Source organism: Hoplias malabaricus, chromosome 13 (assembly GCF_029633855.1).
Source record: "Hoplias malabaricus isolate fHopMal1 chromosome 13, fHopMal1.hap1, whole genome shotgun sequence".
Taxonomy (NCBI): domain Eukaryota; kingdom Metazoa; phylum Chordata; class Actinopteri; order Characiformes; family Erythrinidae; genus Hoplias; species Hoplias malabaricus.
The window spans coordinates 2,624,273-2,759,272 of record NC_089812.1 but is presented as its reverse complement, the minus strand read 5'-3'; the positions used below and the strand labels follow the sequence as shown (position 1 = coordinate 2,759,272).

Genomic DNA, 135,000 nt, shown 5'->3' with positions numbered 1-135,000 from the left:
CGAGGGAGGAGTGTCTCACAGAGTGGACAGAGAGTGGACACAGGGTTTAAAAACTCCAGCAGCACTGCTGTGTCTGATCCACTCTACACCAGCACAACACACACTAACACACCACCACCACGGGGGGTCCTGACCATTGAAGAATTTATAAAGAGCAATAGATGGACTACAGTCTGTGCTCCTGTGTGGTCAGCCGAGGTGAGAGAATGGAGAGTGAGTGTAGAAACAAGAAGGTGTTTTTCGTTTTATCTCCTTGGAATTCCCTCTCCAGAACGTTTCCTGTTGTTCCGGTCGTGTTCTCCGGGAGTGTTACGGAAAGGCCCTGATCAGAAAAGTAAACGCAGTAAATGATTCGCTGATAGCTGGTTGGCTGACAGGGTTACGTTGTTAAATTTTGCCTAATGACGTGTGAGGAGAAGATGTGATTTGTCAAGGACCAGCTTTTATTTCCCTCTCTGAGGAATATTGATCCGAGGGGTGGCGATATACGCAGCGGGGATTTGTTGGTATCAGATAAAATCAACACGGACCGACTCTGAGTTATTGATTGCGGCTGAGGTTCAGGGAAATTCACCTTTAATCATTAGCTTTATATGATCTTTAAACATGATCTTTCCAGCCAGCAGCACCACCCACACTCACACCCGCTCCTCCAGCCTTCCTCTTAATCAGGACCGTGTTCCTGCAGTCTTCTGGGAAGACCTTCCTCTAGGTACTGAAACATTTCTGTGAGGATTTGATGCCATTCACCAGCATGAACATTATTGAGGTCAGGTGCTGATGATTATATTATCACTCCAGCTCATCCCAAAGGAACACTACCACTCCAGAGCACACGGTTCTTCTGCTGTACAGCCCAGTTCTAGATGTGTGTGTGTGTGTGTGTGTGTGTGTGTGTGTGTGATGGGGGGGGGTTACACTGTTAAAGCCCACCACTCTTGACAGTAATTGTACAGATGATCTGTATTTTATTAATGTATGAAGAGAGAGCTGGGAGTGTGTCCCATTTCTCTGAGGTTCCAGTTCTAAAGGTTTAGTAAAATATTTACAGTGAGGGGAACGGAGATGGGGACGGAGTCGGGAAAAGAAAAGGAATGGGACTCGTCTCCGCTCCATGGGTTTTTCCTTAGTCTATGATCAGCCGCGAAAACGGAATTACAGATTATGGTCTTAATGAACATGTGAATAAAAGCTGAGCTCTTTCATATCACCCATAGAGCCAAACCTCACAGAACCGTTCACACAAGCCCTTACAGAACCACCCCTTACAGAACCACCCCTATAGAACCACCACTCACAGAACCGTTCACACAAGCCCTTACAGAACCACCCCTCACAGAACCACCCCTATAGAACCACCCCTCACAGAACTGATCACACAACCCCTTACAGAACCACCCCTCACAGAACCACCCCTCACAGAACCACCCCTCACAGAACCGTTCACACAAGCCCTTACAGAACCACCCCTCACAGAACCACCCCTATAGAACCACCCCTCACAGAACCGTTCACACAAGCCCTTACAGAACCAACCCTTACAGAACCACCCCTCACAGAACCACCCCTCACAGAACCACCTCTCACAGAACCGTTCACACAAGCCCTTACAGAACCACCCCTTACAGGACCACCGCTATAGAACCACCCCTCACAGAACCGTTCACACAAGCCCTTACAGAACCACCCCTTACAGAACCACCCCTATAGAACCACCCCTCACAGAACCGTTCACACAAGCCCTTACAGAACCACCCCTATAGAACCACCACTCACAGAACCGTTCACACAAGCCCTTACAGAACCACCCCTTACAGAACCACCGCTATAGAACCACCCCTCACAGAACCGTTCACACAAGCCCTTACAGAAGCACCCCTATAGAAACACCACTCACAGAACCATTCACAGAAGCCCTTACAGAACCACCCCTCACAGAACCACCGCTATAGAACCACCACTCACAAAACCGTTCACACAAGCCCTTACAGAACCACCCCTATAGAACCACCACTCACAGAACCATTCACACAAGCCCTTACAGAACCACCCCTCACAGAACCATTCACAGAAGCCCTTACAGAACCACCCCTCACAGAACCATTCACAGAAGCCATCAGAGAACCACCCTCACAGAACCACCCCTCACAGAGCTATCCACAGAACCACCCCTCACAGAACCATTCACAGAAGCCATCAGAGAACCACCCCTCACAGAGCTGTTCACAGAAGCCCTCACAGAACCACCCCTCACAGAACCACCGCTATAGAACCACCACTCACAGAACCATTCACAGAAGCCATCAGAGAACCACCCCTCACAGAACTGTTCACAGAAGCCCTCACAGAACCACCCCTCACAGAACCACCGCTATAGAACCACCACTCACAGAACCATTCACAGAAGCCCTCACAGAACAACACCTCATACAACCACCCCTTAGAGAATCACCCCCCACAAACCCACCCACAGAATCACTCTCAGTATCACCTCTTATAGCGCTTTTCCACCAACCTGCAACTGGTTCGGTTCCGTTTGTGAGTCTAATTTAGAACCGTTTGGTGTGTTTTCGTTGAGATAAATTGGTTTACAAAATAGAGACCAAAGAATAGTCAGTTTTCAGTGCGAACTGTGACCACGTCTGTGAACATGTCACGATAAAGAAACCCCAGAAAGAGCACAGAGCCTCAAATAAAGCATTATCCTGCAGTGGAGCGGGAGTGGGTCATTTTCAGTGTGTTATACAAATAAATAAAGAGGAAGGTGGGACTTTGGCTACTGTTCACAAGCTGTTCACAACATTCGCATTGATACATTGAGGGTGTCCCTCATTTACAATGTAGCCAAGGTAACATGCAATGGAAGACGTATATAACTTTAGACAAATAAGATATTTACAAAAAGATATAGGTGTTTGATGTAAGAGAAAAAGTCTGATTAATAAAAACCATGTTAGCTGTTTTTCTACAGCTTTGGCGCTGGTGCTGCCACAGAAACGCTGAACGTGAGCAACCCCACAATGCCCCAGATGTATCCTTGGTTTCCATGTAAACTGGTGGAAATGGAGGTCAGTTCGCTGCATAGCAACAAAGCTCCAAGAATCCAGAACAGAACTGGTTCAAGAACCAGATTTCTTTTGGTGGAAAACGGCTTTTACAGAACCCCTCACAAACCACTTTGTAGATGGTGTGTGTTGAGGCTGTTTTCTTGGCACTAGATGGATAGCGCTTTAGGTTTTTAGGAACGACTGTCGATTCCCTGCTTCTTTTCTGTCTGTGTTTATTATTGATCTTTTCCAGACAGGGGTCAGTTTCAGAGTCACGGTTACAGTGCCCCCCCCCCCCCCCCCCATCCTCCTCAAGCCCCCTTTATACCGCCCCCCAGAGTTTGGGGAATTCAAGCCTGTTTCATCTCTTTGTGATGTATTCATAATTGATCACGGCTGGGTTCCCTCAGGTTTTAATTAGCGACTCCTTCTGAACCACGCGGAACCGAGGAGGAGAGATTTACATTTCAAACACAGAACCTTCCTCAGAACCCGAGAGGACGGTTCTTTCCATTGTCGCGGAATTAGAACGCCATTCCAATCACGGCACACCTGGACAGGTGACGTCCCCGTGGCCTCGGCTCGGGTTTGAGAGAATGCGGTGGTTTAATGTGAAGCTGGTTCTGTTCTGAACTCCGGTGACGTGGCGGACTCCAGTTTCCCAAGGAACCAGGGAAATAAAAAAGCGAAGATGAAAAGCACTTTTCAGGAAACAAAGCCAAGACTTTCCACCTGACACGTGTTTCCTGGTCCTTTACATTTTTAATGAACGACGCTGTAAATATTTGATGTTTTGCACGAGGTTTCAACACAAACACAACCTGAGGCTCCGACGTTCTAGATAACATCTGCATACAAAGGAAAGGAAGCTTGTACATCTTACTGAGGGATGAGCTGCAACACACACACACACACACACACACACACACACACACACAGGTAGTTTATCAATAATAATAATAATAATAATAATAATAATAATAATAACTGATAACTTCCCAGAATTATTTAGATATGAAACAAACAAAACTGAAATACAAGCCTCTCATTAATCATCAAGACACAGGCAGCAGTGAAGAAATATATATTAAAAATCAATTAAAATAAATACAAAACAAGTACAACATACAGTGTGTCCAAATGTTTGTAGACGCCCCTCTACACTGACTCCAGGTGCTTTTCTGCGGTGATGGAGCTCAACACACTTCCTCTGGGATGAGTTGGAGTGGTGTTTATGATCCAAACTAATAATCCAACTCCACTGTGTGTGTGTGTGTGTGTGTAGTAAAACATTTCTACCTACAGGCTCCTGACAAACAGCTCAACTAAGCATTTTGTTCCCAACAAACAAATCAAACACCACAGAAACAGATCAAATAATGTCTTGAAGATCTGCCCTCCATCCTGACCACCAGCGGAGAGAGAGAGAGAGAGAGAGAGAGAAACAGGCGTCTGATTCATGTCCGTGCCTCTCGCCCGTCTCTGCTCTGTCTCTGAGTTACGGCCTAAATTTCGGCTCACGGTGGGAATTATTTTCAGCCCCGAGGCTGTTTCTTCTCTGAGCGCACGCGAGTGTATGTGTGTGTTGTGTATCTGTGAGAGAGTTTGTAGGGTGTGTGTGAGAGACAGTGTGTGTAAGTGCGTGTCAGGGTGTGTGTATATGAGCAGTAAACAGTCATTCTGTTGCTGAAGGCAGATTCCTCTCAAACGAACTCAGCCCTGATTTGTTTTTTTCTCCGTTTGATGGGTCTTACCTTTCTTTCACTATGTACTCTGACAGAGAAGACACAGAACCTGAACTTGGAGAACCCAGAGAACCTTAGACAGTGAGAGATTCTGCTTCAGTTCTCACTCAAAGCTTTGAGGTCTTAGGTTCTATAACTTAGGAGTGTTGTGAAGGGCATGCCCTCTCTCTCGAGTCGATACAGAACATGTACCTTCTGCACACACTGCTTCACTGACCGTACAGGAGCACGTTGTGGTTCTACAGTCACAGACAGCAGTCCATGGGCTTCTCTGCATTGTCCTGCAAAGGTCAGGAGCCCTACAGGACCCCCATGGAGCAGGTATGATTTGGGTGATGGATCATTCTCGTGATGGTGGTGTGTTAGTGTGTGTTGCGCTGATGTGAGTGGATCAGGCACAGCACTGAGCCTAGAGTTTTAAAACATTGTGTCATCTCACTCTTCCAGTAGCTCATCTGTCGCTGCACAGTGTGTGTCGGCCTCTAGTCCTTCGTCAGTGACGCTGTCGCTCAGTAAACTCCAGTAACCCTGCTGTGTCTGATCCATTCTGACCAGTTACTACAGCACTAAGTATGATCCACCACCCGAATCATACCTGCTCCGTGGTGGTCCTCTAGGGGTTCTGACCATTGAAGAACAGGGCAAAACAGACATTTGGGACTACAGTGAGTAATTGTAGAACTACTGGTTGCTTCGATATGGTCAATGGAAATGATAAAACGGACCATTAGATGCACAGTAGGTGTTCCTAATCCAGTGATCGTTCAGTGTGTAAAATACACACAGTAGTTGTAGTTAATTTACATATTCGTGAGTACACTTAAATGTACATAAAGTAAACAGACCGCAGCACAAACTGCTCTGTAATAAACACCTCTCTCTGATCTCTCCCACGGCAGATCACACCTTATTCCGGTAACATCCATCAACGTTTTGTTTACATTGCCACAGCAACACACACACACACACACACAGCCTGGAGACAGAGAAGAGAATTACACACTTGTAATTGGTTAGTAAATGTTCAGGGAGGCGGCACCCACCGAGTCCAGCAGGTGGTGATCAGACCGTGGGGACGGACTCTGTACGTGAGGCTCACCACGGCCCAGAGGAACAGGACTGACCGGTTCCGGAGCAACTTTTGAGGAGTTTATATTTTGTCTTCACATTCTGCTGAACTCTAATAAGCTTTCGTAACATCCCCTGCATCCACCTTGTGTACAGCATGCGGTGTGGAGTGTGATGCAGCAGTGCCCCCTAGTGGCTTCTCGTCGAAGAGCAGGGAATTATTTCACATTAAAAGCAGGGAACGTAAACATTAATTTCGAGGTGTTAATCTGTGAAAGTTTTTGTTCAGAAATTAAGAACTTTTTCAGATTTTTTTGTATTTTCTCTTTTCTGTATTTCTTTAAATAAATAAATAAAGTAATTTAGTCAAATAAATTAAGGTTGTTTTAAATGCTTCACATTCATTCATTATCTGTAACCCTTATCCAGTTCAAGGTCACGGTGGGTCCACAGCCTACCTGGAATCATTGGGCGCAAGGCGGGAATACACCCTGGAGGGGGCGCCAGTCCTTCACAGGGCAACACACACACTCCTACGGTCACTTTTGAGTCGCCAATCCACCTACCAATGTGTGTTTTTGGACTGTGGGAGGAAACCGGAGCACCCAGAGGAAACCCACGCAGACACAGAGAGAACACACCACACTCCTCACAGACAGTCACCCGGAAGAAACCCACGCAGACACAGAGAGAACACACCACACTCATCACAGACAGTCACCCGGAGGAACCCCACGCAGACACAGGGAGAACACACCACACTCCTCACAGTCAGTCACCCAGAGGAAACCCACGCAGACACAGGGAGAACACACCACACTCCTCATAGACAGTCACCCGGAGGAAACCCACGCAGACACAGAGAGAACACACCACACTCCTCACAGACAGTCACCAGGAGCGGGAAACGAACCCACAACCTCCAGGTTCCTGGAGCTGTGTGACTGCGTCACTTCCTGCTGCACCACCGTGCCGCCCTTCATTTGTTTAGTTGAATAATAATAATAATAATAATAATGATACAACCTAGAATATTCCTCTTTATTGTACTATTTTATTCTTATTGCACACTTTTTGTTGTGAAAAATAAAGCAAGTAAAGTGCAAATAACAAAACACAAAAAACTACTGGCTCTTATACTCAGTCTTTGGCTTTTTTCACTCAAAGACCAAACAACTATTCCCCAAGGCCCCCTTCTCCTGTCTGTCTCTGTCCCAGGGGTCTGGGTCTGTCTTGATTTCCCTCATGCGACTGTAAGACACCACACAGCTGAGCAAAGCAGAGATCAGGAGGGATCCAGTGTGCATGCATGATGTGAAAGGAGGGGTGTTTGCACAGACATGTCTAATTTTTTGATGAAACGAGTGCGAATAATGAATGCAGAGGAGAGAAAGTAAAACTAGAAATTCAAGCCAGTATCGATCTGACACCTAAACATTGGCATTGATTCTAATATTTGGATTGGTCTGTCCACTCCTACCACTCTACCAACCACCAGTACACCACCATCAGAGTGATACAGTGATCAGCCACAAGATTAAGACCACAGACAGGGCTGGGTACAGTGTTACTGAAATAAAAACGCATTAACCATTGAATTAAACGGAACAGAGATAATGTTTGTTTTTATTTAGAAGCGCTGCATCTTAGAACAGGAGAAATGATCAGCGTAAAGATCTAAGTCACACCGTGATGGTCATAGAGCACGGGGCTTGGAGGGTGGCCCCAGTGTGTATCTCGCCCATTTCTCCTGCTTCTAACATCAACTTCATGAACTGTTCACCTGCTGGTCCCAACCTCCTTCGACAGGGGGCACTGTAACAAAGCCATCAGTGTCACTCACTTCACCCCGCAGTGGTTGGTTAGTGTGTAGGATGATGGTATGTGGTTTTGATTGCTCAGTAATATCACACATTAAATTAACTATTATTTAAATTATTTATTAGTCCTTCAGTTATTTTCAAATATTTACAGAAATAAGTGAAAACACAACAGAAACAGTCTGTGAAAACTAACAAACTATCCACCCAGCATCCAGTCGGGCTTTAACACCACACACGGTCAGGAATGGAGCCCTTCTGATTTACTGTGGGTTATAAAACAAAGCGCAGCACAGAAAACAGAGAGGACACTCACTGGAGTCAGAATCAAGAGCGAATCGCAGTTTATCTGCTGAAAAATGAACTTCTCCTCTGTAATGCAGCACTGATGAACTGAGTGGGGTTCACAGCCGTGATGCTTCTTCATTTACTGAGGCCTTAAACATTAACAAAGAGCAAAGACAGAGAACGGAAAAGAATTTAAAACACAGAGCAACGGAATAATTCACTTAGGGGAGAAAAACACTTTTAAACATATTTTTAAGCGGAGTTTGTAAAGAAACAGACGCCTGGACGCTCTGAGAAAACCCCAGGAAATATTTATTCTAGTTCCACCGTAACGAGTGACAGAACCGTGTGGTTCTGTTCAGCTTAGAAGCAGTGCAGTGTTTCGCGTCCACAGCGGCGCTGAACGCAGAGGGGAGGTGTGCTGCTGGGGCTTTAATAAACAGCTGTTTCTGGATCCAAGTTAAGCCCACAACTCTGGCTCTGTCTGACATGTGAAGTCACCTGTACACCCCTCTGTTCTGTTCTTTAACTATCCCACATCTCCTGGGCCCAGCTGTGGTTGTGAGAGAGCCATTTTGTGGCAGAGACTGGGTCCAAATGGAAGAGCTGCTGCTGGTTCTGATCCACAGACACGTAACGGACGTTCAGCTTGGGGTTCGGGATCTGCGCTGATGACAAAACACGAGAACCAGCGGCCAGATACACAATCTCAGCTTCAGAGGACCTAGGAATGCACACACACACACACACACACACACACACACACGTGTGAGGCTGTTAGAGAGGCACCTGCCCTGATGTTTTCCAGGGATTTATCGCGACACAAAGTCAGGATTAATAAATGCTGAGTGCAGTTACACATTTTCACCAGAGAGGGTGTAAAATCCCCATATCCCCCTTCAGACTCAGACTCGAGACTCGCTGTCAAATGACTCAAGACTGGACTTGGACTCAACAACTATCTTTATTTAATGGAATTATTAATATTATCATTTTATTTTTTATCTTAATGTATTTAACTCGTGTTTGTTTGGTGACCTGCGTTCAGTTTCCTCCCTGTCATTCACAATGTAACGCACACGCAGCCAAAGACATCAAAACAGCATGGCAGCGACAGGTTTACCAGCTGGAGCTCTGCCTTTTGGTTATAAACTCACCGGCTCAGTGTGATGACCAGAGGAGAACTGCTGAGGTTTTGGAGATGGTCCCTGACCCGAGTGATGAACATCTCATAGGCCAAAGTCATCTCTATTTCATTCAGAGCACACGGTAAAGACAAACAGTCATTCTCACAGGTCACCTCAGAGTAGCATCCTGCAGCAAGAGCACCTGAGAGGGAGAGCAGTCACAGACACTCAGCATTAAACACATCTCCACGAACAGGTCCAGGAACAGGCAGCGGGAAATGCTCCACTGATGTTTGAATTCATAAACGACACTCAAAGGAGCCACACTAACAGATCTGAAACCATCTGTGACCTCAGCTCAAGTCACATCCTCAGCTCTTCTTTAAAAAGGTGCAGCAGCTGGTGCCAAAGACCCTGAAGGTACCTGCTACATAAAGTAAAGTGAAATGAAAACTTGAAAGAAGCAGCTTCCTCCAGTGTTTGAGGGAAACGCAGCCGATGTTTGCAAACTAACTCCCTTTGGCAGAACGTGACCGAACTTCTTATCTGGTGGAGAAACGTGTTTTAACAGTGGTGTGGTTTAAGAGTGTGGGTTCCTCACGTTTGAAAAGAGCCCGGGCTCGGTTCCACAGGTTTTGTTTGCCCAGTTTGTGGATAATGATGTGGAGCTGGGACGGGTCCATGCGGATGTTCCGTTTGAACATGAACTCGAGCGTGTCCGCAGCCACTGGCAGAACCTGGTTCATCACACACTTCTGAAGATGAGCGTTGAACACAGCGCTGTACTCACACACATCCACACCATCTGAGGAAGAAAAAACAAGTAAAAATAAATTATTAATTAGGTATTTATAATAACTTATTATTTGTTAAATCTACTGAAATTAATTGTGATTAAATCAATGATCCCTTCTTAAGAAAGATTTTATATCGTCTGCTCTGAAGAACTGTCCGTGTAGAGGCCGGGTCAAGAAAACCTCAGTAAAAGAGAGAGAGAGAGTGTGTACGTGTGTCTGACGCGTCACTCTCTCACCAAGTGTTTGACTGAGCCCTGGTAGATTGCAAAGAACTTCCAGTGTGTCTCTGTGAGATGTTCTCCCTGCTAGAAATGTTAGAACATTCCTCCGGTTTTCCACATCCCCCTCTTCACACGGCCATTCGCTGGAGCTCACAAACCACTCATCAGCTAAGAGTATAAACAGATAAATAACAACACAAACACACAGTAAATGAGGATAAAAGCACTGAGCCATCGCTCTCCCTTTAAAAGAAAAATAAGAAGTTGAATTCAGCTTCAAACTTCCAGTTTAATTGCTGCAGGAGTTTCAGGTGCGAGAATGAAATTGCTTTACCATTTAAGGTGGAACTGGAAATGTATTTGCTAACTACCGAGACATTAGCATACTACAAGTGAAGATTTATATGAGTTACTGGAACATAACCCATGGTTCTCATAGTTTTTTAAAGATACTGACATTTGTGGGATTTTCAGCCACTTGTGCAACTGATTCACAAGGCATTCATAACCCTCCATTTGAAGTGTGCCTTGGAAAAATCTCAGTTTGAAGGGCCATACAGCTCTAAAACTAGGCCCTGAACCCCTATCCCCCCAAAAAAATGGAGACCCCCTGCCCCAAGGCAAAACAGAGGGATAGGGGCAAGAAGTGAAATCAGATTCACCCTTAGTGCTCCAGCCACTGACCTCGGAGGATGCTGAGGGCCCCCTCTGTGCTGCCACTGTTCAGGAACATTTCAGTCGCCATGGAAACCCTCCGACATCTAGAACCTCCTCCATGCTCCTCAAAAAACCAGCTCAGCTTAGAGAAGTCCACACTTAGACGGGTCATCACCTGGATCAGCTTCACACCCTACACACACACACACACACTGCTTAGCTTAGAGAAGCCCACCCGCTGACTGGTCACCACAAGGATGAACCTCATTCAGTACACACACACACACACACACCTTGGCCCAGTCTTGGAGTTTGTAATATTTAAGCATTAGTGATACTCCCACTCGCCCCAGGAATGTTTTAACCGGTCCATCAGACGCCACTTCCTGACAAACTGAAACACACAAAACCACAAGCAGGCAACATGAACGCTCCTGTGCTTATATAAAATGGTGTGTGTGTGTGTGTGTGTGTTTACCAGACTCTGCAAAGATTTCATAAGGCAGTGCATGTTTGTCTTTTGTGTCCTTCAGCAGCGCCAGCGTAACGTAGCAGCAGAACCGCGAGACCTCTCCAGCATCATACTGACCCACACACACATTGCAGAACACACTCGCCAGTAAAGACCAGTTCTCCTGCTGCTTACACAACTGACACACACACACATCATTTTAATTGTAAAACCTCACACTACTTTAAATGCATATCAAGATTTAAACTGCTCCAGTGACAACAAAATACAGACACTCAGACAGAGGGAAAATAACCTGTCTCACCTCAACTTGGAGGACAGCCTGCGCCAGCACAGACATTTCAGCGGTGTGGGGATTAGTGACCAGAGCTCTACACACACACACACACACAGCAGTAATGTATGGAACCAATTAAAATACACACATATATATTTACACACACACACACTGAATAATCACCACAGAACAGGTATATTTTGGATGGAGGATCGTACTCAGCAGTGAGACTACAGTGGTGGTGGTGTGTTAGTGTGTGTTGCTGGGTGGAGTGGACCAGACACAGCAGTGCTGCTGGAGTTTTTACACTGTGTGTGAGATTCACCTGCATTTAACAGCGCCGAAGATGTCCAGCTGTTGTCTGGTCACCTGCAACATCTGAAGCTGCTTCTGCATATTTTCACACTGAGTAACACTGAATATACAACCTGCATCTATCATCTATAGACACACACACACACGGATATATCCATAAATAAGAACACACATTACACAGAGCAGCTTTATCTCAGGCCCTGCTGCTGGTGGAAATGTATCATCTAACAGTAAGGATCTGAGGTTTAGTTCCTAGATTAAAATCACATCAATAAAACATTAATAATAAAATAGTAATGTTGCCCGGAGGTAAGGAAGGAGTAGCTCACCTTGGAGGTAAGGAATATGAGCTTTGGAACAGAAACAAGGAGTCCTCTCTCTCTCGCTGTTTCATAAAGTGCCACTATCAACTCAGGAGGAGGCTGAAGACACACACACACACACATACATACACACACACAAAAAAAATATACAGAATTTTCCATGTTCCCAGTATCTCTCTGAAGGAGAGTGATTTGCTTTGGTGTGAAATGCTGAGTTCTAGGGTCAGAATCTTTAAGATGTGTTCAAGAGAATTTAAAAAAATCTGGTTAAGGCGGTTCAGTATGCACTACAGTTGTTCATACGTGTACAGGAACATTAAAACACTTCAGAACTGGACACACTCACGGGTCTGCTGTGTGTGAGGAGCGTGCTGATGACTGAGAACAGCTCTTGGAGCAAAGAAAACTTCATCAGAGACAAGAGCAGAAAATTCACAGTGTTCGTATTGTAACTCCCTCCAGGAAAATTGCAGCTGTAAAACCCAACAAACACCTCCACTATCAAGACACACACACACACACACACACACACACCAGGAGAATTAGAGTGGTAAAACCCAGCAAACACCTCCACTACACACAAGCTAACACACACAAAATAAGTACTGTAAAACTCACACACACAAATAAAGTGGGAAATACATGAGGAACTCCTAATTAACCCTTTGGACCCCCTGATAATTTTATTACAAGAACATGTGTTATAGTATCTATTAATCCTATATGAATAGATGAATAGACCAGCGCAGCAGCAAAGGGTGGAAGGGCAAAGTCTTTGAATTCTTTTTAACTGTTAACACAAACCCAGTTCTGATTGATCATAGGTGGAAAAGGTGTGTGTGTGTGTGTGTGTGTGTGTGTGTGTTTGTGTGTGCATGTAAAAATCTGAACTGAGTGTACTTGGAGGACTTTTATTTTATTGGTTCTTACCTGCTCTCTTCACGATGACAGGATTCCCAGCTCGACAGAACTTCTGCACCGTCTCCATACAGAACTGCATCAGAACCAGAGTGTCTCTGTAACACTTTAACACCATCACCCCGTCTCTCACTCCCTCCTCACCCTGTCACTCAGCCCCTAATCACTCAGTCCTAGTGGTGTAACCGGGATCTGTGTCGTCCACATTATGGGACATATGTGAATCATTGGTTAATAGCTAAAATGTAACCATAACAGTATGGAATACAGTTTTACAGCCACTGTTATATTTTACAGCAATAATTCCATAAATCACGAGAGCTGCAGTGAAAACATGTACAGACTGAGCAGCAGTGTCTCTCATGAAGGGAGCGTGTGGATAAAATAACAGTTTTACATCCTATCCATGACTCTGAAGGTTTGTGATCCGTTAAAACACAACTCTGTTCAGAATCACCCCGTTACTCATCACTCATTTCCTCATCACCACGTCCCTCAGTCCCTTATCAACCCGTCACTCAGTCCCTCCCCCCCCCCCTCATTACCCCTTCACTCAGTCCATCATCACTCTGTCACGCAGTCCCTCACCTCATCTCTCAGTCCCTCATCACTGACACTCAGTCCATCATCGCCCAGTCACTCTCTCGTTTGGTCTGTAGGATGTTTCTAAACAGAATCTAATTCTCAAAATCGCCCGTAAAAATAACGTACGTTTAATAATTTTGTTTAATTTTAAAAGTTTGTGTTTGTGTTTTACTCGTAATCAACACAGGAACACAACTCCCCAGGATTTTAATACAACATCTGTGACCTGCTTTTCTCAAAACACAACAAGCCCCAGAGCAGCGCTGACGAACCCGCATTGTTGAATCCCGTTTTCAGACATGGCAGCCCCCAAGAATTCCGATTGGATTCGTGTTGTCTCACAGTGTGTGGGTTGGTGGGCTCCAGATCCCCAAGCGCATAAACACAAACTCTGACACAGTGAGTTTCCACACGTCTCCTTTGAATATGTTACTTACTGCGCTTCAAAATACGTCCAGAAGGTGACTACAGTCTTAAGTTTATTGTAACCCTCAATCAAATTCAGCACTGCTAAGAGTCCATGTCTCTCACCTTCTCATCATCACTGCGAGGCAGATGGAGGTACCAACACAAGTTTCGCAGGCACGTGTGATGCTCACTGAAGTAGTACCAACAGTACTGTGGGAACAAGCAGAAGCCAGTTAGATCGGTCGATTCACGTTTAATGTAACTGTACCTGCAGAGCTCTTTTTAACTTACTGAGCCAGGAGTAGTACGAGGGACAGTTGAAATCAACGCAGCTGTTCCACAAGCTGCACAGGGAGCAACAAAGAAAAGAGGGACACTTGGACTTACACTCGTACATCTACTATCCATAAACAGTGCTCAGCAATATTTAAGGCTGGTTTCAAATCAGAGAAGCCTCTGCTACAGGCTTGATACCACCTTTAAAATCCACATCTACTTTAATAAAAACTACACATCTCCACACACAACACTGCAGAACCAAAGAATAAAGAAAACTCCTGCAGCATCATCACCTTTTAACAAAAAATATTTTAAAAATCCTAAATAAAGCACAATGAAGTAGAAATACACAAAGTCTTTCCTTCACCTGTCTCTAAACTACAGTTCTGAACTCTGATGTTCCTGGTTAATAAAGATTACTGTTTGGATGTGAGACACATGGCAAGGCCTCACCGCTGTTGTGAGCATTTATAGGAATCCGTGCTGTTCCAGCGCTGCTCAGATCTGTTCCTCTCTTATCCACATTATTGTTACAGTCCAACACTCTCTGAAAGAAATCACAAGTGTTACTTTACTAATCCCCTCTGAAAACAAATGATCTCTGCATTTAACCCAACCATAGAACACACACTAATGAGCAGTTTTTTTACACACACACTCCCAAACAACTAGAGGCAGTCGGCACACAAAAAACACTAGCAGTGGGCAGCCTGTCATGGTGCCTGCAGAGCCTATATTTAAAAATACAATGCACTATTCCTTACTTAGTCCATATGAGATGATATGGATGGTGTCTCTCACTCAGCGTCATGTTTACAACGCTTAGGCTCCTTACAGCCTCTCACATGTTACTGAGTAATGGCAAGCCAGTCCCGTTAGAGGTTTGAGTTTGGGAGGCGGGACTTGTAGTAGAGAACGAGATCTTAACACTTTGTTTACCAAATACATTGACTAGACCCTGATAGACCTCTGTATTGTAATCTTTGCCCAAAACTATTGCTAGGGACAGTTTAGTAGCCACTGGATATTGGTAGGGACTACCCCTTTTCTATACCCAAAACGTACCTGCTCTGACCCGAGCACAGAGTTCAGTGGGGTCCAGATTTTGCTGAGAGTCCCTGACCTCTGTGTCTTCACCGCGGTTTCCACTGTGAAAATAAGCAAAGACATGACATTTATACATTCTGTATTTGATTGTATACGTCTGTTTATACATCCCTCAGGGGTAAAGACATTTCCTCGTTGCCTCCTGTAACACTGCGGCTGCTTTCACGTTTACAGAACCTAAAGTTGGGTTTGGCTTTCTGTGATGATGTAATGGCACTTTTCCACGGCACTGAACCTACTCGACTTGACTCTGCTCTTTTGCTTTTCCACTGTATAAATCTGGTACCTGGTCCCTGGAACATTTTTATATTAGTAGGTGCTAATGTGAAATGCAAACAAGGGCTGAATGATATGGTCAAAATATATATCACAATATATTTCTTAATTTCGGTCGACATGACAATTTCGATATCAATATGAGCATTAGAAAATGCACAGAAAAACTGCCAAGAAGAAACCTGACATCACAATCAAACATAAACCTCTTCGCTTTGTCAATATTAATAACTTCCTGTGTCGATGTTGTGGTGTTTTCAAAGCTTACAGTTCCCATTAGAGATGGGGGAGCTGTGCTAATGGAAAAACGACCAGGGGAAAGTGTGGTGAGCCATGCCCGAGTAGAGTCTTAAAGTATACATCCATTTTTACTGTTACAGTGTGATATTACACATTTCAGAAAAAAAAAAGAAACAAACCTGTGCTGGAACCTCCAGGATTTCCCATCTCTGCCTGAGCAGCTCGCCTCTGCGACTGTGAGGGGCTTCACAGGAAAGACCAAAGAATATTCCATTAAGAAACATTTACAACACTGACAACACCTAAACCACTCAGACCGGAGCGTCTTCATTTATACACCTACCCCTTCAACTCCATATTCCAAACTATCCTCTGGCGACTTTGGGGCACAGTGGCCTTCTCAAGTTGCTCTGCCGCCTTTCCTGGTACTAGGCCATTTTTTCGGGTCTGGCTTTCTGTCATTTCCATGACGACAGCCCCAAAGAGTTCAGGGTCATCCTGAATCACATCAAGCACAATGGCGTCCTCCTCATACGCTCGCAAAACATCCAGATGACCCTCAGAACCCAGTGAGCACTCTGAAGGCCAGGCTTGGTTCTCTTCAGTGATCTCATGTTGCTGTCCAGTGTTTTCGGGACCTGCGTCCTCTGAGGTGTCGCTGGAGGAGCAGTCACTCATCTGATCGTTATCACCAAAGGAGGAAGAGGAAGAGGAGGATGGGTCGTCGTTGCTTTTGAATCTTTTCTTCCAGCTTCTCTCTTTGTTGCGGTTTGGAGGAACGGTAGCTGGATCTGGAGTTCTGGGGCGTGAAGGATTAATCCGAACCTTAAGACCAGCACTAGGACTGAGCTCTTCTGAGGTCATTGTATGAGAATCCACTTTGAAAGGCCCCATCTTGGTAGAGGTTTCAGGGATGATTTCTTGACTAGGAGGTAGCAGAATAGATGAAGCCTGCAGAATCCTTTGATTCTGACAGTGATCTGCAACCTTCTCACTGCCCTCAATGGTTTTTCCTGAGAGGGGGGTGACACGAGAGGGATTGTTAACCTCAGCAGCCTTGATATGGGGTGCACTGACCAATTTGGGGATGACATATTTTTCATCACTCCTCCCGTCAGGAATGGTACACTGAGTACTCAACAAACCTGAGAAGATATTCTGATCACAGAAGGCCGCTGGAGGACAATGTTCTCGAGAAGCTTCAGAACTGCTCTTCTGAAATGGTCCTTTTTGAGGAAGATGCTCTAATTCTGTATCTTCAGAAAGTTCAGGACCAGTGAACAAATAACTGCTTGGAAATTCTGGGCAATTTGCTCCAGCAATTCTTGAAGCCTCCTCAATTTTTGAAGGGTGCACCTTGTTGAGGTTCGCAGATGCTTCAAAATTCTGTTTCTCAGCGTTGTCAAGTTGAAGTGGTTTGTTTTGAAAAACACAAATTTGTTCTGCAGTAGGTTCCACATTAGAGTGGGAACGATTGGTGGGTTTCTCAGTTGTTTTGCTTGGACTGATAGGGTATTCCATTCCTGGATCTTCTGGAATCTCTCTGCCTTGCTCCAACTTACTCAGCTTTGTGGACGATGCCTGACCGTGCCCATGTTGAGCATTCTTGCTTTTAAGAAGTTTATAAAGGTTGGCTTTGACATTCTTCCACGGGGTCAAATTGAGGCCAGTTTGTACATTATTGACCCCATGTTGTGTATCTGAGGAGATAATCCACCGAGGGCCAGTCCTGACTGCTGACTTCATTTCGGCTGGAGGACCATGCCTGGGGAACGGCCAGGAGTTGTATGTGCGAGCACAGGAAGATCGAGGCATGTACGCCTGGGTTCTTTGGCAGGTGAACGATAGAGGATAGTGCTCGTCCTCTTCTGAAGATTCACTCACAATGTTCTCCTGTAAAAGACTGGAGCATCCGTCCTCTCCCACTGCAGATGAGTTATGGTCAAGTACATGGTCAAATTGGGAAAGCTGAAGAGAACCAAACTTGCAGAAGGCTGGTACGCGATGTAGAAGCAATGGTGAAACTCTGGGCACTGGAGCTGCTCCGTCATCATGATCTGCCTCACCGCCACATCGCACTTCACCACTGTCGGACATGAAGCTTACAGGTCCTTCACCAGAAGTCTCCTTCGTCCTGTCATTATCTGAAGTCCAAAGACACCCCTCATGACCCAGAGCTATGCCTGAAACTTGGTCACCTGACGAGAGAGAAGCACAGCTATATGTTGGAGCACACACCTTCCACATTTGGCCGGTATTCTGCTCCTCATTACCATGGAGATACAGGTTTGTCAGAGACATGTATTCTTTCTTTAAGCACCAAAATTTTTTGTGCTCCATCTTTTCACAGAATGCCATCGGCAAAACGCATGAAAAGTCACGCGAGGTCACGTCAAACACCCGGGCTACGTCACACAGGTTCACCTTCAGGTGCTTCCGGAGCCAGAAATCACTGTTTCTGTGCTGAGCTGCAGGTGGAACCTTGTCCCCCTCCCTCCTAGCACGCCTCAGTCTGGACTTACGGATTTGAGGCGTTTTTTTACGAGCAGGAGGTGTGTATTTTACATCACCACACAAGGCGCAGCACAACCTTTTCGTGGATCGCTTGACGCATCTCCCTGAACCAAATCTTGAGACTAAACCGAAGCATCTCTTCAGCTCAGCTTTCTTATTAAAATCTGGAACAAGAGACAGAGTTATCGGGAAAAGAGGGAAAAATAAACAGCCAATTTCAGGAAGTGCTGAAGATGTGCGTTATTCTGATGTCAGGAGCTTGTGGTCTAAGCTAGAGTTCTCTCTGGGCTAACCTGACTTGTCTACGAGAAATACTTCTGTAAGAGCTACTGACCCGAGCATCGCACCATGAGGGACTCTTAAATTATTCTTTACAATACAATGACAAACTCTTTCTGAAAAACACGTCAGAATGAAAGTCATTTTAAGGGGATTTTTTTGGTATATTTTCCCCACTAAAACCAACTTAGTACCTGACATCACTGAAAACGGAATGCCGCACAGCTTCAGAAATCTGTGGATTCAGCCAAAAATATTCACTTAATCTCCTTCAAAATAGAATAACTAGAGCGCTGCATTTCAGCCACCTTTAAACCCCCCACTAGTGTCTGAAACACAGTGCTAAAGTTTTAAACAGCACCTGCTCTGTTCCTGCACCACTAATCCCGGTGTACAAGGTCCACAGCTAAATACAGACTGGACCTTCACCTAAACGCTGAGCTCGAAACAAGACACTCCAAGACTTTGACTATTAGCGACAGATGGAATACACCATCTCTAAATCTTAAAATAATGTTTTTCAGAATTCCCCCAAAATCCTTGAGGAGAGTTGTGACACTGTGTTGCACTATCCAGTTCACCAAGTAGCGTTTCCACTGTACGTGGCTTAGTAGGATTCAGCACATGCAAAAGTGTCTGGCTGCATTAAAGGGTTCCACAGTGCATGTGTTATGTAAATTCGCCACCAAGCCTCGGAAGTCTCAACACCCAACACCCGTGGCAGTACTGCGCTCTTGAAATTTTGGGTCTTCTTTCATCTGGTGTGAAGTAAGTTAAGTGATTATCATTAACAGACGTTATTAAATATCAAATATAACTGAACACCATGGTGTCTGAACATCAATGACTGTAGTATTAAGCAAACTGTATTGTTAAATAAACTGTCAGTTCCCATGTGTGTCGTATTAATGATTATTTTCTTGGAGAGTCCAATGATATAAATGAACTGACTGCCCTCAAAATCATGGTCATGTTCAACTTTATGACACTAGGAGAAATTTGGCTGATGCACTGTACTCAAAAGTGCCCTAAATTAAATAGGGAGCCATTGTGGACACTGCCACAGTGATGGAGTATTTTCGGTGAAAATGGTGAAGTGTTTTCTTCAATCAATACCTGCACACCAGAGCAGTCTCCAGTACTGCGTTCACACTCACGCCCTGCATTATAAGGGATTTATAAAATGTACAATGTCAGTTAAAGTGGTTCTTACTGTCCGTGGCTCCGGTTCTGGTCCAGTTCTCTGTCCCTGTGCTGTGTTGAATGTTCTCTCTGTGAGAGGCTCCTTCTGAAGGCTCCCCGATGTTGGTGTGAGGTTTCACCGACACTATGCTGTTGAAGGCATTCTGCGCGGAACTGGTGCTGGGCTCTGGCTTCTTATTGTCCGCCAGTCGTACGGCAAACCGGAGTCGGTAGTGAATTGCATCTCTGCTGGAGACAGTGTTGTCGCATGGTGCTGTAATACCCATGTCGTTCCCAGTCTCGCTCGGGAGCCCTGTGAGTTCTCTGCCTTCCTCAGATAGAGTCTGGTGGTCGTACTGATGCAGATCTTGGGGGTCCTGGTGCTTGGGGTCTTGATCCTGATCTAGCGCCGATTCAGTGGCTCCAATGACGGAGTCGTGAGTGTCTCCGACGGTCCTCCGACGAATCTGTGCGGAGGCGCTTTGGAGCTTGAAAACACTCCGATTTAATTTAATCCGGTTTGTTGGCTGCATCGCTGTGAACCAAATTACAGTGGGAAGAGCATAAAAGGCAGATTGAACCCACACTAGCTAACTTTCTGAAACATAACTAAACACCACTATTGTGCAGTGTTAATAATTCCACTATATATAACAAGTAACGAGATAATTCAGGGCCGAGGGGCGCTTTATTTAGTTTTAAAAGCGGCAGACTCGGCTAATGAAGCTAATGGCTAACGTTCCTCACTTGGAGGCGTTCTATCTCACACTCGCTGCTAATGTGGGGAAACCTGATATAACGTTTTATTTTGCAAACGAATGGGCTTGTTTTCCTTTACCACTCCTGCTGAGGTGCGGACTTTATTTCCCTCCTCTCTGGAAAATCCCTCTCCATTAACGTTTACGGGTTGGAACATTTATTTAGTTTTATTAGAACCCTGTTGGGACTGACGCGCATGCGCAGAGCCGCTCCGGTGCAACTCAAACAGAATTCATATATTGATTTGCTTTTGTTAATTTATTTACTTACAGTTTTTCTTTCAAATAATCCGCAGTTCCTACATTCACCAACCCATAAACCACCTCTCTGTGTATAGCACTGCCCGTTCTCCGAGAGCTCTGTGTTTAATTAAAGCTTGAAGTGGATCAATATCGGAATGTTTTAATGTTTGAAAAAAATAATAAATCAATATCCTGCGTGGTCTGAGGTTGTGGTTAATACTTCACAGGTTACAGGACATTTACACACACACACACACAAATAATTATATTTATTCAACCACCTCATGTCTGATAAAATGACAAGAAACTTTTATTCTGGTAAGTGGATTGTTTTTGTTTAAATCAGAAAAGTGTTCCTGGAATAATATAACATTTTTCTGTATATTTAATCTACACAATAAAATACATTTTTATTTTATAAATAAAATAATCTTTTTTATTTTATAACATTGTTTTTGTACATTTTTATTTAGCAACAGTGAAGAGATAGTGAGCAGTGGCACTAGTTTCAGGGTGACTCCTAAAATGGCAGCAGAAGAGACTTAATTGAAAGGTTAGCCGAGAACTGAACCCAGAAACTTGAACTTCATTTCAACTTTAAAGCTTAAATCTATTTACCTTCCATCATTGTTAAAGAATGGAAATTCCCTATTTTTATTTTCAGTCATTCCATTAAAATAAATAAATAAATAAATAAATAGTACAGAGTTCAGAATGTGTGTTAGGGTGAAGAGATGCAGATGAAGATGGAGATAAAGATTAAGAGACGGAGGTGGAGATGAAGAGAGAGAACTACATTTTGAAAGATAGCAATACTAAACACGGGGCGGCACGGTGGCGCAGCAGGTAGTGTCGCAGTCACACAGCTCCAGGGACCTGGAGGTTGTGGGTTTGTTTCCCGATCCGGGTGACTGTCTGTGAGGAGTGTGGTGTGTTCTCCCTGTGTCTGAGTGGGTTTCCTCCGGGTGACTGTCTGTGAGGAGTGTGGTGTGTTCTCCCTGTGTCTGAGTGGGTTTCCTCCGGGTGACTGTCTGTGAGGAGTGTGGTGTGTTCTCCCTGTGTCTGTGTGTGTTTCCTCCGGGTGACTGTCTGTGAGGAGTGTGGTGTGTTCTCTCTGTGTCTGCGTGGGTTTCCTCCGGGTGACTGTCAGTGAGGAGTGTGGTGTGTTCTCCCTGTGTCTGCGTGGGTTTCCTCCGGGTGACTGTCAGTGAGGAGTGTGGTGTGTTCTCCCTGTGTCTGTGTGTGTTTCCTTCGGGTGACTGTCTGTGAGGAGTGTGGTGTGTTCTCTCTGTGTCTGTGTGTGTTTCCTCCGGGTGACTGTCTGTGAGGAGTGTGGTGTGTTCTCCCTGTGTCTGCGTGGGTTTCCTCCGGGTGACTGTCAGTGAGGAGTGTGGTGTGTTCTCCCTGTGTCTGCGTGGGTTTCCTCCGGGTGACTGTCTGTGAGGAGTGTGGTGTGTTCTCCCTGTGTCTGCGTGGGTTTCCTCCGGGTGACTGTCTGTGAGTAGTGTGGTGTGTTCTCCCTGTGTCTGCGTGGGTTTCCTCCGGGTGACTGTCTGTGAGGAGTGTGGTGTGTTCTCTCTGTGTCTGTGTGGGTTTCCTCCGGGTGACTGTCAGTGAGGAGTGTGGTGTGTTCTCTCTGTGTCTGCGTGGGTTTCCTCCGGGTGACTGTCTGTGAGGAGTGTGGTGTGTTCTCCCTGTGTCTGCGTGGGTTTCCTCCGGGTGACTGTCTGTGAGGAGTGTGGTGTGTTCTCCCTGTGTCTGCGTGGATTTCCTCCGGGTGACTGTCTGTGAGGAGTGTGGTGTGTTCTCTCTGTGTCTGCGTGGGTTTCCTCCGGGTGACTGTCTGTGAGGAGTGTGGTGTGTTCTCCCTGTGTCTGCGTGGGTTTCCTCCGGGTGACTGTCTGTGAGGAGTGTGGTGTGTTCTCCCTGTGTCTGCGTGGGTTTCCTCCGGGTGACTGTCTGTGAGGAGTGTGGTGTGTTCTCCCTGTGTCTGCGTGGGTTTCCTCCGGGTGACTGTCTGTGAGGAGTGTGGTGTGTTCTCCCTGTGTCTGCGTGGGTTTCCTCCGGGTGACTGTCTGTGAGGAGTGTGGTGTGTTCTCTCTGTGTCTGCGTGGGTTTCCTCCGGGTGCTCCGGTTTCCTCCCACAGTCCAAAAACACATGTTGGTAGGTGGATTGGTGACTCAAAAGTGTCCGTAGGTGTGAGTGTGTGTGTTGCCCTGTGAAGGACTGGCGCCCCCTCCAGGGTGTATTCCCGCCTTGTGCCCAATGATTCCAGGTAGGCCCTGGACCCACCGCGACCCTGAACTGGATAAGGGTTAGAGATAATGGATGGATGGATGGAATACTAAACACACAGACATGGAAATAAATATGAAGAGATTGGGCTTCTAAAGATGTAGAAATTATTGTATGAATAGATTGGGATGAAGGAGATATGGATTGCCTACTTTGGTTTTCATTATGTTACTGACACTCTTGGTATGAAATCTGTGACTCTGAACCTAATACAGAAATAAACACTCCTCCTTCCCTCTCAACTTTACCCTGCGTTTCTCTACACCACATTTCCGAAATTAACACACAGAAGAACACTGCAGCACACATTAACAGAGCAATACTTTATTTCTTAAACATATCACTGTCTTTATTCTGTGATGTTTACAGGTTATATGTTAATAACATGATCTGTTCATATTTGATTCAGTATTTAAAGAGCCCACATGACAGCAAACCAGCGTCCATTAACTACTTATAGCCTTAAGCTCTGCCCATTCAATTAACAGTTCAGTCAATCACAACGATGTACATATATAATTCTAGTCTTAAAGACAAAATAAAAGTAATTTTAAGGACTAATTAGAGGTTGATATGTTTTTTCTACTTCATGAAAAACAGTCAGTGCCCTTAAAATATCTTGATTTTTATACAAACATTCACAATGAATCCCCCTCATAATTAATTATAATATAATATCATATAATAAAATACATTTATTAATATTCACGTATACACTGCACATTCCTCCATCTTTATTCTGATACTCTCTCCTCTCCTCTACTTTCTCTCTGCTCTTCGGTCCTTTCTGCTCCCTCTGTAGTGTTGCTGCAGATCTTCAGCACAGCCTGATTGAAGTCCTCTGACTGGTCAGCGAACACGTAATGACCCGCCCCTCTGATGACCTAAGAGAAAACAGCAATGGACAACAGAGGTCATGTAATCCCAAATGGAGCCCTGAGCCCTGCAGTCCTCCTTAAAGTCTATAATCTGGTGACATCAACAGCATGCAGACGCTCCGGGTGAAAGACTCTGTCAATGTTGGTCCAGTCTGAGGAGCTGCTGTTGGTGTATACCAGAGTGGATTTAAGAAGTCTGTGTGAGTTTGGTCAGTGAAAAATCTTTGAAAACGCATGAAACGCTTTAGCAGTTTCTCAAATTCACTCTATTCCCTTCAGTCCATGAAATGCATACTTTTACACAAACAGTAACCACAGCTAGAGGGCAGTAGTCTTTAAAAGCACTGAATTTGAAAGCGTATGGGCTGTGGGCAGCACGGTGGCGCAGCAGGTAGGTGTCGCAGTCACACAGGGGCCTGGAGGTTGTGGGTTCGATTCCCGCTCCGGGTGACTGTCTGTGAGGAGTGTGGTGTGTTCTCCCTGTGTCTGTGTGTGTTTCCTCCGGGTGACTGTCTGTGAGGAGTGTGGTGTGTTCTCTCTGTGTCTGCGTGGGTTTCCTCCGGGTGACTGTCTGTGAGGAGTGTGGTTTGTTCTCCCTGTGTCTGTGTGGGTTTTCTCCGGGTGACTGTCTGTGAGGAGTTGGTGTGTTCTCCCTGTGTCTGTGTGGGTTTTCTCCGGGTGCTCCGGTTTCCTCCCACAGTCCAAAATCACACGTTGGTAGGTGGATTGGCGACTCAAAAGTGTCCGTGAATGTGTGTGTGTGTGTGTTGCCCTGTCAAGGACTAGCGCCCCCTCCAGGGTGTGTTCCCGCCTTGTGCCCAATGATTCCAGGTAGACTCTGGACCCACCGCGACCCTGAACTGAATAAGGGTTACAGATAATGAATGAATGTATGGGCTGTTCTCTGCTTTCCACACTTGTCTTAAGAGTGCGATCAGAGGGCTGCTTTTTCAAAGGTAAATTTAACTGCCTGTATCTCCTGGACTTTACTCACTATGAGGTCAGTGTTGTGTCTGATTTCCTGGATTCTGGTTCCTGATTGACCATCGATACAGGAGCGGGATCCACTGATCACGGAAATATGGATGGAGGGATCTACTTGCTCCACCCGCTGCATCATAGGAAACTGAGCCCAGCCATATGGAACCGTCATGTTCTTAAATGCAGTTTCACCACTGACAGAGGACACACACAACAACAAATAAACAGAGCTCTGTTAATCTGTGTCAGTCAGTAGAGAGGAGATCTGGCCCTCTACATATTCCCTATATAGTGCACATCAGATAATTAAACTAATCTGACAGGGAAACACAAACCTTATAGCAAACTAAACATTATTTTGACATATAACGCACTACTTGAGTGGAGAAACAATTCCTTTATGACCTACACTGTGCCCTACAGAGAGTGTAGAGAGACATTTGGGATTACGCCGTTTAAACTTCACAGTGGGAAAAGAACGAGACAATACATGGTCGCTTACACACTAAAACAAAACACAAGTGAAATAAGATGATTACTGAAGATCATACTGTGTATGAATAGCTCACTCAGTTTCAGACACAAGAGCAGAGAAATGCACTGGAGTCTAACCTGATAACAGAATCCAGTGCTAATATGGCTAACTGAGTATAACAGTCTCTTTCTACTCATTACGCAACATGGTGGGATCCTTTACCCCCCTGATTCAAAGAGGCAGTGGGCTTCTGAGTGTTGTGAGACTTGCTCCAGCAGAAGGAAATCAGCTGTATGTTAAATAGATATATCCATGTTTCCCGTCTGTTTACATTAGTGCTACTCTCTCAAAGCAGGTCCCCAGAATGGACCCAAAATCACTTGACTGCAACTCATTTACATATGCACAAGGTCACAGTGAACTGGACTGTAGTGAGCTGCAGTGTGTACCTCGGCGTCTGGACGTTCAGGTGATAAATATAATCAAGCGCAGTGTTGTCCTCAAACACAGAGGAGTATTTCTGCTTAAAATCTTGTCTCAGAAACTGCAGCAACAATGGACCTGAAACACAGAGAGAGAGAGAGAGAGAGAGAGGTGCAGCTATATTTGAGAACCGCTAGTTTAGAATCACAAAGTCCCAGATCCCAGTTTAACTGTGAGACAGTTGTAGAACCTGTTCCGATGTGAGTGTGTTACTGGTGTGTGTGTTTTTTCCAGTGTGTGTAGTGGTACCCAGAGGTCCGGCGAGTCTTAGCAGAGCCAGAGGATTGAACGGATTCATAGCTGAACCCAGAACTTTAATCCACAGCGGAATTCTGCTCTGGTGTTCCTCAGAACCAGGTCGTTCAGGAAAACCCCACGGCTCCACTAGAATCAACTGCTTCACCCTTAGACACAGAAAACACACACACACACACACACACAGCAGTTTACCGCTGCCCTTTCACACAGGTTATAAACAATGTTTGAGCTCAGAGTAATCTTTGGCACAGAAAAATACCATATGAAATCCAATCAGTACCAGGTGTGTTTGCAATGTGTTCAGACCTGTGTGGGTGTGTGAGGGCGTAGGCTGTGGAAATGTAGGCTCCAAGATTATGACCCAGTAGAATCATGTCCTTCAGGTCGACCCGTTCTCTCCACTCCTCCAGAGAACGAACGAACCAACGTTCTGCCTCCTCGGCTTGTTCCGGCACTGGGGGCCTGCTGCTGCGCCCGAAACCCAGCAGGTCCACAGCATACACAGGACGGTTCTCCGCTAGAGCGCCCAGGTTCTTTATCCATAGACCCACACCACCCCCAAAACCATGCACCAGAACCAGGGGAACCTGTGGGCTCTCAACACTGGAGATATCTGAGTTCTTAGCATCCGTAATGGCCAGAGTCCAGATGTAGTTCCCATCAGAAATAGGAACCTGCCCTCTGGAGAGCAGGGGTTCTAGAGCTGAGGAGGAACATCAGAAGAATGTTACTGCCTTGTGTTTGTGTAGTAAATAATTACACTTACTTAATTACATGTAGGAGTTAGTACTGTCCCTAGGACCTTAATGGGTGGTTTCCCAGAGAGGGATTTAGCCTAGCCTTGGACTATATCCTACTTTCAGTAGAAAAAAATCACCATACAAAATGCTGCGTAATCCAGGACTAAGCTTAATCCCTGCCTGGGAACTAAGATTTGAAACTCTAGTCCAGTTTATTACAGTAGGCCTATATTAGCAAAAGTATCTCCATCTCCTATGTACTGTGACTGGAGGATGGATTTAACACCCTACACAGACACTGAGCATCATGAACTACTCTGCACTCACGACGGAGAATCTGTTCCTCTGCCTCCTTAAGGTGGAATGGAGATGTTGGGCACCAGGATGGAATCCAGCTGGAGATCCAGGAGGATCTGAGATAAACAAGAACAAACTGAGATCAACACTTGCCGTCACATATCTCAGTATCACATGCACCCTCTGGTCACACAAACACATTCTCCATGAAGAACACACTTCTGCACGTCTACACAGAACAATCACTGGATTAGGAACATCTCCCTTTTATCTTCACTTATGACAGCTCAACTGACTAAACAGGAGAACTTAGTAGTTCTTCAATTACAGACTGCGGTTCACTTGTTCCCTGCACACTTTCTTATCCCCTTTTCACCCTGCTCTTCAATGGTCAGGACCCTCATGGAGAAGGTATGGATCATTCTCTAATTTTCAGTCCAGAAGTGACACTTGAAGTGAATATACACCATCTGTATATTCAAAAACATAAACAGTAAACATCTATGTTCAGAGGGAGGAGTCCTCCTTCACCAAAACAGCCAAAAGAGTTTTTATGATAAACAAAAATTAATAAAGCTATAAATATATATTTACAGTTTTGAAATAAAACAAATCAAGACCTGCAGCGGAGCTCAGGGCAGTCCTTGAAAACACGCTCCATGTCTGGACTGAGAGACTCAAGTAGAGAAAAGTGGAGAGTACCTCTCACCCACTGCCTCTCTGTCCCTCAGGAACTCAGAGCTCCAGCTGTAGTTTAACCCTCTCCAGAACCTCCTAATAAACTATGCTAGACCCGTTCTGCTGGAGCTCAAGTTTTAATCCTCTAAAGCAGCGATTCTCAAATCTTACGACCAAATACCACAGATAAGTATGGAAGCCCATTTCTGCCCATTGAAGAAGCAAAGGCCATATACTAAGACAGTCTTAAATGATATACGAAGTTGAGATAGTAAGTCTTAATTATGAGATGCTAAGTCATTAGTACGAGATAGTAAGTCTTAATTATGAGATGCTAAGTCATTAGTATGAGATAGTACGTCTTAATTATGAGATGCAAAGTCATTAGTATGAGATGGTAAGTCTTAATTATGAGATGCTAAGTCATTAGTATGAGATAGTAAGTCTTAATTATGAGATGCTAAGTCATTAGTATGAGATAGTAAGTCTTAATCATGAGATGCAAAGTCATTAGTATGAGATAGTAAGTCTTAATTATGAGATGCTAAGTCATTAGTATGAGAGAGTACGTCTTAATTATGAGCTGTTAAGTCATTAGTACGAGATGGTAAGTCTTTATTATGAGATGCTAAGTCTTAATTATGAGATACCTATAGCAAGACAGCAGACCATGGTTGGTCCATTGAGGGGAAAAAGTCCATTGGCATATTTGCAGCTTTCGGGGTGGACCACCAGTCGTTAAACACATCACTGACACACAAGCAAAACTTGGAACCAGTTTAGTGACAATGCTGAGCCTAGCCAGGCACTGGAAGGGACTCTCAGTCAGCTTTAAATGCAGATATAGCACAGCATCCATTTTGATAAGTCATCTCTTTTGGCAAATTGGTAAACAAAGTTCTTCACCAGTTGAACGTGGTTTATCTGCTTTTGCAATCCACAAACTAGTATTGTAAGATGTTTCTTGGAATTTAGAAACCAGGGGTGATATTCTTTATTGTGGATGGGTACTGCTTCTGATCCTTCAAATATTTGCCCACATGCTACTTTTTTATGCAAAACTCATTTAAGAAACTATGAAAACTGAAAGATATACACATTAAGATTTTATCACCATTTATTCAATTAATTATTTCTCCGATTTCATACCACCTCAGGATGATTCCTGGACCAGCTTGAGGACCAGTGCTTTAAAGAGTCATACCCTTTCTTGAGTCAGTGATTTAGAAAAGAACTGGCTAGTGCCACAGACTTAATCTTTTAGAATTAATCAATATCACATCCACTAATTATGACATCTCATTCATCACTGTCCACAATTAACTACTCAACTCTGGACTGTGGTAGCCGTGTCCCACCATCTAAAGACCTCATTCCTCATTTTAGACCAGATTTACACGTCTCACCCACTGAATTTTATTGAAATACTGTTGGCCTTCCCCTTTAAACTAGAAACAGCAGCTTCTACGCTGAATGAGTCTTTTTTCAGACAGTTTACAAGGGGGGGTGTTATCTGTGTGAGATTATGAAGAAAAACAAAGTCATGGTTAACAATTTTAACAAGTTTATTTCAGAGGTTTAGGCTTTTTTCGCAGCAGGAGTTGTAGCTTTCTTGAGCTTCTTCACCTCATGCTTGATGATCTTGTTCCTCTGCAGAAACAAACACAGAAGAATCAGACACTTTTCCTGAATCAACAACATTACCATTCACACAACTGCATGACCAAGCTCAGGGCTCATTTGAGTTGTAGAAAAGCCCGGGTCAGTTACAGTCATGTCTAAGCTCAGATTAAAAATCACTCACCATTTTCTTGGCCTTCATGACCTTGTAGCGGTCAAAATCTGTCATTTTGGCCCTCTGTTAAAACAAAAAACATACAAACAGATCAGGTTCAGCTATAGTTTAACGTTAAGCAGTAAACACAAACTTCAGGAACCAGGTTTCCAACCAGGAGCAGAACTCCAGTCCAGTCAGCCCTGGTTCCATCAAAAGTGTAAAATCTCCCACCTTCTGTCTGGCTTCGATCTTCTTGGCCCAGCTGCTCTCAGCCCACTTCTGACTGATCTCAGCCTTTTCCCAAGCGCGTCTCACAAACTTCTGGCGAGCGCTGTTCAGAGGAACACAGAGGGGCAATACCATCAATAAAATTAAAAATCACTGCAGAAAAATGCTTTTGATTTCACAAACACTAAAAATGAGTTTTTATTTAATATTGATTTATTTACTGCATCCTTAACACTGCAGAAAGAAACCAGTGTGATGCTGATTCAGGGCTCAGTCTCAGGTTCTACACATTAGAACGGATCTATTCACACTAGTTGGTACGTACATGAAAAGTTAGACCACCCACTGTTCCCCAAACACCACTAATAACCCCAGCTGCTGAACTCCTGATAGAACCCAACACTGGAGGCCAGAGTTACACCTTAGCCATCTGAATCAATTCATCGTCCTGCTGGGATGGCCTTCATGAGACAAACCTGAATGTATGAAGTGGGAAGAATCTAAAGTATGTGGAGCTGGAACCCAAACGATACCCAGTCTGGCACCCGTCCCAGAGAACCATTCATTAGGACGGACACTAACCTAATGGTTAGAGACCGGGCTTGGAACCGGAAGGTTTCCGGTTCGATCCCGAGGATTGGTAGGAACATCCATGGCTGAAGTGCCCTTGAGCAAGGTACTGAGCCTCAAACGCTCGCTGGGCGCCGGGGATGGCTGTCCGCCACTCTTAGTGTGTGTGTGTTCACAGCCCCTAGTGCACTAGTGTGTGTGTGTGTTCACTGCCACAGAGGGGTTAAATAATTGCACATTTCACTCTGATGCTGTAAATAAGGTACTGGAATATTGAAAATGTGTTTACGTGTTAAACCATAATTATTGAAACATGCAGTATTGCGACATATCCTGATCTCAAATTATTGTCCAGCGGTATCTAACACCAAAGCCGCTCCAAAAGAGTGCAGGAGTTTGACCCTCACACACATTTAAACCACAAGACACACTTTAATATGTTCCCAGAAACTACATAAACACACCCCCGAAGTGTGAGCATCTCCCAGCCCAAATCCACTGATACAAGCGTGGACTCACCTGTGAGGTACTTTAATGACATAGTCAGTGAGCTGCATGCACTTAAAGGGCATTGCTTGCCTCCTCACTCCAGTGCAGGGTCCATCCACCAGAGCCTACAAACACAAACACAGTGAACATCAACATAACACACAATCATCATCATCTCACACACTGGTCCTGGACTACACCTATGAGGTAGAGAACCAGATCCAATCCAGCACAGTCCTGCCACACTCAAGTAGGTAAACAGGGGTATTCCAGAACCAGGGCTGAAGACCAGGAGTAGACACCATTACTGGTGAGAAGAAACAGGTACATACCCGGTTCTGGTCGATGATGTCTACTATGGTGACGAGTTTCCCCTCATGAGGTCCGAAAGCAACGTAGGCCACACGGCCAATTTCCACGAAGCGCTTAAACACCTGTTGACACACACATATTACACTGATTAAACACACAGCACCCATGTATCATGACTGGACAACAACTCCACATTAACATATATCACATTATGAAATGATCCAAATAAAACAGCAATGATTATACATTCATAAAATTCAATGACTATCATTTTTGAACATATTTTCAACATACATTACTGACAGCATGTCACTGATTCATTACAGGGCCCCGTCAGCTGTTATTTTTATGTTTAAAAACATGGACAAAGCCACAGAGTCCCATCTAAAGTTCTGATAATATGAGCCGTCCCCAGTTCTACTCGTCACCCGAACTTGACCTTTTATTTCCGAGCTCAGAACTGAAGCCTCACCCTGGTCTGGGCGATAAACTCAGGCAGAATCGTCCAGCAACACCGCGATAATTCTCCTAGACTGAATCAGCTCTACTCCCGGCGTGTTGTGCTTCACTCGCTCCCTCTCCCCCGGGACAACGCTCAACGTAACGGTGCAGCATTTAAGGTGGAATGGAAAATTGTACTACATCAAAGATAGTTAACTTTAGTTTTCTAAGACTACGTCTCATTCCAAACAGGCCCCGTTTACGGAGAAACGGAAACGCTTGGCTTTTTAAGGTGGAATGGAACAGAGTGTAACGTGGAGTTTTTAAGGTGGAACGGAAAGTCAAATAATCTTCGAACATTTATTAAGAGAAGGGGATAAACACTCCAAGACATACCGAATACCAAATACAAACCGAGTACAGATATTATTGGTCGGGTACAAGCAAGCGTTAAATGTATGTAAGTGAAAACCTGAGCAAAACCCGCAGCGTTCTTCCAGAGCACCACGTTTCAGCAGAAACGCCTCAACAAACTTCAAATTCCCACTTATATACTGAACATAACTCACAGCTACGCGCTTAAAGCCACTCCTTGACGACAAATATTGTAATAACCGGGTAAATAACGTGCGGAGATGCTGTTAAATCACGAATATTGAGTAAAATCCACAGCGGTGTCGGCGCGGAGAAACTCACCATGGCGGCTGATCCGAGCAGAAAGAACGGGCCACCTCCGCTCAGCGCTGATACCGCCCACCGCGCATGCGCAAGACTCACTGAGCGTCACGTCATCAAGTAGCCCAGAGCGCAAAGCTGCACCTATGCGCGCCGACAAATACTCTCTGCATAATCGTGCACCCCCATCTCCGCCATTTTACCACAGCGGCAGGAATCGAGTTTTTATTTAAGAGCCTTATTTTATAACCTACAAATTTCTTAATTATATTCAGCTTTATATTTGCACATTGCTGAACTTTAATATTAGCCTCAATTTTCCCCAGAAATTAAAGATGGGTGGATGTATTTCATTAACTAGTCCAACTTAGGGACTTTAATTACATGGTCATTTTTAGCAACATCAACACAAGTCAGAAAAGAGCTGCAGACATGTTCAGCATTAAAAAGCCTTTATTGTTCATGATCCGACATTTTACACAAGTTAAAACCACACAAATTAAAATATTTACATTATGAATATAAAGTGGAAATGGCTCTAGGAATGAAACAATACTGTAATGCCCTATACAAATAAACCTAAACACACATTTAATATATTCAGCGACAGCCAACAAAGGACTCGTTGTACTTTTCCAAAGTTTTGAGGGAGCGGCGAGATTTCTGCTTAAATATCGGAGAACGCAGGAACTGTGTATCTGTGAATTTATCTCCACGACGAAGCTTCCTGAGTGAGAGAGAGAGATATTTTAAAAAGTGTCTGTGAAAAACAGTTTAAAAAAAAACATGCAATGTCAGAAGGAAGTGACAGGACACATCGATACAGCAGAATTAAAACTACAGTGAAGAATCACAAGAAGTTAATCAGCAGAGAAAAGGTAACTAAATTAAAGATGGAACGTACGAACTAATGGATGGCTCTTTATAGTTGACAGCACTCGTACGGCGTCGGATGCGTATAGGGCCAGAGGTAGAGTCTCGTCCAGGAGCAAGTGTTTGATTGGCTGCAGGGGAGAGATTTGTGACATCATACAAAGCCAAGCCCAGACAGGAACGTACAACCAGCCCACCTGAGTGCAAAGAAACAAGTAACATTAAAACAACATCCCCAACACCTTCTGTCAACATTCAGCTGACGGAGTGTGAAGAATGTGAAACAAGGAGAAATATGTGAGAAATGTGATGTGAACAGGACAGAGAAACAAGACTTCAAGAGTAATGAGAGTTTAGATCATAAAGAATCTACATTACAAATTCCAGAAATGTTGAGTATCCACAGCAAAATGTACAGGTCTTTTACACTTCGTTGAACGAAAACAAACTCGTCTTATTTCACTTATGTTTGAACCTTTGTGTTCCTCCAGGACCAGTCACTGAATTTATTTATTTATCTAGGGGCGGCACAGTGGTGCAGCAGGTAGGTGTCGCAGTCACACAGCTCCAGGGACCTGGAGGTTGTGGGTTCGATTCCCGCTCCGGGTGACTGTCTGTGAGGAGTGTGGTGTGTTCTCCCTGTGTCTGTGTGGGTTTCCTCCGGGTGACTGTCTGTGAGGAGTGTGGTGTGTTCACCCTGTGTCCGTGTGGGTTTCCTCCGGGTGACTGTCTGTGAGGAGTTGGTGTGTTCTCCCCGTGTCCGCGTGGGTTTCCTCCAGGTGACTGTCTGTGAGGAGTTGGTGTGTTCTCCCTGTGTCTGCGTGGGTTTCCTCCGGGTGACTGTCTGTGAGGAGTGTGGTGTGTTCTCCCTGTGTCTGCGTGGGTTTCCTCCGGGTGACTGTCTGTGAGGAGTTGGTGTGTTCTCCCCGTGTCCGCGTGGGTTTCCTCCGGGTGACTGTCTGTGAGGAGTTGGTGTGTTCTCCCCGTGTCCGTGTGGGTTTCCTCCGGGTGACTGTCTGTGAGGAGTTGGTGTGTTCTCCCCGTGTCCGCGTGGGTTTCCTCCAGGTGACTGTCTGTGAGGAGTTGGTGTGTTCTCCCCGTGTCCGTGTGGGTTTCCTCCGGGTGACTGTCTGTGAGGAGTTGGTGTGTTCTCCCCGTGTCCGCGTGGGTTTCCTCCAGGTGACTATCTGTGAGGAGTTGGTGTGTTCTCCCTGTGTCTGCGTGGGTTTCCTCCGGGTGACTGTCTGTGAGGAGTTGGTGTGTTCTCCCCGTGTCCGCGTGGGTTTCCTCCAGGTGACTGTCTGTGAGGAGTTGGTGTGTTCTCCCCGTGTCTGTGTGGGTTTCCTCCAGGTGCTCCGGTTTCCTCCCACAGTCCAAAAACACATGTTGGTAGGTTGAAGTGACCATAGGTGTGAGTGTGTGTGTTGCCCTGTGAAGGATTGGCGCCCCCTCCAGGGTGTATTGCTGCATTGCGCCCAATGATTCCAGGTAGGCTCTGGACCCACCGTGACCCTGAATTGGTTACAGATAATGAATGAAATTTATTTTTTAAATATTGTCAACATGTCTCGGGTTTATAGAGTAGCGTGTGTCTGACATCAACTTGTGGTCAGTTTTATGGGTAGCCGGAAAGGATAAATTCATAGCATTACCAATGTACTGCTGATATTGACCTTTCACACATGCTTATATTCTTTGGAACAAACTGAAAAGTCAAAATATTAAAAGCACTTTCAAGATGTTAGGGTAAATTCATTCTGGAAATAAGTTCCACATCTGTAACTCTGAACAGAGGAGTGTAGGGGTTAATCAAAAAGCAGAGGGGACTTAGGTCCAAAAGTCTTCAGTCGGTAAAGAGGTAAAACTGACATTACCTTTTCTTCTCTTAGTCTTATTCGTTAGGACAGTGTTCTCCTGTTCACAGGATTGGCTCTGGCAGTGTGGAAGATCAATGAATGGACTGTCAATCATCAACTCTGCCTCTTCAGCAGGAGTTACAGGAAGTGAAGAGCAAGGAGCTGGAAATAATAATAAAAAAGTCCTGTGTTAAAAATTAAACAGCTTTTTTTCACACAAAAAATAGAACAGAATGCCAAAATTAAGTCTGATAAACCTTTATTGGGTTTACATTTGTTTCTCTCAGGGGCCTTTGGAGAGTCCTTTAAACTCTCAGGAGGTGGGAGTACAGGGGAAACGGGTATATGTAAATTCTCATCAGGTGCTTGTGGGGAATGTAGTTCTGTAGGGGCCCACTCTATATTGTCTGAGGATTCAGCACAGGAATTTCTGAGCTCTGTAATGTAAAAAACAAACAAACAATAAATAACAATAAATAAATAATAATAACACATTCCTGAATGTGTTTTAACATATTAAACGTTTTCTTTTTCTTCTCTGAAAGCTGCTAGTTTTGTGTTAAGTTAAAGATGCTTTCATTTAACAGAAGTGTTTTTCTGCTGTTTGGTTTAAGCTTAACTCTCTATCCGCTGCTATAAGTAGATTCTGCTGCTGTTTTAGATCTTGTCACATTACCGCCACAGGGGCAGCCATTGCCTGAAGGTTAGAGGTCTGGGCTTGGTACCAGAAGGTTGCTGGTTTGATCCCGACGACTGGTGGGAACATGGCTGAAGTGCCCTTGAACAAGGCACAAAATGCTCCCCGGACGCAGAGCTGCTCCAGGTGTGTGTGTTCACTCCCACGGATGGGTTAAATGCATAGGTCAAAAATGAATATGACACAGGCCTAACTCCAGGCAGACTATGTGGCAGGTGTTGATGATCTGAAATGCAGTGAGAGATGTGTGTACCTGGGTGCTTGGCAGAGGCTCTGCGCTGTTTTGGAGCATTTCCTTTTCCTTGCTTCTGAGCAGATCTTCTTTTGGAGCGAGCTCTTCTCTGCGGTGGGCTTCGTGCTCGTCTTAATTTCTTTTCAGGAACGTAGAGGCTGTCATTCGCATCATCCTCTGATTCTGAAGGACTCATCTCTATGGTAGAGGGAGTGGGCTGGGTCCCCTGGGTGTGTGGGGCCATTTGAGTGGGCGTGGTCTGTTCTGCTGCAGGCTCAGAGCACTTGGCGCCAGCTCTGAATGGCGTTATATGGACTGCTTCCTCACAGTCAAAATCGAAGGTGTCGTTTCCTCCGAGACTCGAGTTTAGATTCGTATGAGCTTTGGAGTTATTTGATCGGTCTCTGCTTTTGGACCGTGCCCGAGGTTTAGAGTTCTCCCACGGCTTCTTTAGAGGAACGCGCTCTGGTTTCCTACCTCTCTCGGGTTTGGGCTGAGCTGCTCGCTTCTTTGTTTTTCGGGAAGCATTGCGCTGAGGAGGCTCCGGAGTGGAGTGCTGAATGGCTGGGAGGTCTGACAAATACATGAACATTAGTACAGGAAAAAACAAAACGTTCTTCAGAAAAATGTGATCCTTTATCATTGTGATGATGAAAAAACTGCCAGTCTTTCTTACCTGAGAGCTCAGATTCCAGATTGGCCCTGGAGCTGTCGATCATACCGTGCAGAAGTGGTTTCTGATCCAAACTCAATGGGTTCTCAGCAGCTATAATACACTCTGCATTCTCGTCTGGGTCCTCTGTAGTCTCAGAGTGTGGGGGCTCTACGTCCTCTGTGACAATAACACCCACAGAAGTAGGGTCAAATAATGAGCTTCGCCTCCTCAGGCGCTCTGTGCGTTTCTTTCCGTCTCCACGCCGCCGCGTTCCTACAGTTGCTGGCAGAGAACCTGCCTCACCACCTTTTCCAGCAGGAAAAGAGACTAGGAAGCAAAAACACAGAGTTTAAACAGGTTACAGCCTCAATGTTCAAAAAAGTTTCATCATTTTAAGTTAATATAGTTTACAAAAACCATCTTCTAAACAGATAACTGGGGTTTTAATGTTGTAATTTCCAGAAGACGCTCACCAGTCTCCGCAGAACACTGCTCTATGAAAGGCTCAGGAGAGCGGTGCTTCTCTTCTTGACTGAGAGCTTCATTTTGTGTCTTCGGCCTTAACCAGGACAGAATCACAATTATACACAGTTCAATTCCAGTTAAAAGCTGGAGAATTTGATTTAAGAATTTGATACTGGGTCACTTTACCAGAGAGCTGGTTAATCGATAAACAAATAAACTCACGAAGGACTGCTGAAGTCCAAGAGTAACTTTGGCTCCTCTGAAATCTGAAAACAACACAACAAACACACACAAATAAAAACAGATTGCAGAGAGAAAAGACTGTGGAGCTTTGCTATGACATGGATTACAAATAGTGGTCTTCACTGCACCCCAATTAAACTATAAACAAGCTTTGATAAAATGCCAGCACATTTCAGCACAGAGAATATCTCACCTGAGCACTCCTCACTGTCCCTTCCCTCAGAGCCCTCTTCAGCATCAGCAGGTGAAAGAAAAGTGCCTGTCTCTCTCTCTTCATCTGGAGAATGACCCCATGTGCTTGCCGTACCTTCTCCCTCTCTGCCTGAAGTGCCAGGGCCAGGGCCTTGTTGTTCACCTGGACACTCTTTAGTACGAAGGGCTTCACAGTCACTACACAAGGTACAACAGCAGAGGTCACAACAGAGAACACACCCTCAATCACCACTACACACAACTCAACACTTCTTCACAGCACTGTAAACATCCCAGGGAAGTAAACAGAGTGAATGGAACCAGGTGTCTCCATGTTTCCAACACAGAACGAGCATTTATTTCCTCTCCACCAACACCCATGACCTTCACTTGTCCAAAGAGCTTTATATGATGTGATGTTGATGATAGGGCGGCACGGTGGCGCAGCAGGTAGGTGTCGCAGTCACACAGCTCCAGGGGCCTGGAGGTTGTGGGTTCGATTCCAGCTCCGGGTGACTGTCTGTGAGAAGTGTGGTGTGTTCTCCCTGTGTCCGCGTGGGTTTCCTCCGGGTGCTCCGGTTTCCTCCCACAGTCCAAAAACACACGTTGCAGGTGGATTGGCGACTCGAAAGTGTCCGTAGGTGTGAGTGTGTGAGTGAATGTGTGTGTGTCTGTGTTGCCCTGTGAAGGACTGGCGTCCCCTCCAGGGTGTATTCCCGCCTTGCGCCCAATGATTCCAGGTAGGCTCTGGACCCCCCGCGACCCTAAATTGGATAAGGGTTACAGATAATGGATGGATGGATGTTGATGAAAGAGAACAGTGGACATCTCAACTCAGTAAGTTTGTCCCTCTCAGCATCCCTTTCCAACAGGAATGGATTTAAACACCAACAGCTTCTCCAAATTATGGGCACACATCAGCCGTTTACTATGCTTCTACTTAAGCACTTTTAGAGGAAGACGTCTGGTTCCATTCACTGATACAATACGAAGAACATAGAAAAGTAGGTCTATATACACCACTCGTTACCCGTGTTTCTGTGTTTTAGTTTTGAAAGTCCGTGGCTTGCAGCACTAGCACTCGCCAGTCTCTGATTCCTTTTCTCTTTCATCTTCTCCTTGATGTCGTCCAGACTTTGCTGGAATGACTTTTTCTGGACCACCCTCTCTCGAACCATGATGTAATCCCACTGTTAAAAGGTGAAGGAGGATTTTTTTTAAACGTTTAGATATTTAATACATGTCTGACAATGACAACATCTGTTATAAATAAACTAATAAATAATAAACAATGTCACAGAGAAGCTGTCTCTGTAATGGGGGAGAGAGAGAGAGAGAGAAGTAGTAATAATAATATAATACATAACGATAAATACGTTGTTTACGTAATTTTAATACGTGCTCTATAATGTTTTGACGTCTGTAAACGTGGCTGTGGTAACTAGATCATAATAAAATGATTTTAAATGTCTTTTCATTCAGCTTATTTGAACGTTCCGTTCCACCTTAAATATTGCAGCAATAACTGCACAATTTAAGGTGGAACGGAACAACTCCAATAAGAAGCTGGTGACGAGGGGGCGTAGATTCATAGAATTTCGTGAAATATCATTTCTAAATGATCGCCAAATGTCTACAAATGCTTTTAAAGAATCTGTCACTCTACAAACACCCCGAAATGTGTATTTATGCGCCGACGTTTAGTACAGTTTAAGTCAATGTTTAATGTTATTCGCCCCAGTGAGTCAATCCCCTCCCGCAAACCACAGTAACTGAGATAATGACATAATTCGGACATAAACAACAAACTGACCCTGAAATGTTTTACCTGGACTCACCGTTTAAAGCAGGATTGCAGAAACCGTACTCAACGGAACCAGAGATTCAGCTCCGCACGTGACGTCACGCCTCTCCCCTTTCTCTCCGGACGTTAACATTCGAAATCTGCGCCGTGAGTCCTGATTGGTCAAAGCGGCGTCTACGTCACTACGTCGCTAAGTTTCACACATAATGAATGTTTACATACGTTTTAATAAAATAAGTGAGTAGAAATAAAACTAATCAAATAAATGTATTAATGATACACAAATATGTACAAATATGTGAGCAATAATCACAGTACATATAAATTATAAATAAAAGTAAGTGCTTCTAAATGTATTGAAGGCATGACATAATTAAATATTATTTGAATAAATAAGAGGCGGCAGGTAGGGGGCGCAGTCACAAAGCTCCAGGGACCTGGAGGTTGTGGGTTCGATTTCCGCTCCGGGTGACTGTCTGTGAGGAGTGTGGTGTGTTCTCTCTGTGTCTGTGTGGGTTTCCTCCGGGTGACTGTCTGTGAGGAGTGTGGTGTGTTCTCTTTGTGTATGCGTGGGTTTCCTCCGGGTGACTGTCTGTGAGGAGTGTGGTGTGTTCTCCCTGTGTCTGCGTGGGTTTCCTCCGGGTGACTGTCTGTGAGGAGTGTGGTGTGTTCTCTTTGTGTATGCGTGGGTTTCCTCCGGGTGACTGTCTGTGAGGAGTGTGGTGTGTTCTCCCTGTGTCTGCGTGGGTTTCCTCCGGGTGACTGTCTGTGTGGTGTGTTCTCACTGTGTCTGCGTGGGTTTCCTCCGGGTGCTCCGGTTTCCTCCCACAGTCCAAAAACACACGTTGGCGACTCAAAAGTGTCCGCAGGTGTGAGTGTGTGAGTGAATGTGTGTGTGTGTGTTGCCCTGTGAAGGACTGGCGCCCTCTCCAGGGTGTATTCCCGCCTTGCGCCCAGTGATTCCAGGTAGGCTCTGGACCCACTGTGACCCACTGTGACCCTGAATTGGATAAGCGGTTACAGATGATGGATGGATGAATAAATAAGCATTGCATTGTTAATTTTAATGTTTTTATGCATATAGACCAAAGTTTTCAATGTGGTTACACTCATACATTGTCCTGTGTAGCACTGCTTTTGAGGTTGCACTTTGTGTATTCATGGTATGTATAATATGACGATGACATGTCCAGCATGTCAGATTTTTTTTTCTTGTTTATTTTTCACCTAATCTGACATCTACTGCAGCAAGTCCCTTGAGGGTGAGAGCAGAGCACTCTGTGGGTCTTCCTCCCTCTCGGAGCTGCTGCCGTCCTGAGGAGATACCCTTCTCCACACACTTACACCTTTGGAAAGTTTCACCCAGTCACTCACACACACACACACACACACACACACACACACACACACACACACCCAGTCACTCACACACTCACAGTTGTTGACCATTACACACATTCAGCCAGTCACACATTTGTAGTAATTTCATTCATTTCTAGAGCTGCAAGTCTGATGATTTTCCACCAGATGGCGGTAATGTCCCTCACACAGACTCGCTCTGAAACAGATCCTCGTTCAGGTCTGATCATACACACGGGTCCACACACACACACGCACACACACACACACAGATCCACCCAGCTCTGAGACTCTTCCACACACTCATAGTTCCTCACCGTCCTCTCTGTAAAGCAGGTATTGGCATTTATTTAATAGTGTTATATAAATATATATTTATTATATATATAGATATATATTATATATATATAATATATAGATATTTTACTTAAAGGACCTAGTATAATTCTTCATGTGAGATACAACTCTGTCTGCACAGTATCAAACCACACATAAAACAGCTCGTTCAGGACATATCACAGTTCATTAATAATTATTATCTATCTTACAAATCAGGTGTTTATTTTAATCTAATGTTAAATTCATCAACGTTTCTGATATTCAAATAATTCTGTCAGTTAGTTCCCCACCTGTTTTCCGTCTCTGAAAACCTGCCTCTTTTGCGTCTGTGCCAAATGTTATTGAAGTATTAGCCAATCGTAGAGCAAGAAGGGCACTACTGACCAATCACAGCAAGGGGCGGGGTCGTCTCTGTGCAGGTGTGCATAAATGATCGCCTCAGGTGGAGAGAGTGGTGGGGAGCTGTTCTTTAGCAGATCATCGCTTTTCCAGTGCAAGATATTTACAGTGTGTTCTTCTCCGCCCTCTGATCCAGACATGGCCAAGAGCAGCTCCTCCAGGAAATCTCTTAAAAGTCTGTTTTCCAAAAGCGACCTGAACTTGAAGGAATCCTCAGAAAAGGAAGAGAAGCCTAGAGCTCTGAGGCTGTTCTCCTGGAAGAAGAAGAAGAAGAGAGCAGCAGACGATCCACTGACTGAGAGGTAACACAGAACCGGGTTAAACCCTCTTTCCCTTTAGTTTCTGGTGGGGTCTGTTTCCAGAGCATCTGCTGCCGAAGCTTGGGGTGTCAGGGCTGTGCTGGTGATGAACTCAGATAGCGTTCTTCACTTATTTCTGAATTAAAATGATATAAATAGGTCCCGGTTTTGGGACTTCACTCATGTTTCCTGGAGCAGGTGGATGTTCTCCTCTTTGACCTCCTCAGGTGTTTCTCCTGACCCACGTGCAGCATGAGATTTGCGGGGGTTTGACCTGAAAATGAAACCTGGAATTAACAGCGTTCTGCATATGCAGCTCAGACGGCTTCCCCTGCCCTTTCCAGACAGACACTAAACCGCCTGCAGTGGCTCAGGGTCAGATCACCTGACCTTATTTTCACTCTGTAGATTCTCAGCCACCGACCTTTTATGGTTCTCACACACCCTGTGTCTCTATCTCATGCTCTCTGTGTCTCTGTCGTGGGCTAGTTAACTGCTAGATCCACCTGGCCCTGCCAGCACGCCCCCGCTGGACACATAGTAACACCAAGGTTTGTTCAGGGGTTAATAAGTTGGCCCTATATATGGACAATCTCCCAGGGTCAGTGATAGGACCAGGATGGGTTAAATATGGGATCCATCTGAGCTGGACACAACCCAGTCTACACCCATGTGGACCCCGTATAGATGTAGCCCACCTGGGTCCCATAGATCTCCCATGGACCAACCCCCACTGAGACCTTGCCCATCTGGAACCCAGTGAGATTTCTACGAGGGACAAGGCTTTATCATGAGAAGCTTCCTGCTCCAGCAGACGTTTTACCCGGGGGTGTCACATTAGCGGAATGCTGGCTGGAGATCGTTCACTGTAGCCGTTTTCACGTATGCACTCCAGAAAGTGATTTCAGAGTGTGGTTCCAGAGTTATCTGAGCAACAGCTAAGACAGAGTATCAGGAAAGTTTAAAGTGAATACGTCATTGAATATATTTTCATTATTGTTTTCATTAATGAAATGAACACCTGCAATTACGAGACTCAGACTTACACCTCGAGACTCAACTTAGACGTACACCCGAGACTCAACTTAGACTTACACCCCGAGACTCAACTTAGACGTACACCCGAGACTCAACTTAGACTTACACCCAAATACTCAACTTAGACGTACACCCGAGACTCAACTTAGACGTACACCCGAGACTCAACTTAGACTTACACCCCGAGACTCAACTTAGACGTACACACGAGACTCAACTTAGACGTACACCCGAGACTCAACTTAGACTTACACCCAAAGACTCAACTTAGACGGACACCCGAGACTCAACTTAGACTTACACCTCGAGACTCAACTTAGACTTACACCCAAAGACTCAACTTAGACGTACACCCAAGACTCAACTTAGACTTACACCCTGAGACTCAACTTAGACTTACACCCCGAGACTCAACTTAGACTTACACCTCGAGACTCAACTTAGACTTACACCTCGAGACTCAACTTAGACTTACACCCCGAGACTCAACTTAGACGTACACCTCAAGACTTAACTTAGACTTACACCTTGAGACTCAACTTAGACGTACACCTCAAGACTTAACTTAGACTTAAACCTCGAGACTAAACTTCGACTTACACCTCGAGACTCAACTTCGACTTACACCTTGAGACTCAACTTAGACGTACACCTCGAGACTTAACTTAGACTTACACCTCGAGACTCAACTTAGACTTACACCCCGAGACTCAACTTAGACTTACACCCCGAGACTAAACTTAGACTTACACGTTGAGACTCAACTTAGACGTACACTTCGAGACTCAACTTAGACTTACACCTCAAGACTCAACTTAGACTTACATCTTAAGACTCAACTTAGACTTACACCCTGAGACTCAACTTAGGCGTACACCCCGAGACTTAACTTAGACTAACACCTCGAGACTCAACTTAGACTTACACCTCGAGACTCAACTTAGACTTACACCTCGAGACTCAACTTAGACTTACACCCCGAGACTCAACTTAGACATACACCTTGAGACTCAACTTAGACTTACACCCCGAGACTAAACTTAGACTTACACGTCGAGACTCAACTTAGACTTACACCTCGAGACTCAACTTAGACTTACACCTCGAGACTCAACTTAGATATACACCTTAAGACTCAACTTAGACTTACACCCTGAGACTCAACTTAGACTTACACCCTGAGACTCAACTTAGACTTACACCCCGAGACTCAGCTTAGACGTAAAACCCGAGACTCAACTTAGACGTACACCCCGAGACTCAACTTAGACTTACACCCCGAGACACAACTTAGGCGTACAACACAAGACTCAACTTAGACTTACATTTCGAGACTCAACTTAGGCGTACCACCCGAGACTCAACTTAGGCGTACAACCCGAGACTCAACTTAGACGTACAACCCGAGTCTCAACTAAGACTTACACCCCTAGACTCAACTTAGACTTACACCCCGAGTCTCAACTAAGACTTACACCCTGAGACTCAACTTAGACTTACACCCCAAGACTCAACTTAGACGTACAACCCGAGACTCAACTTAGACGTACACCTCAAGACTCAACTTAGACCTACACCCCTGAGACTCAACTTAGACTTACACCCTGAGACTCAACTTAGACATACACCTCAAGACTTAACTTAGACTTACACCTTGAGACTCAACTTAGACGTACACCTCAAGACTTAACTTAGACTTACACCTCGAGACTAAACTTCGACTTACACCTCGAGACTCAACTTCGACTTACACCTTGAGACTCAACTTAGACGTACACCTCGAGACTTAACTTAGACTTACACCTCGAGACTCAACTTAGACTTACACCCCGAGACTCAACTTAGACTTACACCCCGAGACTAAACTTAGACTTACACGTTGAGACTCAACTTAGACGTACACTTCGAGACTCAACTTAGACTTACACCTCGAGACTCAACTTAGACTTACATCTTAAGACTCAACTTAGACTTACACCCTGAGACTCAACTTAGGCGTACACCCCGAGACTTAACTTAGACTAACACCTCGAGACTCAACTTAGACTTACACCTCGAGACTCAACTTAGACTTACACCTCGAGACTCAACTTAGACTTACACGTTGAGACTCAACTTAGACATACACCTTGAGACTCAACTTAGACTTACACCCCGAGACTAAACTTAGACTTACACGTCGAGACTCAACTTAGACGTACACCTCGAGACTCAACTTAGACTTACACCTCGAGACTCAACTTAGATATACACCTTAAGACTCAACTTAGACTTACACCCTGAGACTCAACTTAGACTTACACCCTGAGACTCAACTTAGACTTACACCCCGAGACTCAGCTTAGACGTAAAACCCGAGACTCAACTTAGACGTACACCCCGAGACTCAACTTAGACTTACACCCCGAGACACAACTTAGGCGTACAACACAAGACTCAACTTAGACTTACATTTCGAGACTCAACTTAGGCGTACCACCCGAGACTCAACTTAGGCGTACAACCCGAGACTCAACTTAGACGTACAACCCGAGTCTCAACTAAGACTTACACCCCGAGACTCAACTTAGACTTACACCCCGAGTCTCAACTAAGACTTACACCCTGAGACTCAACTTAGACTTACACCCCAAGACTCAACTTAGACGTACAACCCGAGACTCAACTTAGACGTACAACCCGAGACTCAACTTAGACGTACACCTCAAGACTCAACTTAGACTTACACCCCGAGACTCAACTTAGACTTACACCTCGAGACTCAACTTAGGCATAGAACCCGAGACTCAACTTAGATGTACAACCCGAGACTTAACTTAGACTTACACCCCGAGACTCAACTTAGACTTACACCTCGAGACTCAGCTTAGACTTACACCTCGAGACTCAGCTTAGACTTACACCCCGAGACTCAACTTAGGCGTACAACCCGAGACTCAACTTAGGCGTACAACCCGAGACTCAACTTAGACTTACACCTCGAGACTCAACTTAGACGTATAACCCGAGACTCAACTTAGACTTACACCCCTAGACTCAACTTAGACTTACACCCCGAGACTCAACTTAGACTTACACCCCGAGACTCAACTTAGACGTACACCTTGAGACTCAACTTAGACTTACACCCCGAGACTCAACTTAGACGTAGAACCCGAGACTCAACTTAGACGTACAACCCGAGACTCAACTTAGACTTACACCCCAAGACTCAACTTAGACTTACACCCCGAGACTCAACTTAGACTTACAGCCTGAGACTCAACTTAGACGTACAACCCGACACTCAACTTAGGCGTACAACCCGAGACTCAACTTAGGCGTACAACCCGAGACTCAACTTAGGCGTACACCCCGAGACTCAACTTAGACTTACACCTTGAGACTCAACTTAGACGTACACCTCAAGACTTAACTTAGAATTACACCTCGAGACTCAACTTAGACTTACACCCCGAGACTCAACTTAGACTTACACCCCGAGACTAAACTTAGACTTACACGTCGAGACTCAACTTAGACATACACCTCGAGACTCAACTTAGACTTACACCTCGAGACTCAACTTAGACTTACACCTTAAGACTCAACTTAGACTTACACCTTGAGACTCAACTTAGGCGTACAACCCGAGACTCAACTTAGACTTATACCTCGAGACTCAACTTAGACTTACACCTCGAGACTCAACTTAGGCGTACAACCCGAGACTCAACTTAGACTTACACCTCGAGACTCAACTTAGACTTACACCTCGAGACTCAACTTAGGCATACACCCCAAGACTCAACTTAGACTTACACCTTTGAGACTCAGCTTAGGCATACACCCCAAGACTCAACTTAGCCACACACCCCTGAAGTGTGACTTAGACTTGCACTTGCAAGACTCAACTTCTAGAGCATTCAAGAGCACCCTTGACTTGACTTAGACTCAAACCCCAAGATTCAACTTAGACTTACATCCCCTAGACTCGACTTGTAGAGCATTCAAAAGCACCCAAGAGACTTGACTTAGACTCACAACCCAGACTCTACGTAGATACATACTCCCAAGATTTACAACCTAGAGACTCAACTTAAACTCGCACAACCAAGACTCTACTTAGAATCACAACCCTAAGACTCTACATAGACTTACATTCCCAAGACATGACTTAGATTTAACCCAGAGACTCAACTTAGACATACATCTGCAAGACTAGAATTAGACTCATACCCCTCAGATTCAACATAGACTTACACCCCACAGGCTAGACCTAGAGTTGTACCCTGAGACTCAGTTTAGACTTGTGTTCCAGAGACTCAACTTAGACCTGTACCACCAAGACCTGATTTATATTCACACCCCAGAGACTTGACTTAGACTTGAACTTTCAAGAATCTTTTTAAAATAGCACCCTGCGGCTCCAGTAAAACTTGCATACCATAGACTTGACATTGACTTAGACTCAAGTTATACTCACACCCCCAAAACTCAACTTAGACTCATACACCCAAAATTCAACTGAGACACAGCTGAGCATTCCAAGACTCACCCCACCAATATTTGACTCAGACTTGGCTATTCCAGAGAACTGATTTAGATTCTCACCACAGAGACTCAACTTAGACTCACACACTTGAGACTCGACTTGCATCACCAAGATTCAATTTACATAGATTCACACACTCAAGACTCAACAATCACACCTCAGAGCACCCTGAGACTTGACGCTTGCATTCCAGAGACTCATCTTAGAGTCAACTTAGACTCCCACCCCAGACTTAGACTCATATCCCTTAAGAATTGACATATTCTCGCATTTTAAAAACATGATTTAGACTTGTACCTTTAAGATTTCTCTTAGACTCACACCATAGAGACTCAGTTTAGACCCCTGAGACTTGATTAGACTTACTCTCCAGAGATATGACTTAGACTCTCACTCCTAAGACTCTAAACCTCACACCTGAGAGACGAGAGACATGAAGATCTGTGTTAGATATTAGAAGTCTAGATTTATCTGCATCTGGGTCACACACCTTGGAACCTTCTGTGGAAGCATGTATATGTTTGTGTGTGTGTGAGATGTTGTTTTAAAGTCAACACGTATTATACACACCATACTTTACAGCAGTCCAACAGGTAACATCTGTGTTTACCATGTGTCAATGGGCCCTGTTTACACAGTGTTAGCGACGCCTCCTGAAACCAAACAGAGTGTGTGCCAATGGTGGGGTCACCTAGAGGAACCTGAGCAGAACACACCCCCACTGTGTAAACCAGCCATCGCTCACAGGGTCAGTGTTTGAGTCTCTACACGAGTCTGTATTCAAGGCTGTAACCTGTGTTTAATCAAGCTCAAACTGTTTATTCATTTTTAACAGTGTATGTAGATTATATGGTGCATATTTAGAAAGTTAGCCATTGACACACTGTAGTAGAGATGTTGGCTTTGTTCATTGTTTTTACGAAATGCTTGGATTCCAGAGTTGTGGCCTGATGCCAAGATGCGCTATGTATCTTTTACATCGACACTGTACTGAGTGTGTTCATCATAAAGCTCTGGAGCAGCTGCACATGAGCCTGAGATCACCATGCTCAATGCCAAGCATGGCCTAGAGGAGGATAAAGCCCCTCAGCTTGGGGCTGTGGAGTGGTGGAAATGTGTTCTCTGATGTGATGGAGCTGGGATGTGTTGGATACGTGTTTATGATCCAAAAGTAATTATCAACCCCCCCAGCACCTTCAGCGCGGTTATAACATCTTGTTACAAAGCTTTATTAAAACAGAGGCTAAGAGCAGTGTCCAGTCAGCGTTCCCCTGCTGTCAGTGTATTTGATCTAAAGTGTCTGATATAAAGTGATGTAAAGAGCCCTCAGTTCTGGACCTTGCTGTGAAGTGAGTTCCGCGCTGGAGGATGTAGTGTTGTTTAAAGTGGATGGAACCTGCTGCTCCACATGTTTGTGAGCTCTGTCATGTTCTCGAAGAGAAACCTGAAGCTAACAACCATTCCCCGGGGCAGGTCTCGATGTTTCAGTGGGAGAGGAGCATAGTGACCATGGCCTTTTCTCCAACGAGGGGCTTGTTTTGTTGCAGGACTCAAGGGTCAGACAGGTTTCTGTTGTACATCCTTTAAAACATCATTAAACATCATCTGCACTGAGCCACAGCAACCAAACAGTGCTGTCCAAACAAAACCCTGTATCTCCGGTTTTCTCAGTACTTCAGTCTTCTGGTGAATGGAATGGAAACTGTGTAAGATGAAGAACACATACCTGTTTCATTAAATCTCTCTCTCTCTCTCTCTCTCTCTCTCTCACACACACACACACAGAGCTAAACACTGCAGGCTTTAATACAATATGTTCTGCTTTAGGTCCTAACCCTGTGTAGTGTGTACCCGCTCCAGGTGTGTACCCTCTCACTTCAGTATTGCACACCGACCTCAATCTTTATATCATTTTCATATGCAAATATATGAAAATCGATCCAGAAGGAGAAGAACAGGGTGATCCACTCTTCTGTGCTGAGATATGCTGGATGCTCTGCTCTGAGACAATCCACTGGCCATGGCTCACTGTCTCAGGGCCGAAAGAAGGTTTAGGAGTGGACACATCTTTGAGATTCAGGGTGGGAAAGGTCTACCTGAGTCTTCTGCCCCTGGGGGACACCCAGAGGTGGGGACAGACACGCATCCTCATTTGGGGTAAACCTGCATCCTTCTCCCAGAGTCCACATAGTAATTTCTGCTCCATTTAAGGTGGAATGTAAAGTTCTGCTTGTAACAGTAAATAGCTTATGGGCCATTTAATGTAGAATGGATAATTTTACCAGGGCAATATTATTTTCTATTCCATTTAAGTTGGAACTGAACACTGTGAGGGCAAAAGAACACAGCTGCTCAACATTTTAAGGTGCAAAGGAGAGCTCAATTGAGACATTTTAAAGTCACTAACGTTGTTGTTGGTGCAACCAACAGCGGAACACGACATGCCTTTCAAAATGTCCAAATGTAAGAGTTTATAATAAGTGAGAAATTCATTCACTCATTCATTATCTGTAACCCTTATCCAGTTCAGGGTCACAGTGGGTCCAGAGCCTACCTGGAATCATTGGGCGCAAGGTGGGAATACACCCTGGGGGGGTGCCAGTCCTTCACAGGGCAACACGTGGGGGAAACCCACGCGGACACAGAGAGAACATACCACACTCCTCACAGACAGTCACCCGGAGCGGGAATCAAACTCACAACCTCCAGGTCCCTGGAACTGTGTGACTGCGACTCCTACCTGCTGCGCCACCGTGCCGCCCTAAGTGAGAAATGATAACTAAAAAAATATCACATACTTCCATAATCACTGGTATCTGCAAAGAATTTCCTGAAGGTGACAGTGAGCCGACTGTCAACATTTCTTTAGAGTGTTGTAAAACTCTCACTTTTCATCTGTCACATGCTTTTTTAAAACAACCAAGAGCCAAGTGAATTGAGAGCGGAGATCCGAGCTGTGCCTGTACCACTCAAAATCAGCTTTCAGAAATAAACACTCGCATCATTAATCAATTAATTAATTCATCCATTCATCTGTCGTTTGTAAACACATCCTCCTCATCAGGTTTGCAGTGGATTCAGAGCAGAGAGAGAGAGAGAGAGAGAGAGAGTTCTCGCCCCCTCTGGTTTCTGGGTAATTTCTGTGATGTGTCTGTACGTGTTTAAACCTCTGCATTCCAGGCATGTTCTACCACACACACACACAATCAGGGCTTTAACTACACAAACACAACAACTACACAACATCCATAGGATCAGATACGTTCTCACTCATCATCTACAGTACAGTGGCAAACAAACCTGCCATAAATCTCTCTGTCTCCTCTGTTGTCAGAAGCATGTTCTCTGTCTTCTCTTTTGTCTAGAACCTGTTCTCCGGGTGAGAGCGAGTGGCCTGACCTTGAACAGAAGTCATCTTTGTATGCCACGGCCCCGAGGTCAAAGGTCCGTAAGTAAACCATCGCACACCACCAGCACACACACACACACACACACACACACACACACACACACACACAACAGAAATAATAAAGCCTCCTCCTTGTTTCTGCACTCACTGTCTATTCTCTCAGCTCCACTTACCACACAGGAGCACTGCGTAGTTCTACACTTACAGACTGGAGTGCATCTGTGGCTCTGAATACTTTGTTAGCCCTCTCTTACCCTGTTCTGTTAAGGTCAGGACCTACATGTGATTACCACAGAGCAGGGATGATTTGGAAGATGGGAGTCACTCAGAGCTGCAGTGACACTAATATGGCGATGTGTCAGTGTGTGCTGTGCTGCAGGTATGAATGGATCAGACACAGCAGTGCTGCTGGAGTTTTTAAACCACTTAGTGTCACTACTGGACTGAGAATCATCCACCGACTACAAACTGGGCACTGTCCTGTGGCCAGCATCCTTTGGGCAGCACCCTGCGTCCACTGATGAAGGACTAGAGGGCGACCAACACAAACTGTGCAGTGGCAGCTGAGCTACTGTCTCTGACTCTACATCTACAAGGTGGACCAATGAGGGAGGAGTGTCTCACAGAGTGGACAGCGATTGGACACCAGCAGACTCTGAACCAAGTACACCTGTGTCATTCTAGGCTTTAAGAAGGAGTTTAAGCTTGAGATGTAGCCGCGATCTCAGGGAGAGCACCATTCTGACGCTTCCCACCTCCAGACAGCGTATAAACCGCCCCTAGTCTTCAGCTGTAACCCGTTTTCCTCCGTGAGAAACGCAGCTGCAATGAAATATAAACTTTGTGTGTAATTCTGCACCTGTCCTGAAGAGGGCACCATGACAACAGTTTCACTGGAGCCCTGACTGTGTGTTCTGATCGATGTTTGTGAACATCACCTGCTTTTTGCTGGCGTTTTATGTACACCAGGTGTCCCAAAGATTGTGGACAGCCCTTTGTACGGAGTGGGGGCTTCACTAAACCCAATTTGCTGGGGGTGACCAAAAGACAATTTGATCCTGTACTTCTGAGAAGAACATATTTCCCACAATGCACCAGCATCTTTCAAAAAAGCTTTATCAGCTCACGCTTTCAGTCAGAGCCAGTTTATCTCCTTTTTTTGCGAGAAGTAATGGACATTCCCATATTTTTAAATGTAAGTCAACGCAACAGACAATTTGTAATTTTATCTCATAGCAATATATTTTGGTTATAACCATTTATAACCACACAATCTCCCAATAAAACATAATAAACCACTAAAGCAAACAGTCCCTGCCCACAGAAAGTAATATTAAACACATGTGCCACCTCCTGGTACCCCTTAGCTACTAAAAAATGAGTAGGTGCAGAAGGTTAGTTACACAGTTCCCTCACATTTCTCTGTACCTCGTGTGTGTCAGAGGAAATATGGATGCGGTTTTGGCAAATGGTGGAAAACTGTGTACATTTATGTCGTTTCTGTTATTATTTGTTTAAGAAAATGAAATTAAACACAATTAATGCAATGCAATGAATGAATCTTTAATTGGATGTTTCTAGAAGCACATTTGTGCCCCTACGACTGATTGGTGAGGAAAGGGGTGTGGCAGTGTCCCTCTAAATTCCGTGTGTGCCCCTGTACAATGTGCAGCATAGAAGTGTGTCTGACCTCCATTGAACGACAGGAACTGAATGGAACCATGCAGAGCAGCTACATATGAGTTGAAGGGCACCAGGCGTGAGTTTTTGAGTGAGTGTGTGTGTGTGTGTGGCATTTCTGTGACATTATACACAGGCAACATAGCCCTTGTAACGATATACGATATATAATCAACTGCCTCCATTTTTTAAATATCACTGCTGGCTTTTCCAGTCTTAGCCGTGGAGAGAAATAGTTTTTCAGGGTGAGCGTGTGTTTAACTGGAAGAAATACACCCTGATTAACAAAAGAAATGCTTTTGTGGTTGCTTTATGTTAAAGGAAGTCATTAAAGCAATTTAAATTCACAATAAATTCACACATGGTTCTATAGAATGTTGCAAGGAAGTTTATTCATTCATTCATTGTCTGTAATGACTCTTCCGGTTCTGGAGCCTACACGGAATCACTAGGCGCAAGGCGGGAACACACCCTGGAGGGGGCGCCAGTTCTTCGGAAGTTTATTTAGCTGTTTCTAAAAAAGAGTGAGAGACACAGAGGCGTTTAAATATGTCTGAAATATTCCTGGAAGCTTTCAGGAATTTAAGGTGTGGTCCTCCGTCAGCTCGTCTCTCATCATTCCCTTCATGTGTTTTTCTCCTTTTCTGTTTTCATCCCTGAAAGAATCTGAAGCTTCTTGTGCAGATACAGATCTGAAATCATGACACAAACCAAACATCTGTGTTTCTTCTATGCCATTGTTTTTGTTCTAGAGGGGTATCCTCCTGTCACCTACAATCTAACACAGTACACAATACACCCCCCACACGGTCCCTACTCCACTCCACTCCACTCTTTTACTTATACATTAGGCCAAAACCGGTCCCTGGAACTGGGTACTTTTTTAGTCCCTGCTTGCGTCTGGTTCAAAGCGAGACAAGTAGGTACTAAATGTACCAATGTGTAAACCTTGCAGAGCACTGACTGACCAGATGTACTTGTTTACATACTGAAATGCAGCCGCTTGGGAAATCTCCAAGCTATAGTAGTGATCACATTTGCTTTATCTGACACACGACAGCAGCTCGTAACATTACGGCTTTGTCTTTTTAAGAGTTTCGGTGGCCGATGAAAAACTCCAATGAGAGCTTGACAGAGCAACAAGGAAACCTCTGAAATCTGCCAGAACTGGGGCACAGAGCCACGTTCATTCCATTCATTCATTCATTTGTTATCTGTAAGCGCTTATCCAGTTCAGGGTCGCGGTGGGTCCAGAGCCTACCTGGAATCATTGGGCACAAGGTGGGAATACACCCTGGAGGGGGCGCCAGTCCTTTACAGGGCAACACACACACACACACATTCACTCACACACACTCACCTACGGACACTTTTGAGTCTCCAATCCACCTACCAACGTGTGTTTTTGGACTGTAGGAGGAAACTGGAGCACTCGGAGGAAACCCACGCAGACACAGTGAGAACACACCACACTCCTCACAGACAGTCACCCGGAGGAAACCCACGCAGACCCAGGGAGAACACACCACACTCCTCACAGACAGTCACCCGGAGGAAACCCACGCAGACACAGGGAGAACACACCACACTCCTCACAGACAGTCACCCGGAGGAAACCCATGCAGACACAGGGAGAACACACCACACTCCTCACAGACAGTCACCTGGAGGAAACCCACGCAGACACAGGGAGAACACACCACACTCCTCACAGACAGTCACCCGGAGCGGGAATCAAACCCACAACCTCCAGGTCCCTGGAGCTGTGTGACTGCGCCCCCTACCTGCTGCACCACCGTGCCGCCACGTTCATTCCAAATAAACAAAAAGAACATGCAAACAAATGTCGCCTAAAGTTACCACCGCAGTTCCTGTTAGAGACAGGGTTTTGTGATGCTACCAGCTACATTTGGTGGGTGAGCTGTGGTAGTGGAAAAGTGTGTCGAGCCGTGCCAAGCCGATGCCACTCATTGGAAAAGCGCCACAAGAGAACACAACTGAACCTCAACCCTACCACACCATTATTTCAAAACCAAGACACTCTCTTTCTGTGACAGAAACCAGAGATTTTACATGAGGCACTTATCCATGGGTTGCAGATGACAGCACTGTGCGCACTAGCCGCCATATTGGGGACCTATTCAGGAGACAAAGTATACACTGGTTCTGTAGTGTCTCACACGCTAACACAGATCATTGAGCGAAATAACGCGATTACTGAAGTTTGTGTGAGATCTGTGTGTGAATAACTCACACAGATTCAGTCACAAGAGCAGACAAATACATTGGGGTCTAATGTGCTGCTATTCGATCCTATGATGAAAATTCTTTGAAGGAGTTTCATGAAGGAATTGCAGCAGTGCGCTGGATTGTGCAGCTCTTCAGACTGGAGCCCACAGGACGAACAAAGGGCCCCTTCATTTTGTTTAAAGAGAAGTCCTCCTGGGACCCAGGCCTCCGTAAATGGACGTGATTCCCAGTGCAGAATGACCACAGAGCTTCCGTGGTCAGGAGCCGGAACTCTTTGGACTGAAGGCCTCTTTGTCTCGGCTTCTAATTTAAATCCTCTGTGAGTGACGTTGGTGTAGTTCAGGTTGAAGTCAATGGATTTAAGCTTGATTTTCCACATAAGCTACACCCTTCTGAAGAATCTAAAAACTCCTGCATTCTCCTCATAGCTTCAGAGCTGTTTACACTCTTTATTACATAACACTTCAGGCTCTGAGCATAGGCCTCAGCACAGGTCACAGTGCAGGTGACAGCTCAGGCCATAGAACGGTTCACAGCGCAAATAGAAGAGTGTTCTATATGACACCAACATCGGTTCCTCTATTGCTACAAGCTTTTTGGTGCCAAATAGAAACCTTTTCTAGAACCATCTATAGCACATTCTCCATCAACCCGAAGAACCCTTTCATGATAGGTGTTTAAGAACACTGTAAACATACAAAAGGTTCTTCAAGTGTTCATGGTTCTATAAAGAACCTTTGTAGAACCATCTTTCTTAAGTGCGAAGAGAATCTGGCAATGCGACAGAGCACATAACAGCCCAGATCCTCGGTTCTAGACTTAAACGGCCAGATCCCAACAACTAAGTAAGAGAAGCAGGTGTTTGTGTTACTGTGCCTTTATGAATGAAATATGTAAATGTGCTTTATTCTAATTGGCTCTCATTTGTTGGACCTCACTCCAGAAGTAGTCCAGACTGAAACACGGTGTATAGCTTCAGCAGGAGTGGTTCTGCTCTGCCCACAGCCTTCTCTTTCTCTCTTTTCTTTGTCCAGAAGGGTCTGCTGAGCAGCTCTGAGACTGACCTCCACAAACCGAAGCGCGTCTCCACCTTCTCTCTGGGCTGGCGGAGGAAGAAGAAGAACACAACTCCTCTCTCTCAAAGCTTCATAAGTATCAATACAGATGGAGAGGTCAAAGATCCCGACAAAGAGCAGGAAGATGAAGATGTGGAGCAGGCTTCATTTCCACAGCAAGTGTCCAGCGAGGATCTGGAGCCGAGCCTTATCTCCACTGACCAATGCCAGCCTCTGAACGTCCTCTCTGAAGATACAGAAGAAGGTGTAGGAGGGTATATGCCAGACAGTCAGATCAGCAGCTCCATTTCGTTTATTGATTCTGACAGTGATGGCTACCACACTCCTCCGGAGAGCCCCAATTTGGGATCGACATCCTTAGGTCCTGCGTTTACTGAGGTCCCTGCAGTTACCAAGTCTAACTCAGCTGCTTCTGAAGCTCTAAATGGTGCCACCTTAACAACTCCCCACACCACACCCGAACATCCTGTAGCAGTTCTCAGAACTCCTGCTCTATGTCCACAAGACCCCAGGTCCGGTTCTGAGCTTCCAGATTGTGTCACTAAACCATCCCCCAGCCGCGGATCTTCTTCTGCCTACCGAATGAAGGGAGACCTTCTTAACATCAGCTCTGCTGCAGATTCCAGGGAGCATTCTCCCACTCTCCAAAACCCAGAGGAGTGTAAACATTCCATAGAAACATCGGTGGAGGCCATCGCTTTGGATTTAGAGTCAAATAGCGAGTCCTCCACCTCCTCTACTTCAGTTTCTCCACATTTTCCTCTCTCTAGTTCTACCCACAGCCCTGATGAATATATCTCCAAGCAGATCATAGATATCACAGTACGAATGGACTCTAAAACCAAGCCTGAAGATGTCAGAGACCACAGTGCAGCGCCTCCTGGAGCTACACGTGATCATACAACCCCTAACATTAAACATCGTCCGAAAGTTTCTGCTTCCCTAGGTGACGTTTTTAGTGACACAGCTCCTAAATATGAATCTCTGCTCAGTCCTGTTCTTCCAGAGATCACCTCAACCACAGAACCGTCTAGTTTCTCTCGGGCTGAAGATGTGAAGAGCAGTTCCTCATCCAGAGCCGACGTCCCTGACTCAGTCTTTTTCTCTGCTGCTGAACCTGTTTTCCTTGACTCTGAAACTATCCAACTTCAGAATGAGTCAGACACCTTCCCTCCAGCAGCTGCCAGCATAAGAACATCCTCCACCTTTTTAGAGTCCCCCTGCACCTCCACGATGGACCCTGTTTCATCAAAGCAGTCATTTACAACGAAGTACACACACACTGACCTTATCAGACAAGACGTAGAAGACTCAGATGTCTCCATTGGCTCGTCTGAGACTGTCAACAAAGTGTCTATCAATGTTTCAGCTCCCGATTACCTTTCTCCTGAATCCAGTGCCTCCCATCACACTCCTCTCTTTGGGACTGAGCTTCAGGAGGAGGATATGAAAACCCATGAAACACTGATTCAAGAAGCAGTCACCAATGAGTCCCAAATCAACAGAGACATCCAAGAAAGGACTGAAGATACGGTGAAGCTGGTTTTGGATGAACATGAGGTTCTGCTGGGCTCAGGTGAGAAACGTGGTGCTGGAAATCTAGGAGACATGGTACAAGTGAAGTACCTATCTGAGGAGATGCTGGGTTCCTTGCACTTTTCTGAGAGACAAATGGAACCAAAAACAGAAGCAGAGAGATTATTGGAGGCTCAGGATGAGTCTGGTGGAGAAGGTGAGATTAGGAGAAGGATTAGTTTTGAGGCAAGTGAGGAATCTAGATTATTGTTTCAACAACTTGATACTAAAGACCCTGGGAAAGGATCTGATTTGGAGCAATTGGTTACTTCAGTTGGAACTGAAAAGTGTGTGGAAGAAGTGTCAGATCAACATGAGGTCCAGCTGAGGGTAGGGAAGGAGGAACACCTGGCAGGTGTCAAAACACCTGGTTCCTGCCCCACATCGGAGAGGAGAATGGAAGATAAAGAGATGCTGTTCAGCAGGGTTGTTCCCCACACTTTGCCCCTTCAGTCCAGTTCTCCACCCACAGATCAGCTTCCAATCAGCCCAGAGCTCTCTTATCTCTCCCCCAGCTTTTGCCCTGATCTCCAGAGAAGAACTAAAGACAAACAGATCAGTTTGGAAGAACGAAAGGGTCCTGAAATCATGTTTCCAACGCAGGGTGAAGCTGAAGAAGACCCCGGGTCAGTCACTGACAATTCACAGACTGTGAAGTCAGAACTTCCCGCAGGAACCAGAAGAACGGATGCAGTGAATCAGGTTGAATACAGATGTGAGGAGACCTCTGGCTCCTGTTTCACATCAGAGACAAGAAGGGAGCAGGAAACAGAAGCTGAGGCTGGATCAGAGACAGAGAGTGAGAGTGAGAGTGAGAGAGAGAGAGAAAGTCTGGGAGGTGAAGTCGTCTGGCAGCTTCCGTATCATCTCGCTTTTCCGAAACCCGAGTCTCCAGTTCAGCGAGAGACTGAGGAATGTTCTGCAGACACACCCCTGAGCGTGCACGAGGACCTGTCAATCACACAGCACACACACCTGGGGGCAAGGTACGGCCCCACCCGCAGCATGCCTCAGGGGGTGGGTTCAGGGGGCAGGGCCAGTCTCCATGCAGAGAGAGAGGGTAACACAACACAAGAGCAGGTGAGTCTCTCAGAAAGCAGCAGAGCATCAGGAGAGGAGAACTTCCCTCTGCTCAGAGTCGGAGCAGGCGGAGAAGACTCATCTGGGACTCATTCAGAGGACATTTACACACTTGGGAGTGTCCTCTCTGAGACTAACACACCTGAAAAGAATTACAGCGGGGATAAGTGCTCCGGCAGAAGATCAACAGAGAGAGGAGCAGCTGCAGGAGTTATCGTTTACATCCGAGAGTTTAGGCCCAGAGAGGAAGAGGAAGATCTCACCACATGCTCCATCTCTCCATCCCTCTCTGACCATCGGCCGGATCCCAACCTCTCACTGTCTTTCTCTGACCATCGGCCGGATCCCAACCTCTCACTGTCTTTCTCTGACCATCGGCCGGATCCCAACCTCTCACTGTCTTTCTCTGACCATCGGCCGGATCCCAACCTCTCACTGTCTTTCTCTGACCATCAGCCAGATCCCAACCTCTCTCCATCCTTCTCAGTCCAGCGGCCGACTCCCAGCTTCTCTCCCTCACAGCGGTGAGTAACCTCTTCTTCCTTCTTCTTTACATATCTGATCCTAATTTTATCCCTCCTTCTGATTGGCCTGCGTTTCACTCTCACTGCTGCCGAGAGGCTGTGTTTACTCTGCAGTCGGTCAGACTGGTTCATGAGAGTTTATTTAAAGAACACTGATCAAATAAACCCAAGAAGTTACTGGATGACTTGGACAATTTAGCGCAGGTGGCTAGCCGCAAAAAATCAGAGAGATGCTCTGTAGTCGCAGGCGGATGCAGTATCAGAACACGGTAAATATTAGCTCTAACCCAGAGATTCTAGTCAGAACACTATAGTCACTGCATCGCAAATCAGTCCAACTCCAGATTCTCTACAGTCACAGACGGCTGCATTTTAGCTGCTGCTTTGTGTTGTATTTTTCTCAGACGTGAATGAAGCCATTCATTCAGAAGCTACTCTTTCACTCCTCTAACATCCCCCTCTCTTTCACCCAATCCCTCTCCCCACTCTCTCCCTCACCATCCCTCTCTCTGTGCACCCTTTCTTTCACTCCTCTAAAATTCCTCTTTTGTCTTCCTTTTCCCCTTCTGAATGAGTGACTGTGTGAGGGATGAATAAATGAGTGAGTGTGTAGCTGTGATGGATGAATGAGTGAGTGTAGCTGTGAGGGATGAATGGGTAGCTGTGAGAAAAATTTAAGAGGAATGTGTTACTTTGAGGCATGAATGAGTGAGTGTGTAGCAATGAGGGATGAATGTGTGGTTGTGTAGCTGTGAGGGATGAATGAATTAGTGAGTGTAGCTGTGAGGGATGAATGTGTGGTTGTGTAGCTGTGAGGAGTGTGTAGATGTAAGAAAGAATTAAAGGGAATGTGTAACTGTGAGGGATGAAAGAGTGAGTATGTAGCCATGAGAGATGAAAGAGTGAGTGTGTAGCTCTGAGGGATGAAAGAGTGAGTGTGTAGCTCTGAGGGATGAAAGAGTGAGTGTGTAGCTCTGAGGGATGAAAGAGTGAGTATGTAACTGTGAGGGATGAAAGAGTGAGTGTGTAGCTCTGAGGGATGAAAGAGTGAGTGTGTAGCTCTGAGGGATGAAAGAGTGAGTGTGTAGCTCTGAGGGATGAAAGAGTGAGTATGTAACTGTGAGGGATGAAAGAGTGAGTGTGTAGCTCTGAGAGATGAAAGAGTGAGTGTGTAACTGTGAGGGATGAAAGAGTGAGTGTGTAGCCATGAGAGATGAAAGAGTGAGTATGTAACTGTGAGGGATGAAAGAGTGAGTGTGTAGCTCTGAGAGATGAAAGAGTGAGTGTGTAGCTCTGAGGGATGAAAGAGTGAGTATGTAACTGTGAGGGATGAAAGAGTGAGTGTGTAGCTCTGAGAGATGAAAGAGTGAGTGTGTAGCTCTGAGGGATGAAAGAGTGAGTGTGTAGCTCTGAGGGATGAAAGAGTGAGTGTGTAGCTCTGAGGGATGAAAGAGTGAGCGTGTAGCTCTGAGGGATGAAAGAGTGAGTGTGTAGCCATGAGAGATGAAAGAGTGAGTGTGTAGCTCTGAGGGATGAAAGAGTGAGTGTGTAGCTCTGAGGGATGAAAGAGTGAGTGTGTAGCCATGAGAGATGAAAGAGTGAGTGTGTAGCCATGAGAGATGAAAGAGTGAGTGTGTAGCTCTGAGAGATGAAAGAGTGAGTGTGTAGCTCTGAGAGATGAAAGAGTGAGTGTGTAGCTCTGAGGGATGAAAGAGTGAGTGTGTAGCTCTGAGGGATGAAAGAGTGAGTATGTAACTGTGAGGGATGAAAGAGTGAGTGTGTAGCTCTGAGAGATGAAAGAGTGAGTGTGTAGCTCTGAGGGATGAAAGAGTGAGTGTGTAGCTCTGAGGGATGAAAGAGTGAGTATGTAACTGTGAGGGATGAAAGAGTGAGTGTGTAGCTCTGAGAGATGAAAGAGTGAGTGTGTAGCTCTGAGGGATGAAAGAGTGAGTGTGTAGCTCTGAGGGATGAAAGAGTGAGTGTGTAGCTCTGAGGGATGAAAGAGTGAGTATGTAACTGTGAGGGATGAAAGAGTGAGTGTGTAGCTCTGAGAGATGAAAGAGTGAGTGTGTAGCTCTGAGGGATGAAAGAGTGAGTGTGTAGCTCTGAGGGATGAAAGAGTGAGTATGTAACTGTGAGGGATGAAAGAGTGAGTGTGTAGCTCTGAGAGATGAAAGAGTGAGTGTGTAGCTCTGAGGGATGAAAGAGTGAGTGTGTAGCTCTGAGGGATGAAAGAGTGAGCGTGTAGCCATGAGAGATGAAAGAGTGAGTGTGTAGCCATGAGAGATGAAAGAGTGAGTGTGTAAGTTTGAGGGATGAATGAGTGAATGTGTTGCAGTTATTGCTCAGCCACTCCCTCTGTGCTGTTTATGAGGTCAGTGATCCGAGGCAATGAGAGCGTCTGGGTGAATCAGTGGGTCACAGTTCAGCTGATAACAGTAACACAGGGATTCTAAATTTAAACCTGTCCTCATCTACCTTTACTTTAAAGCCAGCAGTTAGTAAAGGTCTTGTGGCGTGGCTCGCACAGATGTCAGACTCTCACAGATCTGATTCTCTTCTCTGTTTGTGTCCTACACACACATCAGAATACTGTATAGTATCAACGCTTTATCAGAGTGGGTTTAGTATCACGGTATGGTACACTATGTCAGAGTGTATGGCAGGGTATCAGAGTATGTTACGGTATAATATTGAGTATGGTATGGTATAGTTCCAGAATATGCAGTGTTCCAAATAGTGCCATACTCCCTACATAGTGCACATCACAGACCTAAAATCACTGCACTCATTCAACCGGGAAACATGAACCTTACAGCAGACTAAACATTTAATTATGACATAAAATGCACTGCATGACTGCAGAAACGTGTATTTCTATGAGCAGCAGAGGCTATAGGGAGATATTTTGGATTCAGCCTCAGCTTCACTGCGGTATGGAAACCTCACTCACTGATCACTGACTTTTTCAGACAAGGAGAACTACTTTATTAAACTTTAAGCTAAATCAGAGAAGTAATTAAGGCCGACAGTGGCAGTAAAATATTGTCCTCCAAGATCTGATTATTTACCTGCAAACAGGGGAACAGGGCTTGTGTGTGTATTCTCTTAGACGCTGAAACAAAATACAAGTAAACACAACACAATTACCGGGGCTTGTGTATGATCTGTGTATGAATAACTCACAAGAGCAGAGAAATGCACTGGAGTCTAACACGCTAACAGTTTTCCTTTAGATCTTATGATGAAAATGCTAACATGGCTTAGCATACTCTGCTTATTATGCAACACGGTGGGATCCTTTATCCCCCAACGCAAAGAGACAGTGCGCTTCTTTGTTTCTGAGTGTTGTGAGACTCTCTCCAGCAACTCTCTCATCAACTACTCTGGCTACTCTGAGGCTGGAGAAAGTGTATGTGACTGGTTAACACATTTTTAAACAGCACACGAAAAATCAGTAAAGCTCTGCCTGGACTCCTGGGGTTTGCCTGCTCTGAGTTCGAAAAGAATAAATCTGCAATATAACTTCCTTTCTTTAAAAAATAATTTGTTGGAAGTGCTGTTGGAACCAATTATTTTCATTCTGCCCTGAAGGCCTTGCTGCCTCCAGAAATGTTTTCACACACAAGATATGTATGAGATAAATTTGTCTTTTTTTAACCCTTCAGGTGGTTTACTGGTTTATGGTGTAGTCTATTTCCTTGTTTAATTGTCCCACCACTGCACCTTTGACAATATGAAGAAGATGAGGCTGTCATCCAGGTATTTCTAGAGCCTCTGGTCAGGCCAGAGTTTAATCGTCTGTTTCAGTCAAAAACCGCACCTCATTCCTCTGTTCCCGTCAGTGCGGAGTTACAAGCTTTGGTCTTACGGAGTGTTTTAATGTTTGCCTGAGTATCACACCTGAATGTGAAGAATTTCTCAGCTATGAACTCAATGCTTACGTGCAGCCAGGGTTTCTTTTCAAACCAGGGTCTGGACTTTACATTAAACACTGCATTACACACTACACAACCAAGACAGTCCTGCAGCATGAGTCCATTAATCCGGAGTGTGACTCTACTGTTCCGGGAAGACTTTACAATATATTTATCAGAACAAAGCTGTGAGGATTAGATGGCTCTAGATGTTTAAATGCACCAGCACTGGTGGACCTCTGGAACAATGGAGCAGTATTTGTGATTCAGAACTAAGCATCCAACACCTGCACTGGAGGTTTCTGTGGCTGATTTCCATGGAATAGTATACAATATTTGTATAAATATACCTTCATTGAAACATTTTTTGAAACGCCCAGGAACTGGTTTTGGTATTTGTTTTGGTGTTTAGTTTTTGTATTTAATATTTGTATTCCTGTGGACCGTACTGATGTTAGATCCAGAGGTGGTTTAGTTGAGTGGTGTGTTTGAACTGAAGCACATTCTGCTGTAGAGCAGTGTGTGTTAAATATGAGGCCACTCAAGTTTCCTAATAGGCAAATGAGGTGGTGTAGAAATGAAGGCGTTAGACATGAAACTGTTTGAAGAACTTATATCATGATTGTAGTGGGGTGTGGTGTGTTCTCTCTGTGTCTGCGTGGGTTTCCTCCAGGTGACTGTCTGTGAGGAGTGTGGTGTGTTCTCTCTGTGTCTGCATGGGTTTTCTCCAGGTGACTGTCTGTGAGGAGTGTGGTGTGTTCTCTCTGTGTCTGCGTGGGTTTCCTCCAGGTGACTGTCTGTGAGGAGTGTGGTGTGTTCTCCCTGTGTCTGTGTGGGTTTCCTCCGGGTGACTGTCTGTGAGGAGTGTGGTGTGTTCTCCCTGTGTCTGCGTGGGTTTCCTCCGGGTGATTGTCTGTGAGGAGTGTGGTGTGTTCTCCCTGTGTCTTCGTGGGTTTCCTCCGGGTGCTCTGGTTTCCTCCCACAGTCCAAAAACACACGTTGGTAGGTGGATTGGCGACTCAAAAGTGTCCGTAGGTGTGAGTGTGTGAGTGAATGTGTGTGTGTTTGTGTTGCCCTGTGAAGGACTGGCGCCCCCTCCAGGGTGTATTCCTACCTTGCTCCCAATGATTCCAGGTAGGCCCTGGACCCACCGCGACACTGAACTGGATAAGGGTTACAGATAAGGAATGAATGAATGACTGTAGTGGAGAAAATGATCATGTTTATCAGTATAATCACAGACGTTTTTCTCAGAAAGTACTAATACACCAGTTTTATATTCAGCACAAAATTAGTAGCACTATGTAGTGATTTAAATAAAGTTTCAACAAAAATACACCTAAATGAACAATAAACTTCAGTTTTAATTATTTATTTTTTTTGTTTGCCTTATATAAACCTGTAAAAGTCATGTGAGATTCAGATAGTAATCACTGTATTAGGCTTGGTTTAACCGGTGATCAGTCACCGTGAACTTTTGACACTCAGTTTGGTTGTTTTTGTGGAAATATTTGCTGCACTGACAAAATTAACATTCCTTTTTAATAGCCATGTTTATGTCAAACAGCTTCTAGAGCCCAAAGGAGAATGCATTAAAGTGCCATTTAATGTGGAGTGGAGTGCACATTAAAAAGGAAACGAAATGAAAAACCCAGCACCTTTCCCAAGCCATTCATGTTTTTACCAGGAAATCAGCATCAGTTAGCACATTAGCTTACTCCTCGGTCTTCAGGAGCTCCGGTGTGGTGCCCAGTCTCACCTCCACTGGTTTTGAGGGTCCTTGGTGCGTGAAAACAGAACGGTGAGATGAGAATAGGCATCACACCATTGATATATCACTGTGCCTTATTTTTCAAACAGTGGTAATTTACATTTTAAGTCAGGAATTTTACCACGATTTACAGTGAATCCCGTAACCTTGTCTAGAAGGCACTAATAACATCCCTCATTGGTTAATGGCAGAAGGGAACCATCATGGCCCTCTACAGGCTATTCTTGCCATTGGCTCATGTACAGCTGCTCCATGTGTTTCCATAGAGGTTCTACACATTGTGCCAGGAAAGGGGCGGAGCTTGAAGCAGCTGAACTCACTTAATATAGAGGGGCATCTATAAAGCTTTGGATATGTGTAGTGATTGGGCCTTTAGAGGGCGCTGCTCCACCATCTTTAAACATAGTTCCCAAATGAGGGCCTAGTTTAGTTTGATCTGTGCCAAGAAAATGAAGCCAGATCTCTCCCCTCAAGTGAGTCACTTCATCCCGGAGTCTGTTTGTTGTTGTTTATAGAGAGAAATGATTTCCAGCGTGTGTTTGACTGAGCCCTGCACTGACCTCGTTCATTCATTTATTTGTTCATTTGTTCATTCATTTATTTATTCATTCACCTTCTGTAAAGACACCATTCTGATCAGGGCTGCGGTGGGTCTTGATCCCGATCCAGAATCACTGAGTGCAAGGCAGGAACACACACACACACACCTGTGGACAGTCACACACACCTGACAAGAAGTTTAATACAACTGTGACATGGTGTGGTTCTGTTCCCGAACTGAAGGTGGAGACAGTGAGGTTTGCAGGTTCCACCCCAGATGAAGATTTATCTGCAGCTCTAGAGGAAGTGAGGCATGGTGTGGACACAAGAAAATGAACAGGCAGATTACACAGCGCTGCGCAGAACGTGTAAATACAGACGTTAAGGGCAGGAGGTCAGTCTAGTTTGAGAACAGTGTTCTTGGCTGGGTGTGTGAGGCAGATTCTCCTTTTTCCAGTGCCTCCGGGGACACTCAGCTCCCTTCAGCAGCAGCTCATAAAACTCCAGAATAACATTCTGCTCAAGTTCAGATTCGCTCAGCGTCCCTGAAGCTTTCCTGCAGCTAATACAATAAAGATCACAAACACACATCACAATACTCACTGCAGCTACACACACTCATAATACATAAACATGGGGCAGCCGTGGCCTTGTGGTTAGGGAACTGGGCTTGTGCCGGTTCGATCCCCAGAGCCGGCAGGTCATGACTGAAGTGCCCTTGAGCAAGGCATCTAACCTCCAACTGCTCCTTGGGCACCGCGGCTAGGGCTGCCCACTGCCCCCTAGTGTTCACTAGTGTGTGTGTAAATGTGTGTTTCACTGCACGGATTGGGTTAAATGCGGAGAACAAATTCGGCTCTGTGTGTGCACAGTGGCCAATAAAGTGATTCTAATTGTAATTATATACCATCAAACTAAACACTGCAAATATACACACCACAAATACATGCTATCACAGTTCACACCACAATTACACACACAGTACACCCCGCAAATACATACTGCTGCTACACATTGAAAATATACACCATCATAATACCCACCTCAACTAAACATTCTTACAATACACACTGCAGCCACACACCTCACAAACCACACTATACCTCACAGTACACACTGCTGCTATATACAGTCACAACACACACCACAAATGCACACTGCAATTAGACCCCTTCACAATACACATCATATCTACTCTCACAGTACACACTGTAACTACACACACTGACAATACCCACTGCAAATACACACCAACAGAGTACACTCTGCAAATGCACAACATGCACTGCAAATACACACTTTCTATATATATATATATATATATATATATATATATATATATATATATATATATATATATATATATATATATATATCGTAACTAGGGCGGCACGGTGGCACAGCAGGTAGGTGTCACAGTCACACAGCTCCAGGGACCTGGAGGTTGTGGGTTTGATTCCCGCTCCGGGTGACTGTCTGTGAGGAGTGTGGTGTGTTCTCTCTGTGTCTGCGTGGGTTTCCTCCGGGTGACTGTCTGTGAGGAGTGTGGTGTGTTCTCCCTGTGTCTGCGTGGGTTTCCTCCGGGTGACTGTCTGTGAGGAGTGTGGTGTGTTCTCTCTGTGTCTGCGTGGGTTTCCTCCGGGTGACTGTCTGTGAGGAGTGTGGTGTGCTGTCCTTGTGTCTGCGTGGGTTTCCTCCGGGTGACTGTGAGGAGTGTGGTGTGTTCTCCCTGTGTCTGCGTGGGTTTCCTCTGGGTGCTCCGGTTTCCTCCCACAGTCCAAAAACACAAGTTGGTAGGTGGATTGGTGACTCAAAAGTGTCCGTAGGTGTGAGTGTGTGAGTGAATGTGTGAGTGTGTGTCGCCCTGTGAAGGACTGGTGCCCCCTCCAGGGTGTATTCCCGCCTTGCGCCCAATGATTCCAGGTAGGCTCTGGACCCACCGCGACCCTGAACTGGATAAGGGTTACAGATAATGAATGAATGAATGAATATCGTAACTACAAAAACAAACCCTCATGCTCTCACAATACACATCTCGTATACACACCACAAATACACACAATGACAATACACACCCTCACATTACACACCACAATACACACCGCAAACACACACCCTCACAATAGCAGGGCTGCCAACTTTGAGGAATTTGTTGGAAGCAGATTTAGAGTCACACAGTTGAGCCAGTGAGTTAGAAATAATAAAAAGTGACAGGCCAGTATTTGCATTTCTTGTCACCTTCAGAAGCGTTTAAGACATCCCACTCTAAACCCACAGTGATTATGGAGTTGGTTCCACCTGTGCAGCTATAACAGCAGATTTGGAGCTCAATCACTGAGTTAGCAGAGCATTTTTCAGTGAATTCTTTGGAATGACCCATTCTTTCTGTTTGTAAAGACATACTGCATGAAGTGGTGCTTGATTTTGAACACCTGTGGCAATTGAACTGAATGAAACACCTGAATTCAATGATTAGGGGTCTGTCCCAACACTTTTGTCCATATCTATGGGTTGCAGTCATGTGATTATTTTACTTTTTTTGTTTTTTAGGGTGTGGGCACCATATTGGTGACTGATTGTCTGGTTTCAGAGCGCAGCACTAATGTAAACAGATGGGAAATATGGATAAATTCATGTCATGCACAGCTCCTCTCCTTGTGCTGGAGAGTCTCATAGCACTCAGAAGCACACCGTCTAATTCTTGCAGAATGTGGAGGAAAAGGCTGTTATGTGCTGTTAGCCACATTAGCATCTTTGTCACTGAATCAAATAGAAAACTGGTAGTATGTTAAACTCCAAAGCATATCTCTGCTCTTGTGACAGAACCTGTATATTATTCATGAGTGATCAGTGAGAGAAGTTTTCACACTGCAGCGACGCGGAGGCTGTACACCAAATGTCCCTCTGCACCCTCTGTAGGGCGCAGTGTCTGTCATACAATAAAAGTTTTTGTAAAATTATGTAGAAAATCATTTTTAATGAGCTATAAAGTTTACATTTCCCTGTTGTATTAGCTTCTAAACACAGTCTGGGTGTAGTATTATTAGTTTAATTTCTTGTGACGTGCACTATATTGAGAGTGTGGGGCTATTTGGGATGTGGCTTGGATGTGTCTACTGACTGACACAGACGAACAGAGCTTTGTTTACAAACGTGACGCAGATAAATGGAGTAGGGTTTCATAATCATTGCTTTCATTTCAACGTCTGAATGAGGACTAATGATGTTAAAAAGTTGTTTATCAGTGTATTGCTAACAAGCTAGGCTAGCACGGCTATCCTAAAGACATATACCTACATTTTCTTCAGCATAAATCCTTCATATTGCAGATGGAAATCAGAAACACACTTATAAAATATCTTCCACAGGGAAACAGCAAACACTACACACTACAAATACAAAACAGGGGTGTACACAACTACACACCCTCACTCCACACCGCAAATACAGAGGTGGATGTATTGTGGGTGGGCTGTAGTTAATGTGTCCTGTTTGTTCTGTTGTAGGTTCTCCCATGTTCTCCCAGTTCTCAGTACCGTAGAGGAAGAACCGGAAGCTGAGAGTTGTGCAGAAGCTGGTTCTTGGTCAGACTCAGAGATGAGTTCTGGGGTCAGAGTTTTGAGCACCACTTTTACTCTGCGGCCGAGAGCATCTGTGGAGGACAGAGGCGATGGGAAACGCTTCCACAAAGTGTCTCTGGTCAGCAGCAACAGCTCAGAGATGGATTCCAGTGAAAACGGACTGACGTACGAAGGGGAGACTAGGGGAGCCAGCTATGAGACATGGGAAACTCAGAGGGAGAACTTCAGAAGTTATAACCCGTCTGTTGCAGGCTCTGAGATACGCTCAGGTCACTCTGTGTATGCCTCTAGCTCTGAGCCACACACTCACCCCTCCTCCTCTTCCTTCTCCTCTGAGTCTCCGCCCTCCTCTGTCTCCATGGATACCACAGATAACTTCACCTGGGGAAACCTGAGGAGCGAAGTCCGGGAGGAGGAGAGTGGGTGGAGCGTGGAGGAGCTTCCTACACCGGGCAGAGAGAGAGAGAGAGGAATAACAAACACAGGCTCAGGCTCGCACGCCCTGGAGTCGGACGGGTTTCTCTCCGGCGTTTTCAAGGCCACGCGAGTTGAGCTTCCCTCCTCCCCTACAGAACCAGAACCAGAACCGGAACCAGACTCTGAATCTGATCCCTCGATGCCTACATCTCCTCATGATATGGACACCTTGCTGGACACCCTGAAGAGCATGGGCCCTCCTGTCCGTCACAGACCTGTGCGCAACTCCGGAATTCAGTTCTCCTCACTTCCTCCAATTGTGGAAGATGCTTCAATCCTCAGCTCTGCCCCTGTGTCCAGCCCCACGTCTCCAGTGCCTAAAGACTCGTTCACCAGCCTGCCTCCAGACCTGGGGCTCAACTGGAGCACCATGAAAGATATGCGTTCCCCTCTGGCGATGCTGAAAGAGCAGCATGGTCTGGATCTCCCTGGTAGGAGTCTCATCTTGCCGTCACGTGTGTCCAGTATCGGCAGCCTACTGAACCGCAAGGGTTCCCTCCCCGAGCTCAGTCAGGACGACAGCCCTCAGGTCAACTTCGGCTCATCTCGCCTGGACCACAGCCTCCTCTTTTCCAGCTACCGCTCAGAGGAGAACGGAAAAGCCTATGAACCCCGTTCACTCTTCCGAGCGGCTTCTCTTCCCGAGGTGAGCTCTGGGTTCGAGCGCATCAGCGTTCCCCCGAAAGCCTTAGATGCCTTCAATCCTGGGACGTCCCGACTGGAGCGTCTCTCTTTCCTCACATCTCCCCCGGGCTCCCTCTCCGGGTTAACCGACTCACCTCGGGTCAGCGTCTCGCCCCTCAGCCCGACATTCAACCATACGGCGCCTCAGAATCTAGATCTGTACCAAGCCCCAGCCGAGTCTCCCTTCAGGCATCCCGCCCCTCCCAGCCTCCAGAGGAGTCTTAGCGGAGGCTCAAATGATGGGTCGCCCATCTATAATGACATCCACAGAGGATTCGGGCCAGAACTGGTACCCGAGAGACACTATACCAAGTACAGAGCCTTCCCTGATGCTTACGTGAGTACAGATTTATTTCATAATCCAGCCTCATTTGGGGTTTCTTTAAAACTTCTTTAAATATCTTTCAGTTAAATATCTTTCCCTGTGACGCTCTCATTCTTTCCTCTCTGAGACTCTAATGAGTAAAGAGAGGTCAACGAGTGAGAAAAGACTCATGAACACATGCAGGTCCTTCCACATCAGAACAAACTAATGTCCAAAATCTGGAGAAATCTCCATCTCCAGAAAAGTGAAAAACAAAACACAGACACTGTTTTTATTTATCTCCATTGACACTAGGAATAAGCTCAGAAACGTTGCTGTGATATCGCTACCAGAGAAACTTCTGGACTTTCCAGCTTCAACAAAACAATATGTTCCAGTGACACTCAGAGCTCAGGGAGTGAAAGGCTCAAGGCAAATGACACCTCGGATAAAAACAACGACAATGGAGCGCAGACTGGTGTCCATTACCGCCGTCATCATGCAGTATTCACGAGTCCAGCAGATCCCCCGCCCCCTCCAAAACCAACTCCTGCAAACGGACACTTAACCCAAGTAGAGTTGGCTGCACTTCCTGCTGTGCAGGGGTCCGGCCTCAGGGTTAATGGGTGTTTAATTTATGTTATCATTAAACTGTGGTTTTACCTGAGGGCTCTCTGCCTGCAGAGTAATGACCTGATGGCTGTAATTCCTTTCTCAGGAAGAGCACAGAGCAGGGCAAAACGGCACAGTGTCTGATGGTATCTGAAGGTTCTGATGAAGTTAAAACAGGTTTCAGAAGAATGTGCAGCGACATTGGAACACGGTTTTTAAGAAACAGACAGTCGTTCCTTCAGTTAAATATAACAGCAGTGCACTCCTGTAAATAAAGGTGCTACAAAGGGCCTCTTAAGAACCACATTAGATTCCATAGAGAACCATGTTTGTTGATATGTTTAAGTGGGTAAAGAACCTTAAGATTAAGTGATGGATTTTTAAAAAGGTTCTTCACACTCACACATCTCTCACATGGTTCTTTATGGAACCAAACATGGGGTTCTTCTATGGCATCGCTCAAAGAACTCTTTGTAGCGCCCTTGTTTTAAAAACGTGAGGGTGTTAACGTGCACGCGATCCGAACTTGGGAAATCAGATAAAAGGAAGATTCAGAGTTTACATGAGTCCAGCAATAATCTGATTTCTGCTTTGCAACAGCCAGTTAACATCACTGTGTCTTTTTGTAAACACAGACACGCATTATCTGCAAATACAGACCTTCTTTTCTATTATATCTAATATTAACCCAGTGCTGCCCTTCTCACAGCTTTCTCTACATTGCTGCTGGGTAGAGTTTTAACAAGTTAATCTGCAATGTACATCTCAGAATGCATACCTAATATCATCACAGTCCAGTGAAAAACAGGTATCTCCCATTTTAGTAACTTTATAGGAGAAGGAAAAAAGCCTTGTCAACTTTAAGTGGAAGTCAATGTAAAAAGACTGGGGCATTTTTATTGCTTCACTCATCATGGGATTTTTATTCAATGTGAAAAATGTGGACAGCTGCTGTGGTCAAAACATGTAGTAAACGAAACATTCACAAACATGGAGATACATGTGATTAATTGGACAGCAGCAATAGGTTTAAGTTTATTTTATCCCTTAATAACTTAATTAAAAATACAGGTAATATACATTCTAAATGGTCTGTTATGAATAACGTGCTTGCCTGCATGATAATAATAAACATGAAGGTCCCTGGAGGTTGGGAAACTAGATTGAGCCTTTACTTGAGCATTCCAAGGGCACTAGAAAGGAGCCAGTGTACAAGCAGCAATTGTGGCTTGGTGGAAATTGGTGGAACTTTATCCTCCCAACACCCCAAACTCCTGGAGGGTGAATAATCCTCCACCAGGGCATTTTTTGGGTCATTGGTTTACAATGCGCATTTTACCAAAAAATACCCAGATGTAAATCTTATAGTGTTTATTTGTATTATACAGCGTCCCTCCATTACAGAAAGAGATCCGAGCTGCTGGACAGGTGTGTGTGTGTGTGTGTGTGTGTGTGTGTGTGTGGTAAGGACTGGGGGGCAGGCAGTGTTATATAAAGAATTCTTAGATACAATTAGGTACAGAATGATTTTCTGCACTTTGTTTGTGTGGCAGATTTATATAAATAATTTATTTTATACAAAATCAGAATCAGAAGTTACTGTTGTTTACAAAATAAGCAAATGTACGCAAGTAAAAAGTTAACAAATGAAAAAAATTAATTAAAAATTAAATATATCCAATTAAATATATTAAATATTAATAAAACTAATAATAACATAACACAGGGCGGCACGATGGTGCAGCAGGTAGGTGTCGCAGTCACACAGCTCCAGGGGCCTGGAGGTTGTGGGTTAGATTCCTGCTCTGGGTGACTGTCTGTGAGGAGTGTGGTGTGTTCTCCCTGTGTCTGCGTGGGTTTCCTCCGGGTGACTGTCTGTGAGGAGTGTGGTGTGTTCTCCCTGTGTCTGTGTGGGTTTCCTCCGGGTGACTGTCTGTGAGGAGTGTGGTGTGTTCTCCCTGTGTCTGCGTGGGTTTCCTCCGGGTGACTGTCTGTGAGGAGTGTGGTGTGTTCTCCCTGTGTCTGCGTGGGTTTCCTCCGGGTGACTGTCTGTGAGGAGTGTGGTGTGTTCTCCCTGTGTCTGCGTGGGTTTTCTCCGGGTAACTGTCTGTGAGGAGTGTGATGTGTTCTCCCTGTGTCTGCGTGGGTTTCCTCCGGGTGACTGTCTGTGAGGAGTGTGGTGTGTTCTCCCTGTGTCTGCGTGGGTTTCCTCCGGGTGACTGTCTGTGAGGAGTGTGGTGTGTTCTCCCTGTGTCTGCGTGGGTTTTCTCCGGGTGACTGTCTGTGAGGAGTGTGGTGTGTTCTCCCTGTGTCTGCGTGGGTTTCCTCCGGGTGACTGTCTGTGAGGAGTGTGGTGTGTTCTCCCTGTGTCTGCGTGGGTTTCCTCCGGGTGACTGTCTGTGAGGAGTGTGGTGTGTTCTCCCTGTGTCTGCGTGGGTTTCCTCCGGGTGACTGTCTGTGAGGAGTGTGGTGTGTTCTCCCTGTGTCTGCGTGGGTTTCCTCCGGGTGACTGTCTGTGAGGAGTGTGGTGTGTTCTCCCTGTGTCCGCGTGGGTTTTCTCCGGGTAACTGTCTGTGAGGAGTGTGATGTGTTCTCCCTGTGTCTGCGTGGGTTTCCTCCGGGTGACTGTCTGTGAGGAGTGTGGTGTGTTCTCCCTGTGTCTGCGTGGGTTTCCTCCGGGTGACTGTCTGTGAGGAGTGTGGTGTGTTCTCCCTGTGTCTGCGTGGGTTTCCTCCGGGTGACTGTCTGTGAGGAGTGTGGTGTGTTCTCCCTGTGTCTGCGTGGGTTTCCTCCGGGTGACTGTCTGTGAGGAGTGTGGTGTGTTCTCCCTGTGTCTGCGTGGGTTTCCTCCGGGTGACTGTCTGTGAGGAGTGTGGTGTGTTCTCCCTGTGTCCGCGTGGGTTTTCTCCGGGTGACTGTCTGTGAGGAGTGTGATGTGTTCTCCCTGTGTCTGTGTGGGTTTCCTCCGGGTGACTGTCTGTGAGGAGTGTGGTGTGTTCTCCCTGTGTCTGCGTGGGTTTCCTCCGGGTGACTGTCTGTGAGGAGTGTGGTGTGTTCTCCCTGTGTCCGCGTGGGTTTTCTCCGGGTGCTCCGGTTTCCTCCCACAGTCCAAAAACACATGCTGGTAGGTTGATTGGCGACTCAAAAGTGACCGTAGTGTGTGAGTGAATGTGTGAGTCTGTGTGTGTTGCCCTGTAAAGGACTGGCGTCCCCTCCAGGGTGTATTCCCGCCTTGCTCCCAATGATTCCAGGTAGGCTCTGGACCCACCATGACCCTGAATTGGATAAGGGTTACAGATAATGGATGGATGGATGGATGGATAACATAACATTTATTTCACTGCAATAGTGTTTTCTTGAAATTAATAAAAGTGTTCTGTCATATCACCAAGAATATCGTTGTCGCCAAAATATTGTGATATAATTTTAGGGCCATATCGCTCACCCCTAATGTGCAGACTGAGAAATCCAAAAGAAACCAGGGGTGTGAGTGTAAATGCCCAAGTGAAGCTAAAATCCAGCTCTCTTAAATCGATTTCTTATTTGGGTTTCTAGAAAGTGGGGTATGCTGTTTACATGAACACGTGAATAACCAGATAACTGCAGAAACCCAATTAAAATGTAAACACTCCCCTGCCCCATTCAGCCCCATATAAACACACCGGTGCTGTCTCTGTGAGTACGACAGCGGCAGTTGACTCTCATTAGGACTGAGGCTGGTTCACACACTCTGGGTGTAATGTGAGTCCTGCAAGTTTGGAGTGAAAGACTGGTCATGAGAAGCTGTGTGAAAGCCTCTTATCGTCAGGGTGTAGGCGACTCGAGGCGTGAGGTAAACAGCTCCATCCTGCTCAGTCTCTTTATAGTAAACAGAGCGTAGTGTTCTGGGGAAGCTGGGAGTGGTGTTGCAGGTGGCAGTGTGGATTGTGTGATGCAGTGGAGTGTGTGTGAGGAGCAGGTAATGGCTTGGGAAAATGAATGAATTAATGAATGGCTTAATGCAGGACAATTCCACTTCTACGGTGCTTTTCTAGACGCTCGTATTTGGGGCGTTAGGGAGTTGCCTCCACCTCCATCAGCGTGCAGCCTCCACCTGTACAATGCACCGGCAGCCGATCTGTGCCATTCCCCTCACCACATATCAGCTATTAGGCAGAGTGGACGAGAAGGAAGACAGAAGTAACCACAGTGGCAGTGGGAAAACACTGAGTGCAGTGTCCCTGTCACTGCACTCATGCATTGGGATTCACACAGACCACCAGACCACAGGGACAGCGACCCCCTGTTCACCCCATTAACACCACCTCCAGCACCAACAAAGACTTCAATCTCCATTATAAAACATCAGTCTTAAGAAGGAACAATGTAATTAATTAACATTAATCACAGCATAATTTGCAATTAACTCTTTTTGCTTATTGATTGACAGCATTCATTTGCATTCTTTGTTGAGGCTGAGGTTATTACACAAATAATTAGACATTTTCCATCAATACACCTCACAGTTACTTAAACCGCCCCCTACACCCACAAAGGGTCTGGTTCGACAGAAGTGATTGTTTATGAAGTTCAGTGTTGTGGCAGGGAGCTCCGACTGCTGCGCTTCATTTGGTCCCTGATGGTATTCTCAGTGCTTGAATAGATGTGTGTGTGTGTGTGTTTTACTGTGGAATTTCTGCCCTCTGTTGTTTTTGAACACCTGCCGAGAAAGAGAAAGAGAGAGAATAAGAGGGAGGGAGGGAAAGATGGAGACGGACCAATTATTTTTCTCTCTAATGAGGTGTGATGATTGAGTTGATTCCTGTTCAGACACACCCAGAGGAATGCAGGTGTTTAACGTCAGTTTTATAAAACGTTTCAAACCTCTGTTATACCCATGTTATACCTGTGTTATACCAGCCTGGTATTCTGACTAAAGCATGTTATAAAGATGTTGATTACTGGAAGTAACAGTGTCATATATCAAGCAGAACCTGTACACACTGCTGCTAACACTACCTGCATGATTTGTGGTTAAGTTTATGGTTAGGGATAGTTTTATTATTTTTGTCAACACTTTTAGACCTCATTTAGAGAGAAAGAAATATAACTATGGAGCGCTAACCTGTTTAATCATGTCACGTTTGTAAACAGAGCTCTGTTCATCTGTCCGTCAGTAGAGGAGCAGGGCTGTATGCCAAAGTAGCACCAAACCTGCGACATAGTGCACATCACAGATAATAAAACTAATAATACAGACCATAATAAGAAGCACAAACTGTTATTTTATGACTGACACTGTGCCCTACGGATAAAGCATTATCCTCAAAGCATTTGCTCCACTCTCAGAGCGCAGGGACAGTGGGATCTGTTTATTTACCTGAGAAGTATGAGACAAAAAAAACACATGGCTTGAGACAGTTATACACTAAAACAGGAGTGAAATAAGACGATTACCGAAGCTTATGTATAATCTGTGTATGAATAACTCACACAAATTCAGAGAGAAGAGCCAAGAAACACATTAGAGACTGACGCACTAATGCTAATGCTAATGCTAATGTAGCTATGTTGTATGCCTCCTGACACAAAGAGGCAGTAGGCTTTTATGCTTCTGAGTGCTGTGAGACTCTCTCCAGCGCAGGGAGGGGAGCTGTGTATGAGATATGTGTTATGAGGAGATAAATTCTTTACTTCAACTCATGTCAGTAAAATCAGCCCAATGTTTATCTGTTTCTGTGTTCATTGATTAACACTGTGTACAGTTCCACCCCTGTACTATTTACACTAAGCGTTCCTGCCCCAAACTGCAAGCTATATATACTTCAACTTTATGTATGAAGCACGAATAATTGATTATAATTTTCCTAAGTGTAACTTGCACAAAGTATAGGTCCAACAGACTTCTGGATACTTCTCAGTGTAAATCAAATATGCTCAAGAGTAGTTATCTGTAGTTTATCACTAAGAAGGACATCAAATAAACTGACAGCATACGTGTTTCTTTTCAGTTTAAAGGAAATATAATATTTTTGTAGTTGTAAGAGACATCCACCAGCATACACACACACACACACACACACACACACACACAAACTCCACTGAACAGTTGAATTCAGTGTAATTTTTAGTGCTCCTCTGAACAGCAGCTTCCAAAGAAACTCACTGCTCCCCCCCACCCACCAACCGCCCACTCCCCCCCAACCACACACTCCGCCTCCACCCCAACCAGCTCCGAGGAGGACTGCTATAAACAGGAGCCTAATGAAATGTCTGATTGATAATAAGAAGGAAATGATTCTGAGCAACTCCCTGATTTGTGACAATAGTGGAACCGTCTTTGGTGCCGTACAGAACCCTTTTCTAAAATGTGCTGTATATAACCATCTATAGCACATTCTCTACCAAGCTGAAGAACCAATTCATGATGCAAAGAACCCTTTAATCGTGCAATCTTCAGGTGTTCAGGAACCATTAATAAAGAACCCTTGTAGAAGCATCGTTTTTAAGTGTGTAGAACGTAGTCGACTCCTGAATGAATCAATACTTTGAGCATCTGGAAGTAGGGATCAACCCTTGACAAATGATTCAGAGAGTTGAACCTCAGAGTCGACTCAGTCTCAGTTTTCCACAGGTATGTCACATATTTCTATGATCTGAACCTGCTGTAAACAGTGGATTATGACCCTATCCCAACTCTGTTTATGTATGGTTCTCTGTCCTGGGAAAAACAGCAGCTGTGTGAACCGTGAAAAGACATCAGCCGGTAGAATTCACAGACAGAAGTGGCTCTGACCACATCCCAAACTGCCTCCCATTTCAAAACCCGAGCGCAGAAAGAGGCAGAGGGAAAAGAGCTTGGCACCTGAAGGAAACTTTAAAATTATGAGGGTATAAACCATTCAAGAATGAAACAAAAGAGAGAGTGTGATTATCATTCCTCCCTCTGTGCTCTGTGGATGTTTACTTTTGACACTGATGTCACACCATACAGCGACAGTAGCTAATCTGATGCTGCACAGTTTGTTTTGGTCGTCAGTGGACACAGGACGCCACCTTCAAATGCTGTTGAGTGGGTGTTTTTGGTCGGTGGACTGTTCTTAGTCCAGCAGTGACCCCCTGGTTATACTCACTGTGTCCACCCTGTGAACTCTCAGTGTTGACGGGCTTTGACAAACTTTTGTTGGTGTGATGTCACTAAATTCCAGTCTTTTCTGTTTACAGCTGACGAAAGAGAAGGAGCATGGAAAACTCAACCCTCGTCCAGGAAAGGTGAGCTCATACACAAACACACACACACACACACATACACACACACACGCACGCACACACACGCACGCACGCAGGCACGCAAACACACACACGCGCACGCACGCACACAAACGCACACACACACACGCACACACATAGTCCATGGGAATGGTCAGCAGCTAATCAATGACCCATTGATCTGACCATGGCTTTTTAATCTGCAGCTACAGAGTCTTGTTTAGCCGGATAACATAATCTTGAATTCAGCTTACATTTTGGGCTTAAGTTACCTGGCTAACTCCTGTATTTCTCTGCGGTGATGGTGATCTGCACTCATTTATTTGCTCACATTCCAATCTTCTTCTCCATCACCCCAGTGTTTTACCCATGATGTGTTTGTGTTTTTGGGTATGTCTGTGTGTGTGTGTGTGTGTGTGTGTGTGTGTGTGTGTGTGTGAGAGAGAGAGAGAGAGATCAGAATGCCTTGCATAAGTGTCTGGTTTCAGTAGCACAAAGTTAAACAGTGTTCTCTATCTGTGTCAGTGTATGTGCTGCTCCCTGTGGCTGCCTTTGGTATTACACTGAACAATGAGGACATTGTTGGACAGAGACTCATTCACTCACTCACTCACTGGCTCACTCTCAGACTCACTCACTCACTCACTCACTCACTCACTCACTGGCTCACTGTCAGACTCATTCACTCACTCACTCACTCACTCTCAGACTCACTCACTCACTCACTCACTCACTGGCTCACTCTCAAACTCATTCACTCACTCACTCACTGGCTCACTCTCAGACTCACTCAGATACCCACACATACCCATTGATTCACTCGCTCACTCCCCCTGTCCAGTAAGTTACCTTACTTTTGACGTGCAGTAAACCGCTGCATTATAAACTGCTCTGGGAACACAGTTCCTCTGTTCTGCTGGTGATAATTCTGATCATTGACTGATCAGGTTTTTTCTGGTTGTTCAGATGTACATTTATGACCGTCCTGGGTTTTGTGGACAGAGGATTGAGCTTCGAGGAGACGTGGTGGACGCCACAGCCTGGAAATTTCCAGAGCGCATTTCCATCAGAGTTGTCCGAGGAGGGTGAGAGACACCAGATTACATTCACATGCAAAATAATCCAGATTAGAATCTGGATCTGATTACTATGCTCTTTCTCTGTGGGTGGATACCATAGACCTGAAAAACTTGCACTGAAACCCTTGTTCACTACACTGAAACACTTGCTCACTACACTGAAACCCTTACTCACTACACTGAAACCCTTGTTCACTACACTGAAACACTTGCACACTACACTGAAACACTTGCACACTACACTGAAACCCTTGTTCACTACACTGAAAAACTTGCACACTACACTGAAACACTTGCACACTACACTAAAACATTTGCTCACTACACTGAAACACTTGCACACTACACTGAAACCCTTATTCACTACACTGAAACACTTGCACACTACACTGAAACCCTTATTCACTACACTGAAACACTTGCACACTACACTGAAACACTTGCACACTACACTGAAACCCTTGTTCACTACACTGAAAAACTTGCACACTACACTGAAACACTTGCACACTACACTAAAACATTTGCTCACTACACTGAAACACTTGCACACTACACTGAAACCCTTATTCACTACACTGAAACACTTGCACACTACACTAAAACATTTGCTCACTACACTGAAACACTTGCACACTACACTGAAACCCTTATTCACTACACTGAAACACTTGCACACTACACTGAAACCCTTATTCACTACACTGAAACACTTGCACACTACACTGAAACACTTGCACACTACACTGAAACACTTGCACACTACACTGAAACACTTGCACACTACACTAAAACATTTGCTCACTACACTGAAACACTTGCACACTACACTGAAACCCTTATTCACTACACTGAAACACTTGCACACTACACTGAAACCCTTATTCACTACACTGAAACACTTGCACACTACACTGAAACGTTTGCACACTACACTGAAACCCTTATTCACTACACTGAAAAACTTGCACACTACACTGAAACACTTGCACACTACACTGAAACCCTTATTCACTACACTGAAACACTTGCACACTACACTGAAACGTTTACACACTACACTAAAACACTTGCACACTACACTGAAACACTTGCACACTACACTGAAACGTTTGCACACTACACTAAAACACTTGCACACTACACTGAAACACTTGCACACTACACTGAAACCCTTATTCACTACACTGAAACACTTGCTCACTACACTGAAACACTTGCACACTACACTGAAACCCTTGCACACTTCACTGAAAAACTTGCACACTACACTGAAACACTTTCTCACTACACTGAAATACTTGCACACTACACTGAAAAACTTGCACACTACACTAAAACATTTGCTCACTACACTGAAACCCTTGCACACTACACTGAAACCCTTGCACACTACACTGAAACACTTGCACACTACACTGAAACGTTTGCACACTACACTAAAACACTTGCACACTACACTGAAACACTTGCACACTACACTGAAACCCTTATTCACTACACTGAAACACTTGCACACTACACTGAAACACTTGCACACTACACTGAAACACTTGCACACTACACTGAAACCCTTATTCACTACACTGAAACACTTGCTCACTACACTGAAACACTTGCACACTACACTAAAACGTTTGCACACTACACTAAAACACTTGCAGACTACACTGAACCACTTGCACACTACACTGAAACACTTGAACACTACACTGAAACATTTGCACACTACACTGAAACACTTGAACACTACACTGAAACACTTGCACACTACATTGAAACCCTTGCTCACTACACTGAAACACTTGCACACTACACTGAAACCCTTGCTCACTACACTGAAACCCTTATTCACTACACTGAAACACTTGCACACTACACTGAAACCCTTATTCACTATACTGAAACACTTGCACACTACACTGAAACACTTTCTCACTACACTGAAACACTTGCACACTACACTGAAAAACTTGCACACTACACTGAAACCCTTGTTCACTACACTGAAACACTTGCACACTACACTGAAACCCTTGCACACTACACTGAAACACTTGCACACTACACTGAAACGTTTGCACACTACACTAAAACACTTGCACACTACACTGAAACACTTGCACACTACACTGAAACCCTTATTCACTACACTGAAACACTTGCACACTACACTGAAACACTTGCACACTACACTGAAACACTTGCACACGACACTGAAACCCTTATTCACTACACTGAAACACTTGCTCACTACACTGAAACACTTGCACACTACACTAAAACGTTTGCACACTACACTAAAACACTTGCAGACTACACTGAAACACTTGCACACTACACTGAAACACTTGAACACTACACTGAAACATTTGCACACTACACTGAAACACTTGAACACTACACTGAAACACTTGCACACTACATTGAAACCCTTGCTCACTACACTGAAACACTTGCACACTACACTGAAACCCTTGCTCACTACACTGAAACAATTGCTCACTACACTGAAACACTTGCTCACTACACTGAAACACTTGCACACTACACTGAAACACTTGCTCACTACACTGAAACACTTGCACACTACACTGAAACACCTGCTCACTACACTGAAACACTTGCACACTACACTGAAACTCTTGCACACTACACTGAAACTCTTGCACACTACACTGAAACATTTGCACACTACACTGAAACTCTTGCACACTACACTGAAACCCTTGTTCACTACACTGAAACACTTGCTCACTACACTGAAACCCTTGCACACTACACTGAAACACTTGCACACTACACTGAAACACTTGCACACTACACTGAAACACTTGCACACTACACTGAAACGCTTGCACACTACACTGAAACACTTGCACACTACACTGAAACACTTGCACACTACACTAAAACATTTGCTCACTACACTGAAACACTTGCACACTACACTGAAACCCTTATTCACTACACTGAAACACTTGCACACTACACTGAAACCCTTATTCACTACACTGAAACACTTGCACACTACACTGAAACGTTTGCACACTACACTGAAACCCTTATTCACTACACTGAAAAACTTGCACACTACACTGAAACACTTGCACACTACACTGAAACCCTTATTCACTACACTGAAACACTTGCACACTACACTGAAACGTTTACACACTACACTAAAACACTTGCACACTACACTGAAACACTTGCACACTACACTGAAACGTTTGCACACTACACTAAAACACTTGCACACTACACTGAAACACTTGCACACTACACTGAAACCCTTATTCACTACACTGAAACACTTGCTCACTACACTGAAACACTTGCACACTACACTGAAACCCTTGCACACTTCACTGAAAAACTTGCACACTACACTGAAACACTTTCTCACTACACTGAAATACTTGCACACTACACTGAAAAACTTGCACACTACACTGAAACACTTGCTCACTACACTGAAACCCTTGCACACTACACTGAAACCCTTGCACACTACACTGAAACACTTGCACACTACACTGAAACGTTTGCACACTACACTAAAACACTTGCACACTACACTGAAACACTTGCACACTACACTGAAACCCTTATTCACTACACTGAAACACTTGCACACTACACTGAAACACTTGCACACTACACTGAAACACTTGCACACTACACTGAAACCCTTATTCACTACACTGAAACACTTGCTCACTACACTGAAACACTTGCACACTACACTAAAACGTTTGCACACTACACTAAAACACTTGCAGACTACACTGAACCACTTGCACACTACACTGAAACACTTGAACACTACACTGAAACATTTGCACACTACACTGAAACACTTGAACACTACACTGAAACACTTGCACACTACATTGAAACCCTTGCTCACTACACTGAAACACTTGCACACTACACTGAAACCCTTGCTCACTACACTGAAACACTTGCTCACTACACTGAAACACTTGCTCACTACACTGAAACACTTGCACACTACACTGAAACACTTGCTCACTACACTGAAACACTTGCACACTACACTGAAACACCTGCTCACTACACTGAAACACTTGCACACAGGATTGAGCTTCGAGGAGACGTGGTGGATGCCACAGCCTGGAAATTTCCAGAGCGCATTTCCATCAGAGTTGTCCGAGGAGGGTGAGAGACACCAGATTACATTCACATGCAAAATAATCCAGATTAGAATCTGGATCTGATTACTATGCTCTTTCTCTATGGGTGGATACCATAGACCTGAAAAACTTGCACTGAAACCCTTGTTCACTACACTGAAACACTTGCACACTACACTGAAACACTTGCACACTACACTGAAACCCTTGTGCACTACACTGAAAAACTTGTACACTACACTGAAACACTTGCACACTACACTAAAACATTTGCTCACTACACTGAAACACTTGCACACTACACTGAAACCCTTATTCACTACACTGAAACACTTGCACACTACACTGAAACCCTTATTCACTATACTGAAACACTTGCACACTACACTGAAACACTTTCTCACTACACTGAAACACTTGCACACTACACTGAAAAACTTGCACACTACACTGAAACCCTTGTTCACTACACTGAAACACTTGCACACTACACTGAAACCCTTGCACACTACACTGAAACACTTGGACACTACACTGAAACGTTTGCACACTACACTAAAACACTTGCACACTACACTGAAACACTTGCACACTACACTGAAACCCTTATTCACTACACTGAAACACTTGCACACTACACTGAAACACTTGCACACTACACTGAAACACTTGCACACTACACTGAAACCCTTATTCACTACACTGAAACACTTGCTCACTACACTGAAACACTTGCACACTACACTAAAACGTTTGCACACTACACTAAAACACTTGCAGACTACACTGAAACACTTGCACACTACACTGAAACACTTGAACACTACACTGAAACATTTGCACACTACACTGAAACACTTGAACACTACACTGAAACACTTGCACACTACATTGAAACCCTTGCTCACTACACTGAAACACTTGCACACTACACTGAAACCCTTGCTCACTACACTGAAACAATTGCTCACTACACTGAAACACTTGCTCACTACACTGAAACACTTGCACACTACACTGAAACACTTGCTCACTACACTGAAACACTTGCACACTACACTGAAACACCTGCTCACTACACTGAAACACTTGCACACTACACTGAAACTCTTGCACACTACACTGAAACTCTTGCACACTACACTGAAACATTTGCACACTACACTGAAACTCTTGCACACTACACTGAAACCCTTGTTCACTACACTGAAACACTTGCTCACTACACTGAAACCCTTGCACACTACACTGAAACACTTGCACACTACACTGAAACACTTGCACACTACACTGAAACGCTTGCACACTACACTGAAACACTTGCACACTACACTGAAACACTTGCAGACTACACTGAAAAGCTTGCACACTACACTGAAACACTTTCTCACTACACTGAAACTCTTGCACATTACACTGAAAAGCTTGCACACTACACTGAAACACTTTCTCACTACACTGAAACTCTTGCACACTACACTGAAACGCTTGCACACTACACTGATACACTTGCACACTACACTGAAACACTTGCACACTACACTGAAACGCTTGCACACTACACTGAAACGCTTGCACACTACACTGAAACACTTGAACATTACACTGAAACACTTACTCACTACACTGAAACACTTGCACACTACACTGAAATACTTGCACACTACACTGAAACACTTACTCACTACACTGAAACACTTGCACACTACACTGAAACGCTTGCACACTACACTGAAACACTTACTCACTACACTGAAACGCTTGCACACTACACTGAAACGCTTGCACACTACACTTGCACACTTGCACACAGTGACACAATGGCACACTACACTGAAATGAGTGTTCAAGTGTTTCAGTGTATTTAGCCCTAAACAGACTCTCAAATGAACCCCTAATGGGTTTGAACTTGCAGACTCTCCCTCGCCTCAAGCTCAGAACTATAGCAGCTCTTCACTGCTGTCAATCACAACACAACCTCACCCTGGGCTATACACTCCTCTCTCTCTCTCTTTCCCTCTGTCTTTCTCCCTTTCTGTCTCTCTCTCTGTCTCTCTCTCTCTCTCTCTCTCTCTCTCTCTCTCTCTCTCTCTCTCGAAGTTTGTCGGGGCAGGTCTCTGTGATTCTTTAGGAATGTTCGTGGAAGTACTGTGGATTAGGCTCAGAAAATTAAGCCCTGACAATGAGAAAATATCCCTACTGTCCACTTTCCAGTAAAGTGTGTGTAAATGGTGTGTGGATAATTAACAGGGAATACTGATTGTGTCATGAAGATGCAGAAGGGAGTCCTTTAGTGTGTGTGTGTGTGTGTGCGTGTGTGTGTGTGTTTGTTTGTTGGTTTTCCTTTTCTGCAGATGGGTGTTATATGAAAAGCCTGATTTTAAAGGAGAGAAGATCGCTCTGGACGAAGGAGACATGGAACTGACCAATCCCTTCATTTTCACCCAAAACCAACAGAACGGAACCCCGAACGGAACAGAGGGCGGAACAGAGAATGGAAAACAGGAACCTGGGGAGAACCACACAGAACCAGAGCCAAGACGCTTCATCATTGGATCTCTGAGGAGAGCAGTGAGGGTACGACACACTGCATTAAACACACTTCAGTCAGAGTTGATATGTTCCTTCTGAGTTACACTGAAGCATCATGTGATGAGGCGTGTTTGACTTCACAGTTTTCATTGTTAATGTTGTTAAAGTAAACAGACCGGGAACACAGTTTAAAGATGGAGATGTAGGTGTTAATAGAGTGAGTGATGAGAGCTAAAGGAGACTCACTGAGCCCTTTTCCGGAACAGGCTGCAGAGCGCCCCCTGTGTTCAGAGAGAGACATTCACACAGCTCTTTCTGCAGTGGACAGGCGTCGTCTGTATCCAAAAGACAAGAGAGAAACTGGTACCAGTGGTTTCTCAAATCCTCTCTCAGGAGAACAGCATTCCTGAAATCTCCTTATTTCTTAGTGTTTCTCAGGAAAACAGGGTTCCGCAGATCTCTTTATTTCTCTGTTTTCTCTAAGGAGAACAGCATTTATAAGACCTATTTATTCCTCTGTGCTTCTCAGGATTACAGTGTCCCTGAGATCTGTTTGTTTCCGGAGGAGAATGCGGAAGGGAAGAAGGTGGTGTTCCGGGACACTTCGGAGGATGCCAGGATTTTCGGATTCCCTATTAAAGCGAACTCCATCATCATCAACGCTGGACTGTGAGACACACTCTTTATACACTGTCTTCAGACACACTCAGAGAGAGAGAGAGAGAGAGAGTGATAAAAAGAGATTTTCACATATAATACAGTAAACGGAAATGCTTTATTTTGTGGTATTAATGTGAGTGTGTGTGTGTGTGTGTGTGTGTATTAGGTGGCTGGTTTTTGCAGAACCATTCTTCCAGGGGGTTCCCAGGGTTCTGGAGGTGGGCGGGTTCACAAACCCAGCCTCGTGGGGCGTGACCCAGCCATACGTCGGCTCTCTGCACCCGCTCAAAATAGTGAGACTCTCTTTTAATTCTCTCACCTCTTAGGAACCATATTACATAAACCCCTTTTTTCAGTGCATGGACAATAATATGTTTACCTAGAGGCCACCAACACACACACTGTGAAACAAGATCACGCAGTTATCTTCCTGTGAGCTGCGTAAGTCAGAAAACATGGGATAAAACGAGCCATTCTTATTCTGCTTCGCTTCTGACGTCAACTGCAGAGACTTTAGAATTGCCCCGCCCCCTTGTCTGTGTCTGTCCAATCACAGGTGCACAAAGGCTCGTGGGGTTTTGATTAAAGCAGGTCACAGATATTTCAGGCCAAGACCCCAGAAATGTGTTCCCCTAGAGTGGGGGCCTTAATGAGTTAACATTTTCTACAAATAACTCTGTTAATCACTTTTTTAATCTGTGTCTGTCTGTCTGCGTATGCGTCTGCGTCTGTCTCTCTCTCATAGGGTGAACCGAGGGTGGAGAAGCCGAATGATCCTAAGGTAAGATCACTGGAGTGATTGTGTGTGTTGTGTTTTCACACTACATTACTTTACAGAGCTACACCCATCAGCCAAAACATTACAGACACCTTGTTCATTTACGCTCACTGTCCACTCTTTCAGCTCCACTGACCATACCTGTCTGACCGTCTGTCTGTTGCTCTGCATACTTCACCCTGTTCTTCAATGGTCAGAAACCTCCACAGGACCTCCACCGAGGTCACTGACCACAGGACACTGCTTGCTGGATGTTTTGGTCGGTGACACTGGGGGGTGTAAAAACTCCAGCAGCACTGCTGTGTCTGATCCACTCTACACCAGCACAACACACACTAACACACCACCACCACGTCAGTGTCACTGCAGCACTGAGAATGATCCACCACCACATCACACCTGCTCTGTGGGGGTCCTGTGGGGTGAAAGAGTGCTAACAAAGTATGCAGAGCAACTACATTCTGTAGTTGTGGAAGTACAGATTGACCCCTACGGGCAGTGGAGCTGAGAGAATGGACACTCACTGTAGATACATTTAGATGGGTGTAATGCCATGGCTGATCTGTGTGTGTGTGTGGTTTAACCCTTCAGCTGGTGATCTATGAAAAGCCATATTTCACCGGGAAGAGTCGAGAGATCTATACAAACACCAGGGACTTCATGACGAGGGAGGACCGGGCACAGACGGTGTTTATGTTCAACGCAGGGTCCATTAAAGTCCTCGGTGGAATGTGAGTCCTGTTTATTAACACTTACACAGACTGCTGTACATCTACCCTCACCCCCACGGTGTTCCAGGCGCCTTACCTTCCTCGTTCGCTGTCCTGCTTCTGTCTGGAGGGGTCTCATGTGTTTATCCTGTTAATTTCTCATCGTTTTTCCCGGTGTGTTGATCTCAGATGGGTGGGTTATGAGAAGGAAGGTTTCCGTGGCAACCAGTACCTGCTGGAGGAAGGGGAGTATCATGACTGGAGAGTCTGGGGGGGCAGGGATTCAGAACTGCGCTCCGCCCGAGTCATCCGAACTGTGAGTTCATCTTTATTTCTGTGTGTGTGTGTGTGTGTGTGTGTGTGTTAGTGTGATGTGGTATTACTGTGTGTGTGTGTGTGTGTGTGTGTGTGTGTGTGTGTGTTGTGGTGATACAGTCTGTTTTTGTGTGTTGTTGAGGTCATTGTATGTATTGTTTTGGTGCTACGTTGTGTGTGTCAGTTGCTGTGGTGTTAGAGTGTGTTTCTGTGACGTTACAGTGTGTGTTTGTGTTAAAGGACCTGTCCCAGCCGGTCCTGGTGATGATTGAGATGCCGGGAGGAGACGAGGAAGGTGAGGAAGAGCGGACGTTCGAGGTGACGGAGGCTGTTCCAGATGTAGAGCCTTTTGGATTCAAAACAATGACGCGATCTATCCACGTCCTCAGTGGAGCGTATGTACTCTGGCACACAGTTTATCACACTCCATTCTCACTGCACTCTCACTCTATTCTCACTACACCCTCATTTCACTCTCACTAAAGTCCCCCTACACTCTCACATGTCTCACTACATTCTTACTACCCTCTCAGCTCTCTCTCACTACACTCACTTAAGTCTCATTACACACTCATTCTACTCTCACTTCACTCTGACTACAGTCTCATTACACTCTCACAATGCTCTCAGTCCACTCTCACTAAAATCTCACTACACTCTCACCTCTCTCTCATTACACTCACAAAAATGTTTGTCACACAACACTCTCACTAGTCTCAGTACACTCACACAAGTCTCACTACACTCTCACTAAAAACTCACTCCACTGTCACTACATACTGAATATAATCACACTACATCCTCAATACACGCTCACTCCAATCTTACTGCATTCTCACTACACACTCACTCCAATCTTACTGCACTCTCACTACACGCTCACTCCAATCTTACTGCACTCTCACTACACGCTCACTCCAATCTTACTGCACTCTCACTACACACTCACTCCAATCTTACTGCACTCTCACTACATGCTCACTCCAATCTTACTGCACTCTCACTACACACTCACTCCAATCTTACTGCACTCTCACTACACGCTCACTACAATCTTACTGCACTCTCACTACATGCTCACTCCAATCTTATTGCACTCTCACTACACACTCACTCCAATCTTACTGCACTCTCACTACACGCTCACTCCAATCTTACTGCATTCTCACTACATGCTCACTCTAATCTTACTGCACTCTCAGTACACTCTCGCTCCAATCTTACTGCATTCTCACTACATGCTCACTCCAATCTTACTGCACTCTCACTACACACTCACTCCAATCTTACTGCACTCTCACTACATGCTCACTCCAATCTTACTGCACTCTCACTACACGCTCACTCCAATCTTACTGCACTCTCACTACACGCTCACTCCAATCTTACTGCACTCTCACTGCAGGCTCACTCCAATCTTACTGCACTTTCACTACATGCTCACTCCAATCTTACTGCACTCTCAGTACACGCTCACTCCAATCTTACTGCACTCTCACTACACGCTCACTAAAATCTTAATGCACTCTCACTACATGCTCACTCCAATCTTACTGCACTCTCACTACACACTCACTACAATCTTACTGCACTCTCACTACACGCTCACTACAATCTTACTGCAATCTCACTACACGCTCACTCCAATCTTACTGCACTCTCACTACACACTCACTCCAATCTTACTGCACTCTCACTACACGCTCACTACAATCTTACTGCAATCTCACTACACGCTCACTACAATCTTACTGCAATCTCACTACACGCTCACTCCAATCTTACTGCACTCTCACTACACACTCACTCCAATCTTACTGCACTCTCACTACACGCTCACTCCAATCTTACTGCAATCTCACTGCACACTCACTCCAATCTTACTGCACTCTCACTACACGCTCACTACAATCTTACTGCACTCTCACTACACGCTCACTCCAATCTTACTGCACTCTCACTACATGCTCACTCCAATCTTACTGCACTCTCACTACACACTCACTCCAATCTTACTGCACTCTCAGTACACGCTCACTACAATCTTACTGCAATCTCACTACATGCTCACTCCAATCTTACTGCACTCTCACTACACACTCACTCCAATCTTACTGCACTCTCACTACACACTCACTCCAATCTTACTGCACTCTCAGTACACGCTCACTCCAATCTTACTGCATTCTCACTACACGCTCACTCCAATCTTACTGCACTCTCACTACATGCTCACTCCAATCTTACTGCACTCTCACTGCAGGCTCACTCCAATCTTACTGCACTCTCACTGCAGGCTCACTCCAATCTTACTGCACTCTCACTGCAGGCTCACTCCAATTTTACTGCACTCTCACTACATGCTCACTCCAATCTTACTGCACTCTCACTACACACTCACTCCAATTTTACTGCACTCTCACTACACACTCACTCCAATTTTACTGCACTCTCACTACATGCTCACTCTAATCTTACTGCACTCTCACTACATGCTCACTCCAATCTTACTGCACTCTCACTGCAGGCTCACTCCAATTTTACTGCACTCTCACTACATGCTCACTCCAATCTTACTGCACTCTCACTACACACTCACTCCAATTTTACTGCAATCTCACTACATGCTCACTGCAATCTTACTGCACTCTCATTACATGCTCACTCCAATCTTACTGCACTCTCACTACACACTCACTCCAATCTTACTGCACTCTCACTTCACCCTCACTCCAATCTTACTGCACTCTCACTACATGCTCACTCCAATCTTACTACACTCTCACTACACACTCACTCCAATTTTACTGCAATCTCACTACATGCTCACTCCAATCTTACTGCACCCTCACTACGTTCTCACTGCAATCTTACTGCACTCTCACTACACGCTCACTCCAATCTTACTGCACTCTCACTACACACTCACTCCAATCTTACTGCACTCTCACTACACACTCACTCCAATCTTACTGCACTCTCACTACACGCTCACTCCAATTTTACTGCACTTTCACTACACGCTCATTCCAATCTTACTGCAATCTCACTGCACACTCACTCCAATCTTACTGCATTCTCACTACACACTCACTCCAATCTTACTGCACTCTCACTACACGCTCACTCCAATCTTACTGCACTCTCACTACACACTCACTCCAATCTTACTGCACTCTCACTACATGCTCACTCCAATCTTACTGCACTCTCACTACACGCTCACTCCAATCTTACTGCACTCTCACTACACGCTCACTCCAATCTTACTGCACTCTCACTGCAGGCTCACTCCAATCTTACTGCACTTTCACTACATGCTCACTCCAATCTTACTGCACTCTCAGTACACGCTCACTCCAATCTTACTGCACTCTCACTACACGCTCACTAAAATCTTAATGCACTCTCACTACATGCTCACTCCAATCTTACTGCACTCTCACTACACACTCACTACAATCTTACTGCACTCTCACTACACGCTCACTACAATCTTACTGCAATCTCACTACACGCTCACTCCAATCTTACTGCACTCTCACTACACACTCACTCCAATCTTACTGCACTCTCACTACACGCTCACTACAATCTTACTGCAATCTCACTACACGCTCACTACAATCTTACTGCAATCTCACTACACGCTCACTCCAATCTTACTGCACTCTCACTACACACTCACTCCAATCTTACTGCACTCTCACTACACGCTCACTCCAATCTTACTGCAATCTCACTGCACACTCACTCCAATCTTACTGCACTCTCACTACACGCTCACTACAATCTTACTGCACTCTCACTACACGCTCACTCCAATCTTACTGCACTCTCACTACATGCTCACTCCAATCTTACTGCACTCTCACTACACACTCACTCCAATCTTACTGCACTCTCAGTACACGCTCACTACAATCTTACTGCAATCTCACTACATGCTCACTCCAATCTTACTGCACTCTCACTACACACTCACTCCAATCTTACTGCACTCTCACTACACACTCACTCCAATCTTACTGCACTCTCAGTACACGCTCACTCCAATCTTACTGCATTCTCACTACACGCTCACTCCAATCTTACTGCACTCTCACTACATGCTCACTCCAATCTTACTGCACTCTCACTGCAGGCTCACTCCAATCTTACTGCACTCTCACTGCAGGCTCACTCCAATCTTACTGCACTCTCACTGCAGGCTCACTCCAATTTTACTGCACTCTCACTACATGCTCACTCCAATCTTACTGCACTCTCACTACACACTCACTCCAATTTTACTGCACTCTCACTACACACTCACTCCAATTTTACTGCACTCTCACTACATGCTCACTCTAATCTTACTGCACTCTCACTACATGCTCACTCCAATCTTACTGCACTCTCACTGCAGGCTCACTCCAATTTTACTGCACTCTCACTACATGCTCACTCCAATCTTACTGCACTCTCACTACACACTCACTCCAATTTTACTGCAATCTCACTACATGCTCACTGCAATCTTACTGCACTCTCATTACATGCTCACTCCAATCTTACTGCACTCTCACTACACACTCACTCCAATCTTACTGCACTCTCACTTCACCCTCACTCCAATCTTACTGCACTCTTACTACATGCTCACTCCAATCTTACTACACTCTCACTACACACTCACTCCAATTTTACTGCAATCTCACTACATGCTCACTCCAATCTTACTGCACCCTCACTACGTTCTCACTGCAATCTTACTGCACTCTCACTACACGCTCACTCCAATCTTACTGCACTCTCACTACACACTCACTCCAATCTTACTGCACTCTCACTACACACTCACTCCAATCTTACTGCACTCTCACTACACGCTCACTCCAATTTTACTGCACTTTCACTACACGCTCATTCCAATCTTACTGCAATCTCACTGCACACTCACTCCAATCTTACTGCATTCTCACTACACACTCACTCCAATCTTACTGCACTCTCACTACACGCTCACTCCAATCTTACTGCACTCTCACTACACACTCACTCCAATCTTACTGCACTCTCACTACACGCTCACTCCAATCTTACTGCAATCTCACTGCACGCTCACTCCAATCTTACTGAATCTTCTCACTACACACTCACTCCAATCTTACTGTACTCTCACTACACGCTCACTCAATTCTTACTGCAATCTCACTGCACGCTCACTCCAATCTTACTGCACTCTCACTACACGCTCACTCCAATCTTACTGCACTCTCACTACACCCTCACTCCAATCTTACTGCACTCTCACTACATGTTCACTCCAATCTTACTGCACTCTCAGTACATGTTCACTTCATTATCACTGCACGTTAATTACAGTCTCACTACTGTCTCATTACACTCTCATTACAATCTTATAATCCGTCACAACACAGTTCCACTGCTCCACAGCCCAATGATGGAGGCCTGTAACCCTCTAGCCCACACATAGCAATGAGCAAGGTGACCGTAGGTTCAGGTGCAGATGCTTCATAGTGCTATTTACAGTTAATGCTGTGTAATTCTGTGTCTCTCAGCTGGGTGGCGTACTCTCATGTGGATTACTCCGGAAATCAGTTTGTTCTGGAGAAAGGTTACTACAGTAACTGCGCAGACTGGGGCTCAGAGGACAACCGCATCTGCTCCATCCAGCCCATCCTACAGGTCCAGCTTATTTACATATTTAAATATTCATATTCACAAATTTACTTATTTACAGATTTACATATTCACAGTCCATTTAACCCATCTGTAGTAGGTACAGGACATACATCTGTATATCATTTACATATATATCCATTTGCATATATTACATTATTACATATTCATATTTACATATTCATACATATTTACACTTTCATATTTACTCTATGTTATCCTATACTCTAGATGGGTACAGATAATAATAACGTATTCATGTTAACTGCATTTAAATGAACATTTGTGTTTTTGGCTTTAGGCTCCAATGGATGGCCCTGGGTTCAGGAGTGAGGTCAGTTCGCTGTTATACTCCTGATATCTGTATTATTGATTGATTGGATATTGATTGATTGTTATTGATTAGTTGGTTGTTTACTGTTTTATTTTTAATTGATTAGTTATTGATTGACTGGGCATTGAGAGATTTTTTTATACAAGTGACTGGATAATGATTGATGGGTTATGAATTGATTGGTTATTGATTGACTGGGCATTGAGTGGTTATTGATTGATCCTGGTGCAGTGACGTGTGTTTGTGTATCTCTGGCTGCAGCTGCAGTTTTACTCTGAGCCCAGTTTCCAGGGAATCTGTCGGGTTTTCACAAAGAGCCACGAAGGTCTTCCGGAAGGAATCCAAGCTCAGTCCTGCAGGGTGACGGGGGGCAGGTGAGGTTACTTCAGCAGTCGCACACCCTGAATTTCTGCAACCAATCACTGTTAGAGTTAGTCCCCACAACTTTCTGAATACAAGCCAATGTCAGTGTCAGGGCCGACACCTGAGTGAGTGAGTCAGTGAGTCAGTGAGTCAGTGAGTGAGTGAGTCAGTGAGTCAGTGAGTCAGTGAGTCAGTGAGTGAGTGAGTGAGTGAGTGAGTCAGTGAGTGAGTGAGTGAGTGAGTCAGTGAGTGAGTGAGTGAGTCAGTGAGAAGTGGGTGCGTTGGAATATTTAAAGACTTTTTTCTGAAAACAGCAACAAACAAATGTTAACCCTTCACCTGCTGTATGTTTATGATCATATAAACCTGTTCTTGTTGTCTCAGCTGGGCACTGTATGACGATAACAACTTCCTTGGGAACCAGTACGTATTATCAGAGGGAGATTATGCAAATGTACCCAGTATGGGCTGCCCCCCCAACTTCACTCTCCACTCCATTAAATCCCTACCCATGGTGAGTACAGCTCTCTCTCTCTCTCTCTCTCTCTCTCTCTCTCTCTCTCTCCCTCTCTCTCTATGTCTCTCACACACAAACCCCTCTGTGTTGTTTCTCCAGGAGTTTACAGTCCCCTCCATTTCTTTGTTTGGTCTGGAGTGCTTTGAGGGGCGAGAGGTCACTGTGGACATGGAAATCTCCAACATGACACAAGAAGGATACAACCCTCACTTCCTGTCTGTCAGAGTCAACAGAGGATGGTGAGAGAGAGAGAGAGAGAGAGAGAGAGAGAGAGAGAGAGAGAGAGATAGAGAGAGAGAGAGAGAGAGAGAGAGAGAGAGAGACGGAGAGAGAGAGGAGTTATGTAATGTGTAATGTCTTTTGTCTTCCAGTTGGGTGTTGTGTGAGCACAGTAACTACAGGGGGCGCCAGTTCCTGCTGGAGCCAATAGAGATCACCAATTGGCACAAGTTCAGCTCCTTCAGCACAGTTGGCTCCATGTACCCAATCAGAGTGGTGCGCAGTCATAACATTATCAACATCATTATTATAATCATTATTAATATATGCATTATGCACCTTTAACATGCTCTTGCAGTTTCTTTATGTGACTGTGTGTGTGTGTGTGTGTGTGTGTGTGTGTGTGTGTGTGCTCATGCAGAAGCGTAGATATTTCCGTATCCGCTATAAAGAGACTGGACTCTACATGTCGGTGCAGGGCGGAGTGGAGAGTATGAAGTCTGGACGCATTGTCGTGTCCCAGGAGATAGAGGGCGACAGTGATCTCTGGTTCTACCAGGATGGACTTCTCAAAAATAAGGTCTTTACTGGGGCCTTTCTATGTGCTTAGTCATTACATTTACACACAATGCTTTATAAAGTGAATGGGGCTACCTATGATAACACAACATCCATAGGTTGTGTAACTATGACTGTGTGTGTTTGTGTGTGTGTGTCCTTAGTTATCTCAGTGTATGAGCGTACAGGTGATGGGGACTGTGGAGAGTGGGGCGAAGGTGGTGTTATGGTCCGAGACTCGTTCCCCTGTTCAGATGTGGAGCGCTCAGCTCAATGGCACCATCTACAGCATCACTTTCCCTGGCCTGCTGCTGGACGTCAAAGGTCAGTAAATTGTTTTATTATTTCTTTCAACACTTTTCGTCCTTATTTACACATTAAAATTAAGTCCCTGACCAATTTACCCACATCATGTTTGTAAACAGGGCTCAGTTAGTCTGTATCTGTCAGTAGAGAGGTTCTTTGTCCCAAATACCCTCTACATAGTTCACATTACATATAATAAAACTAACAATACTGCCCCTGTAATGACACATGGGGAACTGTAATGACTGTAATGAGACAGGGGAAAAAGTATGAAACAAAAGAATGTGGCTTGTGTCCGTAGTCCTATAGATGGAAATTATATGATTACTGAAGCTTGTGTATGATCTGTGTATGAACAACTCACTCAGATTCAGTCACATAAGCAGAGAAATGCATTGGAGTCTAAGGTGCTAACTGTTTTCCATTAGATCCAATGATGAAAATGCTAATATGGCTAACAGTAGATAACAGGTCATTTTCACCTCATTATACAACACTGTGGGATCCTTTACCCCCCTGATGCAAAGAGGCAATGGGCTTCTGTGCTTCTGAGTGTTGTGAGACTCTCCCCAGAGCAGGGAGAGGAGCTGGGTATGAGATATGTTTATCCATGTTTCCCATCAGAAACCAGACAATCGCTCCCCAATATGGCGCCCACACCAAAATGTGACAGCAACCCATGGGTACTCTCTGTAGAGAAAGATTAAATGAAATGGGATGCCCTCATGTGGGTCATAAAGACTCCCAGCACAGTGGAACGGTGAAACACGGTGTGTTCTCGATGAGTTTCTGAATGACATCAGAGTTTCACAGCAATGTTCCACTACATCTAGTGTAAAGCCTTCTCAGAAGAGTGGATGCTGAAACAGAGGAACACAGTCCTGATTAATATTCTTCTATTCTGAGAAATGCTGGATGAACCTGTCCTTGTTCTTGTTTTTGCAGGTGGTAAAGCATATGATAAAGATCATGTGATCATCCGGAGTGAATCAGAAGAGGACAGCTGTCTGTGGGAGCTGGAACTTCTATAGACCATGCCCCCCCTGTGCTAGCCCCGCCCCAGGTCTCACCTGTTTTACCTGTTCTCTCGCTTTCCTGCATGGTTCTCCATCACTGAGCTGGAGTAAGACACTCAGGTCAGAAAGCTTCAGGAAGACCGCAACTGATGTAACACCAGCTCGGGGAGACCTGGCTTACTGCAGCACCTTCATGGATAAGAGCTGGCTCATGCTGCCGGGGTGATCTGGGCTTCTGCAGAGAAATGGAGGCATAATAAACAATCCAGAAAACAGAACACAGTGACAATAGAGGGAACCGAGTGGAACGGTGGTCCCTGTCAATGTTGAATTTAGAGTTCTGCAGGTGTTTGTGCCCAGAAATGAATCCAGTCGTCTCTCTGCGTTCACAGTGTATTCACACTGATTAAAAGATGTATAGCGCCCCCTGCTGTAGCCCCCCCCCCCCCCATTTCACACTCCCGAAACCCTCATTACACATTCATTACTAAAACCCCGTGTATGGCAAAGGAAAAGCATCTGTACTTTTACAGTGAGAGTGATGTTCTGATGGATTTAAGGTGGACTGTGATTCACAAACCTGTTTATGAATATTTATATTTGTCTCTGCGCTGATGGTGAGACTCCGGGGTCTTTCTGAACTTTATCTGCTCTCATTAAATGCCAAAATATATAAATATAAATCTATAAATATAAACCTGCTCCTCTGAGTATTAAAGAATGCTCTGTTTTTATAACACAAAGAAACTGTGCTCTTTACAATACAATGTGAATTATTATATGATGGGAGTGGTTGTAATTTTTTAATAAAATCATAAACAGAAACCAGCTTTGTCCATGTTCCTCTCTCCACTTCTTTCTTCTTTTTCCTTCCATGTCTCAGTGGTGCTGGAGGTCAAGTGTTTTGTTGGTGTTTACCCCTCCCTCATCATCTCGTCTTACACACACACACACACACACGCACACAGACAAAGGAAACAACAGACACACACACACCCAGACAGGCACACGCACAGACTTCCAATCATTCCCTACATTCACTGCATTCTCAGATAATGCCCACAACCCTGAACGTGACTCAGAGTTCAGGAGTCTGTTGAATGGTGTTGAACTCTTCAGACGACTGGGGTTTGAGCCCCAGCTCAGACAGGAGTAAGGTCTCATTCTTTTTGCATGATTAATCTGATTTTTCAGTGTACCTAATAATTCTGCATTCTGAGCTGAACCAATCAGGTGTGAGAACGCTGGGAGGTTTTGGAAATCTGAATGAAAGTGGATTTCCCAAAATGGAACTCAGTTTGTCTCAGTTGACCTTATCTGATTCAGTTTGATTCACTTTGGGTGCGTCTCAAATGGTTCACCTGTTCACTCACTCCCTACCAGAGGCAATTGCTCTAAGACTGCAAGGGAAGCTCAGCTTCCCCTAAAATGTCAAAAAATAAGTGATAAAATATATACTGTTGTGTGTACATGTCAGTGAATAAATATGCACTACAACGCGCTCAACTTTTGTTCAGAATCAGCTTCTTATCACTGGTAAAGACGCGGCTTTCCTCTCAATCATTCCCGCAGCTTCACAGTGCTTTAAACAGTTCAATAGCGAAGCAGCGAAGTGCAGCGAAACGAGACGAGTCATTGGATAAATGCTGGGCTTTGTCCCGCCCATCGGACGCTCAGCGTCTCTGGGGGTCTATGGGGCAGTGGGCTGGCCTCGGCTGGCCCGGACGCTCAACTTCTGCATGATGATTGGATGATCTGTCTGAGGCTGAATCCCTTTTTGATTGACAGCAAAAAGAGCGAATCAGCGATCCTTTGGTGTAAAAATCCGTGGGAGCATTACATTTTCATTCTGTTCTGAGTTGAACCGGAGACTTTCTTAATCCTCTTAGCGGCATTTTCTTTGTTAAAAACGACTAGCGACAAATCGAGCTTCTATTTCTGGTGGGTTTTTTGTAGCTGCTTGTGTTTGGAGACTGACTTCTATCACTCTTTCTGACTTCTATCACAGTTTCTGTCCAGCGGGTGCTGCTGAGCCCCCCCACCGTCACAAAGCACTCACAGGCGGACACACTTCACATGGGCCAAGGCCGTTTAAGCAGCCTAGCTCTGCTGGTCATTGAGAGGACACTAGTCAAGTCCCTGGAAAAGACGCCTTGTTGGTACGACAGGGTACAGATCATTTTCTTGAAAAGGAACGGAGGGTAGAATTTACGTATAAATAAACCGACACATTTTATGATGTAGGGTGAAATTGAGCTTCCCCTCCTTGAAAGACCAGCATACGCCACTGCTTCCTACACACTGTGTAGAGTGCTCTATAGAGAACACTAAATTATGCACTGATAAGGGAAATGAGTGAGAGGATTCAGTAAATGTGTCAGTGTAACGTGACTCAGTTTGAGTCATAAAATAAAATTCATTTATAAAATTCAGAGGATGTTTCTTCATTATTTGCTGCGCTCCAGTCGGTTTGCACACTGGGAACTGGTCTAATATGTTTTTGCAAAGCCCACGGTTACAAAAAACAAAGGGCTCAGTAAGAAATGCTAAGCTACCTCTCTATCTGCTCACTGCAGTGAAACAGTTGACAACATTGTCCAATTCCTGCTCCATAGGTGAATACTATTTACTTATTTCTGCTGTTACAGACTACTTTAAGTGACACTGATGCCACATCTGGGAGAGCTCTAACTGTATGAAAGTAAACACAGACCCAAAGGGCTACATCTTCAGTTACAAATTTGTTTCTGTCATAATTCAAAGACTAAATAAAAAGTTATAGTTGTATTTTCCCCCTCAAACTTACCATTACACCTTAAAGCATGTTGAGCTTCTGAACGTAAACAAACCAGAAAAAGAAGCACCTCCCCAGAGTTGTTAACCTTCCCTTTAAGTCTTGTAAGTCAGGATTAATATTCAGTTCTCATTAAAATGAATGGAGAACTCCCGGTTACAGTCTATTTTCCTCACTACAAAAATAAATGCTAAAAATGCTCAAATATTTTTCAAAATCATGTACTAATTAAATGATTCCATATGGAAATAGATTGTTGATTGCTACAAAAACTGTAAATTAAGCAAGAATCGTTATCAAATTTACAGGTCTTAGAAGGCAATAATTTCTGTAATCTTCATAGTTTCAGTAAAATTAATGAAGAATTTTTAAGACTAAATAGGGCCTTTCAGACACTTCATCCTGAGAGCTACAGTGATGACGTCACCAGCCCCAGCATCTTCCATTCCTTTTGATAAAAGAAAATCGACACTGTCAGTGTTGTGTAGGTGTTGTGTAGGTTTGGTTCTGGTGTTGTGCAGATGTGTGAGTTTTGTGTTGGGGTTGTGTCAGTAGGTCTGGTTCTGGTGTTGTGTTGGTGTCTGTGTAGGTCTGGTTTTGGTGTTGTGTCAGTGTTGTGTAGGTTTGTTTCTGGTGTTGTGTCAGTGTTGTGTAGGTTTGGTTCTGGTGTTGTGTCAGTGTTGTGTAGGTTTTGTGTTGGGGTTGTGTTGGTGTTGTGTAGGTTTGGTTCTGGTGTTGTGTTGGTGTTGTGTAGGTCTGGTTCTGGTGTTGTGTCAGTGTTGTGTAGGTTTGCTTCTGGTGTTGTGTTGGTGTCTGTGTTGTGTAGGTTTGGTTCTGGTGTTGTGCAGATGTGTGAGTTTTGTGTTGGGGTTGTGTCAGTGTTGTGTAGGTTTGGTTCTGGTGTTGTGTTGGTGTTGTGTAGGTCTGGTTCTGGTGTTGTGTTGGTGTTGTGTAGGTCTGGTTCTGGTGTTGTGTTGGTGTCTGTGTTGTGTAGGTTTGGTTCTGGTGTTGTGTAGGTTTGGTTCTGGTGTTGTGTCGGTGTTGTGTAGGTTTGGTTCTGGTGTTGTGTTGATGTTGTGTAGGTTTGGTTCTGGTGTTGTGTTGATGTTGTGTAGGTTTGGTTCTGGTGTTGTGTTGGTGTTGTGTAGGTTTGGTTCTGGTGTTGTGTCAGTGTTGTGTAGGTTTTGTGTTGGGGTTGTGTTGGTGTTGTGTAGGTTTGGTTCTGGTGTTGTGTTGGTGTTGTGTAGGTCTGGTTCTGGTGTTGTGTCAGTGTTGTGTAGGTTTGCTTCTGGTGTTGTGTTGGTGTCTGTGTTGTGTAGGTTTGGTTCTGGTGTTGTGCAGATGTGTGAGTTTTGTGTTGGGGTTGTGTCAGTGTTGTGTAGGTTTGGTTCTGGTGTTGTGTTGGTGTTGTGTAGGTCTGGTTCTGGTGTTGTGTTGGTGTTGTGTAGGTCTGGTTCTGGTGTTGTGTTGGTGTCTGTGTTGTGTAGGTTTGGTTCTGGTGTTGTGTTGGTGTTGTGTAGGTTTGGTTCTGGTGTTGTGTCGGTGTTGTGTAGGTTTGGTTCTGGTGTTGTGTTGATGTTGTGTAGGTTTGGTTCTGGTGTTGTGTTGATGTTGTGTAGGTTTGGTTCTGGTGTTGTGTTGGTGTTGTGTAGGTTTGGTTCTGGTGTTGTGTCAGTGTTGTGTAGGTATTGTGTTCTGTCAGTGTTCCATAATTGTTGGGTCAGTGTTTGTAAGGATTCGCCTGCGCCGTGGTCCTCCCACCAACAGGGGGCAACCACACCTCAGGCCCTGTGTTAATCAGCCTGATTGACAACAGCTGGGGCTTACCCTTTATTAAGCCTTCAGTCTGGGTCTTCAGCGCAGAGTCTTGAGTTGGTAAAAGCCAGACCTTGCCGATAATTGGTTAACTGGTATTTTTCTCACCAAAAGAAGCTCTTTGTTTACCTTTGTGCTGCTTAAACGTTGGGTTTAATCTCCCACAAGACTTCTTTTCTCTGCACTGCCCTGTTGGGACTCTATATACCACTGTCCTACATTTTCCTCTTAAAAAAAACAATAAAAACTTCCTATATTTCTCTCTTCTCTCCTTCTCCTTTACATATGTTATCCTTCCCATTTGGTCTCGTTGTAGTCACAAGCACTTTTCACTTCCTGAGAGCTCTTTGTGAAAAGATATCACCTCTCACCACATCAGACCTGGTTAAGCCCTACTACTAATTTAGGTTAATCTATTTGCTCTTGGGTTTATACCTTGGGTTTCTTCAACAACTCTCTGTATCCGGATAACAGTCCTATTACAGTGTTGTGTAGGTGTTGTGTTAAATAGGATAAAGGCAGAAGTCAGATTTCATGGTTCTATTAAACAAATATAAATCATAATTTCACATTTTCACATTGTGTCAGTGTCCTTTTGGTGTTGTGTCAGTGTTGTGTAGGCGTTGTTCTGTGCTGTGAACACCATAGAGCAGGGTTTCTGAGAGTGATCAGGTGAGTTGGAGCTGATGAACTGGTCTTAATCTTTTGAATCTAGTTTTACATCCTCAGACTTTTCATTTCCACCTGAGGCTGAGAGCAGGTAACACATCCTCCATTCTTCCTCCTCCTCAGCACCGGGTTCTGCACAGAACCCCAGCCTTTCAGACTCACAGTTGGGGATTGAAGTGGAGATTTATATGTGGTCTCTCTGTTCTCTGTCTTCTCTCTGTTCTGTGTTCTTTTGGTTCCCTTTTGTTTTGTGCGCTCTGTGTTCTTTCTGTTCCCTGTGTTCTGTGTTCTCTCTGTTCCCTGTGTTCTGTGTTTTCTCTGTTCCCTGTGTTCTTTCTGTTCCCTGTGTTCTGTGTTTTCTCTGTTCCCTGTGTTCTGTGTTCTCTCTGTTCCCTGTGTTCTTTCTGTTCCCTGTGTTCTTTCTGTTCCCTGTGTTCTGTGTTCTTTCTGTTCCCTGTGTTCTCTCTGTTCCCTGTGTTCTGTGTTCTCACTGTTCCCTGTGTTCTCTTTTATCTGTGTGTTCTGTGCTCCCTCTGTGCTGTTTTCTGGGTCGTGATCTGTGTTCACCTTGAACCTTAAAGGATTATGTTAAAAATGAGTTTACATGGTTTTTTTTTAGAAGAGAACCACAGGCAATCAATGTTAGCACATATTTTAAATTTTAACCATTATGTTTAAGGGTGTGTGTGTGTGTGTGTGTGTGTGTGTGTTGAGTGAAGCTGATATAGGTGTTTGATAGAGCTGGAATCCCAGGAATCCCACAAAACAGCAACATTCCAGATTTTAAGAAAAAGGTCATCACCATGGAAACCTCACTGAGACCAAAGGAAATGCTGGTGAGTGTGAGTCTGATCTAAATCAGAGAAGCTAAACCTACACCTCCGCTCTGCTGCCCCTCTCACATCTCTACTACACTACTATTGCATCTCTATTGCACAACTTAGCAGTCCTGTTAATCTCAGCCCTGGACTGGATACATCTGGAACTGCAGGAGCAGGGAGAGGTGGGTGGGGCTAAAGGGAAGGTGGGGCTTAAAGGGAAGTGGGACTAAAATGGAGAGCAGGGCTAAAGGATGATGCATTTTAATATAAAGTTAGCAGGCATCTTTGCAGCACCTCATTCTTCACTTGTCATCCCTTATTGCTCATTAACAGGTCAACACACACACACACACACACTCTCTCTCTCTCTCTCTCTCTCTCTCTCTCTCTCTCTCCTAATTCATCTAATAATATAATGCCAGACAAATAATTAATGGCCCTTCCCTAACCCTATCTCCTCCTGCTGTGCTCCTCTGCTCCTCTCCTGATGAAGAACTGGGGAACTCTGGGATCTGTTCGTCCTTTCCCGGAGTTCACAGCTGAGAAGGACGTGGTGGAATTCCAGGACGCTCTGGAAAAGAAAGGTACCGTCAGCTCATTGATCAGTGAGAGCTGATCGATCAGAGAGTGATCCCGATCATGTGTGTGTTACAGATATACAGACTGTGCTGAGGGTCCTGACGGGCCGCAGTAATGCTCAGAGACAGACCCTCGCCCACACCTACCAAACAAAGACTCAGCAGGTGAACACACTGCCCAGTACACAGAGGCGTTCCTTCAGTGTGTGTGTGTGTGTATGCGTGTGCGTGTGCGTGTGCGTGTGTGTGTGGGATCTGACCTCTGCTTTGATGAAGGTTCTCAGTGGACATCCTTGTGTGTGTGTGTGTGTGTGTGTGTGTGTGTGTGTGTGTGTGTGTGTGTGTAGGACCTGAACTCTATTCTGAAGAAGGTTCTCAGTAGAAGGGAGGATGTGGAGACCCTGGTCCTGAGTTTAATGATGAAAACAGAGGGGTTGGAGGCTCAGCGTCTGCGGTTGGCCATGAAGGTTAAACACCGACCACATTCACTGTCCCTTTAAACAAATCGGAGACCTGTCACTACAGATTTCTATAGATTTATATTACATTATGTAAATTACAGGTTTATAGCGTTTTTCAAGATGCGTTTACAGTACATTGTAAATACTGATAGACATAGAAAACAGAGCAAAGATAAACAGGTATCATGAAATGTTCACTAACCTATGTAGCGTATACACTGTATTAATGGAATGGAGGTCCTCACAAGTTTAGCAAAACCAATGTGTGTGTGTGTGTGTGTTACAGGGTCTTGGTACAGATGAAGAGACCCTGTTGGAGATCCTGTGTGTGAGGACACCGCTGCAGCTTTCCAAAATCAAAACTGTTTATAATGAAGGTCAGTTCAGTTTTCACTCGCTGCACAGAGCTAAGGTCCCGGAGACACTGAGCGCAGTGTGTGTCTCCTCTGGGTTTCCATGATATGTGTGTGTGTGTGTGTGTGTGTGTGTGTCCTCATAATACTCTGAATGTTCTGTTAGAGTTTAAGCGAGATCTGGAAAGTGATTTGATCAGTGAAACGAGTGGAGACTTCACTAAGCTGCTCCTGGCTCTACTGAAGGTACGGAAACCAACGTTCCATCTTAAAAAAGAGAAAATATCGTAGTGTGAAATTATAGTAATGCGTCCTGTGTGATGTGGAATTCTAAAACACAAAAACTTTAAATCTAATAAAATTAAAAGCTAGAATTTTTCAAATTTTTCAGATCAATGCTTTGCAACACATCATTCACCAGCCTCTGAAATGACTTTGAAATGAGCCGCGATTGGTCAAACTGTAAACCAATACTGTGAACTGTCAGAGGCTCGTTTGCATAGTGCAGTCTTATGTGATCTCGTTGTTACAGAAACCAGTTTCACAAAACTAATTAAGTCCATCACTGTCTGAACACTAATGTCTTTTTATTCTGTAGAAGGCGTATCTGCATGGAAACCTGGAGCAGGATGTTACTGTGAGTAACATGGGAAATTATTTTATTTTTTTAAATTTTATTTTATTATATTATAACAAAGAAAGAGGAAACCCACGCAGACACAGGGAGAACACACCACACTCCTCACAGACAGTCACCCGGAGGAAACCCACGCAGACACAGGGAGAACACACCACACTCCTCACAGACAGTCACCCGGAGGAAACCCACGCAGACACAGGGAGAACACACCACACTCCTCACAGACAGTCACCCGGAGGAAACCCACGCAGACACAGAGAGAACACACCACACTCCTCACAGACAGTCACCCGGAGGAAACCCACGCAGACACAGAGAGAACACACCACACTCTTCACAGACAGTCACCTGGAGGAAACCCACGCAGACACAGGGAGAACACACCACACTCCTCACAGACAGTCACCCGGAGGAAACCCACGCAGACACAGGGAGAACACACCACACTCCTCACAGACAGTCACCCGGAGGAAACCCACGCAGACACAGGGAGAACACACCACACTCCTCACAGACAGTCACCCGGAGGAAACCCACGCAGACACAGGGAGAACACACCACACTCCTCACAGACAGTCACCCGGAGGAAACCCACGCAGACACAGGGAGAACACACCACACTCCTCACAGACAGTCACCCGGAGGAAACCCACGCAGACACAGAGAGAACACACCACACTCTTCACAGACAGTCACCTGGAGGAAACCCACGCAGACACAGGGAGAACACACCACACTCCTCACAGACAGTCACCCGGAGGAAACCCACGCAGACACAGGGAGAACACACCACACTCCTCACAGACAGTCACCCGGAGGAAACCCACGCAGACACAGGGAGAACACACCACACTCTTCACAGACAGTCACCTGGAGGAAACCCACGCAGACACAGGGAGAACACACCACACTCCTCACAGACAGTCACCCGGAGGAAACCCACGCAGACACAGGGAGAACACACCACACTCCTCACAGACAGTCACCCGGAGGAAACCCACGCAGACACAGGGAGAACACACCACACTCCTCACAGACAGTCACCCGGAGGAAACCCACGCAGACACAGGGAGAACACACCACACTCCTCACAGACAGTCACCCGGAGGAAACCCACGCAGACACAGAGAGAACACACCACACTCCTCACAGACAGTCACCCGGAGGAAACCCACGCAGACACAGAGAGAACACACCACACTCTTCACAGACAGTCACCTGGAGGAAACCCACGCAGACACAGGGAGAACACACCACACTCCTCACAGACAGTCACCCGGAGGAAACCCACGCAGACACAGGGAGAACACACCACACTCCTCACAGACAGTCACCCGGAGGAAACCCACGCAGACACAGGGAGAACACACCACACTCCTCACAGACAGTCACCCGGAGGAAACCCACGCAGACACAGAGAGAACACACCACACTCCTCACAGACAGTCACCCGGAGGAAACCCACGCAGACACAGAGAGAACACACCACACTCTTCACAGACAGTCACCTGGAGGAAACCCACGCAGACACAGGGAGAACACACCACACTCCTCACAGACAGTCACCCGGAGGAAACCCACGCAGACACAGGGAGAACACACCACACTCCTCACAGACAGTCACCCGGAGGAAACCCACGCAGACACAGGGAGAACACACCACACTCCTCACAGACAGTCACCCGGAGGAAACCCACGCAGACACAGGGAGAACACACCACACTCCTCACAGACAGTCACCCGGAGGAAACCCACGCAGACACAGAGAGAACACACCACACTCCTCACAGACAGTCACCCGGAGGAAACCCACGCAGACACAGAGAGAACACACCACACTCTTCACAGACAGTCACCTGGAGGAAACCCACGCAGACACAGGGAGAACACACCACACTCCTCACAGACAGTCACCCGGAGGAAACCCACGCAGACACAGGGAGAACACACCACACTCCTCACAGACAGTCACCCGGAGGAAACCCACGCAGACACAGGGAGAACACACCACACTCCTCACAGACAGTCACCCGGAGGAAACCCACGCAGACACAGAGAGAACACACCACACTCCTCACAGACAGTCACCCGGAGGAAACCCACGCAGACACAGAGAGAACACACCACACTCTTCACAGACAGTCACCTGGAGGAAACCCACGCAGACACAGGGAGAACACACCACACTCCTCACAGACAGTCACCCGGAGGAAACCCACGCAGACACAGGGAGAACACACCACACTCCTCACAGACAGTCACCCGGAGGAAACCCACGCAGACACAGGGAGAACACACCACACTCCTCACAGACAGTCACCCGGAGGAAACCCACGCAGACACAGGGAGAACACACCACACTCCTCACAGACAGTCACAGCGAAGGTTTTCTGAGAGTATACAAACTGCCGCTGTGAGTTGGATTTATACATATGTGGTCACTACTGTAGTTTGGAGAGTTTACTAATGGCTAATTTGTGCTGGATGTCTGGATGGAAAAGCAAATGAGCAGATAACATGCAGCGAAAAGGCTTCATAATTGAGAGTCCCGTTTCTAAGAAAAAACACCTCAGTTTACTCCATAGTGTACGGTTGTAAAGACTGGACACAACTAATTAAATGACTCTTAAATGATTTTATTTTCTTGTGTATATTGAAGATACAATGGCAGACAAAGTCTCCTCCAGGTCAAGGTTCAGCGGAGGTCAGGGTTTCCCTTGCTTTAGCTCTGAATTAAAGAGAGTTTACACAGTTAATGAGACAGAAGGCTGACCTCCACAGGTAAATCTGTGACCTGCATGTAAACCTTACTGGGCCTCTCTGAACTCATGTTCACTTCACCATGCCGTCACATACTGTATGGGATCCTAGCTCTGATATGTATCTGATTCAAAAGCATTCAACACAAATGTGAAGATTTTTCTCAGTTTGACAATTCATTCATAAGTGTGAGTGTCCCATATCCTGAGTTCTCTAGTTGTGAGACAATACGTTGTATTAAATCTGGACACATGGGCACATTAGTACTTTTATAATTCAACATAAAAGCACTACGTGAGTGCAGAAACCGTAATTTTATGACTTACATTGTGCCTTACGTAGGGTGGAGGGAGACGTTTGAGATTCAGACCGCATCCTCTTTGGTCTCCTCCACCTAATCATATACATTTACAAAATGTGAAGTGCGAATGAGTCGTATCTATGATGCAGGTCATTTACATTTATTTAAATGAATCATCACTGGTATTGATAAAAGAGGCTTGTTATTTGAAAGCAGATTTTATGTTCCTCAGGTCCTGCGTATGGAGATGCTTAGTAAAAAGGCAGATGCAACTCAGTGGATCAGAATCTTCACCTCCAGAGCTCCGGCTCATCTCAGAAAAGGTACAACACCAACAGTGTTTACGACTTTAATCTCTGATCCTGAAGACGTGGGGTGAGGCTTAAAACAAACCATGACCTCAGCGAGTCCACTTCAGCTTTGTGTTTCACACCTGAATGATCCAGTGAGTGGATTACACTTCAGCTCCGGTTCTGAGAGACGCTGGACATACTGAGAACACTCCACTAACCACAGCATGGTCCGGCAGGACTGAAGGAGCTACAGAACTATATTTATATTAATAACATTGAGAAGAACCTTAATTTCAACCAACTATGAAATGACGGAAATGAAGTATTATCATTTACAAGTTACTGTGGTTTAAAAGAACTTCTATTTTGCTTCTACTATGTAAAAAGGTGATTTATTTTATTGTTAATGGAAAGGAATGTGGACAGCACTGTGCCGCAGCAGGTAGTGTCTCTGTCACAGCTCCGGGGTCCTGAAGGTTGTGGGTTCAAGTCCAGCTCCGGGTGACTGTCTGTGAGGAGTGTGGTGTGTTCTCTCTGTGTCTGCGTGGGTTTCCTCCGGGTGACTGTCTGTGAGGAGTGTGGTGTGTTCTCCCTGTGTCTGCGTGGGTTTCCTCCAGGTGACTGTCTGTGAGGAGTGTGGTGTGTTCTCCTTGTGTCTGCGTGGGTTTCCTCTGGGTGACTGTCTGTGAGGAGTGTGGTTTGTTCTCCCTGTGTCTGCATGGGTTTCCTCCAGGTGACTGTCTGTGAGGAGTGTGGTGTGTTCTCTCTGTGTCTGTGTGGGTTTCCTCCGGGTGACTGTCTGTGAGGAGTGTGGTGTGTTCTCTCTGTGTCTGCGTGGGTTTCCTCCGGGTGACTGTCTGTGAGGAGTGTGGTGTGTTCTCTCTGTGTCTGTGTGGGTTTCCTCCGGGTGACTGTCTGTGAGGAGTGTGGTGTGTTCTCTCTGTGTCTGCGTGGGTTTCCTCCGGGTGACTGTCTGTGAGGAGTGTGGTGTGTTCTCCCTGTGTCTGCGTGAGTTTCCTCCGGGTGACTGTCTGTGAGGAGTGTGGTGTGTTCTCTCTGTGTCTGCGTGGGTTTTCTCCGGGTGACTGTCTGTGAGGAGTGTGGTGTGTTCTCCCTGTATCTGCGTGGGTTTCCTCCGGGTGACTGTCTGTGAGGAGTGTGGTGTGTTCTCCCTGTGTCTGCGTGGGTTTCCTCCGGGTGACTGTCTGTGAGGAGTGTGGTGTGTTCTCTCTGTGTCTGCGTGGGTTTCCTCCGGGTGACTGTCTGTGAGGAGTGTGGTGTGTTCTCTCTGTGTCTGCGTGGGTTTCCTCCGGGTGACTGTCTGTGAGGAGTGTGGTGTGTTCTCTCTGTGTCTGCGTGGGTTTCCTCCGGGTGCTCCGGTTTCCAAAAACCCATGACAGTACGTGGATTGGCGACTCAAAACCGTCCATATGTGTGAGTGTGTGTCACCCTGTGAAGGAGTGAATGAAGGAATGAATGAAAGGAAAGTGATATTTTACCTGTTTTATCAATATCAGTAACTTAAAACAAAGACAGGGGATGCATCGCCCCTAGTGGCGAGTATTTCCTGTGTGAGCACCCCTCATTTCTTTATTGCAACATGTCATGCATTTATAGTTCTGTTCTCGTGTTGGTAGTTTTGTTGTCGCTTCTGTATTTGAGTTCTCCTGTTTGTGGTTGTGTTTATAGTTCTGTTTTCATGTTTGCAGTTCAGTTCTCCTGTTTGTGTCCTTTTATTCGCATTGCATTCTCCCTTAATGTTGTTGGCATTTATAAATGTTGTTGTGATGTGACTCAACGGGCCACCGTAGTCCTACATAAAGAGCACGTAACACACACATGCACGTTTACACTTGCAGTCAGGCTCCGTCTCTGACTACCTCCAAATGTGCATCCAGGGGGTGTTTACACCAAGCTCATCACATGGTGGAGAGAAACCCTGCTGTGAACCGCTGGTTGATGTGAGAGTGAACAGGCTCTGTGTGTTTAACAGAATCACTGTGATGTCTGTCTGAAACAGCCGTGAGAGTCTGATAAACGATCATGAATAATTAATGAGGTGAACATAAATATTAATATCGTTTCAGTGCTGATTGAGCTGGAGGTGGAACAAGGTCGATCGGTGGCTGACATCATAGACACACGCTTCGGAGGGATCTTCGCTGCAGATTTCAGACTGGGGTTACACACTCTTGGTGCGTGTCTGTGTGTGTGTGTGTGTGTGTGTGTGTGTGAATTTTAATGTATGTATTCTTCTCTCCTCCTTAGTGCAATGTATAGAGAACCCGTACCTGTACTTGGCTCAGAGGATACAGAAAATGAATGTGGGTATTGATTTAAGACTGCTGTATGCAAATGAGCTCTTTTCTAATTGGATGTCCAGTATCTTGCCTTAGTTCTGTCTGAAATACTTCACTCTCTATAATACATTTATGCACTCACTCACACTTAGATCAGATCCTCACAGTTGTCCACAGACGTTCTAGATATGAGATCAGCTCTGGAACCTTTAGGAGTCTGACTGTAAATGTTCTTGTTGTGAATGTGAAGGTGTCTGTGCTGCTGGGTGTGATGGTGTCACATGCTGAGGAGGATCTTCTCGCTGTGAGAACAGCCTTCAAAAGGCAAACAGGAACATCACTGTACACTACTCTGCAGGTGTGTCACACACACACACACACACACACACACACACACACACACACACACTCACAAGAACAGTTATTACATTTTATATGAGTTAAAGCTAATGTAAAAGCAATACAAAGTTGTTGTGTTCCACCTTAAAAGGTTTGTTACGCTTTGGTGCTAGTCCGCCTTAAACGGCTGTAGCACTGACAGAGCTGTTTGGGTATCTCTCTTTTCACAGGAGCGCTTTAAAGGAGATCTACAGCAGGGTCTTTTAGCACTGTGTCGCTCGGAGGACTGAGGCCATCACACAATGTTTACACTAAATATCAGACAAACGAACACACAAACCAACAACTAACAATGTCTGGTGCTCAGATCAAAGGTGCTTTTCATCTAAAGGAACTAGGCTTGTTTTTTGTTTGTTCTTCTGTGCACTCCCTCAATACAATTCCCGAATTCCTGTTTTTTCCCCCCAGTCTCTGATTGGATGATCATTCATCCACTAGGGGGCACTGAATAACACTAATATATTTCCCTTTGTTTTCTTTTGAATATTGGGTGGACCGTAGCTAACACACACACACACACACACACACACACACACACACACATACTTGTGTGTGTCACAGTCATGCTCACTCACCCACTCACGTACACACTCATTCTGTCACTCACACACACATTCACTCAGTCTTTTTAGGAAGTCTTTTGCTTCACCAGGGGATGCCACTCACTGTTTTGCATTCCTATCACTCCTGGTCCTTGTTTTCTTTTGGTTGTTGAGAGGAGAATGCTCTTGTCTCCAACTGGCTGTTGGTCTTTGAAATAAACTTTAATAAAGTTTATATTCTCAGTGGTTTGTAGTATCTGTGTTGTCTTTTGTGTCTGTGGAGTATTGTGGGATCTGGGGGTCTGCTCTCGATGGTGTTTCAGGGGTGTCTGTGCTGTGTATGGAGCTGGTACTGTCTGTGGTGTCTGTGGGTCTGAGCTGTCTGGTGTCTGTGGGTCTGAAATATCTGGTGTCTGTGGGTCTGAGTGGTCTAGTGTCTGTGGGTTTGAAATATCTGGTGTCTCTGGGTCTGAAGTATCTGGTGTCTGTGTGTCTTAGCGGTCTAGTTTCTGTGGGTCTGAAGTATCTGGTGTCTGTGGATCTGAGCTGTCTGGTGTCTGTGGGTCTGAGTGGTCTGGTTTCTGTGGGTCTGAGCTGTCTGGTGTCTGTGGGTCTGAGCTGTCTGGTGTCTGTGGTTTGGCCCTGTCTGGTGTCTGTGGATCTGAGCTGTCTCGTGTCTGTGGGTCTGAGCTGTCTGATGTCTGTGGGTCTGCAGTGTCTGTGGATCTGAGCTGTCTCGTGTCTGTGGGTCTGAGCTGTCTGATGTCTGTTGGTTGGCCCTGTCTGGTGTCTGTGGGTCTGCGGTGTCTGTGGATCTGAGCTGTCTCGTGTCTGTGGGTCTGAGCTGTCTGATGTCTGTGGGTTGGCCCTGTCTGGTGTCTGTGGGTCTGCGCTATCTGGTGTTTGTAGGGCTGAGCTGTCAGGTGTCTGTGGGTTGGCCCTGTCTGGTGTGTGTGGGTCTGAGCTGTCTGGTGTTTGTAGGGCTGAGCTGTCAGGTGTCTGTGGGTTGGCCCTGTCTGGTGTGTGTGGGTCTGAGCTGTCTGGTGTTTGTAGGGCTGAGCTGTCAGGTGTCTGTGGGTTGGCCCTGTCTGGTGTCTGTGGGTCTGAGCTGTCAGGTGTCTGTGGGTTGGCCCTGTCTGGTGTTTGTAGGGCTGAGCTGTCAGGTGTCTGTGGGTTGGCCCTGTCTGGTGTGTGTGGGTCTGAGCTGTCTGGTGTCTGTGGGTTGGCCCTGTCTGGTGTTTGTAGGGCTGAGCTGTCAGGTGTCTGTGGGTTGGCCCTGTCTGGTGTGTGTGGGTCTGAGCTGTCAGGTGTCTGTGGGTTGGCCCTGTCTGGTGTGTGTGGGTCTGAGCTGTCTGGTGTGTGTGGGTCTGAGCTGTCTGGTGTCTGTGGGTCTGGTCGGTCTGGTGTCTGTGGGTTTGTGGTGTTTGTTCTCTTTGTGGGGTTTGTGTTGTCTGTGCTCTCTGGTGTCAGTGGGGTCTGTATTATAGAGTAATCTGAGATTAATTCCCTGTGAGTCACCTCTCGGTCTTTACAGACATTTTCTTCTCTCTGAGATGCTGATGAACGTTTTGTGATGTTTGTGAAACTGGACCCAGGAAACAATTCAGAGTTTAAGTTTCAGTCCTAGTCCAGATGGAGAGAGAGAGAAAAGATTTTTTATGATGCTGTAACCTGAGATCAGGGCTACAGTTCTGTAACAATAGGAAATGTATTTACTGAAGCAGGGGCTTCATTAGAGCTGAGATCCTGTGGTTTTCGTTCAGGACCAGCCCAAGCTCAGACATTAGCTGGGGATTCAGTTGAATAAGCATCGAATATCACTTGGGTTTACTCTGAGCACCCTGTAAAGGGGAAGATCCAGTCGCAACATTTGTATCAAAAACACTTTATTTCAGAGCAGCATTAGCTTGTAGCATGTAGCATTACTGACATGAAGCTCCTTAATGTTCCATGGAGAAATAACCACAATGAAAAACAGGGCTGGTTCAGAAGTGTGTTGCTCCCAACTGGATACGATGGAAGAGATATTTAAGAAATCCAGAGAAATCCAGCTCCAACACAGAACACGACGCCCACCACAGACTGATCACATGACTTCAGTGGGACACGGGATAGAGCCGTCACTAGGTAGTACTCTCGCATGTTCAAAAGGAATCGGGACACACCTGCAATATTTAAAGGGTTAATGTTACATTAACTACAAGTCTTTACTATAAACTTTCCTGGTTACAACCCCCTCAGGAGTGTTTAACAGGAAAAGGGAGTTTCTGAGCCCTTTAGCTTCTCCATGAACAAAGAGACCAAGGACAGAATGAAACGTGACGCAGCGAAACTGAACGAGGTGAGGCAGGACACGCAGGTGCAGGGCGCACTACAGGTGGACGCTGGGTCAGAGAACGTGTCGTAGTGGTTTATTGGTAACTGAGGCAGAGTCCCACAAACACACATCAGACACATTCACGTTTACATTCTTTATTAATGATTAAATACAAGAAACAATCATATAAATATGAAATGATAGTGTATGTGTGTGAGAGTGTGTGTGTTTGTTTAATGATGACGCATGCATTGTTAATGATGGGTTATAGCAGTTAATCTGTATATTAGTAGGTAAGCTGTTGTGACACCGTAGTTTCCTCCAGTTCAATAAAGTGCTCTTATTATTTTGTACCTTCTGCAGTGTTTACTTTTGGGAAACTAGTAATAAAGTAAATACATTATCAAGTAATTACAATAGTTACCTAATTATGCCGTAGTTCTGAAGATGTGGGTGTGTTATTACACGAGGAAATCTGAGTTCATACCATAATTGATTTATAATTACACTCTTGTTACGTGTATTTATTAATATGTAAGTACATGGTGTTTACAGTCACTAGCTCTAAACTGGAGCAGAGTTGTGTGGTGCTTCTCTCACTGCCCACTCCAGATCATGGCAAAACAAAGCTTAATTATTCCGTCTTGGAGTTTTCAACCAAAACATCATCAACTGCTGAGCTGCAGGCTGTCGGTCTTTCAGAGAAGCCTCAGTCTGGCTAGTCCTGAAAGGGTGGAAATGAGACAGGGCTCAGTTCCAGAGCAGATAAAAGATGGGGAGGAAGCAGGTCACTCCTGAAGCTCTGGCCTGGTAGCTGCTGGATCCACCGGTGGGCTTGGTTGTCATTACGGAGCTGTTCGTGGGCATCGGTGAGGAGCTGTTCGTGGGCATCGGTGAGGAGCTGCTAGATGACATCATGGGGGTGCTGGCTGATGGCATCATAGTGGTTGCATTAGAACTGGTGGTGTTACAGGAAGGCATTGTGCTGTTACAGGAAGGCATTGTGCTGTTACAGGAAGTCATTGTGCTGTTACAGGAAGGCATTGTGCTGTTACAGGAAGTCATCGTGCTGTTACAGGAAGGCATTGTGCTGTTACAGGAAGTCATTGTGCTGTTACAGGAAGGCGTTGTGCTGCTGGCGTTGGTACTTGTATTGATCGTAACGGGGCTGCTTCCTGAAACTGCGGATGTGACGGATGATGACATGCTGGTACTGCTTGATGACATTGTTGTGGTATCAGTGGTACTCTTGAACAAAGAAAAAACAAACACATTAGTGCCCCGGTCAAACCCTGTTTACTTGTTATGACTCAGGTGACCGTAAAGTCCTCAGAGTCGAAGCCTTTGTTTAAACTCCATTCACCTTATCGCAGACAAATGTTTACTTCTGCAATTACAGCACAGGCCTGAAACAACTCTGTGGCCAACTCCACCCCACACACTGATCAACTGGCATCGCCACACGCCCTAGAAACACTCACAAATCACTGTGTGTAAAGCCCAGGAAGGGGAAGACCACAAGTTTCCCAGAATTCTCTTTTTAAAAAAGGGTTAAGCTTGAATCAAAGTGTTTCAGCACTGAGCAAATATGATGTTAGATACATCCAGATACAACATTTGAGAATCAGTACTTTGGCTCAAATTATATCACGGGAAGAAAAATGTAATTTCTTGCAAACTTTTGATGTTAAAAAACTATAAAAACAGTAAATTCAAATGGGGGCTTAGAGTCAGGACAGCGTGAGTCAGAGCAGTGGACAGTGGAGGTCAATGGAACCAGGCGTCCTCCTCTAAAAGCTCCTCACCCAAAGTAAGGGCAGTAAATGGTGGACTGAAGTCTGGTGATGACTGTGGAGGATGCTGGAGGTGGTGGAGAGGGAATAAAATGCTGCTCTCAAGGAAAACGACATTTTGAAAAAACCTTTTTTACATCAAAGGGTTGGATGAAATCTACATCTATCTATATGTATATGTATATAATTTGAAAATGAATACATGTTACTCAAGTTCTATCTGTGGATAAAGATGATTTAATTACATGCAACCGTTTGATGTTAAAAAAAAAGGAAATGTTCAAAGTATGTTTAAAATGAATGTGGGTTTTTGTTGGAGACGCCCGGTTCCATTCACTACCACTGAACAGTTCATTGGGTAGAATGCCATCAAATCCACACAGACATCTCAGAAATATCAGATCTAGTGAATAGCCTTGCATTTAAATATACATGAGTAGAAATGACTTTTCGTATAAGGAACATATATGAAGGACACAAAGGACAGAGAGAATGGACAGGTGTGTTATCTACCTGTGCAGTGCTGATGGTCACTAAAGCTGTGATCCATAGTCCAAGCTTCAGAATGTCCATGTTGTGAAAAAAGAGGATGGTCCAGATATTTTTGGCTGGATTTTTCGGAAAGAGCTGATAATCTCCAGGTCTCTTCAGCTGTGAAACTACCTGTCCTGTACAGGTGACCTTATTTTTATTCCCTCTCTCGGGCCCCACCCCTTTCTTGGAAAGACTCCTCCTCTTTTCCTTAGAAACCTGCTCCTAAAACCAAATCTTATGGAACAGCAGGTGTGTCTTTTACCTGTGGATTTATAATTTTACAGCCTCAACTTGACACCCTCAGGCTGCCCTCAACTAACCTGCAATCTCAGGTGTTTCTTTCACAAAATACAGATTAAATGGATAAATAGATGCTATTGTCTGTGGCCACTAATCTCCTCTGACCATGTTCTTTAATTGTCCTTTGTCCTACAGTCCCCTAGTACTTAAAGCACTTAATCACAGCCCAAACAAAACCATGTAGCTCCAGTCCTTCTGATTGTTGTTGTTCTACTTCATCACCAGAACAGCAGAGAGAACGAACAAGGAAAATAGAGCAACGGGCTCTTTAACATATTGTGGGCATGTGGAAAGAGTCATATGACCCTGGCCCTGTGTTTTTCTGTGTGTGTTATATGTGTGTGTGGGCTTTTATGGCATTTAATGTTTATTGGAAGGAAGCATATAGGTTGAAATAATAGAAATGGAGAGCAGAGTAGAGTTGTCCCGGGTGGTTGCCATGTTCTGTCACATGGTTGCAGTATTGTCCCAGGACAGGTGATTGAGTTTATTTAGGTGGCTGCTCCATTGTCCCAGGTAGTTACTAAGTTATTTCAGGTGTTTGCTAAGGTCTTCAAGGTGGTTGTTAATTTCTTGCAAGTGGTCGCTACATTAACCCTGGTAGTTAATAACATGTTTCAGGTGGTTGTTAATGTATTTCAGGTGATTAATGTGCCCCAGGAGCTTGTTAAATTCTTCCAAGTGGTTGCTTAGATCTTCTAGGTGGTTACTAAGTTATTTCAGGTGTTTAAGTTGTCGATGGTGTTTGATAAGTTATTTCAGGTGGTTGCTAAATTGTCCCAGATTGTAGCAATGTTCTCATTCTCAAGAAGTGCCTTAAACACCAGAAACACCATAGGAACCACATGTGACACCTTAGAAACCACCTGAAAAAAACTATTGCAGCCAACTGGGAGACCTTAGCAACCAACTTAAATCAACCACCTGCTTGCTAAAATATTTCTGGTGTGTCCATCCAAGGTATTTTTGATGTTTAATGTGTCTCAAGTATCTCAGGAGGTTAAGGTGTCTCATGTGGTGTCTCATGTGCTGAGGTGTTTCCAGCTGTAGTTAAGGTGTCACAATTAGTTAGTAATATATTTCCAGTTTATAAAGTGTCCCAGGTGGTTGCTACTTAGTCCCTAGTGGTTGCTATGGTCTCCTAAGTGGTTGCTAAGGTAACCTAGGTGGCTTCTAATGATTCAGAGATGATTGCTATTGTGTTCTTATAAATTTGTGACCAAAATAATAAACCTACAGAGATTTATAGAGCTTCTGCAGGAATGTGACATGTTTCTATTTTATAAATGAATGTAGTTATTTGTTTATTCAGAAATAAAAACACAGTAGCTGAAAGACTGACAGCACCTGAGTCTTAGGAACTATGGCCATTGCCAAGGGTCTGTCAAACCCATGCTAAACAGCACAAAAGTTCAGCCCAGCATGTGATGTGTGAAATCTAAGTGTTACTAAATGGGGACGGTCTCTGCAGTGTAAGTGTTAAAAAAACAGTTCCACATTAAAAGCACAGTGAAGTTGTTACTGTTGCTAATAACAATATTACACACCCTCAGAGACACACCAACAACAAGAGTAGAACTTCCAAGAACCTCCAGGGACTTTTTGGATTCTCTGTCTTAAAGACACCTCTGCACATGTTCCGAGTTAGAGGCAAGACTGACCAACCAATCAGACCAAAGCTCATTTGCATATATCAGCCTTAAACTGGAAGTGATAAAACATATAGCTGTGCTATGACTGGATGCTGGATCTGGAGCGAATTACTACCCGTAAATGAATACGTTAAAATGACATCACACAAGAGGAAGTGACAAAAGGAGGAAGTTCCTCTGATGTTCCTCTTAGAACATTGTGACCTCCTAATGTTTGGAGAATGGGAGGTTCATGGCGCTCTACTACTGTCCTTTATCAGACCAGCCCCAGTTCTCCTAATTGTAGGACCTTGCGTGAGATAAGAGAGCGAACACACACACACACACACACACACACACACACACACACACACACACACACACAGAGAGAAAGAGAGTGAGAGAGAGTGAGCAGAACCACTCTGTTCTGTACTTCTGTGCTGAGGTAGTGACCAGGCAGAAGGAGGACAGCAAGGACACAGTTTATTTAAAGGTTTATTGTTGAAAGAGTCAAAAACACACACAGCTGAGTGAAAACATACGACCTGTCTATCATTGAACTGATCCTTCAAAGTGAGGAAGAAGCTTGACCAGAGGAGGTCAGATGTTTCTAACTCCACTTTAGGATTCTCTAAATATTAAATATCAAACGACAAGAAAGAGAAACACCACATCAAACTACAGAGTTAAATAAACACCAGTAAGACCATACAACCCCAGCAGCAGTCAGCAGACCCCTGTTTCTACACCCACTGTCCATTCTATCAGCTCCACTGACCATACCCCCTTTCACCCTGGATACTGGATCATTCTCAGTGCTACACTTAAGAGCCGATGGTGTGTTAGTGTGTGCTGGCTGATTTGAATCGGATGGATCAGACACAGCAGCTGCTACTGGAGTTTCAAAGCTGGAGTGAGAATAGTCCAAAAACGACCACAACAACTTCCTGCTGGCAACATCCTGAGTCCAGTGGGTGGTGTCCTCTGTCCACTGATGAAGGACTAGAGGACAACCAACACAAACTATCTGTGTCTAACAAAGTGGACAGTGGGTGGACACAGGGTTTAACAAAAAACAGTAGCTTTGCTGTCACTATTATGGCTTGGAATATAAATACTTTTTTATTTATTTATTTATTTATTTATTATTATTATTATTTTTTAAACAAAATCATGTTATAATAAAATAAAATAAATCGTCTTAAAATCCAGCTACACTTACACTACATGGCCAAAAGTTTGTGGACACCTCCTTGTGTAAGTTATTATTACCCACTTCTGAGGAGGCTTTACACTAGAACCCGGAACATTTCTGTGAGGATTTGATGATTCATTCAGCCACAGAAACATCAGCAAAGTCAGGTGCTGGTGCTAGATGATTAGCTTTGGATCACAGTCAGCAACACACCGACTCATCCCAGAGGAACTGGATGGAGCTCCGTCGCTCCAGAGATCATCCAGTGCTCCACTGCCCCTCTTGGCTTTGCATGATGGCTTTGTCAAATTCAGGCTCCAGAGTGCCATGTGTTTCTATAGAGATTAAACACACTGTCCACACTGGGAGCGGGTTTAGAAAGGGGTGTGCATAAATATTTGGCCATGTAGTGTGCGTGCTGGGATATACTTCATATGAACCTTTCTCAGACATCACAGAATCATTCTGAGGGAGATACACAGGTGTGGCAGCAGAAGAGCACCCCCTAGAGCTGAGACCCTCACACTGCTGCTGGGCAGGGGCCTGGTCGTGTTCTGGGTCTGTGAAAAATTGGTTGAGATTGAGGTGATTTTGGCAGAGGTAGTTGGAGATGTTCTGGAGCTGGAGCTGGAGCTGGAGCCGAGGCTGGAAACGGAACTGGAGCCCCGAGTGGACATGGAGCTGGGGCTGGAGTCAGAGACGGAGGTGGAGCCGGAGCTGGACCTGGGAATGGGGCTGGAGCTGGAGTCAGAGACGGAGGTGGAGCCGGAGCTGGGAATGGGGCTGGAGCTGGAGCTGGTGCCAGAGACAGAGCTGGAGCTGGAGCTGGAAAGTAGAGTTGTGTCCACTGTAGTGGTTGTGTTCTGAAAGAAAGCGTTTAAAGATCATGACTCGGTTCTCCCTCGGGTCGGTTTAGTAACAGCAGCATCACCAGAGGAGGCAGAACTCAGGCTGAAAAAGCTTGGCTGTAACACTTTAACGAGCGTGTTGTATTATGCTGTTGCCAGAGGCTGGAATCTCAAAGCCTTTTTGTGCCGTGGTTCAAACTGGGAGCCATTTTGTTTTTCCAGGTGATTAGGAATATGCAAATGAACCACTTTGACTAAAACCACAAATCTACTGTGCACTTCACACATTACTCAGTATTCACCTGTTCTTCCTGCTCCCTTAAAATCAGCTTGCGTAATAATAATAATAATGATAATAATAATAATAATAATAATAATAATAATTATAATACTAGTAGTACTACTACAGCTACTCCTAAATGTAACAATAATGATATATAAGATACTACTTTTACTAGTACTACTCCTACTATTACTACTACTCCTCATAATAAAAGATTACTACTATTGCTACTACAGCTACTCCTAAAAAAACAATAACAAAATATATTACTATTATTACTACTACTCCTACTTTTCCTAGTCATAACAATAATGATACTACAATTACTACTACTCCTACTACTACTACTACTAATAATAATAATCATCATCATCATCAATGTAGGAGTTTCCCAGTGACCGAGAGCACAATGTAAGGACAGAACTCACAGCATCCTGTATTTTGCTGATGATTTATTTTACCTTTCACTCTTTACCTTTTCACATTTCTGGAACAATCTGAACCTAAACCCCACCCCCCAAAACCCCAACCTCCCAGCCCCAGAACCCAGAGAAAAGTCCCAAACCCCTTTGTTTAAACAAGAACTGCATAAACACTCTGAGGGTCAGAGTGAACTCACCTGCTCCTGACCAGCTGCTAAGGTCAGGAACACAGCGCTGACCAGCAGAAAGAATAGGAGCTTCATTCTGACGCAGACCAGGATGTGCTGAGCTTCCTGAGGTGGTCTCTGAGGTGGTCTCTGAGGGGGTTCCTGAGGGGGTTCCTGAGGAGGTCTCGTAGCTCGGGTGGATCTTCAGAGATCGGATGAACTTCTTAATGTTCTTGATGGTGTTTTGATGTTGATCTGTGGGTATCTGGATATTGTGTGTGATGTGTGTTGGAAGCGAATGTGATGTGGTGAGGTGTGTTCGGCAGTTTTTGGGCACTGGGCTCCGCCCTGTCCTCTTTAACCTGAGGGCAGCTGCTGAAACAAAGCGGATCCTCTAAACGTCCTGAGATGCTGAGGGCTGTGCTCTGTGGATAAACCACAAACATCAGAAAACGCTTTAGATAATAATCAATCAATTAATTAATGGAGCAATTAATGCAGCAGTTAGTTAATTATGTCTCAGGCTATGATTTTACACGTACAGTGTTCACCATCCTCTGATCTGAAAATACACACTGCATTTGTGTTGCCAAGTCCATGTAATTTACACACACTTAGAATTTAGAATCACATTCATATTCAGACTAAATATTCCTGTTTTATGTCTTATACTATTTATGTATTTTTTTTATTTGTTCCTGTTTCTACGAAGATGAAACATGGAGAAATAATTTTGTAATATATTTTCATTCATTGAATCACACAGCATTGATTTCATACACAAACACTTCAAACGAATACTTATGAATAGTTGTAACGCTTGTTAAAACAGTTTGAACGTGACAAGCGTGATTATCTCTGATCTCCCGGAAGCTTCTGAACTCTTCCTACAAACTGGCAGTCAGACTAAACTCTCTGTAAACAGAGCACTTTCCTAATCACTGGTTAAGGCTATAATTTGCATAAACATTTGCAACGTAAATGCGTTCAGCTTTTTACTGTCACTGCTCTGTAGCTCTGACTTCCACCCACGGAAATTCATTACCAGTGCTTTCTGTTTCATTTAGAATCATGGCCAGAGCTGTGGACGGAACTGACCCTGTGCCTCTACACCTGCCCCTCTACACCTGCCCCACAACACCTGAGCATGTGTGCATTTACACTTGCGCATCTACACCTGCACAGTTACAGCTGTGTAACACCTGCGCATCTATGCCTACGCCTCTACACCTGCCCCTCTAATTCTGTATGCTTACACCTGCGCCTCTACACCTGCACCTCTACACTTGCACATGTACAAATGCACCTCTACACCTGCACCTCTACACTTGCACATGTACAAATGCACCTCTACACTGGCACATGTTCAAATGCACCTCTACACATGCACCTCTTCACCTGCACCCCTACACTGGCACATGTACAAATGCACCTCTACACTTGCACATGTACAAATACAACTCTACACATGCACCTCTACACATGCACCTCTACACTGGCACATGTTCAAATGCACCTCTACACATGCACCTCTACACCTGCACCTCTACACTGGCACATGTACAAATACAACTCTACACATGCACCTCTACACTGGCACATGTTCAAATGCACCTCTACACATGCACCTCTACACCTGCACCTCTACACTGGCACATGTACAAATGCACCTCTACACTTGCACATGTACAAATACAACTCTAAACCTGCACCTCTAATTGGCACATGTACAAATGTAATTCTACACCTGTGCCTCTACACCTGCGTCTCTACACCTGCGCCTCTACACCTGCACATGTACAAATGCACCTCTACACTTGCACATGTACAAATGCACCTCTACACATGCACCTCTACACCTGCACCTCTACACTTGCACATGTACAAATGCACCTCTACACATGCACCTCTACACTTGCACATGTACAAATGCACCTCTACACATGCACCTCTACACCTGCGCTTCTACACCTGCACCTCTACACCTGGGACTCTACACCTGCACCTCTACACTTGCACATGTACAAATGCACCTCTACACATGCACCTCTACACTGGCACATGTACACATGCACCTCTACACCTGCACTTCTACACATGCACCTCTACACCTGCACCTCTACACCTGGGACTCTACACCTGCACCTCTACACCTGCACCTCTACACTTGCACATGTACAAATGCACCTCTACACATGCACCTCTACACTTGCACATGTACAAATACAACTTAACACCTGCACCTCTAATTGGCACATGCACAAATGTACCTCTACACCTGCACCTCTAGGATTTCTGATTTGTTACATTTGGGTAGTAAAAAAATTGCAGGTTCAACTATTTAAAAATAAAAAAAATCATATGTAATTTGACATGAAGCAAACTATACTGTGAATAATGATGAACACAGATAATCCTCTACCTACGAATAAATTCCGTTCTGAGAGCTTCATTGCAGATTAAATTTGTTCACAAGTCTGACAGTGTTAGGCTGGGCGTCCAGCAGTGTAGTTATCCTATGGCATACAGCACTGTTTGACAATAAACACTGAAGCAGGGAGGTGAATCGGTTACTGACTGGACAAGGAGGAGGAGGAGGTAGTGGGAGACGGGGGAGATGGGTCATTAGTAGCAGGAGACGGAGGGCAACATGTAGCACCTGACGTGGAAGGCACCGGTTCTAGCTCATGGCGAGACTCGTTTATCCCGCTCCTGAAGAAAAGTTCAGGTGATGTCCGGGTTGTAGCTGCCTCCATTTCATCAGAGATGAGACTGTAACAAAGCACCGCCTCGTGAACACCTCTTATTTGAACAATTTTTAAACAAATATTTGAAAGTTCACAAGCTGAAGGTGTTGTTTTCAGAGGATTAACTGTAATTATGATGAATTATGGATGATTTTCACTCATTTTATGGAACTAACAAAGGGTAATTTGAGCAATGCCATAGAACCACTTTTGGGTCCATAAATACTGAAAAACATTTTTACATTTTTAACCCTTTACAACTAAAGCTATCGCTAACGTAATCAGCTAACCCCCACCCTTCACCCCATTTCCCCACTCTCTCCACCTATGGACACTGGAGAACTGGAGGCCACTATCATCTTGAGAGAAAACTAAGAACAAATCAGTTAGATTAGACTAGCCCTTGTGCACACCACATATTTGACTCTGTTAAATCATCACTATTAGTGTTAAATTAACAGCGACAGAGTTACATTTTAACACTTACTAATAGTGTTGATTTAACTATAATTCGCTTTTTTATTTTCATTGCTATGATATTTGAGGATGCTTAGTGTGGTTTCTCGGGTCGTTGCTATGTGGTTGCTATAGTATCTGGGGTGTTTACTGTGGCATTCCATGTGCTCACATATGTTTTGTGGGGTGCGAGTGTAACCGAGAGCTAAGTTGATCATTAGCCTTTCATCCACACAGCGAGCCACAGAGCAGGAGGAAGTGAGGTGTTTTCACGTTAAGGTGTGAAGGTGTGTGACTCCAGATGAAAATTCCTCAGCTCTTATCTCTCCACATGTTTCCTGGTGGTAAAGATCAGTTCCTTCTTTGACGATAAACCATCAGTGAATGAGAACACCACTGGAGGTTAATACACCACTCTCGATTGAACATCATGTGATTTCAGACCGTAAAAACCATCATTATTCCGTCTTATCCCTCACATCTTCCCTTTAACAGGCTGATTCTGAGCCAGGCCTGTAAGGAAAACAAGGCCTGTGTGTTTAGTCTGTAAACCGATTTTTTATTGTCTTTATTGTTTTTTATCTTATGATTTACAGTGAAGATTGTGTGAGTCCAGAGAATTTTGGAGCAGGGTTAAAGGCCGTATTTGGATGATGTGTATAAATAATGACCAAGAGATACAACACAATCCAACCACAGACAACAAAAACAAGGAAGAAAAACCCAGCCAGGAGCTGTACATCAGAGCTAGCGTCAAAGCACAGGGAAATAAGGACAGATAGACAACACAACATTACATTCATGTACGTTTCACTGGCCTCATGTCATACTCGATACTGGATGTCCAAGTGGTGTTCCGAAAATCAAGTGGGCTTTATAGACAATTGGTTACGTTTTGAGGGCAAGCCTGGTCTTATAGGTAGGGATGGTATCCACCCCACGCGGGAGGGTGCTGCCTTACTTTCTTGCAGTATAGCACATAGTCTTTTAGTTAGTCAGCAGAGTAGTGTAGATAGCTGCTGACAATCCAGAGCCGGGACCAGGCCGCAGACAGACAGGCTAAACCGACCGTCTGCGAACTGTCTTGAGACGTCACCCAGGTTCAACTGTATTGAGACTGTGTCTTTCCCCCGAACTAAATGTAAAAGTAGAAAAACAAAATCAGCCTGTTTCAGCAACCTAATCAATATTAAATCATACACAACACCTAGCAGCAACACCTCAGAACTAAAATTTGGGTTACTCAACATAAGATCACTAAACTCAAAAGCACTCATCGTAAATGATATTATAAGTGATCATAAATTCAATGTTTTCTGTCTCACGGAAACGTGGGTTAAACCAAATGAATATTTAGCACTAAATGAAGCCACCCCCCTAGGCTATAATTATGCACATAGCCCAAGAATATCAGGCAAAGGAGGTGGAGTATGTGTAATTTACCAAAATACCCTAGAAATTAGTCTTAAACAATGTGACACCTTCTCTTCTTTTGAGGTTCTCTCCACTATTATTACAAATCCGGTCACAAAAAAGGACGCATTTTTATTATGCAACATTTACAGACCACCAAGGCCTTACTTAGAATTTCTGAAAGAATTCAGCGATTTTGCTACAAACCTAGCGGTGTGTAATCATAAAGTTATAATTGTAGGAGATTTCAATATCCATTTTGAGAAGGAAAGTGACCCACTAAAAAAGGCATTTACCTCAATCTTAGACTCTATTGGTATTACTCAAAATGTAACAGGGCCTACACACTACTGCAGTCACACTTTAGACTTAGTTCTGACACTAGGTCTTAACATTGACAAAATTAATATCTTACCGCAATCCTCAGCAATCTCCGATCATTACTTAATTTCATATGAGCTACGTTTTATCCATAATATATGTAAGAACCCTCGCTATTCTACAAGGCGTATAATAAAACCATCTACCGCCCTACAATTTATAGAAAACCTACCAGAACTATCGACCCCAGTTCCAACTCCATCAGACCCAATGGACCTAGATGTACTAACTGATTACCTAGAAAATACCTGTCGATCTACTTTAGAAAAGGTAGCACCACTTAAACATAAAAGTATAAGACAGAAAAAGCTCGCACCATGGTATAACGATAAGACCCGTACTTTAAAACAAACATTACGAAAACTAGAGCGGAAATGGCGATCAACCAAGCTTGAAGTGTTCCATTCTGCCTGGAAGGACAGCCTTATAGAGTATAGAAATGCCCTCACTAAAGCTCGCTCAGCATATCTGGCCTCGCTGATCTCCCATAATAAAAATAATCCGAGAGCACTGTTTAGTGTGTTTTCTAGAATTACAAAAAATCAAGCAGGTTCTGAACAACTAATTCCAGCAACTCTCACCAGTAAAGATTTTATGGACTTTTTTAATAATAAAATTGAGAATATTAGACAACAAACTCTAGCCACAGGATCAAATCCATCCTGGCTGCCACCTGATGTGAATGAAATAAAACATAATATAACTGTAAAAGAAAGACTTGAAACCTTTTGCCCACTCCCACAATTAGAACTAGAGAAGATTATCACCTCCGCAAACTGTACAACTTGCACACTTGATGCAATTCCCACAAAGTTGCTCAAAGAAGTACTACCAGCTATTATTGATCCTCTTTTAACTATAGTAAACTCATCCCTTAGTCTGGGCCATGTACCCAAAGCTTTTAAACTAGCAGTTATTAAACCTATGATCAAGAAACCAAATCTTGATGCTAGTACACTGTCTAATTACAGGCCTATTTCTAATTTGCCATTTCTGTCTAAAATCTTAGAAAAAGCTGTGGCCCAACAACTTAGTTCATATCTACATAAGAATCATATATATGAAAAATTCCAATCTGGATTCAGGCAACATCATAGTACAGAGACAGCTCTAGTCAAGATAACAAATGATCTTCTTCTTGCCTCTGATCAAGGCCACGTATCCCTGTTGGTGCTTCTTGACCTAAGCGCAGCCTTCGATACAATAGACCACAATATTCTCATAGAAAGGTTAGAAAACATGGTTGGAATCACAGGGACAGCCCTATTATGGTTCAAATCTTACTTAACGGAACGTTATCAATTCGTAAAAGTAAACAATCTAAATTCAAATTATTCTAAAGTAAGATTTGGAATTCCACAAGGCTCTATTTTAGGACCATTATTATTTACATTATACATGTTACCGCTAGGCACAGTTATAAGAAACCATGACATTAACTTTCACTGTTATGCAGACGACACACAATTGTATATTTCAGCCAAGCCCGATGACAAACACAGATTAAAGAAAATAGAGGACTGTGTAAAAGACGTGAAAGGCTGGATGTTGCGTAATTTCCTCCTCCTAAACAGCAACAAAACAGAGGTCCTGCTTTTGGGTCCAAAAGTGACAAGAAATAAATTATCAGACTTAATTTTAAATCTAGCTAACTTTCCAGTTAAACCTGGTTCAGCAGCAAAAAATCTTGGTGTCATAATTGACCCGGATTTATCATTTGATCAACACATAGGTAGTATCACTAGGACAGCTTTTTTACATCTTCGCAATATTGCTAAGATTAGAAATGCCTTATCCCTCCAGGACGCAGAAACATTAGTACATGCCTTTATTACTTCAAGGCTTGACTACTGTAACGCACTACTGTCAGGATGCACCAGCAGCAATTTAAGAAAACTTCAACTAGTTCAAAATGCTGCAGCTAGGGTCCTCACTAAAACTAGAAAATTTGAACATATCAGCCCAGTTTTATCATCACTTCATTGGCTGCCTGTTAAATTCCGCATTGTCTACAAAATTTTGTTATTAACATATAAAGCTCTACATGGGCTTGCTCCTGAATATCTTCAAGATACAATTTCCTATTATGAGCCCCCACGTTCACTCAGATCACAGAATACTGGATTTTTAAATGTTCCCAGAATTCAGAAGGCCTCAGCTGGGGGAAGAGCCTTTTCTTATAAAGCCCCCCAACTCTGGAATGATCTTCCAGAAAATGTTCGGGACTCAGACACAGTCGCAATCTTCAAATGTAGGCTAAAAACTCATTTGTTTAGTTTATCTTTTGGTAGCTAATGCTCCCCCATAGATAAAGGCGGCAGATCCGGGGGGTCCATGGACACAGGGAATTATAGTAAACTGAGACGCTGGTGCTGTCGTCCCGCCGCTTCTCGCGATCACTCAGGTTTGTTGACGGTGGAGCGGAGGGATGCCAGTGTTTCAGGATGCTCCCGTGTCTGTGTGTCCTCCTGGTTCTCTCCTTTTAGTTAATGCTGTCATAGTCAGATCTGCCGGAGTCATTAGCCACACTCTGGAAATTTTCATATTTTCTACTTTACAAACACAAAACAGTTCAAAACTAATTCCATCCCTTTACATCTTTCCGAGTAAACGACTGCCCACCTGTCTGTCTGGACACTGATGGATGACTGTCGAGATCCTCCTCCACGCTTCAGACCAGCTGCCCGCGCTCCAGCAACCACCAAGTGCCTTGAAGCTGTCCCTACACTGAAGTTCTCATGGACCACTAACTATCATCACCAGTAGATTGACCAGAGGAGGATGGGTCACCCCTTGTGAGCCTTGGTTCCTCCCAAGGTTTCTTCCTCAGCTGGGGGAGTTTTTCCTTGCCACTGTCGCCCCTGGCTTGCTCACTTGAGGGTTTTACATTTGTCTTTACATTTCATGTCAAATCTTGTCTTACTGGAATTCTGTGAAGCTGCTTTGTGACAACATCAGTTGTGAAAAGCGCTATATAAATAAATTTGATTTGATTTGATTTGATTTGACTTGCAGTAGGTGAGAGCTGTGTATCTAGGTGTCCACGGCCACGTCTACACTTGAGGTGTCTTTTCAGATTCCAGCTGATACACACAAGGATAAGGATATTTTATGTGTAAACAGAGAAACACCTTTGTTTGCTCTGGAATAGTGCTGTAAATGTGAATGCCAATGTAACTTGAGATGACACTCAAAAGAGGGGTCATTCCTGGAATATTCTTCTCAGAAGAAACACCTGAGCTACATTCTCCACTGTCTCTCCACCTGACCTCACTGTTGTGCGGCAGAAATGACAGAGACCTGCTGTTCATTACTGTGAGGGTTTGATGAAGGGGCTGGTGTGGGGTTTGATTAATTGGACAATGAGGGGTTTGATGATGGGGGATAATAAAGGGTTTGATGAGTGGTAATGATGGGATTGATGAGGAGGTACAGAGGGGGATAATGAGAGGGGATAATGACAGGGGTAAAGAGGCATTTGATGAGTGGTAATGATGGGTTTGATGTGGGGTAAAGAGGGGATTGGTGAGGGGGTAGAGAGGGGGATAATGCAGTGTTTGATGATGGGATAATGCTGCTGGACTGCTCTGGTCTTTCGTTGTTAAGTGGTGGATAATTTTAGCGTCTGATGACAACTGATTTCGAAAGTGTTCTGATGAATTTCAGGCGTTTGTCTCAGGTGATGGCACCTGTATGCTGCAGGCTGCGGGTGACTAGAATGCATGGCTGAAGGTCACATTGTGTAAATGTGTGTGTGTGTTTGTGTAAGCGTTTTCCACCCTCAGATTTAGAACCATGTGCAGAGTCTCTCGTCATTAACCACAGTCACACTCTTCTTAGGGACATTTTTATATTATATTATATATAAACTAGAGCTGTGCTGCTGTGAATAAACGTTAACTGACTAGTTCCTCTGGGAGTTGAAGTGGTGTTTGTGACCAAGGACTGATCTCCAGCACCAGCACCTGCCTGGTGTTTATGTGAATGAATGCCAGCAAATTCCTCTACATCTAGTGTAGACCCTTCCCAGAAAAATAGAGAGATCACACTCCTGATTCACACACTCTTCTGTAGCACTGAGGCTGCGGTGGTGAGGAATCTAACACTGTAAAGTAATAACAGGGAAACTGGTGCTGTAGAACTGGGAGGCAATGGTGCACGAGGAGAGCTCCTGGAACATTCTATCAGGATCAGATTACTCACAATCTCAGGAATGCTGGATAATTTCTTTGTGCGTCACTGATCAGGATCACCACAAAGGGTTAAACTGTTGAGAGAACTGATTAGAAAGGTGTTGTTTACACTAGAGTTACACACACACACACACACACCCTCCTAGTTAAAATTTGGAAAACGAAACTGTGTCCTGGAGATTAAATAGGACGCATGAAATTACCACAATTTTAAATATCCATAATTCAGATAAGGAACAATTTTCCCTGTTTAAAGTTAATAAATATGTAACCTTGAGGGGCCCTGAACATCGAATAATGGCTAAAGATTTATGCAGCACAATGGATGTTATGGGGGTGGGTTGGGGTTTGGACTAAACAAATAGATATTAGCTGTTAATCCTAGTGTCACACTGTAACGTCTAATTTACATTATTGTTTTCACTTTACTGAACTGTTCAACAATGGTATCTTGGGAGCTGAAACAGCTATAAACCTCCTACTTAGAGAAGCTTACCTTATCTTGTATGTACTACTGCATCAGGAAGAAGAAGGTGACTCTGCTGTTTATTCCTCAGGGATTGTGGTGCTTCTGGGACTAACATTGTGCATTTTACAAATTAGTTGCTGGGTTGAGGCTGACTTTGTTGGGTTTTGACCGTAGAAACACTGTTATATTTAAAAAAACGACCTGCTGCACTGAGTGAAATTCCTTTGTTCGGCTTGTCCTTTGTCTGTGCATTAGCATGCTAGCTTTCATTTTTACTGTGTGGGCCACTTCAAGACCTCACACACCCCACCCATCTGATGCCCCCTCCAGGGTGTGTAGGGATTCTGGGTAAGCACCAGCCCCACCGCAACCCAAAACTGGAAGAAGTAGTTACAGACAATGAATGAATACATGAATTTAGCCAGGTTTGTGCAGTTAACAGCTCCCAATTCAACAACACATAAATGTCTGGTAGATAGTCAAATCAGGTAGATTGCTGGACAGTTAAACCTCTTCTTCATTTAAGGTGGGTGGGGTGTAGTTGGGTGAAGGGGTGGGGAAATAATAGCTGCTTCACCAGTAACACTGGTTCTGTTTCAAACAAATCAGGCCTTTAATATCTGACCTCAGATACACAAAACAAACATTTAGCAAATCAAATATGGAACATGTCTTTAAGATGATCCCATGTTTACAGAGCAGCTTATCTGAGGGGGTCTAAAGGACTAACAAAGTCACTGGTAAATATTACAATATATTTCTCATATTCATTGGACCATTTCTCATCTCGTCTGTCAGCCACACTGCCATCGCTAGTCTTCATTAATATTGCAGCTGTGCAGCCAAAGAATGCTCTTGGTGTTAATCTAAAGAGCTAATAATCTTGTTTAATAATATGGTATAATACAATTTTTAAATATATTTTACTTCACTGCCTTCTGATTTCTGAGAACGGTGTAAAATAAAAATAATATAATAAAAGTCCTGGAGATGAAATTGGGCGTATGGATTCAACACAATATTAAAAGCTACAATTATAATAAAGTACGTTAAAACTGTGTTCCTTAATTAAAGGTACTGGATATGTACCCCTGAGGGTACCACCACAGCGACAGTTGTTTTTCTGACAGTGTGGGCGCTGACGTGTCTTCAAGCTCAACTGCCGAGTTACTCCGCTTCAAAAAGCGGGTGGAGCCATGTTAGCTTTGTGAGTTGTCATGGTGAAGCTAGCTTACTTAAGAATAACACATTTAAAGACCATTTATTTTACACTGAGAGGAGAGAAATGGTGAAATTCAACCGAAATTGGGACGTATTATTCATAAGAAAATTATTAGTACATTTATATTGTGGGCCAGAGTCAGATTAAATTAATTAAAAATAAAACTCATATTTGGGTTCCTGGAGGCTTTAAGAGCTATCAAATCAAGTTAGGCGTTAAAACCGCGTCTGAGGCTTTCTTGTTCTTAATGTACTTATAATGTACATGTTCCGACATTTGTAGTACGCCCACTCAGCACTGAAATAACGAACACTGTTTCTGTCGTGTCTGTGTTCCTGCACCGCCATCTTGTGGCTGTTCTTCGCTTGCGCATTGGCCAACAAAGAGCAAGAGCTGCATTCATCTGGTGAGCTTCCAAAATGAAAAATAGACTAAATTCGCTTAAAATGACGGTGAATTAAGGGCGTTTAGTGGAGTTGCTCCTTGTTCATAAATCCACTTGTAAATAAATCAGACTCAGGACACTTCCTAGTGGTCACTAACAGGCACTACGCCTTCACTGTGATGATTATAGAAGGAGCATTTTGTTTTACCCTTTTACTCGCCTTTTACCACTAGAGGGCGACACACCACCACACACACACACACACACACACACACACACACACACACACACACACACACACACACACACACACACAGTGGATAGCACTTTGTGAGGAACCATTCATTATTTTAAAAGTGTCGTTTATGGTTCAATAAACAAATTTATTTAATTTAACTATTTATCATCATCATCATTTTCTTCTCCGCTTCTCCATTTCAGGGTCGCGGTTTAACTATTTATTTATTTATTTTATTAACTGTTTATAAAGGGCGGCACGGTGGTGCAGCAGGTAGGTGTCGCAGTCACACAGCTCCAGGGACCTGGAGGTTGTGGGTTCGATTCTCACTCCAGGTGACTGTCTGTGAGGAGTTGGTGTGTTCTCCCTGTGTCTGCGTGGGTTTCCTCCGGGTGACTGTCTGTGAGGAGTGTGGTGTGTTCTCTCTGTGTCTGCGTGGGTTTCCTCCGGGTGACTGTCTGTAAGGAGTTGGTGTGTTCTCCCTGTGTCTGCGTGGGTTTCCTCCGGGTGACTGTCTGTGAGGAGTGCGGGGTGTTCTCTCTGTGTCTGCGTGGGTTTCCTCTGGGTGACTGTCTGTGAGGAGTGTGGTGTGTTCTCCCTGTGTCTGCGTGGGTTTCCTCCGGGTAACTGTCTGTGAGGAGTGTGGTGTGTTCTCCCTGTGTCTGCGTGGGTTTCCTCCGGGTGACTGTCTGTGAGGAGTTGGTGTGTTCTCTATGTGTCTGTGTGGGTTTCCTCCGGGTGACTGTCTGTGAGGAGTGTGGTGTGTTCTCCCTGTGTCTGCGTGGGTTTCCTCCGGGTGACTGTCTGTGAGGAGTTGGTGTGTTCTCCCTGTGTCTGCGTGGGTTTCCTCCGGGTGACTGTCTGTGAGGAGTGTGGTGTGTTCTCTCTGTGTCTGCGTGGGTTTCCTCCGGGTGACTGTCTGTAAGGAGTTGGTGTGTTCTCCCTGTGTCTGCGTGGGTTTCCTCCGGGTGACTGTCTGTGAGGAGTGCGGGGTGTTCTCTCTGTGTCTGCGTGGGTTTCCTCTGGGTGACTGTCTGTGAGGAGTGTGGTGTGTTCTCTCTGTGTCTGCGTGGGTTTCCTCCGGGTGACTGTCTGTAAGGAGTTGGTGTGTTCTCCCTGTGTCTGCGTGGGTTTCCTCCGGGTGACTGTCTGTGAGGAGTGCGGGGTGTTCTCTCTGTGTCTGCGTGGGTTTCCTCTGGGTGACTGTCTGTGAGGAGTGTGGTGTGTTCTCCCTGTGTCTGCGTGGGTTTCCTCCGGGTAACTGTCTGTGAGGAGTGTGGTGTGTTCTCCCTGTGTCTGCGTGGGTTTCCTCCGGGTGACTGTCTGTGAGGAGTTGGTGTGTTCTCTATGTGTCTGTGTGGGTTTCCTCCGGGTGACTGTCTGTGAGGAGTGTGGTGTGTTCTCCCTGTGTCTGCGTGGGTTTCCTCCGGGTGACTGTCTGTGAGGAGTTGGTGTGTTCTCTCTGTGTCTGTGTGGGTTTCCTCCGGGTGACTGTCTGTGAGGAGTGTGGTGTGTTCTCCCTGTGTCTGCGTGGGTTTCCTCCGGGTAACTGTCTGTGAGGAGTGTGGTGTGTTCTCCCTGTGTCTGCGTGGGTTTCCTCCGGGTGACTGTCTGTGAGGAGTTGGTGTGTTCTCTATGTGTCTGTGTGGGTTTCCTCCGGGTGACTGTCTGTGAGGAGTGTGGTGTGTTCTCCCTGTGTCTGCGTGGGTTTCCTCCGGGTGACTGTCTGTGAGGAGTTGGTGTGTTCTCTCTGTGTCTGTGTGGGTTTCCTCCGGGTGACTGTCTGTGAGGAGTGTGGTGTGTTCTCCCTG

The 135,000-nt window shown here is 44.8% G+C and overlaps 8 protein-coding genes across 16 annotated transcripts; 2 read left to right on the top strand and 6 right to left on the bottom strand.

Moving 5' to 3' along the window:
- Positions 1 to 7,811: 7,811 nt before the first annotated feature.
- On the bottom strand, positions 7,812 to 21,034 carry topaz1 (testis and ovary specific TOPAZ 1). 5 transcript variants are annotated; one of them, XM_066642920.1, is made up of 20 exons: positions 20,975 to 21,034; positions 19,977 to 20,480; positions 16,314 to 18,648; positions 16,150 to 16,214; positions 15,413 to 15,495; positions 14,801 to 14,894; positions 14,360 to 14,412; positions 14,192 to 14,278; positions 13,088 to 13,151; positions 12,504 to 12,655; positions 12,164 to 12,256; positions 11,845 to 11,960; positions 11,547 to 11,613; positions 11,249 to 11,420; positions 11,064 to 11,164; positions 10,798 to 10,963; positions 10,129 to 10,281; positions 9,697 to 9,900; positions 9,126 to 9,297; positions 7,812 to 8,692 (listed from the first exon to the last, which is right to left on the bottom strand). In XM_066642920.1, exons 2-20 carry the CDS (start codon positions 20,476 to 20,478, stop codon positions 8,494 to 8,496), a joined length of 4,878 nt encoding a protein of 1,625 aa, XP_066499017.1. In that variant the 5' UTR covers positions 20,479 to 20,480; positions 20,975 to 21,034; the 3' UTR covers positions 7,812 to 8,493. The 5 variants fall into 5 exon arrangements, with proteins under 5 accessions (XP_066499017.1, XP_066499016.1, XP_066499019.1 ...); XM_066642919.1 differs by lacking the exon at positions 20,975 to 21,034 and adding an exon at positions 20,784 to 20,876; XM_066642922.1 differs by lacking the exon at positions 20,975 to 21,034 and having other exon boundaries at positions 7,812 to 8,117; positions 8,470 to 8,692; positions 19,977 to 20,870.
- A 2,579-nt stretch (positions 21,035 to 23,613) lies between these two features.
- LOC136665029 (1-acylglycerol-3-phosphate O-acyltransferase ABHD5) lies at positions 23,614 to 28,025 on the bottom strand. The gene is made up of 7 exons (XM_066642576.1): positions 27,975 to 28,025; positions 27,385 to 27,470; positions 26,624 to 27,020; positions 26,309 to 26,463; positions 26,026 to 26,137; positions 25,115 to 25,295; positions 23,614 to 24,126 (listed from the first exon to the last, which is right to left on the bottom strand). The coding sequence occupies exons 1-7, from the start codon at positions 28,013 to 28,015 to the stop codon at positions 23,977 to 23,979; spliced, it is 1,122 nt and encodes a 373-aa protein (XP_066498673.1). The 5' UTR covers positions 28,016 to 28,025; the 3' UTR covers positions 23,614 to 23,976.
- Positions 28,026 to 29,576: 1,551 nt separating this feature from the next.
- Positions 29,577 to 32,599, bottom strand: rpl14 (ribosomal protein L14). The gene is made up of 6 exons (XM_066642663.1): positions 32,546 to 32,599; positions 31,429 to 31,530; positions 31,127 to 31,221; positions 30,041 to 30,140; positions 29,837 to 29,890; positions 29,577 to 29,682 (listed from the first exon to the last, which is right to left on the bottom strand). Exons 1-6 carry the CDS (start codon positions 32,546 to 32,548, stop codon positions 29,611 to 29,613), a joined length of 426 nt encoding a protein of 141 aa, XP_066498760.1. The 5' UTR covers positions 32,549 to 32,599; the 3' UTR covers positions 29,577 to 29,610.
- Positions 32,600 to 32,979: 380 nt separating this feature from the next.
- sgo1 (shugoshin 1) lies at positions 32,980 to 39,714 on the bottom strand. Of its 4 annotated transcripts, none has more exons than XM_066642594.1 (11): positions 39,576 to 39,714; positions 38,768 to 38,927; positions 37,739 to 37,935; positions 37,525 to 37,568; positions 37,311 to 37,396; positions 36,859 to 37,164; positions 36,204 to 36,755; positions 35,511 to 35,690; positions 35,272 to 35,415; positions 33,429 to 33,594; positions 32,980 to 33,251 (listed from the first exon to the last, which is right to left on the bottom strand). In XM_066642594.1, exons 2-11 carry the CDS (start codon positions 38,913 to 38,915, stop codon positions 33,125 to 33,127), a joined length of 1,950 nt encoding a protein of 649 aa, XP_066498691.1. In that variant the 5' UTR covers positions 38,916 to 38,927; positions 39,576 to 39,714; the 3' UTR covers positions 32,980 to 33,124. The 4 variants fall into 4 exon arrangements, with proteins under 4 accessions (XP_066498691.1, XP_066498694.1, XP_066498693.1 ...); XM_066642597.1 differs by having other exon boundaries at positions 33,429 to 33,528; XM_066642596.1 differs by having other exon boundaries at positions 35,526 to 35,690.
- Positions 39,715 to 41,668: 1,954 nt separating this feature from the next.
- crybg2 (crystallin beta-gamma domain containing 2) lies at positions 41,669 to 98,285 on the top strand. Its single transcript, XM_066642764.1, has 22 exons — positions 41,669 to 41,940; positions 50,875 to 50,953; positions 55,883 to 59,103; positions 68,838 to 70,410; positions 78,193 to 78,240; positions 79,204 to 79,322; positions 85,831 to 86,053; positions 86,538 to 86,677; positions 86,835 to 86,961; positions 87,414 to 87,449; positions 88,038 to 88,177; positions 88,346 to 88,472; positions 88,712 to 88,866; positions 94,036 to 94,162; positions 94,458 to 94,490; positions 94,752 to 94,864; positions 95,238 to 95,367; positions 95,470 to 95,609; positions 95,742 to 95,865; positions 96,011 to 96,169; positions 96,312 to 96,471; positions 97,399 to 98,285. The coding sequence occupies exons 1-22, from the start codon at positions 41,669 to 41,671 to the stop codon at positions 97,482 to 97,484; spliced, it is 7,332 nt and encodes a 2,443-aa protein (XP_066498861.1). The 3' UTR covers positions 97,485 to 98,285.
- A 4,534-nt stretch (positions 98,286 to 102,819) lies between these two features.
- On the top strand, positions 102,820 to 112,399 carry anxa14 (annexin A14). 2 transcript variants are annotated; one of them, XM_066642821.1, is made up of 13 exons: positions 102,820 to 102,838; positions 103,467 to 103,583; positions 104,062 to 104,152; positions 104,223 to 104,311; positions 104,494 to 104,613; positions 104,894 to 104,984; positions 105,127 to 105,206; positions 105,559 to 105,597; positions 108,894 to 108,984; positions 111,042 to 111,149; positions 111,223 to 111,278; positions 111,505 to 111,612; positions 111,824 to 112,399. In XM_066642821.1, exons 2-13 carry the CDS (start codon positions 103,551 to 103,553, stop codon positions 111,881 to 111,883), a joined length of 966 nt encoding a protein of 321 aa, XP_066498918.1. In that variant the 5' UTR covers positions 102,820 to 102,838; positions 103,467 to 103,550; the 3' UTR covers positions 111,884 to 112,399. The 2 variants fall into 2 exon arrangements, with proteins under 2 accessions (XP_066498918.1, XP_066498917.1); XM_066642820.1 differs by lacking the exon at positions 102,820 to 102,838 and having other exon boundaries at positions 103,331 to 103,583.
- A 1,220-nt stretch (positions 112,400 to 113,619) lies between these two features.
- On the bottom strand, positions 113,620 to 116,953 carry LOC136665328 (uncharacterized). Its single transcript, XM_066642904.1, has 2 exons — positions 116,819 to 116,953; positions 113,620 to 115,760 (listed from the first exon to the last, which is right to left on the bottom strand). Exons 1-2 carry the CDS (start codon positions 116,876 to 116,878, stop codon positions 115,263 to 115,265), a joined length of 558 nt encoding a protein of 185 aa, XP_066499001.1. The 5' UTR covers positions 116,879 to 116,953; the 3' UTR covers positions 113,620 to 115,262.
- A 2,321-nt stretch (positions 116,954 to 119,274) lies between these two features.
- On the bottom strand, positions 119,275 to 131,629 carry LOC136665325 (uncharacterized). The gene is made up of 3 exons (XM_066642901.1): positions 131,372 to 131,629; positions 121,716 to 122,110; positions 119,275 to 120,828 (listed from the first exon to the last, which is right to left on the bottom strand). The coding sequence occupies exons 2-3, from the start codon at positions 121,779 to 121,781 to the stop codon at positions 120,418 to 120,420; spliced, it is 477 nt and encodes a 158-aa protein (XP_066498998.1). The 5' UTR covers positions 121,782 to 122,110; positions 131,372 to 131,629; the 3' UTR covers positions 119,275 to 120,417.
- Positions 131,630 to 135,000: the final 3,371 nt, after the last annotated feature.

Bases quoted from the DNA above. Each gene is read 5' to 3' on its own strand.
- crybg2 (XM_066642764.1), top strand. From the start codon at position 41,669: ATGATCGCCTCAGGTGGAGAGAGTGGTGGGGAGCTGTTCTTTAGCAGA. The intron at 88,178-88,345 runs GTGAGTCCTGTT...TGTTGATCTCAG, and splicing joins ATTAAAGTCCTCGGTGGAAT to ATGGGTGGGTTATGAGAAGG. The intron at 95,368-95,469 runs GTGAGTACAGCT...TTGTTTCTCCAG, and splicing joins CCATTAAATCCCTACCCATG to GAGTTTACAGTCCCCTCCAT.
- anxa14 (XM_066642821.1), top strand. From the start codon at position 103,551: ATGGAAACCTCACTGAGACCAAAGGAAATGCTG. The intron at 104,614-104,893 runs GTTAAACACCGA...TGTGTGTTACAG, and splicing joins GTCTGCGGTTGGCCATGAAG to GGTCTTGGTACAGATGAAGA. The intron at 104,985-105,126 runs GTCAGTTCAGTT...ATGTTCTGTTAG, and splicing joins CAAAACTGTTTATAATGAAG to AGTTTAAGCGAGATCTGGAA.
- topaz1 (XM_066642920.1), bottom strand. From the start codon at position 20,478: ATGCAGCCAACAAACCGGATTAAATTAAATCGGAGTGTTTTCAAGCTC. The intron at 9,901-10,128 runs GTGAGAGAGTGA...TTTCTTCCTCAG, and splicing joins AGGGCTCAGTCAAACACTTG to ATGGTGTGGATGTGTGTGAG. The intron at 8,693-9,125 runs GTGAGTTTATAA...GTGCATTCCTAG, and splicing joins CTGGTCATCACACTGAGCCG to GTCCTCTGAAGCTGAGATTG.
- LOC136665328 (XM_066642904.1), bottom strand. From the start codon at position 116,878: ATGGACATTCTGAAGCTTGGACTATGGATCACAGCTTTAGTGACCATC. The intron at 115,761-116,818 runs GTAGATAACACA...TCTTTGTTCAAG, and splicing joins TGACCATCAGCACTGCACAG to AGTACCACTGATACCACAAC.
- LOC136665325 (XM_066642901.1), bottom strand. From the start codon at position 121,781: ATGAAGCTCCTATTCTTTCTGCTGGTCAGCGCTGTGTTCCTGACCTTA. The intron at 120,829-121,715 runs GTGAGTTCACTC...GCTTTCTTTCAG, and splicing joins TAGCAGCTGGTCAGGAGCAG to AACACAACCACTACAGTGGA.
- sgo1 (XM_066642594.1), bottom strand. From the start codon at position 38,915: ATGGTTCGAGAGAGGGTGGTCCAGAAAAAGTCATTCCAGCAAAGTCTG. The intron at 37,569-37,738 runs GTGAGATATTCT...TGTTGTTTTCAG, and splicing joins GGACAGTGAGGAGTGCTCAG to ATTTCAGAGGAGCCAAAGTT. The intron at 33,252-33,428 runs GTACGTTCCATC...TCTCTCACTCAG, and splicing joins AAAGAGCCATCCATTAGTTC to GAAGCTTCGTCGTGGAGATA.
- rpl14 (XM_066642663.1), bottom strand. The intron at 31,222-31,428 runs GTATGTACCTGT...TTGTGTTTGTAG, and splicing joins ACATCATCGACCAGAACCGG to GCTCTGGTGGATGGACCCTG. The intron at 29,891-30,040 runs GTGGGAGATTTT...TTGTTTTAACAG, and splicing joins AGATCGAAGCCAGACAGAAG to AGGGCCAAAATGACAGATTT.
- LOC136665029 (XM_066642576.1), bottom strand. From the start codon at position 28,015: ATGGAGCGTGTTTTCAAGGACTGCCCTGAGCTCCGCTGCAG. The intron at 27,471-27,974 runs GTCTTGATTTGT...TGTTTATCTCAG, and splicing joins TGCCCTGAGCTCCGCTGCAG to ATCCTCCTGGATCTCCAGCT. The intron at 25,296-26,025 runs GTACACACTGCA...GTCCTCTGTCAG, and splicing joins CTGAACGTCCAGACGCCGAG to TGGTGAAACTGCATTTAAGA.